Genomic DNA, 144,179 nt, shown 5'->3' with positions numbered 1-144,179 from the left:
AGACACCCCAAAACACACAACCAGATGTGGTCCTGCCCACCAGAAGGACAAGATCCAGCATCATCCACCAGAATGCAGACATCAGTCCCCTCCATCAGGAAGTGTACACAAGCCACTGAATCAACCTTACCCACTGGGTGCAGACACCAAAACCAACGGGAACTGTGAACCTGCAGCCTGCGAAAAGGAGACCCCAAACACAGTAAGTTAAGCAAAATGATACCCTGCAAGGATCTCTTTCAGATTCGACAGAGAAATTAAAAGCCTTAGCGACAAGCAAAATCTAAGAGGATTCAGCACCACCAAACCAGCTTTAACACAAAAGAAGGAAAAGACCTACAGAAACAAACCCAAAACAATTAAGAAAATGGTAATAGGAACATACATATCTATAATTACCTTAAATGAAAATGGATTAAATGCTCCAACCAAAAGACATAGACTGGCTGAATGGATACAAAAACAAGACCCGTATATATGCTGTCAACAAGAGACCCACTTCAGACCTAGGGACATATACAGACTGAAAGTGAGGGGATGGAAAAAGATATTTTATGGAAATGGAAATCAAAAGAAAACTGGAGAAGCAATTCTCATAACAGGCAAAATAGACTTTATATAAAGACTATTACAAGAGACAAAGAAGGACATAACACAATGATCAAGGGATCAATCCAAGTAGAAGATATAACACTTGTAAATATTTATGCACCCAATGTAGTAGCACCTCAATACATAAGACAAATGCTAACAACCATAAAAGGGGAAATCAACAGGAACACAACCATAGTAGGAGACTTTAACACCACACATTCACCAATGGACAGATGATCCAAAATGAAAATAAATAAGGAAACAAAAGCTTTAAATGACACATTAAACAAGATGGTCTTAATTGATATTTATGGGACACAACAGAATACACTTTCTTCTCAAGTGCTCATGGAACATTCTCCAGGATATATCATACTTGGGACACAAATCAAGCCTTGGTAAATTTAAGAATATTGAAATCATATCAGGTATCTTTTCCAACCACAACTTTGTGAAACGAGATATCAAACACAGGAAAAAATCTTTAAAAAATAAAAACACATGGCAGCTAACCAATACACTATTAAATAACCACAAGATCACTGAGGAAATCAAAGCATACCTAGATTTTATTTTTGTGTATGGTGTTAACACCTAAATGTAAGGCCAGACACTATCAAACTCTTAGAGGAAATCATAGGCAGAAAACTCTATTTCGTAAATCACAGCAAGATCCTTTTTGACCCACCTCCTAGAGAAATGGAAATAAAACCAAAAAGAAACAAATGGGACCTAATGAAACCTGCAAGCTTTTGCACAGCAAAGGAAACCATAAACAAGATGAAAAGACAGCCCTCAGAATGGGAGATAATATTTGCAAATGAAGCAACTGACAAAGGATTAATCTCCAAAATTTACAAGCAGCTCAGTATCAGAAAAACAAACAACCCAATCCAAAAATGGGCAGAAGACCTTAATAGACATTTCTCCAAAGAGGATATACAGATTGCAAACAAACACATGAAAGAATGCTCAACATCATTAATCATTAGAGAAATGCAAATCAAAACTACAATGAGATATCATCTCACACCAGTCAGAATGGCCATCATCAAAAAATCTACAAACAAATGCTGGCAAGGGTGTGGAGAAAAGGGGACCCTCTTGCACTGTTGGTGGGAATGTAAATTGATACAGCCACTATGGAGAACAGTATGGAGGTTCCTTAAAAAACTAAAAATAGAACTACCATACGTCCCAGCAATCCCATTCCTGGGCATATACCCTGAGAAAACCATAATTCAGAAAGAGTCATGTACCACAATGTTCACTGCAGCACTATTTACAATAGCCAGGACATGGAAGCAACCTAAGTGTCTTTCGACAGATGAATGGATAAAGAAGATGTGGCACATATATACAATGGAATATTACTCAGCCATAAAAAGAAATGAAATTGAGTTATTTGTAGTGAGGCGGATGGACCCAGAGTCTTTCATACAGAGTGAAGTAAGTCAGAAAGAGAAAAACAAATACCATATGTTAACACATATATAGGCAATGTAAAAAAAAATGGTTCTGAAGAACCTAGGGGCAGGACAGGAATAAAGACACAGACATAGAGAATGGACTTGAGGACACAGGGAGGGGGAAGGTTAAGATAGGACAAAGTGAGAGAGTGGCATTGACATATATACACTACCAAATATAAATAGCTCGTTAGTAGGAAGCAACCGCATAGCACAGGGAGATCAGTTTGGTGCTTTTTGGCCACCTAGAGGAGTGGGATAGGGAGGGTGGCGGGGAGAAGCAATAGGGAGGGGACATGGGGATATATTTATACGTATAGCTGATTCACTTTGTTATACAGCAGACAGTAACACAACAATGTAAATCAATTATACTCCAATAAAGTTGTTAAAAAATTAAGTCATTGGTCAAATCAAAGTTTTGAATTACATGGAGTGGTTATTTTTATTTTTGTGTTTTATGGTGGATTATGTCAATTCTGAAATAAGCTTTTTCTTATATTTCTCTCTTATTGGTCATTTTAGGCAATAATACCTTGTGTTTACATTAGTGGGATTCTAGGATAATTTATTTTTAAGACCACTGAGAAACAGGTCAATATTGCCATATGTTTTGTTAGTTTTCTATATTGGTAGAAAGATACTTTACTGAATTAATCCAATATAATTAGTTTTTGTCTAAAAGAGGGAACAATCTTTTTTACTTAAGCTGCAATTTACCCGAGAATATTTCTGGGTTCATACTTTATTAACTTTGAAGTTTTCTTAAAGTAAATGAGGATTTCCAATAATCATTACAGACCTTAATAATGAAGAACATAAAACTTCCCACAAAATCAATATTTGAATGCTGCTTTAAGCTGTTTTTACACATCATTAATTTTGATATGTCTCAAATTAATATCATTAATAAATGGACTCATTACATTGTAATAATAATACATATTGTTTAAAATATTTTGAAAAGTTTTAATTTTTTCCCACCACTATATTATATGTGACATATGAGATCTTTGAGGAAAATGAAGTTTTGAGCTCAAAATTAGTTAAAAGTTATAAATGCATTTAAGTTTCCTTGTTATTAGTAGTTATTATTAACTGATGATGACTTTATCATCTTAAAGTATGAGGTATTGGGATGACATAGTTTCTAATACTGTGTTCGTTTTCTTTTCCTCATAAGGAACAGGTAACATTGAGTGATAATAGAAGTTAGCAAGGCAAGTAATTAAATGTGTCTTAACTCCTTACTTTCCAAGGTGAATCCTTCCTTCATTTACATGTGGTGTTCTCTCTCTGGCATCTGACCAGCTCTCTCGGAAGAACTAGGGCTATGAATTGTCCTTAATCATCTGGGAGAAGCAGCTCAATCCAGCTTACACATGTTTTTATTGATGGCCCTTTGGTAATGAGCACGTCACTAGACATGGCAAGAATAAATAAGAAAGGAAGTGTTCTATCTCTGCCCTTGCATTTCCATAAAACAAAATGTGGGTATCACTTGGAATAAGGCCCATTCTACATGACAGACGATGAGAGATCATACTCATGCAAGCCTAGTAGTCTAGTAAGTCTCTCTTCAGAATTCTTTCCAGTGATCTTGTCAACTCAATTAAAATGTGATAATCTGGCACCCACATAACTAGATAACTTACCAAATGATAGTCAAGCATTGTCTCACTACTTCAACCTGACCATAGGGGTGTCTGTCCATATCTACATCTACATCTTTGTATGTATCTGTATCATCTATCTATCTATCTGTAGAAAGATAGATAGATACATAGATACGTAGATAGGTAGGTAGATAGATATGCACTGTATATACAGAAACATTAAAATGTTTAATCAGTCTAAAAACACACACACCATCTTTTACTAGCTCTGTTCTAAAGAGGACTTTCTTTTTCACAATTTCTTTGTGAGTCTTGGGTTGCCTACCTCTATAAGTCTAATTAATATGTTTATACACAGGATAGTCATACATCCTAGCTTCTGCCTACTGTCCTGACATCTTTCCTGGTTTAGAATTTGCTCCAATTCATTTAAAAAATTGTTTTAATAACATGCCATTTTAAATTTCATTAAAGTAAGGTAGGATAGGTATAGTAGATTTCTAATTTGTAGTTCCAGTTTCCACTGTGAAGGAAGATCTTACTCTTAATTCTTGATTAAATCTGAAAAATCAATAGCGATGGTCTTTCCTCCCCATTCCCCAGATTCTACAGCAGCTATTTGGTCTGCAGCTCCTCCAGCTGGTCACCCCATGTGCTTGATCCATGTGGAAGCCTGTGAAATGCATCCAGAGGGCATAGGTAGTCAAGGAATTGTGGGTTAACTTACCTTAAAATAGGTAGGCAGGTAGAAGCTTATCTAATGCATTTAAAATAATCTGACATTCTGAATACAACAGCATTGTCATTTATTATCTGGTATAAACCTACAGTGATTTATTTAATACGTTCTTTGGGAAGCAATGAGCTAAAAATGAAAGCATATGCTTAGTGAAAAATTAAGCACTGTGTATCTGCTAGAAAACACACAGATGAATATGCACCCTGCAAAATACGTTTGTTGACAATTATCATCCACTAAGGTATACAATGACGCCATGGAACCCAAAGGACATAAATCTGCTGAAGATGTGTCAGGATTGACTTCAAAGGTCATCGATTCTTTTTTTTTTTTTTTTGTGATACGGGGGCCTCACTGTCGTGGCCTCTCCCATTGCGGAGCACAGGCTCAGCGGCCACAGCTCACGGGCCCAGCCGCTCCGCGGCATGTGGGATCTTCCCGGACCGGGGCACAAACCTGTGTCCCCTGTATCGGCAGGCGGACCCTCGACCACTGCGCCACCAGGGAACATAAATTATGTTCAGGACATTTGAGGTCATGGATTCTTCTAAGAACTCTGTAGTCAAAGAAGACCGTTCAACACATGCAGCTGCAGATGCATAGGTAACATTGAGTAACATCTCTCTGTTAAGCTTAACTCTGCCTATATTTTTGAGAGTTCTTTTAACCAACTAAGGGACCTCCTAATACGGTCCTGCATGACTACTAATACGGCTTGTGAACTTCTCCCGGGTTCTTTCAGGGTGAGTGGTAACCACATCTGTTGAAGATCCTTGAAGTATATTCTGAGCTGTGTTCCTCCTTTTCCATTTCATCTCATTCCCTGCTCGATGACAGCCACCCTTCTGCCTGCAGAAGTTTATTCCCACTCCAGTTCTGTTATTATAAATCTGTCTGCTTACCTTCTACACATTTATTTCCATGAGATTTCATGAAGGTTGGGACAATAATCTGTTTAGTCAATTGTCATGAATTGGAAGCCTATCTATCTATATATCTATACATATTTATTTTAGATTTAAACTTGTTGGGTACAACATACATGCAGTGAAGTGCAAAAAAAACTTAACTGTGGAGCTAAGTGTATTGGTCCTACATATAAACCCAAGCAGCCACCCCCAGATCATGATACAGATCATTTCCAGAGCCGCAGGAGACCCCTTCCTGCCTCTTCATGTAGGTTATACCACAGAGGCAGCCACTCCTCTGACTTAGCACAGGGGTGAGGATGAGGAAGTAGTTTTCCATTAACTCCCATCTGTCATTTGCTAGGGCTGCTTCTTGGGGCTCTCACTCTTTAGAAATCTTGGCAGGCCAAGGATTTCCTTCAGCCAGAGAAATCCCTCAGGCAGGGGTGCAGGTGCTCGTGGGAAGATTGGAGCCCACAGCTTGCATGGGAGCAATGAGGTCTGAAGGCAAACGGGCAGAGCACCCACAGAGGCGGCGGGGTCCACCCACTGCAACACCAAGACCCATGCTTGCCCCACACTGTATCCATTCGGGCTTGTTACTGATTCTTTAAGGAGGTAAAAGCCACAGGTATTTTAAAAAGACAGTAGAAAGCCTAGTGTGGCAAAATACAAATGATAATTCCCACCTCCAATTGAACCAAATCCGTAATTTACATCTGTATTCATTATGACCATCTACAGCATCCCCTCTGCTCTTGGGCAGTAGCTGTGCTGGTTTGGGCCACTTGCCTAGTGGGATCAATCAGAACTTCATTCCATAAGGCGGGTCCCTGGTTATGAGCCAGGTCAGACTGTGGCTGTTGATTGCCTGTTGGCAGTGATCTCAGGGAGTTCACCCCAGGGGATCCCGCAAGCGCCATACACCCCTTCCTGTCCCTGTTTGAGGCAGAAGGCAGCTCCTCGCAATTACCAGGGTCAGGTACCCTTATAGCTATAGTAACTCCTTTCTGCCAACCAGGGTGTTTGGGGGTTTTGAAGACTCTCTGGTCTCTGAAGTGTAATTAGCAAAAAGTAAAAATAAGTGACCAAAGACTTAAAATTCCTTCCTTGTCACCCTGAGGATTAAATGTAGATGTTTTTAATATACTTGGTATGTTTGCAATATTTGAAGAGAATTTTTGAACCTGTGGATTATATTTTTTCAATCTTATTGTACAAATGCCTTTTCTATGAATAATAGGTTGTCTTATACAGAGAATACTTTGCAATTTGGTACTGACATGAAGGGCAGGGGATCAGGAAAATACATGCATCTAAGCCCACAGTAAACCAAATGTGGACTCATGGCTAATGTGTCCAGTGTCAGACACTTTGTACTGCTACCGAAATTGCCAAATGATTTTAGTAAATGGGATTTGAACGCACACACACAGACACACACACACACACACACACACACACACACGCCCCTCAGATGACTCATCGGCAGCCACAACTTCAGGTTTAGTGGATCACCTAGTGTGTCTTCTGTTCCAAGAGTCCTTTCCCACCTCAGGAAGCAGAAGACCTCATCCATCAGCTTATGGTTGGAGGACAAGAAGCACAGATTCCCCAGTGTCACTGGGATCATGATGAGAGAGGCCATTCCTACTTCTACTGTAACCATCTACTCTAGCTCTCAGAGACACAGCACAATATAAAGGCCATTGGTTCATAATGCATCGTGCATCTTGAAGAACTGTACCTGGGCTTTGGTCATGCTTTGCCTGTTTTTATATCATATGAAATGGAATGACATGCTTTGCACTCTTTTGCCTCTAACTTCTGTCACTCAACATTAAATCTGTAAGCTTCACTTGGTTGTTATGTGTTCCAAGAGTTCATTTTTTTCATTGCTATGTTGTGTTTGGTTGCATGACTGTATCACAAATTATTTACCATTACTGTTCCCGCTGACATTTGCAATTTTTGGATATTCAACTCTCATTAATATATCTGCCATGGAAGGTATCATAGGTGCCTTTTGGTGACATGAGCATTCATCTCTCCAGGGCATAAGTGCAAGAAGGAAACATCAAGTGATAGGTGCTGTCAGATGCTTTTCCAGATGGTTTCCCAGGAGCAGTGAAACAGGATCTTCACCAACACTCAGTGTTGCCAGTCCTTTTAATTCTGGTGGACTATGGTGTTATCTCTTTGGAGTTTTAACTTTTATTATAGTGGTGATAAATTATGCTCAGGACATTTGAGGATTTTTTTTCCTTAACTATCAGGTATTATTTTCTCAAAAGAGTCTATATAAGATTTTTTTCTTATTTAGTGAATTTGTGTGAATTTTCTTTTTTTATGTTACTGATTTGTAAAATTTCCTTATATGTTCTGGGTATGAGTCATTTGTTGCACAATGTTTTGCAAATATTTTATCCCCGTTTGTGGATCATTATCTCTCTCTCTTAATGGTGTCTTTTGATGGGCCTGAGGTTTATAATTAAGAAAGTTGAAATTTTTTCTTGTATATGGAGTAACTTTTGTTTGCTGTTTAAAAAATCTATCTAATCCAAGGTCACTAATGTATTATCCCATTCTAGATGCTTAATTGTACAGTGTGAGGAAGAGGTGAAATTACATTTTTAAATATGGATTTTCAATTGGCCTGATTCCATTTATTGAAAATATCATCTTTTTCTCACCACATTGCACTGGAACCTTTGGTATACATTAGTAGGCTATAAACTTATAAGCCCTGTGGATTCTGTATTCAATTCCATTAGTTACTTTAGCTATCTTGGAGAAAATAATATAGTGTCTTTTTTATTGTAGCTATAGAGTACATATTGATAGTCAATAGTTAAGTCCTCCAGTTTTGTTTCTTTCTCTTGAATATTGCTTCAATGAATTTCAGTTTCTATCACCACAAAGCAGCTGGCAACAAATTTGCTCTGTAGACAGCTATAAAAGTGAACAAAACATGAAAAATATCTGTTTTCAGACGTTAGTCAGTATACATCACTTAGTATGTATCGCTTAATTAATATACACATATAAATCCTTGCTTTGTCAGAAAGAAGCAATGCCACCCCAATTTAAACAAGCACACCCAGTACCCAAATCTTGGTTTCTAATACCATTCCCCAATTTAAAAAAAAAAGTAATCTGGGCTTCTTTGAGGAATGGCTGATTCTAGGATCCTGGCAAGAAATGTACGATGTATCTGGAGCATGTTGTGGCAGAAAGTAAGGAAGTGCTGAACACACACAAACACACACACAAACACACGCACACACACATACAATCCATGGAGTATGTCAAAAGATTAAGGAGCCAACCCAAAGTGTTCACAATGGTCAAAGCTGGGACAATTTAGGCAACAAAATAATTAAAGCAATATTGATTTATAACCCAAAGTATGAAATAATGCCCATGTATCTAAACTGATATAAATGGTTGAATAAATAAATGGAGGATAAGAGATTCAATTTCTGATACAAAAAAAAAAATCCAAATAATGTATGTAGATATTCTTTTCTCAGTGAGAGAGCGAGAACCCTCCCTCCTTCACTGTGAGCTTTGCAGAGTGACTTCCTTCCAAAGAATAGATTGAAGTGGGGGGTGGGGCAGAGTCTTCACTTTGGAGACACTTGACACAAGCTGGCTCCACCAGGTGGTCCAGGTCGGCGTCAGCAGCGTCAGATCTTGTTGATGGTGTGCAGCCTTGATCCTCGATGATGGAAATGGCATTTGACCTCTGTGGTCTTTCTTCCCCCAAAACAAAACAAAATAAACAAACAAACAAAAACCAATTTAGTCATGAAAAAATCAAATTCCAACAAAAGGACTTTCTACAAAATGCCTGACCAGCACCTCTCAAAATTGGCAAGGTCCTCAAAATCAAGGAAAGTCAGAGAAATGATCACAGCAAAAGGAGACTCAGGAGACAGGACAACTACTGTAATGTGGCGTCCTGGATGGGATCCTGGGACAGGAAGAGGACATTAGAGAAAAACTAGGGGCATCTGAATAACCAAATGTATCGATACCGGTTCCATACTTGTGGCAAAGGTATTCTACTAACGCACAATGCCAACGTGGGGGAGACTGAGGCTGGGATGTATGGGAGCTCTCTGAGTATTTTCTCAATGTTTGTTTCAATCTAAAACTGTTCTGAAAATAAAGTCTATTTAAAAATAAATAAAAATGAAAAAAGACTACTCCCTGAAATAACTTTAGACTTCTGAACTAGCCTTTTTATCTTTCATCCTCTGACACCAGTGCCCAGGAAGCTTTCTTTTAATTAGTGAGTGATTAGCATGTAACTCATTTATTGAAAGTTACATTTAAAAATTTACCAAAATATATTTCATAAAATTTTAATTTGCATTAAATAATTAAATTCTGTGGTTTTGAAAAGATATGTTTATCATAATCCAACTAGTCATTACCTCTGTTTTCAATAACGTTAAAAAGGAATCATTTCAAAGCTGGGTTAAATATTTATAGTCTAACACTAAACATGTGTTTTTATTATGCCTCTTATTCTAAGAAATGACTAAATGGGTCAAGTTAGAAATCTATAAAATGGAGTTGTTAACATTGCATTTTTCCTATTTTTTTCTGAGGAAATTTTTTTCCTACAAGAAGTGACTTGCTTTTACTTTCATATAATGAAATGCTTCACTTTTCCTCAAGAAGCACGTTGTCAGAACTCCTCAGTAGTAAAACTGGGTTTATGTTTTTGCCTTTGGCAGGTCATGAAGGGTGTCAGCTTGAGTGACTTAGAAAGTCATGCTCCTAAGAATTCAAAGAAAGTGCCTAGAGGTGCCGAGAGAAGAACAATATGGCGAGGGAGAGAAGGACACTCTGGGAAGAATAAATTAGCTCTAGATGCTTTATCTGCAAATAGCTACAGGCCTACATTGTGTAGCTTCACCAGACAGGAGCTTCTGGATAATGGTGAGTGTGGGCTGATGCCACATTTACATTCTCTTCTGTGGAAGGGCAAGGCTTCTCTTTACATTATCAACGGGGGAGAAGAGATAAATCTGAAATCAAATTGGGAGAAGTAATAATAGACTGCAGTATAGTGGAACCATAACTTTTATATACACTAGGAAATCAGAGAATTTGTGTGACTCATTTACTGTGTTGGTCTGGAGTGAGCCCACAGTATCTCAGAGGTGTGCCTGTGTGTGAAGTTGGGATGACAGTAGCATAGATTTATGGGGTTTGTAATCATTAATTTATATAAAGAATTTGTAAGAGTAGAGAATATAAATTTTTATTGAAGTATAATTGACTTACAATATTATATTAGTTTCAGACATACAACATTGTGATTTGATATTTTTATACATTACAAAAGAATCACGTGGTAAGTCTAGTTACCACCTGTCAAATATATACCAGATTATTTGTCATCATTGTTATTTAACTAAAATATCCTGATGCTTTGAGAGCTCTGATTTTAATAAACAATTTTTATCACTGATGCAAGATAAAACTTTAATTCAGATAAACAATTTTTTAGATCAGGTGTTATACCTAAAACAAATGTTTTTATAAACATTTTTTTAAACCACTGCTCTACAGTCTTCTGTGAATTTGGTTTATGGTTTTTCTTCATTGCCAAACACCCAGAATGCCTTGAATGTATTTAGAATTTCTTCTGAATGTTTACAAGGACCAGGCATTTTGTTCTCCATTTTTCTCAGTCTCTCCAGAACACAGATTTAGGCTACCATACTGTGGTGTAACCCAGAACTCTCTGACTTTTATTAGCAGTAAAATAGTTATAGTTCAGCAATTCTAAAATAAATAGCTTGCTACTTTGGTCAAAAATTAATCTCATTTTGTCCCACCTATTTATGGCAGTAATGGATTTCAGGGAATCAAACAGAACAAAGTTCTCTTTTGTTATAAATAGGCTGTGGGGGGAGTCTGGTATGGAAGCCAATTTTTCATAACTATGAGGTGCCAGACAAGGCTCAAAGAATTTTCATATTTTACCCCATTTTATTTAGAAATAAACTCCTTGCAAGTGAGAACTACAAAATATCATGAAACAACATATATATAGTCAATAAATGTAAAATTAAAAGTGTTGTAAGCTGTCAATAAAGTCACGTCTCAGGCAAATAATTTGTAAGAGCTTTGTAATACTTTTTTATACCAAAAATAGACCTGTATTAAATACCTAAATTATTAGAGACCGTATTTCAAATATGTTGGTAAATTATAGAAAGATATGTAGGAAAGATATGTAGGAATATTTGTCTTTCTGATATGTTTCCTATGCATGTCCCTATCTTTTGAATTAGGTATAATTAGATATCTTTAGTACTTAAACTCTTTAAAAAAAAAACAGTCTGGGGACTTCTCTGGCGGTCCAGTGGTTTGGGACTCGGCACTTTCACTGCTGTGGGCCTGGGTTCGATCCCGGGTCAGCGAACTAAGATCCTGCAAGACACGGGTCATGGCCAAAAAAAAAGTCTGAATTCAGATTGCTGTCCGGAAAATAGTCCTTCCTCAGGCTTTGGCTACTTGACATAATGTACTTGTGTACAAAATTCACTATTCATGCAGTATTGGCCTGAGGCATTTACAAAGGGGGAAGGAGTAATAAAGCTGGTGTCGGACTCCACTGGGTCCACAGTGGGTACTATTGTTCAGAATGCTCTGAATACTCAGAGGTGACTTGGAAAGGCAGTATTGTAAGAGGAATGACATCAGACCTTCTTCCTAAAGAAATAAGAAGGTAAAATCAACCACCATCCGTGACATTGTCTTGTCTTCCCAGCCTGGAGGCCCATCTACCAAACACCTGGTCCAAAGGGACCTTCAGCCTCCTCCAGAGAAAGGGCCCTCTTGTCAGTGGCATCAGTGCTTCTTAGAGCATCCCACGGAAATGCCCCAGGGACATAAAACCTACCTTACAATTTGCTTACTTTTGTACATTATCTTCCTGAAGGGGGAATGGGAGGGTTAACACTGTAAAGGATTTGACACCTACAAAAGAGAACCAGAATTGTCAAGTAAGTGCAAATAATTTATGGTTACAAGCCATTAAGTAGTTTGTAGCAATATCTGAATCATCCAGCAGATGTAACGTCAGGGGAAAGGGAAGGTGTGGAGTTTCTGTTTAAAGTGTCCTATAGTCATTGCAAGTTGGACAAAAGCAAAAGCTGTTAAAAAGTAAACATGGTACCTTCAAAGAGGGCCAAAGATTTCCTTCAAATTATAGATGTTGTTGTTGAAAATGCCCTGTTTGAAGCAGTAAAGGACAGTGGTTACGGTCCTGGGAGTTAGGGTCTGACTTTAGTTGAAATGTCCATTCTTACACAACACTCTTTGTGAACCTGGGCAGTGAGGCTGAACTCTGATGCTTCCAATTCTCCATCTGTTAAGTGGGAATATTTATCTCTTAGAGTCCTTAAGAGGAATAACAGAGATAGTAAATATAAAACACTTGGAATACTCCCTGGCCCAAGACAAGCAGTAAATAAGCATTAGCTGTTATTGAGTTATATCAAGAGTTAAGAGTTATATCAAGAACTCTTGTTTGAAATGTGATGAAATTTGAAAAACAATAAAAGATACAGGATTCGGTTGCTAAGGCAATGACATGAGAAGATTTCAAAACCATCTTTTTCTAGTAAATAAAGTTGTTCATGCAGAAGAACTGGAATGTTAAAAAGTTTCAGCATTTGAGGTAAATTAAGGACAAATATATTGATATTAAAATCTCAAGAAAAAGCCTGACAAAACAAATTATTGCGTTTTTTCCATTACATTCACTGAGTTTGAACTTCTGCTGTCATGATTAAAAATAAACTCATTTCCTTGCACAATACTTTTCTTTAACACAAAGACTTGAGAAAAATAAATGATTCAGGTTCCAGTAAGCTCATAAGCAAATTTTACAAAGTAATTTCTAAATGAAAGCAAATTTCTTGTAAAAGAAATGCACAGGGCTTTTGATGGCGCAGTGGTTGAGAATCCGCCTGCCGATGCAGGGGACACGGGCTCGTGCCCCTGTCCGGGAAGATCCCACATGCCACGGAGCGGCTGGGCCGGTGAGCCATGGCCGCTGAGCCTGCGCATCCGGAGCCTGTGCTCCGCAACGAAAAAAAAAAAAAAAGAAATGCATAATTGCTTTTAGAAGAGGAAATGTACTGTTACTATTCAAGAGGGCACTACATGAGGGAGTATCAGTGTTTTCCAGATGCTTTAAAATGTTTTATTGGATTTTGAGTTAATGTTATACAGTAACAGTGATCCTTACAAGAGAGGAAGTCTTTTTACCGGATTAAAGTTGAGTTGATTTTGAAACTCTGGCTGAATGTCCTGTCAGCATGGTGCAGGTGGAACTCAGAGATCCTTTCCATTACTCACTGACCTGCGGGCTTCACGTAGCAGATCCACACGAGGTACCGATTTCAACTTCCCTCTGGTTTGACACAGCCTCTGAGGAGCCCTGAGAGAGGACAGCTCTGCCACATGCGACTAGTCATTTAAACCCCAGGTGTCCCTCTGTCATGATTTCCCCCACAAGCTCTATCATACCACAGCTTAAATGTCTGAGTTGTGCCACTTCTGATCTCTGATCTTAAATTTGTCTTGACATCCTGATTTAGAGTCCCCTGGTTCCTGACCAGCTTCCTTTGCTGTATTTGTTATTTCCAAATCCCCATCTTGTGAATGAGGTTTAAATTCCTAGAGTCACATGCATAACATGTATGATCTTTGTAGTAATAGAACTAGAAGTGAACCTATCAGTCACTTCCTCACTACTTTGGATCTAGACATTGTCTTCTGTATTTTGCTCTAGATGCATTTGTGTTCTTTCTGTGCACACATGTGTTAGGTCTGAAGCTAAAGGTCTGAATTTCATCCTGCTTGTAACCTAACAAAATAGCCAGCCCCAATTTCCTACCAACAAAAGACAAGAGACCCCAGGGTCAGAGAAACAGACTGTGTATTACTCAGGACACGAAGGAAGCTTGACCTAGGCCAGGAACGCATGAGCCATGAGATTTGTCTTCTAACACGATGGATCCTGATCATTGCGTCTGTGACAGCTCCCCCTTGTCATCAACTGAAAATTAGCCACATGCCCAAACCATCCATCAGAGGGATCATTCGGTCTGGTGATCAATGTCTCATAACTAGGATGCCACAGCACGTCAGGGGTGTGACACCCGATTTCCATCAATAAGAAAGCCTCTTTTTGCTGCAACTAATGACACGTGCTAATATTAATAACAAGTTAGAAGGTTAATAGATTTTCCAATGCCTCACATGAAAATTAAGTGTTCACTGGAACACGCAGGAACTTTGCTTTATTTTTACATGAGAATCCAAAGCGTGGCACTGTGAAAAAGGGAAACGGGGTGGTGCAGAGAGTAAGGATTTTCTTTAGACAAACATGTTATAACAGTAATTGTATTGTAGTTATTGTAGACCTATACTGAGTTGATTTCAGTATTCAAAATTAATCTGTCCTGGAGTCTACAGAAATTAAAAATTCAGAAATGTCCTCTGAGGAAAAATGATTGAGAATTCAAGGATGGGGTTATGGCACCACCTCCACCTGTCAGGTTAATATGCCAGAATCAAAGAGGTTCTTTTTAAGAATTACATGTGAGTCAAGATTACTAATTATTTTATTAGACTAGGTTTTACGTTTTAATAGAAGCATGTTTAAAGCTTTTGTCAGTTATTCAGTTATCTTTTGTAAAATATAGAATGATGTTGCTCATGACTGAAGAAAAAGAAAACAGTGAAAAACTATTAAAAAAAAACAGACTTCTCTCGAGAAAAAGATACTTTGAGGAAAAAGTAGACCATTTTAAAATATATTTTTACATCTACACTGATCTTGTCCAAAAGCAAAGAATATCAAGTTATATTAGGCCATTTTTACACAGTCACATGGAAGCAAAACATAGAAAAATACCTGCCAAGTATAAAGAGTGTAAGTGGATAATCTAAGGAAATACTGGCTTCTATCCTTGTTATTATGTCAAATATAAGAATAAGTATATTTTATAAACTGTGAGGCTTTAAGAGATCATAAAACCAATCATTTTTGACCATGCATCTGTACCTTACCCATTACCTTTTTAAAAGAAAGAATACGTGGTGGAGGTTTTTGAATAGAGATGCTAAATTTTAATACAAGATAAAGCAGTGTCCAAGAGCATCTTCCGGTCTAAGGGTGTTCAGTGTCCCCCTGTTTTCCTGTTAGAACATCCAAGGCCATTTGCTTCCCTAGGCAGCTTTTCAATATCAACACATAGACTCTTTGTGCACTCCACCCAATTTTAAGGGAGCAGAAACACTGGCCTTTTCACTACTGTGGTCCCTGATCTCAACACTGCCGGGCTGATGTTTGGAGCCCAGTGTACGTTTGCTGAGTGATTGAGCATGACTGTAAATTAGGGGCTACTTTCAAGTTTCCATAGAACTGTCTCTGCTTCACTTCAGTCAATGAAAACCTGAAAAGCGACAGGGAAGCCAAGGGCATTAGCAGCGACATAAGTAAACTGCATTCACGATGCCCCTTGAGAAGGTAAAACACACCTGTCTCTCCTTCCTCTGCATCCAGGTCAGCTCTAAGTATGGATGAATTGGCCTAAAATCACCTCTGCATTGAGACCAAAAGCATTAAGATCGCTGGTGTTGCATGAATTCATTTTCAGATTATGTGATTTTCTAGTTTGCTATGACAAAACCCACCTATAACCTACCATTGGCCACCTGCCCAAATAGAAATTAATCTTACTTCCTTTCCACACATCTCAGAACTGTAGGAGCCGGGTTGTCAAATGTGGCTGCCTTCCGTGTAGAGTCCTTTGTTCTCCTTATATTTTTACTTGGACTTAAGAGTTCACACAAATCTGCATGATTAAAAACCACCTTTTCAAATGTTCTGATATGGTGATGACTGTGGATGCCCAGTCTGAACTTGGAGCACGCCCATGAGAGCAGCTGCAAATAGACATGGCGGGCTAAGATTCTTTTTGTTTAATTCCAGCAAAACTGTAGCCGTTTAGTGACTTAGACAGCTTAATGTCATCTGTGCTTTTCTACAAATATTCAGCTTGCCGTTTCTTTATTTCTTGTAACTAACAGATGATATCTGTGTTCAGGAATGACTACCATTTGTATAAGGGTAATGAGAAGTGGGATGTTCCTTGGTTCTTATTCTCTTAATTTCCTTCTTTTCTACTTTAATCATTCCTTCTGCCACCTTTGTAAGAAACATCATCAAGCCATTGAATTATTATTTTAAAAAGTAGTAATGTAATCTTAGATGAAAATGTTTTGAAGAAATCAAAGTGTTTACTATCATTCACTTTTTTGAGATAAAATACAGGGGGAAATGATGTTGCTTAAGATCACTCGCTGCTGGTTATCAATGAATTCAGAATTAGAATATTTTTCTTTCTCATAACACTTTGTATGGTCATCTGTTCAGAATTTCAAAGGCATATTTAGCTGTTTCAGACTCTCTTGGCTTCCCACCCTTTCACATTTTTAATTCAATAAAAGGAGCAGAAGATTTGAGGGACAGTTGTCGTTATTCTGGGGGTAGGACTTTTCTCCACGATACTGTCAGTTTCAGGAAGCAGGAGCCATTCATTCTCAGCTTTGGAAACAAGTCCTAACATCCCGGGACAGGGACAGGTGCGGTGGGGAAGCTGCCAGCAATTTTAGGGAGATATATCAACTGAGGAGGGGGCCTTTCAGGAGCTCCCCACGTCTTTTCTAAAGAACGTTCTGATAACACGCAGGGGTAAGGAGTGGCCATAACACATTTTAGCAGAGGTAAATGAAGGTTTTCAGTACTCAGCTGGACTGGCATCCCCAGGAGCTGGGTATCTATGCTGGGTCACCTGCGTCCATCCAAGTGTGAATCTGTAAAGGCCAGTTAGCTTAGGATAGGAGACAGAGCTGCAGAGGGTCCTCTCTCTGATGTAACGGTTGGTGGCTAAAGGTCTCCTGACACCCGGGCATCTTGTCTGACAATCCAACAAAACACTATGTATAATTTTAAAGAAATCCTCTCACCCTCGGGAGGGCATTTATGGTAATGATACAAAGAAAAGATATGTTAAAGTTGTTCTGAATTTTTAAGACACTCTCTTGCAAATAATCAATGTGGATAAAAAACCTGTACAGCTCAAAGCAAAATGGAAAAAAAAAATTGAGATTTTGTTTGGAATTTAGATTTCACAGAAGGGGTGGGGGGGTCCATAGTTTTCAATTCTTTCCATTTAAAGATGAGTCTACAGTAGACATATGGGTATGTGTGAGTGGCTGAGAAACATGACTCTCAACCTTTGACCTCATGCATCTTGCAGAACCCACACTGTGTGTCCTTCAGCTCATGTGTACAGGAGATGTGAGTGTTCCAGTAGTCAAACATGCATCCAATTCTACAGCTGATTGAAATGCCTTTAATTTTGTGACCCGTGAGCTGAGAGCAAGTGGCCTACAGCATCCACTTTTGTTAAGAGAATCTGCAAACATGCATTTTTCACAGGTTCTTATCTTTAGCTCATATGAGTTTGTGGCATGGTGTCTGCTTGCTGATCCTGGTTCTTCTCACACAAACGTACCCCAGAGGAGCTTTTCTGTGTTGTTTCAATGCTGGTAGATGCTCTGTTCTTAACATTTCGTCATTAGTGATATGGCTTTGCCACTAGTTAAAAACAAGGTTGTAACTGTGCTTCAGGGGGTGGTTGTGATTTGGTGTTTACATCGTGTTTCAGGAGTTTGCTGCAAAGGCAGCGTATTGCACTGCACGACCGGCCCCAGTTTTTCATGTTCCCTAAACCTATCCCTTTACTGTGCGGCTTTCCTCTCTCAGGAGAGGGGCAGAGTATATTTCTGCATCACATGACTCCACTGACCATCTGACTCGATCTGGTAGAAAGAGGGGGAGCTCCAACCAGCCAATTCCAGACCTTGGCTACCTAGGTCCCCGCTGGCTCATAACCATGAGAACATCTCAGACTAGCCCAAGATGCTGGAAAGAGGGGAAGAGACGTGGGCCTGAGCTGTCCCAGAGAGCCACCCATCCACCAGCTGAGCCACCCAACGAACCCAACCAAGATTAGCAGAGAAAAGAGGGTGCTTATTTTTGTGTAGCACTGAGACTTTGTGGCTGTTTGTTCCCACTAGTTGCCCTGCGAGGCAGGTAACAGTGGACTTTTAGATCAGGGAGTCCAGCCTTGTGTCTCTCAGCTCCCCCTTCCTCAGCAGAGCAGCTGTCCTGCACGGCCCTCGCCTTCACTCAGTGGCTCTGGCTGGGGGTGACCGTAAGTGGGTGCCAGGACTCACAGAACAAAGACACACACAAAACAGTGCAGGTATATTTCTTCTGGGGCTTAGCGGATGCTTGCAAAGCAGTGAATGATGGGTTCCCATCATCTGTAATAACTGCACCGAGGTAAACAAAACACAGCGAGGGGAGAGGGAATTTGCATATGTTGGGGAAACAATCCTTCACATTTACTACTCCTGGAGAAACTCACCGAGATTGAAAACTGCTCCCTATTCTGCCTGTCGGCATCGCAGTGAAATGCCACTTATTTAATGAAGCGATTCCGACAGAGCCCAGCTCTGTTCTCTAGAGAAGCTCGTAGGTGTGCCTTTGAAGGTGATCATTTCTTCCCCTGGCCCTTCCCCTGATTTCCTTTCTTTTTTTAAAGATTTTTTTTTTTTGATGTGAACCATTTTTTTAAAGTCTGTATTGAATTTGTTACAATTTTGCTTCTGTTTTATGTTTTGGTTTTATTGGCCGAGAGGCATGTGGGATCTTAGCCTCCTGACCAGGGATTGAACCCACACCCCCTGCAGTGGAAGGCAAAGTCTTAACCACTGGACTGCCAGGGAAGTCCCTCCCCTGATTTCCTTTTGTATCTTTGCAGGTTCAGCACTCTGTAAACGATGATACAGATCAATGTCTCTTTTCAAAGCCTGGTGTAAGGGTTTAGAAAATTGTAGAATAAAAGTGGGGTGATTTCTAAGAGGTGTCTACTTAGATAAACGAACGGTGGCAGGCTGTGGCTTCTCCATTTTGCAACTGTGCTTTCATAGTTTCCTCCCTTTATGTGGAAATATAGGATGGCATCGCTGCTGGGATTCTACACGGGTTGTATATTCCTCTACTGTCAGCTTCAAAATTCCCAAGACTCTGGGCAACTAAACAAGAGTAGCTTGAGTTGACAAAACCTTTTGTCCGTGTTTTCACAAAGTGAACAAAGGAAATATTCTCATGTCCTCTGTGCAAATCTTCTGACTTCTCTGGGCCAGATCTATAAAGTTTATGAATTATTAATGAATATCTCAGTATCGTAGAACTTACTGTGTTCTTAGTACTGTCCTCATATGTTCGTCTTTCTTTCTAACTTTGCCTCTGAGAACCTTACTTGGATAACTTTACACATCTGATTTTCTCCACCTTGTCTGACATAGAACTCAATAATATTTTTTAATTATCCGTAGGCATATTTCCCTGTTTTAACTTTGTTTAGGTATTATTGTAAATTAATTTTATTCCTTCAAAGTATTTCATGCTTAAGAATAATTTTTCAATAGTTCCTAGGTAAATTCTTTGGTGGAGCAAAACAAGGAAATGACTTTCTGGAAAAAAAAACTAATAGTCCATTTCTTTTGGACTCTACCACTTTTAAAAGCAAATTGAGACCCTGGAAGCATTTGGCAACATCAGGAAGGTGCGACACCTACTCTACAGTTTAGAAATAAAACTAATTAATTTGGTAAAATTGTAAAGACAGTCTCTTCTTGAACATGGGGAAAAGTAGTGCTGTTACTCTGACAGTTGTTAATTTTCTTTTCATGGTCCAGCCAGTTACACTTTCAAATAATCCTGCAGGCTGCTATTTCCTGCCTGGGAAAGCCTGGATTCTGACTTAATTTTTTTGAAGGGCAGACAAATTATTCCCCAGATCAGCTAATGGTGGCAGAACATATTTGACAAGCAGCCACCTGATGGGATCAGAGGCTCCAAGCGTGTTTTCAAGTTAAACTTTAAAAACCTCTCTCAGCTGGAACTTTCCCTCCTGCTCAGAGCAGTCTGGCCAACACCACTGGCCACAGGCAGCCCTCTTGACTCAAGTGAATTGAGCTTTTTAATTACTGAGGTAACCCAGCCTTCCAGCTTAATGACCAAGAAAAAGCGTTCGTTTTAGAGCCCTCAGTGGTAATCACTGAGCTTCCAGGAAAAGACAAGCACCTCTGAAAAGATAATTCACCAAAGCATTTTCTGCCTTCTGCCACATAAAACATCATGCTTTCCTCTCAGAGATGGATGGCTGAGATGAAAAATTTGAAAAAAAAAAAGTGTCATGTTAAGATAACACTCAGAGCATGAAGTGGGATTCCTCTTTCTGTTTAAATCTGTTCAGCTTACTACTGAAAATGTGATTTTTTTATTTTAATTTTTTCTCCCCGCAAAGAGAAATGAAATGGCCTTCACTGAGAAAGAGTGATAAACTGATTTACCCATCATTATTGGCTATACATTATCGTCCTTTTCTTCTCATTTAAAGATGAAGAACTATTTTTACTAATGAAAATTCCATTTCTTTCCATTTAAATGAGTAAGTAGTTTCTCAGTATTAACTATGATACTCATTTAGCTGAGTTCCAAATAAAGAATTATAAAAGAAATAAGACATGATTGCAAGTGTAAGCAACCAGTGATTAAAGACATCCTAGAGAAGTATGGCATCTTAAACAAATGCAAGTTTTCGAAGAATATACACTCCAGTAAAAAAAAAAAAAAAGCCAAAACCTTGAAAACGATTATAAGAACGTTTACATGGCGTTTTTGGTCCACATTGGGACTGCTCACAATTGCCAAGAGGCCCAGATCATTTGGTTTTGTAAGTCAGTATCCTTGCAGATTACTGCTTCTCTGCTCCTGATATGCCAGGCTTGATAACACAGAGTTGTCTGCCACACACAATGCACACCCTCTTGAGCTTAACAAAACAGGGACTCCTGGCAGCAGTGAGTATAGTAAATGTTTCATCCAATTTACTCCCTCATTTTTATTTGATTTATTGCCTGAGTGCATTATGTCCACATATTCTGGAGATGCTGCGTGTGTGACCCTAAGTCTGCTTGATGCTTATATATCAATTTCTTTTCACATTGTTAGTTTATCTTTAGTTTATAGTTTATAAATCTCTTTTGCACACATTACCTCGTCTTTCACCTATCCATCAATCCTGGAAGTTAAGGAGAACAAATATGATGCTTAAAATAATCAAGTAATTGATGCAGGAAGAGAAACACATTTATCTGGGTTCATGTAGTTGGTGGTTGAACTCTGAGGATGAGACATTTTAGCCCAAATTAACCCACTGACCACTGGGCATGCTCTACACCCTGACATGGAGCGGCCACATGTAATATCCAATACCTTCAATCCCAACATGGGCAGTCTGCTCTAGTGCAGGTGAGGGTTAGTAAGGACTTGATATCTTGCTTATTTCACAAAGCTGTGACAGGATTTGTGATCACACTGATCTCATCATGACCTCCAGGTCACTTAGACAGTCCCTACATTACATTTGCACTCCTTTGATGCTTTAAGCAATTTGTTCTGACAGAACGTGTTCACATGTAAGTCTGAACAGAACCTTCAAGGTTCTGGACTGTCAAGGGAAGGAAGCAGAGTGATCACAGCATCTTAGAGTGTGAGAGCTTTAGAGTCATCTGTCACATCGGTCTTCCAAAAATAATGCATAAATAAACAACAGGGTCCTACTGTACAGCACAGGGAACTGTATTCAGTATCCTGTGGTAAACCATAATGGCAAAGAATATGAAAAAGAATATATATGCATATTACTGAATCACCTTGCTGTATACCAGACACTAACACAGCATTGTAAATTAACTATACTTCATTAAAAATAAGTAAATAAAAAGAACACATAAATAATATATCATTGTGTGTTTCTTATGTCATACACAAGTAGGAAATGAACATTCATTATTGCATTAGTTTTCAAATATATATTTATTTATATATACAAAACATATACAATACATATATCTTTTTTTAAGGAATTCTATTTTTCAAAAGAAATCTTATGCCAAACCCAATGTTCAAAAAGCATAAAAACTGAGCAGCTCTGGTTAAAACAGAACTGAGGGGGGGATGCTGAAGTGCTATCAGATTGTGGGGTTTTGCTCTTTCTAAAGTGGCTTGGATATTGGGCCCTCCCCTGATTATATCAGAAATCAGAATCAGATAATCTCCATCTCTGAGTTGGGCCCACAATTCCTACCTCCAGTGCAGCTCCCAGGTGATTTTTACACACAAGACTCACACCTCTGTTCCAAAGTCTTTTCTTGGATAGTTCTGAGAAAGGAAAAAAAAAAAGGCTGAAAAACACTAATACAAAACCAATCCATTTCATAAGTAAATAAGCTTTGATCCCCCAGAGAGATCGAATTACTTGTCCACAATCACAGTGTTGGTTAGGGGCCCAGCTGTGATAAGAAGGGAGATTTCTTGCTTTGTGTTCAGTGCCATCACCCTGACCCAGGTGAGAAGAACCTGGCTGTGATAGAGTAAGAAGCAGTGAGAGCCTTAGAAGTAAGTACAGGTTGTCCTTGAGCTTTGCTGCATCAGACCTCATCGTCCTTAGAATGCACAACCTCTAAGAGGATGGATGGATTTGTAGACATTTCTGTTGGATAGAAAATTTTACAATCGCAACTTATGTTCCAAAAAAACTGGGAAGAGATTTCTCTGACAGTGAACATTTAATGGCCTCAGAATTCAACAACACATTAGGAAAAGAAGGCGTGTTTTATTTGAATATTTCAAACAATGGTAAAATCCTAGGAGATCTTTTCACCTGCAATATACTTTACTCAAGTCTTAAGTAATTTAAGAAAAATTGCAAACTACGTTTGCAAAAACTAAGTGGCAGAATTGGTGTTCCACCCCTGGATGTCAACTTTCAGGTCCTGACACGACCATGATTCAAGATTTTAACACGTCCACCTTAATAACCGCTAGAATGAGTGGGAAAAAAGCAATGAATACGTAGTAGATATAAGCAACTCAGTTAATGCACTTTATCTATTTGATGTATATAGACACTGCATTCAAACTGTAGAATACACTTTTCCATGGGCACCTGAAACATTTACCAGAATAGACCGCATGCTGGGCCGTAAAATAAGTCTGAGCATATTTCCAAGGGTTGAAATCCTGTGAAGTGTGTTCACTGACCCCATCAGGATTCATCCAGAAATCACTAAGGGCAGGATAAACAAAAGTGCCTAAGTGTTTGGATATCAAACAAGACTGTGAAATAATCTGTGGATTAGATGGTACCTTCAGTGATAACATGAAAATATTTTGAACTGAATGATAGTGAAAAACAATATTTGGGTCCGATTATCCAGAGGGAGAAGCTGGGCTGCAGAGGAGAAGCAGCAATGGCCTCGACCACTGGGCCCTTGTGCTCTTCATCTCCCAGGCCCCCTGAGGAGGGAGGTAACATTGGGTCTCTTGCTCCCCTGGTGGGAAGATTCCTGGTGGGAATCAGGGCTTCTAAACCTTCCGAGCCCAGAGTTGTAAAGTGCAGAAAGCATGGATTACCAAAATGCGTCTCTAGGAGTTCTGGTATGTGGGTCCACTCTAACCCTCACTTTACTGTCTTGGATGTATGTCGTGCATGGAGCAGTAGCTCATGGGTCGCTGATTTAGGGCACGTCCTACTTCCGTTTGCATGCTGTGTGTCATCTTTGAGTGGGCTTCTCTGTGGTGCTTCCATGGACCTTCCATCACTGTCTCGTCAAGGAGACAGTAGACACCCTGTGAGCCAGAGCTGGGCCAGGACCTCAGTTATTCCCCCGGTTCCATATGCGATGACTCTGTTATGCAGGGATCCTCTCATTCCATTGCTGTCATTGAGCCTAAGAGTGTGACAGCACCTGCTAATGGATCCTCGGCCTGGAGAGAAGTACCCCTAACCCTCCTCCTCTTCAGCATCATAAATGCAGTGGCTACCAGGCTGCACTGGGATGGAATACATAGTGTGCTGGTCAACGGCGGCCCCCGAGTGTGCCCACGTGGTTGCAGGGACCTGGCGGATGTGATTAAGCTAAAGGTCTAGAGATGGAAGATTATCCTGGATTACCCAGATGGGCCCTCAGGCAAACAGAAGGGTCCTCATAGCAGGAGGCAGAGAAGGTGATGAGATGATAGTGGAGGTGCTAAGCCGAGGCTCTGGAGATGCCCAAAGGGGCCAGGAGCCCAGGATGCTGCCCTGGAAGCTGGGAAGTGGACCACAGATGCTCCCCTAGACCCTCCAGAGGGAGCACAGACCTGGATGCTGTGGTTTCAGCCCAGTGAAACTGAATTCTGATTTCTGGTCTCAGAACTGTGGGGTAATAAAGTGTGCTGTTTCAAGCACCAGGTTTGCCGGAATCTGTGACTGCAGCGCCGGGAAGCTACGCACACAACACAGCCGCTGTAGCACACAAACCTCCCAGCCTTCTGGTTCCTTCGTAACTGCTGCTTCTCTTATTGTGGGCAGTCATGGTCCCTACTACTGGAAGAGCTGCTTCAGCAACATGGTGGCATTATCCCCGGGTCCCTGCCACGGGTTAAGTCCTGCATCCTGGGAGATGCTCTTACCCTGAGAAATTCCCTCACCCAGCATGACATGTGCCTCACCTGAACTCGTGCACATGGAATCTGGCCCCATGCCTTTCTCGGCATGGCCGCAGGTGCGCACTGGCTGGTCACTGAGCCCGCCCAGGTCCTCCGGCCAGTTTTGCTCCAGTTTAACTGTGGTCACAGGCCTGGGGGCAGATCTTGAAGATGGTTGGAGAAAGGCCTCTGTCTTTTCTCCAATCAAAAACAGAACCGGAGGCCCCAGGGGGTGATCGGATTCCTGGACAGAAGGAGCCTGAGACCCTGAGTGACAGCAAGTAGCAGCGGGACCCAACCTCCCATGGGGACATTGAGTGTGTTAGAATAAAGCAAACCTTTATCATATTAAGCCTGAGATCAAGGTCTTTTTGCTGTCGTTTTGTTTTGTCTGTTTTGTTTTGTTTGTTGTATACACTAATAAAATCTCTAGCGTGAGGTACACCCTCAGTTGAAGTTTGTTTAATGTATATATAAATAAATGAATATGAGAGTACGTGAGCCATGATTTATGTAAAGAAACACTTAATTGCATTTTTGGTCTTCCTTAGAAAATAATCTGCAGGACTTATATTCACCCTCTGCTCACCTACGTTCATCATCATATATTCTAGAAATTGTAATTCTTTTCAGCACATATAAATGAGCATTTCCAAATTAAAGAGAAAGCATGGCCAACTCGGCAGTGTGCTTTCAGGACAATGTTTGCCAAGCACTCAGCTTAAAAACAGTATGTAATTACACAGTGTTTTTATTATCTCACTAAAAATATTGTTCATCGTAGAGAATCCTGCATTTCCCGATTTCTGAAATTAAAGAAACTGGAGGCTGGTTTCAATGTGATAAGAAAAATCCATGTTCTTCAACATTCTTCTTTGTGTATAATTACCTGCAAAGCTGTAGTATGATCACTTTATCATATTTCTTTTCAACGTTCTGCTAAATCTACGGGGGTATGTGTGTGTGTGCATGCATGTGTGTATATATATACACATATATGTAAACATATACTTTTATTATGATGCTCTAGAAAATAAGATCTTATAAAACAATCATTGTTTGAGAGCTTTGTGATAAAAATACGCCCGTACTGCCAGTGGATCCTAATTCTATGCTGTGGCTTCTTGCCCACAAGGATTTCAGTTGATTTCTCACTGATGCATGAAAAGTTAGTGTTTGTCACAGTAAAGCGTTACTCTGACTTTGGTCAATTTATGCTGTAATGTGCTTGGAACTGCAACTGACTTAGATCTTTAACCATTTCCAAAGGACAGTAGTAAAGCTACATTGTTATTTAAAAATTTAAGGAATTTTATGTCCAATTGAAATGTTTAGGGTAGTTATTTCTCATTTCTCAGAAAACTGCATTATTCATTAAGCAGATACGCATTTCGTCCTTTTTCAGGTGATGATGTTTTAAGGCACATTAGAATATAAATCTGAGCAGAAAGATATAGGGAAAAAACCAGAAATTAAAAGGTAGCCTGTTATGAAATCTATAAATATACCCTTCTCAAGAATAGACTGCACGTAACACTTTGTTATCACGTGCTTCCAGCAATGGGTTTTTTTCCCCCTTTGCAGTGATAAAATCTGTAAAGTCACGTGAATTAAAATACAAATTTCCAAAGTATCCTTTACAGGTGTTTTTGAAAATCAGTGTCATTTTTTATCACTTCATGACAACTAATTCGTATTGCCAACTCTCAGACTAATTTTCATATATTTCTTAGCATGTATTTATATCAGTCTATATGAGTGAGAGGAAAAATTCTCCTTTTTGGGTGAGGTTTAGATTTATTCCTGTTCTCCTAGGTCCTGCAGCTTGGACTGCTGTTTCAAGAGGGTCCGTTCTCATTTCTTTACTGCTGCTCAGATCATGCTACCTCTTCTCAACTGCTGCCTTTTTATAGTCCTCCTCAAACAGAGCCATCCTTTTGATTTAATATCTAGAAGAAGCTCAGTGTTAAACAACAGAATGATAAAATGAATACAATGTTTGGTTACATAAAAACAGGATTGGACAATGTCACAAAAAATAACCTCTTTTTGGTTTTAGAATAATGTTAAAAACCATATTTGGTCCCATTTACCATTGCAACAAAAAGAATAAAATACCTAGGAATAAACCTACCAAAAGAGACAAAAGACCTGTACGCAGAAAACTATAAAACCCTGATTAAAGATACTGAAGATGATAAGAACAGATGGAGAGATAGACCATGTTCTTGGATTGGAAGAATCAACATTGTGAAAATGACTCTACTACCCAAAGCAATCTACAGATTCAATGCAATCCCTATCAAATTACCAATAGCATTTTTCACAGAACTAGAACAAAAAATTGCACAATTTATATGGAAATACAAAAGACCGCGAAGAGCCAAAGCAATCTTGAGAAAGAAAAACGGAGCTGGAGGAATCAGGCTCCCAGACTTCAGACTAGAATACAGAGCTACAGTAATCAAGACAATATGGTACTGGCACAAAAACAGAAACATAGATCAATGGGACAAGATAGAAAGCCCAGAGATAAGCCCACACACATATGGTCACATTTTTGATAAAGGAGGCAAGAATTTAAAAAAGAAAAATACAAAATGGAGACTCGTTCAGAAGTCAGCTGGTTGATACTGACTGAAAGTCCGGTCACTTCCCTGCCACACCCCCACAGTCTAATTCCCTCAATAACACTTGAAGCCCATTCGGGAAAAACCACAGACGTCAAGAGATGCCAGAGACCCTGCGGCATTTCTGGAACTTTGCGCCTTGTGCTTCTGAGGGTTGAACATACTTTAGTATTGTGGCAAATATTGGAGTTTTGATCAGTCAAACTATGTTTGTTTTTCTTTTAACATCTTTATTGGAGTATAATTGTTTTACAATGGTGTGTTAGTTTCTGCTTTATAACAAAGTGAATCAGCTATACATATACATATATCCCCATATCTCCTCCCTCTTGCGTCTCCCTCCCAACCTCCCTATCCCACCCCTCTAGGTGGTCTCAAAGCACCGAGCTGATCTCCCTGTGCTATGTGGCTGCTTCCCACTAGCTACCTATTTTACATTTGGTAGTGTATATATGTCCATGCCACTCTTTCACTTCGTCCCAGCTTACCCTTCCCCATCCCCGTGTCCTCAAGTCCATTCTGTACGTCTGTGTCTTTCTTCCTGTCCTGCCCCTAGGTTCTTCAGAATTATTTTTCTTTTCTTTTAGATTCCATTTATATGTGTCAGCATATGGTAATTATTTTTCTCTTTCTGACTTACTTCATTCTGTATGACAGACTCTAAGTCCACTTCACTACAAGTAATTTCATTTCTTTATATGGCTGAGTAATATTCCATTGTATATATGTGCCACATCTTCTTTATCCATTCATCTATACACGGACACTTAGGTTGCTTCCGTGTCCTGGGTATGGTAAATAGAGCTGCAATGAACATTGTGGTACATGCCTCTTTTTGAATTATGGTTTTCTCAGGGTATATGCCCAGTAGTGGGATTGCTGGGTCATATGGTAGTTCTATTTTTAGTTTTTTAAGGAACCTCCGTACTGTTCTCCATAGTGGCTGTATGAATTTATATTCCCACCAACAGTGCAAGAGTGTTCCCTTTTCTCCACACCCCCTCCAGCATTTACTGTTTGTAGATTTTTTGATGATGGCCATTCTGTCTGGTGTGAGGTGATACCTCAATGTAGTTTCGATTTGCATTTCCCTAGTGATTAGTGATGTTGAGCATCCTTTCATGTATTTCTTTGCAATCTGTATATCTGCTTTGGAGAAATGTCTACTTAAGTCTTCTGCCCATTTTTGGATAGGGTTGTTTGTTTTTTTGATGTTGAGCTGCATGACCTGCTTGTAAATTTTGATGATTAATCCTTTGTCAGTTGCTTCATTTGCAAATATTTTCTCCCATTCTGAGTGTTGTCTTTTCTTCTTGTTAATGGTTTCCTTTGCTGTGCAAAAGCTTTTAAGTTTCATTAGGTCCCATTTGTTTATTTTTGCTTTTATTTCCATTTCTCTAGGAGGTGGGTCAAAAAGGATCTTGCTGTGATTTATGTCAAAAAGTGTTCTGCCTATGTTTTCCTTTAAGAGTTTTATAGTGTCTGGCCTTACATTTAGGTCTTTAATCGATTTTGAGTTTATTTTTGTGTATAGTGTTAGGAAGTGTTCTAATTTGATTCTTTTACATGTAGCTGTCCAGTTTTCCCAGCACCACTTATTGAAGAGGCTGTCTTTTCTCCATTTTATATTCTTGCCTCCTTTATCAAACATAAAGTGACCATATGTGTGTGGGTTTATCTCTGGGCTTTCTATCCTGTTCCATTGATCTATATTTCTGTTTTTGTGCCAGTACCATACTGTCTTGATTACTGTAACTTTATAATATAGTTTGAAGTCCAGGAACCTGATTCCTCCAGCTCCGTTTTCCTTTCTCAAGATTGCTTTGGCTCTTCAGGGTCTTCTGTGTTTCACAAATTGTGAAATGTTTTGTTCTAGTTCTGTGAAAATTGCCATTGGTAGTTTGATAGAGATTGCATTGAATCTGTAGTTTGCTTTGGGTAGTATAGTCATTTTCATAGTGTTGATTCTTCCAATCCAAGAACATGGTATATCTCTCCATCTGTTTGTATCATATTTAATTTCTTTCATCAACGTCTTATAGTGTTATGCATACAGGTCTTTTGTCTCTTTAGGTAGGCTTATTCCTAGGTATTTTATTCTTTTTGTTGCAATGGGAAATGGGAGTGTTTCCTTAATTTCTCCTTCAGATTTTTAATCATTAGTGCATAGTAATGCAAGAGGTTTCCGTGCATTAATCTTGTATCCTGCTACTTTACCAAATGCATTGATTGGCTCTAGTAGTTTTCTGGTCACATCTTTAGGATTCTCTATGTATAGTATCATGTCATCTGCAAACAGTGACAGTTTTACTTCTTTTTCTCCGATTTGGATTCCCTCTATTTCTTTTGCTTCTCTGATTGCTGTGGCTTAAACTTCCAAAATTATTTTGAATAAGAGTGGTGAGAGAGGGCAACCTTGTCTTGTTCCTGATCTTAGAGGAAACAGTTTCAGTTTTTCACCATTGAGAACAATGTTGGCTGTGGGTTTATGATATACGGCCTTAGAGGGCAACCTTGTCTTGTTCCTGATCTTAGAGGAAACAGTTTCAGTTTTTCACCATTGAGAACAATGTTGGCTGTGGGTTTATGATATATGGCCTTCATGTTGAGGTAGGTTCCCTCTATGCCTACTTTCTATAGAGCTTTATAATAAATGGGTGTTGAATATTGTCGAAAGCTTTTTCTGCATCTATTGAGATGATTTTATAGTTTTTCTCCTTCAGTTTGTTAATATGGTTTATCACATTGATTGATTTGCATATATTGAAGAATCCTTTCATTCCTGGGATAAACCCCTCTTGATCATGGTGTATTATCCTTTTAATGTGCTGTTGGATTCTGTTGTTAGTATTTTGTTGAGAATTTTTGCATGTTTGTTCATCAGTGATATTGGCCTGTGGTTTTCTTTGTGACATCTTTTTCTGGTTTTGGTATCAGGGTGATGGTGGCCTCATAGAATGACTTTGAGAGTGTTCCTCCCTCTGCTATATTTTGGAAGAGTTTGAGAAGTATAGGTGTTAGCTCTTCTCTAAATGTTTGATAGAATTCACCTGTGAAACCATCTGGTCCTAGGCTTTTGTTTGTTGGAAGATTTTTAATCACAGTCTCAATTTCAGTGCTTGTGATTGGTCTGTTTATATTTTCTATTTCTTCCTGGTTCAGTCTTGGAAAGTTCCGCTTTTCTAAGAATTTGTCCATTTCTTCCAGCTTGTATGTGTCCCTAGGTCTGAGCTGGGTCTCTTGTAGACAGCATATATATGGGTCTTGTTTTTGTATCCATTTATCCAGTCTGTGTCTTTTGGTTGGAGCATTTAATCCATTTACATTTAAGGTAGTTATTGATGTGTATGTTCATATTACCATTTTCTTTATTGTTGTGGGTTTGTTATTGTAGGTCTTTCCTTCTCTTGTGTTTCCTGCCTAGAGAAGTTCCTTTAGTATTTGTTGTAAAGCTGGTTTGGTGGTGCTGAATTCTCTTAGCTTTTGTGTGTCTGTAAAGGTTTTAATTTCTCTGTCAATCTGAATGAGATCCTTGCTCGGTAGAGTCATCTTGGTTGTAGCGCTCTCCCTTTCATCGCTTTAAATATGTCTTATTTAAAGACTTATTTAAAGCCAGAAGCCACTCCCTTCTGGCTTGCAGAGTTTCTGGTGAAAGATCAGCTGTTAACCTGATGGGGATTCCCTTGTATGTTATTTGTTGCGTATCGTGTGCTGCTTTTAATATTTTTTCTTTGTATTTAAGTTTTGATAGTTTGATTAATATGTTTCTTGGCATGTTTCTCCTTGGATTTATCCTGTATGGGAATCTCTGTCCTTCCTGTACTTGACCGAATATTTCCTTTCCCATATTAGGGAAGTTTTCAACTATAATCTCTTCAAATATTTTCTCAGTCCCTTTCTTTTTCTCTTCTTCTTCTGGGACCCCTATAATTCGAATTTTGGTGTGTTTAATGTTGTCCCAGCAGTCTCTGAGACTGTCCTCAAATCTTTTCATTCTTTTTTCTTTATTGTGCTCTGTGGTAGTTGTTTCCACTATTTTATCTTCCAGGTCACTTATCCGTTCTTCTGCCTCAGTTATTCTGCTATTGATTCCTTCTAGAGAATTTTTAATTTCATTTATTGTATTTTTCATCATTGTTTGTTTGCTCTTTAGTTCTTCTCCCTTCTGTTCTTAAAACCCATTTGTCCTCTGTAAAGAAACCTATTTTTCCCATAGAAGCCATTTCTCCTCCCTTCCTTTTCCCTAATGAGTTAGGTATATAAGCTTTTAACTTTGACCATTAGGAAGCTAGCTCCTTATTTGTTTGGCTCCTGTGTGTATATGAAATATTTTTTTTCTCCTGTTTGTTAACTGTATATGGTCAGTTTAATTTACAGAACCCAGTTACTGAACTTAAGACAGGAGAAGAAACATTTTTCCTCCCCTGCAACATCATTACAGATACAGATGTGGTTAATGGTAAGCAATTTAGTTCAAATAAGTGGCAAGAAGTTCAAAATTTTCCATAAATGTAGTTTAAATAACTGACCAACAATCTGGGGAAAAAAATAAATGGTTTCTTGACTTAGTATACTTAAAAAGTTATAGATGAAATACAGAGTTCAATTTTGAAGAATAGTGCTTACAGTTACTAAAGTAAGATATAGATGAAAACGTCCATAATTTTTGAGAAAGGGCAGCCTTTCTAAATCGTTTGTACAATCATAGATACAGAAGAAAACTTGTGAGATTTGACAAGAAACTGTTACCAGGACAGCTTTAAATAAAATTAGACCATTCCTGACACGATGCATGGTGATCATCTTTCTTCTTCATCTAATTATGTATCAGAAAATATTCCCATGTTAATACTCAAACCCTAAAGCAGCACTTTCCAAGGAGTGTGACTGTGCCTCGATTCCTTTATCCTCTTCCCTTTTCTCAAACATGCATCTTTGTTCATAAGTAGTTCCAAATACATACATACAAAAATAAAAATAAAATACCTCTGGGTTAACAACAAATATGTTCACCCTTTCTCTTCCCCTTCCCTCTAATTCAGAATCTTAGTTTCTTCCCTCAGTATTCTTGTGGGCATTTTGTTCTTTTGGATAAAGTTATCAGTAGATTTTACTTAAGAATACAGATGAGAAATAAGACAGCATGCCCACATAGGGCTTAATTCAAGAATTTAAACACATTTTAATTTAAGAAAACTCAGTAATCATAGTTATTATGTTAAGAAACTAATGGGAAGAAAAGAACTAGATTATTTTTTTGAGAATAGATATGGCATTTATTTTACAAAATAATCCATTCATTAAAAATTGATAACATTACATTTGCAGAGAATCTTGCTGATGTTCTGGACTTCTCTCCCTTAAATTAGTTGCAGAATTAAACAAAACTCTTCAGAGAAATGATGAATTTTTGATATGATGGAGTGTTGGATATTACACCTTTTGATAAGATCCCAATCATGCAGTTGCAAAATGAGGCCAACTAGGTAGTTAAAATTTGGGGTGGGGCCAAAGAAGCCTGCCTCTGCTCTGTATTCAGGCTGTAAAGTCATCACTGCTTTGGGTATTTGTCTCAAAAGTTATAGTTCTGTAACAAAATACAAATTTGAGGTCCAAGCCCTGATGTAAATGGAGCCTCCATGTGGGCAGATGATGCCTCTGTCCCACAGGTTGTTTTCAACAGTTAGAACAGCGCCTGGAGCCTGGGATCCTGTTGGGATACACGTGGAACACATGGATGAGGGCATGGTGAGCTGCCAAGATCTGTGATGCCCACGCTCCAGTGTTAGTGTCTATGACTGTGGTCTCGGGAATTGCCAGGAATTCATAGGTAAAGTTCACAATGACTTAAAAGAGACTTTCCTGTAGGAAAGAGAAGGACGATTATTCTAGACGGAAGCTTAACATACTTTATCTAGACAGGCTTTACCTCTAAAGCTCATGTTGGCCCAAGTCTTTTGTATGAGACTTGCTTCTCAAAGTAAGAGGCACACGGCTGCTCAGATGTGGTTCTCCCCTGCCTTTTAAGAATAATCTTGTATATGTTAGACTTTCAGAGAATAGGGACCTTAAAGAAACAATGACAGGGCTTCCCTGGTGGCACAGTGGTTGAGAATCTGCCTGCCAATGCAGGGGACACGGGTTTGAGCCCTGGTCTGGGAAGATCCCACATGCCGCAGAGCAACTAGGCCCGTGAGCCACAACTACTGAGCCTGTGCATCTGGACCTTGTGCTCCACAACAAGAGAGGCCGCAACAGTGAGAGACCTGTGCACCACGATGAAGAGTGGCCCCCGCTCGCCACAACTAGAGAAAGCCCTCACACAGAAATGAAGACCCAACACAGCCAAAAATAAATAAATAAATAAATTAATTAAAAAAGGAACGATGACAGTGGTTGCTGTCAAAGAGAGGTGGCGAATCTCTCCACATTTCTTTATATAATTGTTATTAAATATGCACCTGTCCTCTGAAATCCTGAAGACATTTCACCGACAGTGACCATAGCTTCTTATTTCAAATATTTAGTAAGAACTACAGAGTTAATAGGACAGCCCTATGGAGTCCATTGCTTTCCTCGCTTTGTGTGCTTGTTTTTCAAGCAGAAAAGAGTCTTTGCTTTCTTAATAGAAGGTAATATGTGAGTATAGGTATAAACTGTTGGTTTCTTTTCATTGGACAAATAAAATCACTGAGTACCATACTAACCTATATTAGGAGCTAGGACTTTAAATAATGAACTACAACTCATTTGAAAATATTCTTAAAAATTCACTAACTGCTTGCTTTCTAACAGACAGTTATGACCAGTAACGTTTGGATTTTTTTTAAGTGAGATATAATTTGCATACGGTAACATTCACCCTTCTTAGGTCATGGTTCCATGAGCTTTGGTAAATGTATTTTGTTGCTGAAGAGTATTCGTACCATTGTATGGATGTGCTAGGGAGCCGAGCTCGCCTGGCAGATGTGAGAGTCTTCAGATTCCAAAGCACTATCTTAAAACTATATTGAATTAAAGAAGACTTTTAGAAAACATCTGTTCTTCGTAAGAAGTCTGAATTAATTATTACTGCCTGGGTCGCTAAGCATCCCCCTTCAGACTTGTAAATGGTGTCAGCGTCCTGTCCTAATGTCCTAAAAATGCCAGGAGAGCACACTGTCCTGTGAGCCATTGAACATGTTGGCATCATTTGCACCTGGTAGGCTAACCTTGAGAACCACATGTGGATACGGTTCAGGTTTGCACATGGAATCTGTAGGTGCAGGAACAAAATATTGTAACTGAAGCTGATGGAACTCAGACTGACTGATAATGTGTATATTTAGAGCATTTAAGGCAAAGGGAATATCACCATAGATCAGGAGGAGAAGGATACTATAATGTCCCACATCCTCGATAATGCAGCTTTCAAGTTTGGTGGAGGCAGGATACGGTATTGACCTTCACTTACTATGCATTCTTGTAGAAAAAAATGACATTTCCTCCTCCCCTTCCCCCGGCCCCAGTTCTAAGGAATCTTCCTATACCGGGTTGGAATGTGCCAGTTTGGGGCAGACTCCAGGAAGACATATCTTTATTTTGGAGGAGGCTGAAATAAGCAGGGAACTAAGACTCGGTTCCCAGGGGAATGCAAGTCCCAGGCTGGCTCAGAGAACATGCATCGTGGGAGAGTAATTGTGTAACAAATGCTTTTCCTCTCTGCGAATCTCAGGATCCTGTCCCTTTCTTTCACCTGCAGAAAATACAAGGCATTTTTTTATCATCTGTTCAAACTGTATGATAAATGTTCTGTGTCCCAGTGGCACTTTCTAACTTCATGATTAATCAAATATTTAAGACAAATTTTTCAACTTGATTGGAGAGGTTAGCACATGAATGTGTCCAATGCACTTTGTCTTTCATTGTGTAATATTCACAATTTAAAAACCTGTGACATATATGGCATCCTGCTCATAGGAGTGATTAATAATCATGTATTGTCTGAGGCTCAGAATGCCAAATCACAAATTATAGTGACTTTGTCATGAAGCTACATTTTTCTCCCGTGGTAAGCTTTTTTCTCTTGCAATAAGCCACTTGTCTGCACTTAGAAGAACATATTTGTACGTATAGTTCTATATTTAAAATCAACTGTCCTTCCCAAGTATATGTGTGTTTGTGATTATGATGTTTTTACATTAAGACAAGTTTTTGTGTAAGAAATAAGTCTAGAATAGAAATGTGAAAAAGGAGACAAGTTATGTATTATATATTCCAAGTCTATTTGCTTAAGTATGTTATAAGGATAATAACAGTAGGATAATAGCATTGTACCGTCGCATTCTTGTCAGCAATTCTGTGCCCCATGTGAAGACTTTAATGTTCTTTTTCATAAGCTAGAGACTCACTGAAAGTTATTTTTCAATATCCTCTCAATAAATAATAATAAAGTTATTTCTCAATATCTTCACTTATCCTCATAAAAAGTGGCCATTATCTAAACCAAGAAGGAGGAGAAAAACATTTTGCCCTGAAACCAAAATTCTGTTTCTGAGGTGACTAGAATCGGTCACACCCTCTAGAGAAGCTAAGAAGGTAGATTCCACTATAGAGTGAATGATTTTGGAAGGAAGGTTCTCCTCCGCTTTTTTTGTGAAGCAACTTCATTCTCTGACAGTGAATGCTGTCAGAACAATGGTATTGTTCTCCCTATAAACGTGTCCACTTTGTGACATGGAGACCGAGTGGAAATAATGTAATATTTATTTAGATTAGTCGTTTCCACACTTGAGCACGCATCATGTATGGTAGTCATTGGGAGTGGGGGCTTGTTACAGCTGCAGGTGTGGGACATGGTCTGGTACTGCGTTTCTAACAACCCCGGGTCCAGGTCCATCCTTTGAGAACTACTGGTGGGGTCTCCGTCAGTCCTCCGAGCTGAACTTGCCTTTTGACCAGTTATCGCGCTGTAGAGAAAGAATCTGCTCCTCCTCCCCCTCCTCCACTAGACGGCACCCAAGGGAGGGCAAGTGAGTGTCTCACCGGTTTTAAACTGCATTGGTGGGATGCTTTCAAAAGACACCAAAAGAATTTTGGAAGGGGAGTATCTAGTGGACAGTGATTCTTGGGAATATCGCCTTAATGATGTTAAAGAATGTACTGATAACTAAAGCAGAACCACTCTTGTTTGTGAGATTGAAACTGTTCCAATGGAAAGCGGAGTTGCTTAGAAATGTTTAAAAATAGAAGCAAGACAATCAAAGGTTACGTTAGGCACAGCGCCTGCTGCAAACAGCACAGAAAGAAGGCAGCGACATCTGTTACATGCGATCCATGTAGATCGTAGTTTCATTGACTGAGGGATCTCAATGCTCTTTTCTTTTCCTTTTTTTTCCTGCATCAAAATTGTCTGTTTCTTGTGCATTAAGGGCTCAATTAAATAATACATTAATATTAAAATCTAGTTTACATTAACATGCTATGAAAAACCAGCACACACATTGCTTAAGTAAACTATAAAGCATTTCATACCTCGGAAACATTTATTTTAATGGAAACAATTTATTGATGGAAAACTGCTGGAGTAGAACAATGTCATTCTGGACTTGGTAGATGACTGAGTTGATAGCCGTGAGATTTGGAAAGGAGGAAAATTGATAAAAGGTTCATGCACTGATATGATTAAATAATGCAGAGCACGAAATTTAGAAAAATAATGAGTCATCTCCCTGGGATTTTTGGGTCCACATGTATAAAAGGGATAGAATAAAACTCATCCTTTCCATGTGCTTTTGCCCTCCTCCCAGTCTCAGCGACCTTTTATCTCTGAAAGGAACATGGACCATTTTGCAGTGGTGAGAAGTAGATGGTGCTCATACGGGCAATTCCTCTATTTTGACCACAGAGCTTCAAAGTTGTGGGGAGGACATGGAAATAAAAGTAAAGCAGCTCTGTTCATTTTGCTCAATAAAATCATTTAACCTCCCTTTTTTTTTCATTTTTATTGAGGTATAATTGGAAAATAAAGATTATATGTGGAAACCTCCTTATGCATTGACCTGACTGCCAGCAGCCTCCATGAGTCACCAAAGGAAGTCTTGCTCCCAACAGAAGGTGTTGGCTTTGTCTTCTTAGACTCCTCACGTGGATCACAGTCACACTTGTACCCTAGGGATGCTGAATCCTTTTGTTTTTAACACCAGCAAGTTTCACACATCCCTCCTTCCCTGCTCATCACCCCACCTTTCCATTTATTTCTGCTCATCATTCTTTTCTTGACATTGACCATTGCAGAATATTATAACATATATTCCTAGTTCCATTCTCTCACATCCTTGCCTTACACTGCATCTGAATTAAGTTTCCAAAACCAAGTTCTCCTCTCTCCCTTAAAACTCTGCACCTACTCTTGTATGTTTAGGGTATCTCACAAGGTGGCACATGATCTAATCCCAGTAACCCTCTAGAGCATGTGCCCTGGGCTCCCATCTTTCATACTCATGTGCTTTTTCACATGTCCTTCCTTCCATCTGGGATGACTTTCTTATCCCTTCATTTTCCTCCCACCCTTCAGTGTTCGTTGGGAATTAAAAGCCGTCTTATTATTCAGCTACGTCTGAACAATGACTTATAGAGAAAGCATGAGTAAATATGAAAAAACATTACACATACCAAGAGTTTTAGAAAACTAAAGGTAACCATTCACTCTGTACTGTTCAAATGTAATCTCTTCCTTTGTTATAAATAGTATTTAAATGTGATGATACTTGTCATACATTAAATACATCATTAGTATTCGTTTATTTATTGCCATGGCTCACGGGCTCAGCCTTTCCGCGGCATGTGGGATCCTCCCGGACCGGGGCACGAACCCGTGTCCCCTGCATCTGCAGGCGGACTCTCAACCAGTGTGCCACCAGGGAAGCCCATGGGCATTATCTTTGAGTCTGCTTTTCTGTCTTGAGGGTCAGAAGCCAATTATTATTAAACAATTAAGAACAATTCACGGATTTAATGAAGAGGTGATCCCGCATTGAAACGCTGCGGAATTCTACTCGCTGTTTTGGAAACTGTAGGGTGATCTAGGCCAGTAGTGAGAGCTGCTGGGGCCGGCTGGAAAGAAGATGATTCTGTTAGAGGACTCACCGAATCTGGTAGCATAAAGAGACTTCTTGTCACCCTTCATCTTGGGAAAGTAAATTCCATAGCACACTGCAGACTTGAGCTTATTATCTCCAAATACCATTTGAAAATAAGTGATCAGCACTGTGGAGTCATTAAATATACACAATTGGAAGATAGAGCTTATAATCTATGAGAAAGACTTGAAATATATCGCCTCATTATTTTATTTTATAGCCAAAGACATAACTTGCATTATGTTTCAGTGAACAATGGGCATCAAACCCTGACAAAATTACCTCATTTCTTTTTTATGCTTTCTCAATGTAGGCAAATGCATTACAAACTCTAATTTATTCTGACCCAGAAATTGCTCTGTGGCATATTTCTGCAGGCCCTTGTGTGCACGAAACAGGAAGTCATTCATCATAGGATTATTTTTTCTTATTTTTCCAAATCATTGTTTATATTCCCCAAAGTTAACATAAAGTCAAATTAGTTTTCTCCTAGTCAACTTTCATTGTCGTATTTCCTGGAAGATGACTCTGTTACCCAGGGTAAGGGCCATTCTACCATATCTAAGAGTAAGAAAAACTGATAGACATATTAATAGACAAATAAACGACCGTGAAAACAGTTGCACCTGAGTCACATGATCAGCTCCTGAGTATCTGAGTGTGTTCTGAGGAGCACGGTGTGTTACATCAGAGGTATTAGTGGGAAAGGAAATTTGTTGCCAGGAGCCAGCAAAGGCAGGGCTTCCAGTGCTGTTGGCTGCTTTCTTCACCGTTGGCCTCTATTCACTAGACCCTTAGCTCCCATGGAAGGACCTGACACCGTTAAGCACTCCTTAATACGGAAAAGCGCAGACGTTTTCCTTCCTACATTCGTTGTTGTTCCTTCAGAATTCGTTGTTGAGTGAGGAACCAGCCACAGAGAGGACATGCTGTAGGATTCTGCTTGCACTAAGTTCAGAGTGGAGGAGGCTAACCCACTGAGATGGAACCAGGATGGTGTCACCAGTGGGAGGGGGAGGGGTTCTGTGGACTGAAGGGACCTGAGGGACACTGTCGGGTGTGGGGGTTGTCTTGGGCCTTGATCACAAGTGGTTGTAAGGGTGTGTACATCGGCAAAAATTCACTGAGATGTGTGCCCTTTACTGTATGTTTGTTAGACTTGAGAAATTTTGTAAAGTTTTTAAATGGAAGCAAAAAAAAGACTGGTTTGAGAATAAACAGCTTATAAACACCCCCACTTCCCCAACACACCCCTGCGGAAGGGTGACAGAGGCCAACTGCTACGAGCCTGAGGCACACAAAAGGCCATCTGTCAATCTTGTTCTTTTCTCTTGAATTACTCTAATCCTTCCTAAATCTTCTCTGTGGCCCAAAGGAAAAGGACACACTTTCCCACTGTGGTTCCCAAATTATATTCCTATGGAACATGGATTTCTGAGAGCCAGACTGAGGGTGTTTTGCTACTGAAATTGAATAATAGTAGCCTTTTTTCCCATTTTGCAGAAAATTTAATGGGTGATATTTTCTCCATTTGATATTTGTTCTTTTTGTAAAATTTCATTTGATCTCTGTTATTTACTATCAGCTTTCTTTCACTGAGCTTTTACCAGAAACAAAATTGGTGAGCAAATAACAAATTTATATTAGAGAAAAACATATAAACTCTGGTCATGTAGAGTTTGACAGCTCACTCCTTGTGGGTAAATGTGTTGGTCATACATTAATGGTTACCATGATGTGATAAAATACATCAAAGCTTCACAGTGCTTTTTAAATGTATAAAGTTCTAACAGAACTTTAGGTTCCAGTTCTGGGCATCTGAACAGCTGGAGTACTTCTGCCCTGAAAAGAATAGAAATGGCTTCACCCCATAAATTTGGAGGAACAACCAAGTCAATTGCATACTCTAGACCGGAAGCAAAATAGTTGTATTTCATTCCTTCAACCAGAGAATTATTGTGGTGACTGAGCCCCCAGTGGTCTCCAGGCTGCACCACTGGGGTCTCACCCTAAAACCTTCCACTGTAGCTCAGAGGAGGTGCGGGGACCAAGCTATGAGGGCAAAATGAGGTGGCTGAGCTGTTTGGGGTTTTTATGCTTTACTTTTTCAAACTACCCTCTTGTATCATTCTAGAACAATTTCATACCAGTCTTGTATTATAGATCAGGGAAGGGATATCAAGATTAATTAAACAAACTGTGAACGTTTTACATATATGTAGTTTGCGGCCAAAGCCAGGCCTCAAAACTAAAACCCCTCACCATGGCCCTAAGACATTTTATTATACCTAATTTGTATTTGGTTTGGCCTTTCTTTTTTTTTCTTTTGTTTCTTTTGTTTTGTTTTTATATTAAATTTTATTTTTTTAGGGCAGTTTCAGGTTCACAGGAAAATGGAGAGGAATGTGCAGAGATTTCCCATACACCCCGTGTCCCCTCACGTGCACAGCCTGCCCACCATCAACATCCCCACCAGATGGTCCATTTGTTACAACTGATGACCCTACATGGACACGTCATCATCACCCAGAGTCCATAGTTTACATCAGGGTTCATTCACTCTTAGTGTTGTACATTCTATGGGTTTGCACAAATGTATAATGACATGTGTCCATCATTACAGTGTCATACAGAGTAGTTTCACTGCCCTAAAAATTCTCTGTGCTCCACCCACTCATCCCTCCCTCCCCCCAGCCACTGATCTTTTTACTTCTCCACAGTTTTGCCTTTTCCAGAGTGTCTTATAGTTGGAATCATGAAGTATGTAGCCTTTTCATCCTGAAGATATTTAACCCATTCTTTAAATTAAAGAGAAAAATATTTATTGAAAATGTTCTCTGTTTAATGCCCTCTACATGACACTGAGCATATCATTTTGAATCAGGCTAAGAGATGCCTCCTGCCCTGAATTCTGGGACATTAAGTGGTTTACTTAGACGTATAAGTATTCAGTGATTTCACTAAAATAATTTCACCCTGAGAGATGCAATAGACGTGGTACTTTTGTCCTTCTTGTCTGACTCTAATAGACACGAGTGCCTTCATGTACTGCCATCCTAGAAATGAGTACACACAGGCATCAGAGCTCTTCAAGGACTGAAATGGTTAAAGTAGAGAGAAGCAGAGAGAGGAAAACAAAAAGGAAAATATCCACAGGGTAGAGGCCACTGCAACTGGTGAGGGGTTAGCTGGCAGCTCCCAACGTGTCAGCCAGGCCTGGGGGTACTGGAGGGACAGAAATTTCATTATCTATTCCTAGATAAATGACATTTATCTATTCCTAGATAACAAGCCAAAAAACAAAACAAAACAAAAAAGACAGGTAATTAAAAATCCAAAGTATGCTGTTCACAAAAGAAGCCTTGAGATTTTGAAAACAATTTTTAATTTTGGGTTCAGGTGAGTGAAAACTCAGATGAAAGGTCCATGTTAAGGTGACTTCAAAGTAGCTGTCTTCTCTTTTAAGGAGGAAAGTGGTTATCAAATCCCCTTATTGATAACATCAGTTGCCTGGCTCTTTGGTGCTATCAGATAATGTATCTGCTTTCTCTCCCTTCTGAGCCTGTGAGGCTGCTTTCCCCCCTTTCATCTCCCACACAGCCGCCTCCCCTGTCTCCTTTCGCTATCTGAGCATAGGAAAAGGGAATTTACATAGTGATACCAAACAGCGTTGAAAGACAGGGATGGAGACTTCTTGTAACCCAGGTGCATGTTTAGCCATTGGAGATAGGGGTGCCATCCGTGGGCCACGATGACACAGCTGACATGCTGAACAGTCCAGGTTTTCATTTGCTGGAGTTGAAAGTTTGCATCAAATGTGGTAACTGCCACTCAGACATTTTAGTCAGATACCTAAGCTCTTGGTATTTTTTTACTGTAAAGACTCATTAAGTAAACATTTTAAAGTTAGTTTCCATTCTTTAGTGATTTCAGAATTCCGAGGAGCTACCTCTGCATCCTGATGACCACAATGAACCGAGGGGGTAGCTTCTGAGAGGAGCTGGGATGTGGGGATGGAAGCATCACCCCAACGTTTGCCCTGAACAAATGGGGATTCGGGAGAAGCTGCAGACACCCCTTCCCTGTCTGGTGACCTCGACCTTACTGCCGCGAAGGCCATCTGGGGTCTGGTGTGCAGAGCAGGGGCCAAGCATGTGTGCAGAATCAGGCCACCTGGCTCAAACGTGGGCTCCGCCACCTGCCATCCAGCCACCTTGGTGGCCGGTTTAACTGTCCTAAGGGTTTTCTCAGTAGTAGGAATGAGCCTAGAATAGGCTCTCCCTTATAGCATTGTTTTCAGGCTTAAAAGAGTATCTAATTCAATCTAATCTGTCTAGCACCGCAGCCCAGTTTAACATTCAAGAATGACAGGTATCGTTACTTCATCCTGCAAATTCCCTGTGACTTAATGAGTTTCTCTCTTTTATGAGGGAACTAACTTCATCCACTCCGTTCATGCAACACTGTAAGGTCTTCAGGCGAGAAGGATGAGCAAAATACAGTAGCGTTCCTGCTCTAGAGGCTATAGCGTGCAGCCATCAATCTCCACTGTGATAGGAACTCAGCAAGAGCTGGACCACCAACACCGTGTGTTCTGACTGGTCTTCTAAACCTAAGCTCTGCCTCCCTCACTGCTCCAGGCATGCATTTCCCCAGATCTTCATGGATGTTTCTCCAAGAAACCATAAAATTCACGAGACACAAAACTGAAGGGTGAGCTCTGGAGACCCATCCTGAAGAGCGAACAGGGTGTGTGCCCCACCGGTGTTCTGTGCGCTGGCCTGGCACAGTGACTGTGCCACAGACCTGCTCAGCGTACCTCTGCCAATTCTCTTCTTTCAGCAAACTGACTCTTAAATGCCGTCATAAGGAATAGCTTATACCATAAAATATACCATTCAAAGTGCACAATTCAGTGATTTTTAGTAAATTTTCAGAGTTGATCAATCATTACCAGAATCCAGTTTTAGAACATTTCTATCACCCCAAATAATTTCCTCAAGCCTCACCCCCTCCCTTAGGCCCAGGCAACCACTGATGTGCTTTTTGTATAAATTTATCTATTACCTAAGCTGCGTATGTTCTCTAAGAGGAATCATATAATATGTAGTCTTTTGTGCCTGGCTTCTTTTATTGGCATAACTTTTTTCACATTTATCCATGTTATGGCTACATCAGTATTTCATTTCTTTTTAATACTTAATAGTATTATAAGAAAATACTATTTTTTAAAATTCATTCATCAGTTTATGGACATTTGGGTTATTTCCACTTTGGGCTATCACAAATATTGCCGCTTTGAACACTGGCATACCTCTTTGTGTGAACACATATTTTTATTTATCTTGGGTACCTAGTGATGGAATTTCAGGGTTGTATACTGAGTTTCTGTTTAATTTTTAAGAAGCTAACAAACTGTTTTCCAAAGTGGCTGCGCTATTTTATGATCCCATCATCAAAGAACAAGGGCTCCTTTGTCTCCACATTCTCACCAATAGTTGGTGCTCTCTGTCTGTTTAATGATGCCATTCTTGTGGGTGTATAACACTGCTTGTTATGGTTTTAGTTGTGACACTGAATTTCCACATGCAGCCTTTTTATCTTGTTAAAATCTGAAGGAGAAGCAACCTTCAACCTCTCCCTTCACAAGCCAGCTGCTCAGGATGACCCTGGGCCGTGGAAACAGCCCCCATCTTAACCCTCCCCACCCTCCTCACTTATAGACGGAAATATCCTAAGGAAAATATTGTATCTTTGTCATCTTCTTCTTAAAACTTTTTATTTTAAAACTGTTTTAGACTTACAAAAGAGGAAAATGTATACAGAAAATTGTACAGAATTCACATATGTACTTCTCCTAATTTCCACTAGTGTTACCATCATACATAAACCTAGTACAGTTCTAAAGACTGAGAATTGAACATTGGTGTAATACTATCAACTTAACTCCAGTATTTATTTGGAATTCATCAGTTTTCTCCTTTGACTATTCTGTTTTCCAAACTAGGATCCCACTTTGCTTTGAGTTATCAAGTCTCCTCAGTCTATAACTGTATTACTGTTTTCCAAAGTTGTTTTGCCTTGTCTGGTTCATCTGTGTTTCTATTTAGATTTTAGAATAAGCTTGCCAATATATTCCTAAAGGCCCGCTGGCATTTCCATTGGGATTGTGTTGAATCTACGTGTTAAACTGGGGAGAATTGACATACCAGCAATATCCAATGATGATCATGGCATATGTCTTCATTTATGAGTTCTATTTTGGTTTTTTTCAGCTGTATTTTGTAGGTTTTAGCATACAGATTCTGCACATATTTCGTTAGATTTATACCTAAGCATTTTATTTTGGGGTGCTATGATAAATAGGATCTTTTTACAGATTATTCATTTCTAGCATGGAGAAATACAATTGATTTTCTTCTATAGACACTGCATGACAGTATTCTGCAATATTGTGAAATTTATCTATACTTTCTAGAAGATTTTTTTAGATTCTTTGGTAATTTCTAGGTAGATAAGCATACCTTCTATTAATAGAGACCAGATTTCCAACATGTAGGGTAGGAGAGTTAGTAGTGGTGAGAGAAGTCATCCTTGCCTCGTATTTAATTTGATGGACAATCATTCAGTATTTAATCGTTAACTAATAATGCTAGTAGTATATTTTTCATGCATGCCACTTACTGCATTAAGGAGGTTTCCTTCTAATTTATTGAGAATTTTTTTATGAATGAAGATTATCTTTTTTGTCAAATATTTTTCCTGAATCTATTGTGATTTATCTCATTAATATGGTGAATTACTTTGACTCATATCCTGATATTGAACCAGCCTTAAACTCCTGGGATAAACATCACTTCCTACTAATGTATCCTCCTCTTCATACTTTGCTGGATTTAATTTGCCAATATTTGGTTGGGGATAGTTGTGTTTATATTCATGAGAGAAATTATTGGCTTATATTACCTTTGTCTAGTTCTCATAATAGGGTAATGTTGATCTTGTTTTCTATATTTGATTTCCTTTCTATATCTTAGAAGAGATTATGTAGAATTGCTAGCAATTCTTTCATAAATATTTGTTGTACTTCACCATCTGACCTGAAGTTTTCCTTATTGGAAGATTTTTAACTACAAATTCAAGTCCTTTAATAGACATAGGACTGTCTTCGTGACCTATGTCTTCTTGAGTGAGTTTTGGTAGTTTTGTCTTTCAAGGAGTTGGTCAATTTCATCTAAACTGTTGACTCTCTAAGCATGGTTTTGTTTTTTTCCCTTTATATCCATTAATGTCTGTGGGGTCTGTAGTTCTCATTAATTCTCAAGCTTTGACAGGTGCCACGTTCCTGGATTGTGGATCCGTGGCCCTCTCAGTGCTCTTGCTGCCCTGCCGGCTTTGGTCTGAGCTCAGCGTACATTTTTCCTCTTCTGGGGGTTGACGGGATTTTTTCTTTTCCACTCTCACAACTGAAATAGGTTTTTATCAGTATCCTAAGGGTGGTAATAATTTTTTTCATTCTTTAGGAGTTTCTAGATAAATAACTGTGCCCAAGGATTATAAATTCTTTTCCAAAGAGGAGGTAGAGAAAAGTTCCTGGGCGGGTTTTCATGACCTTCCTGCAGTGGGTGGTGGTTTTCCTCCCCAAATCTATAGCGCAAGTCACCTTTCGCAGCTCTGTTACAGTTTTTATGGAGATTCCCTGGTTTTGTTGTGTATGAAGAAGTGTGTAAGCTGATGCACATGAGGACAGAAGCTGCACTGGCAACACCAAGAAGCTCCACTGCCTCTAGTCCCTGCCCTGCCAGCCACCCCATGTGAACTCTTAGCTTGTCCAGAGAAGGCAGTTATCTCATCTCCTCTCACTGTGCCCTCCAGGAACCCGTTTCTTGTTTGATTTTGGGCAAGTCGGTGGCTTCCCAACTTCAGTACTTGAATGCGATCAAGAAAAGCCACCAACTTGTTGTTTGGCACTTTTCCTTGTATGTTTCAGAGTGCCCAACTTTCCAGCTCTGCATGCCTGAGCAAAAACTGGAAGCCATTTGTCATCTTTTTGTCTCTCAAAATCTTCATTGCTTCACTGTGAAAAGATATGGAAAGGGTTTGTTATAGATAATTAAAAAGTAAAAATAGTATTAATTTCAGTATTAACAATGACAATTTTGTGACTACCCAATATACATTTAGCATTTCCTCTGGCTAGACACTGTGCAATGTGCTTTATATAATTGACATCTAAGTTTTAAAACAGCACAATGACATGGGTAGCATTACTGTTGTTTTCTGTTTTTCCAATTTACAAAATTAAAGCCTAAAGTCTTAGTTTCACCAAGTCACAAAACCAAAATAAAACATATGGGACTGTAAATGTGTTAAGTATTACTTTTGTTCATTCAGGATGCATTCAGTGTGTTTACAGAGCTAGAGTGATAGAATGTGTATCAGCATACAAAATTACTTTGTTTAATATACACTACATTTTTCATATATGTGGAACGCAGTGCAGAATAAGTTCGTACTATCATGGATGAATCAATGGGCTTGTATCATAGGAGTACCAAATGCCTAATTAGAACAGTTTCTTAGATAAAGATTTCCAAGGAATGATAACCAAGAATACCTTATTTTGGGATACCAATATAATTCATTATTATACAAATAAAGAATAGGTAGTTTCCCCAAGATAATAAGTATAATAACAGTGAGATACTAATTAAAAGATTATGGTAACATCCTGAATACTAGTTTCTAAAAATTGCATTATTTAACTAATGGAATCTAAGTTTTCATTAGAAGAAACCCACTGAATAAATGTTACAACCTAACTCTTGGAACTAATAATTTAACAGAAAAGAAAAGAAAGTCTATATTTCATTATTTACAGCATTGAGAAAGTATAACTCTTGAAGTGTTGCAGTGACAATTATATTTTCCATAACTCAAATGTGCAAATAATTTATGAGAAAAGCCTAGAGACCAAACCCAGCTTATTCAAAACAAACAACTTAATTAGGAGCTAGTAATATTTTACTGTAATTGGCATATAAACACACCCCGACAAATGTTAACTTTTATCAGTTTGATCACAAAATAAAATGAACTTGTAATTAATTAGGTTAGTTGCTGCTTAGCAAAACTGAAGAGATCTGATTTGCTTAGTTTTAAGGAGAAAACTGAGTTTCTTCAATAACTCAAAATAGACGTTTACATTTAGGACAAATTGTTTTCGTCTTTGTATTTTAGCTGTTCTGTTCCAGTCCAAGAGAAGAAAATTTACAGGGGATGAAATATTATGAGGACAATTCGAGAACATTGTTGCTATGTGACCTATGGCAGACATGTTAGAACAAATTTCTAGAACTCCAGAGTTGGAGAACTCAAACTATTTGATTTTGAGATTTCCTATGAAGCTAACGTCATCAAGGCAGCATGGTGATGTTGAAAGAATACACACATAGATCAGTGTTACAGAACATAGTCTTATATGAGCTATTACTCGTGGTCTTAAGGATTTGCCCAACTGATCTGAAAAGTTATGTCAAGACAAAAACCTGCACATTAATGTTTATTGAAGCTTTATTTATTACATCCCAAAATAGGAAGCAAACAAGTCAATAGATGAGTTGATTTTAAATTCTGTTATATCTACATAATAGATTGTTATCAGTGATAAAAAGAAATGAGTCAGCAGGCCATGAAAAGAAAATAATGAATCCTAAGTGAGTATGTCTAAATGAAAAAAGCCAGTCTTTGAAAAGGCACATATCAATGTGTCCAATTATGTGACATTCTGAAAGGTAAAAGTATAGTGATAGAAAAAAAAATCAGTGTTTGCCAGGGTTTCAGGATGTGGGGGAAGGACTGACTAGGTGGAACACAAGGAAGAATTTTGGGTGGTGAAACGATTTTGCAGATGCTCTAATGATGAATTCAAGACACTGAGCAAAATTCACAGAACTTTAAAGCAGAATAAGTAAATTTTAATATATGCAAATTAAAATCATTTGGTAGGTGGGAATACCAAGATTGAATGTAGAATGTGACAAATAACTTTAATTGTATTACAAATGCTTGAAATGAGCTCTGACCTAGGTAAATTTGGAAAACAGTGGCACTTGTAAGAATTAAGGCAAAAAGAACTATGCATAAGCACTCCACTGTATTTGATAAAATTAAGGATTAATTTAAGGGTAAGGATTGACAATTTTAAAATACTGCACATTTATATTGGAACTGAACAGTGACGTAAATGGATGGCGGGCAGTGGGGGCCAGGTTTCTTGCTGTTGGAGTGGGAGGTTACAGATAAGAAAGGGGAAGAGGCTAGAACACACCAAGAGGTGATGGATGAAAGTTATGGATGTCAGCATGAACTCTCCTTTAGCTTAGTGTAGATGCATGTATTTACATATCAAAAAGTTTAGGTAAATGTGTGTATGAGGGATCATATAACACGTGTGCCTCCTGCTCTGTCTGTTGAGCAGGCCTAGAGACAGGGACAACACAATACCAATGAGCACACTCGGCTCCCAGATCTTCGTTTCTAACACCATTCTCCAAGGAAAGGAGCCAGGACTCGGAGAAGGAATGGCTGAAACTGGAAGGAAATACACGAGGTGATGACATTGGCACTTGACCACTGCAGTCATCTCCCCAAACATGTTATTCTAGTCTAACCATGAGGAAAACATCAGACAGACTCCAACAGAAGGACATTCTACAAAACACCTGACCAGTATTCCTCAAAACTGTCAAGGGCATCAAAACACGGAAAATCCAAGAAATCGTCATGTGACTTATAAATGTTATATGATATCCTGGGTGGGATACTGGAACAGAAAAAGGCTATTAAGAATAAACTGAGGAGGGCTTCCCTGGTGGCGCAGTGGTTGAGAGTCCACCTGCCGATGCAGGGGACATGGGTTCATGCCCCGGTCCATGAAGATCCCACATGCCGCGGAGCGGCTGGGCCCGTGAGCCATGGCCACTGAGCCTGCGCATCCGGAGTCTGTGTGCTGCAACGGGAGAGGCCACAACAGTTAGAGGCCCGCATACTGCAAAAAAGAAAACAAAACCAAACAACAAAAAGAATAAACTGAGGAAATATGAATCAATCACTGACTTTACTTATTAATAATACATCAATTTCAGCTCATTAATTTTGACAAATGTACCATACTGGTATAAGATGTTAGTAATAGAGGAAGCTGGGTGCAGGCCATGTGAGGACCCTCTGAACTACAGTCACTATAATTCTGTAAACCTAAAGCTATTCCAAAATAAAAAAGTTTATTTAAAAAGTCTTTGAATGTAAAAGTAAAAACAGTAGACTGGTGCTAGGAGTGACCACAACTATGGATATTTATTGGTTGGGGATTGAGAGGCATTAACAGAATTTTGAAGTTGTCTATATGGTTGTTATATAAAAGCTTATCCCTAGTCTCTCAGGTCATCCAAACCTTCAATGGTTTAGCCAAGATGCCTCATGCCTTAATCACACTGGAAAGTTTCCTTATGGTGTCTCCCCATCTTTCTCAACCTGAATTAACAGAACTTGTAAATGTGTGACAGTATTAAAAGTGTGACAGTGAGATTGACTTAAAAATATAACCCTAATTTTGTATTGCATTTTCCTTAAATTTTTCAAATCATTTATGTAATTATTATTTTATTTGTTATACATAAATATATTTCGACTTAATTATAATATTTATTGTTTATTTGGAATAGGTAAGTTATCTAATTCACACAGATAATACTTGGCTGCTGCACTTGAGTGATGGGAGGAGCGAGTAGGAGAGAAAGAGGGGAGAAGGGCATCCTTTTGTAAGACTTAACCTGCTCCTGATACTATAGAAGAGTGTTGGGAAAAGTCACACACACACACGCCCTGTCTCAGCAAAACTGCACCAATTGTCACAGATTTTCAGGGTAATCCCAGTGGTGAGTAATAATACCCATGGTACTATATCTGCTTCAGTCGAAGGCCACGTAAGTCATTATCTTCCTCTTGAGGCAAGATACTTTCTAGTGTGAACCTCTGTTTACACCTCACGTGCTCTAGGGCGTAGACTTGACTTTCAAGGTGTTGATGTATTTCCTAATCACTTAGGTTAAGTCGTGCAGCCAAGGCCTCCGATTTGAGGTCCGAGCTCTCAGTAGCACACTGGGCAAAACGTCTCCGTGAACTGATTTGTAAAGCTCGTGTCTGATTAGAATTTCAGGCAGATGTTGAGTGTATTTCTGGACGATATCATAATATGGCCCAGAAGATTTTTAAAGTTGTGTGCCCGTGGACGTCTTGAGTTGTGTACACACTGTGACAGGAATACGAGCTCCTCCGTAGCATCTAAGAAGAGGGTGTAGTGCACAGACACAGATGCCGTCTGTGAGCCAGTTTCTAAGTCACAGTGTGGGGCAAATTCCCTAAAGCCCAGACAGCACATTGGATTCTGCTGCAAGCAAGATATAAAGCTTGTTGATGCTAAGTCATAGAGATGTGAGGATTATTTATTTCAAGAACCAGAATTATTTACCACAGTGTAGTGCGCAGACATGTGTGGGGATTCGAAGGCGCTTGACTCAGCTGTGCCCCCGCTGACCTTCCCCGCGGCCTCCTTTTCGCTCAGGGTTTGTGGAGGAAGCCGTGTGGCTGGCTGTGCCTCTAAGCTGTTTGGACAACAGCTTCCATGATGCTCTAGCCCCCGTCTCTGCTTGAGCTCACAGCAGACACTTCCTTCTGGTGAGACAGCAGGTTAAGCCTCTTCACTTGGGCGGGAGCACCGTCAGCCTGGGGGCCTCTGGGAGACACGCAGCCCTGCCCGGCTCTGCGGTTCACTCACTTTACTTCCTTTTGCATCCCTCAGGCCGGGTGTGTACCAGTGGCCAGGCGTGCGCCAGTGGCCTTTCCACAGTGGGAACCTCACATGCCTCTCCGGAGGCTCCGGGGGAGCCCACTGATCCACAGTTCTCAGCGAAGGGCCCCTGTGTGTCTGACTGTCCACTCTGGCTGTAGGCTCTGCACATCTGTGTCTATCTTGTGGGCACCACCAGATTCCCGGGGCATCTGGCCCTGGTGTTACAGAAATGAGCGAGACAGTGATTAACACGCCAAGTTTAGATAGAACCAACCATTGGGAGTTAGAAAAAAAAAATCAGAAACCATCTATCTTCCAAAAGCACAAATGTTTCTTCCAAAAGCACAAATGTTTATTTATTCAACTGTCTCAAGTTAGCAGATTAGTAGAAATACATGCATAATGTGTGTGTGTATCCTCATATAGATTCACACGCACTTTGTTAGGTTGTATACTGGGAAGAGTTATCTCAGTTTTAAAAATGGAGAGCTGTAACAAGCTATCAAATTCAGCAAAATGTGACTTAAGTGTCACTACAGACTATTTGTATTCCCCAAACTCATGCCTTGAATTCTAACCCCCAGTGTGATGGTGGCAGGAGGTGGGGCCTTTGGGAGGTGATGAGGTCATGAGGGTGGAGCCTCCATGATGGGATCAGTGTCCTTATAAAAGAGACCCCAGAGAGCTCCTCCACCCCTTCCTCCAGGTGAAGACACAGCGGGAGGATGCCGTCTGTGAGCCAGTTTCTGAGTCACAGTGTGGGGCAAATTCCCTAAAGCCCAGACAGCACATTGGATTCTGCTGCAAGCAAGATATAAAGCTTGTTGATGTTAAGTCACAGAGATGTGGGGATTATTTATTTCAAGAACCGGAATTATTTACTACAATGAACATAGAAATTAGAACTTTAAAAGGGCGAGTTCTATAATAATAAAAATTCTTAAAAGAATATTAGTCTGTAATTATCTCAGCATTTGGGTGTTATGGGATGAAGAAACTGATCTCATGAGCCAGAGAGACAGAACCTCTCTTCATGCAGTGACAGACGTTTACTGAAATGCTCCTGCCAATGATTATCTGGGAGACTAGGTTCCTGCTGCTGTGACTGGTAGAGAGGAAATGATCAAAAGAATTGAAGTATTAGTGCCTGTGCTGCCTGCTGGACCTCCAGAGGAGACAGGCTTATCTGAACGTAGAGAATAGAGTCCCTAACTCTGGGACCCCGGGTGATGGACACAATGGCCGAGGAAGGCCTTGCAATACTAGGGCTCATCAGGACCCAGCCCTGCACCCAGAGACACAGCAAGGGTTCGGCAGTGCTCCTCCAGCCTGAATGTTAAAGCACAGGGCAGCAGCTGCAGGGAAGCAAAGCGAGTCCATACTTGCTTCTAGGCACAGATATCAGGTGCAGTCACTGGAACAGGAAGCTGACCGAGGCAGATACCTGCACAAATGTGAGGGGTCCTATTGCCGGAGGCCCCACAAGCCTAGAGTAATAGAACACTTTCGCCTACTTGAGACTTAAAATAACCCGGCCTTGAATCCCAGCCTTTCACGAGGAGGAAGTGATTCTCAGAAGTCTGTTTTTCCCAAGCTGGGCATAATTCCCAGTGCTGGCTTAGGATGTGGTCGTGGAGGATAAAGGAGAAGGAAGGGTCACCCGAAGGGGCCCAGAGGAAGGTGGACAAGGACATTCCTCCTAGAGAGCAGAGTCCAAGACTTCTCACCGTGGACGGGGACACCACCACTCTCTCTCCATGGGTTTCATCATTGGCTGGCATGTGGGAAACAGCTCTCCTCTGCCATCTCTCCCTTCCCTGGACGGGAACTTCCATAGTGTTCCATCCCTTGTGCATCGCTGCTTGTTGGGCAGACACAGCTGTTCAGAGGGGTGGATCCTCCTTCCTCACCCCTCCCACTCAGGTCCCTTTGATAAAGGGTGGAAAAGGTGAATGAGGACTCCCCAGCCTCATTTGCAGCTGAATAACCACTCAGGTGACCCAGCCCAGAGCCATGAGGTGAGTGGGGTCTGATGGCAGCTTCCTGGAAGCGTCGGATTTGATGCTAAGTGACAGATGTTATGGGCACCGTGCCTTCTAGCCCTTTCCTCCTGCTTTAAACATGGACACAATGCTTGGAGCTTCAAAAGCTACTTGGAAAACACCCAGAAGAAGCAATGAGAGATTCAGATGTATTGAACCCATAAAAGAAGTCATTTATCCCAAAGTTGTAATGTGAAAACATTAAATATTATTTTTTAGCCAATTTTTGTCAGATTTTCTCTTATATCCAGCCAAAAGCATGGCTATATGACACATGACACATGCTCAGATAGATATATGAAATACCTATCTATCTATAGTCGATCGATCAATAGATACAGAGATGTATATTTTCCCATGATTCATCTCTCTTCGTGCATTCCTAAAACATAATCAGATAGTTTAAATTTGACAACAGATTTAAAGGCAAATTACACCAACCAAAAATTAACATAAAAATAAACACATAAAATAGAGTGAATATTTCCATTTACTAGCCAAAGTATCATTATTGTATGGCAATAGAGAAAGTATAGAAACAGAGAAAACATTTTAATTAGTAGGTTAGAAACTGTGAAATTCTTCATAAAGAAAAAAATATTTCAACTTTTTATAGAAAATGAGATTTTATTAATATTTTGTGTCCCAATATTTAAAATCCACACAATTGGCAAAAGAATTGTGTTTCCATTTTTTTGATTTAATATCTGTGTTATTCTGGGTCAAACAGCTATATTCTTTACATACATTAAATTCACAAAGAAAGAAACTTTACACAAATAGTTTAATGTCTACACTTTCACATAACTGGTTCCATCTTTTTCAATGCTTAATAAATATTTGAATCATATATATACTGTCACAGGTCTCTTTTCCCTTGAATGTTGACATTCCCTCACAATGTTAATTTTGGAAATAATTACATCTTCATGATGGATTAATTAATTTAATGAGAGGAGTAAGTATTCAAACACCTTGCAAAATTAGACAAAAGAAGCTGTGGTTAGCAGAATTTGAAACACACACATGCATGGTGAACCAATCAGAAAAGACTTACAGACTTTCAGACTGCTGAAAAGCATTTTATTTTCCCAAACCATAGTTTTTATCATATAATGAAACTAAAAATTAGTGTACCTGTTGGAAACTTGTAAATTCACATAAACTGAGTGTTCCCAAGGCTTTGTTCTAGGCAGCTCTCCTCTCTCCTCAGTAAGAGGAGACATACCTGTAATGTGGGTCCCACTGGGACTACTCTCCATGGAAGCCAGTTTCACTCAACACAAGAGGAGTAGCTGGGTATGGACTACAGTGCTGACCTGATCTGGGTGTATTTGCCTAAAATACCTGTGGGTGTTCTTTTAAAACAGTATTAGGAAAGAAATACTGAACCTATCTTATGATTAAGAACTGTTTGTGGGTGAAAACATAATACACAAATCACTTACAATACAGTTTCACATCAATATGGTGGTTTCAACCTTAGATCTAAATGTTGCAAATTAATGTTGTTTTGATACTTTACAGAGTTTTCAGTTCTGTTTATATAGGATAACACATGTTTACCATTTTCAGTGCTCTTAAATCTGTAAGTTGGAATTCCCAGTTCTTAAATTTCATGTTGATTCTTCTTGGTGTCTCCACAACTATTGTAGCTACTCTAAGTTAATTAATTAGGAAAGAAAGTTCCCGGGCTTCCCTGGTGGCGCAGTGGTTGAGAGTCCGCCTGCCGATGCAGGGGATGCGGGTTCGTGCCCTGGTCCAGGAGGATCCCACGTGCCGCGGAGTGGCTGGGCCCGTGAGCCATGGCCACTGAGCCTGCGCATCTGGAGCCTGTGCTCCACAACAGTGAGAGGCCCGCGTACTGCAAAAAAAAAAAAAAAAGAAAGAAAATTCCCTTTTAAAAAAGCTAGTGTATTTCTCTGCTATATAATTTTCCTCACTTTTATTTCTGTTGTCTAGGTATTTGTTTCCATTAGCATGGAAGCAGCATGAATAAATTTACATGTTGGAAAATTGCTGTAATTCTCAAATCTAAGTCTCCTCTAATACAGAATATTTAAAAAGCTAGTAGATTCCTTTCACAAAATTGCTGTGAACACGTTACTATTGCTGGACTCACTGCTTTTAGCTATAAAGAATGTAACTTCTGAGCTGTTAGCAGGAAGGCTGTCCTGATGATTTACGACCCACATCTTCTATGACCGTTTCCTGCCTTCCACTGTCAGATTCCACCAGCAGCAGATCCCGACATCTCCATGAGAGTAGATGTCTTGCAGAGAGTTTGCACGTCTAACACGGTGGGCTGTGCCTGCACGGCGAGGAACATTTTGTTCTTGACTGTTGGCTCCAGCATTACTGGGTCCTCCGAATCTTAGAGGGAATGGGCAGGGGTAAGCGGTTTAAGTGCTACCCCTGTCCTTCCAAAATAGAACCAGACCTAATGGGGAGACATGGCATCGCGGGGGTGGGGGGGCGGGGGCGGGAATGGAGCTGATGATGATGAGGTAGTGGATGTGTTTTATGCTTTCACGTCCTAAGAACCCTGCCTGCCTCCCCTCCTCAGGAACAGCTGCATCCTTGTGAGGTCACAGTTACGCATCTTCCCTCCAGTTCTCAGACATCTGCCTTAATTCCCCCTTTTGGCTATAGCTGGAGTTCATTTCAAGAGAGCAGCTAGTTGGAGTTGTGATTTTTCTTCTTTAAAGCCTCCAGGATGGTCTGCATTAGAATCATCTGGAAGACTTAACACAGAGTTCTGGGTCTCATCCCCAGGATTTCTGACTCTGCAGGCTGGGGCGGAGACGTGGATTTGCATTTCTAGCAGGTTCTAATGCTGCTGGTCCAGGCACCACTGGCCCTCGTGCATTTACAAGTACCTTGATGAGGGAACCACCTAAAACATGCTCTAAAACAACTTTGGAATTTAATTTTTTTTCTTACTGTATTTATAGTAGATGCATTCCTAATCACATTTTGCAATTTACGTTTAATATAAAACATGGGATACAAACCCATTAAATCCATGAGAATGGTAATGATACAGGGAAACAGTCACTTTCATTGGCGGAGGGAGTACACTGGTGCTTTTCAGGAAGAATGCTTCTCAAAATACAGTAAGAAGCTACAAAACTCTTTCTCTCTTGGACTTCCACCGCTGAGACTCTGTTTTGTTTAAGGAATAACCAGATTCATAAATAAAGATTTATGTCCAAGAATGTTGATTCCATTGATGTTTACAGAGCGGAAAATCAGAAACAATCTAAATGTCCAGCAGTGAGGAAATGGGCATATAAAGCATGGTAAACTTTAAGAAAGAATCCACTGGGCTTCCATGGTGGTGCAGTGGCTAAGAATCAGCCTGCCAATGCAGGGGACACGGGTTTGAGCCCTGGTCCAGGGAGATCCCACATGCTGCAGAGCAACTAAGCACGTGCGCCACAACTACTGAGCCTGTGTGCCACAACTACTGAAGCCCGCACGCCTAGAGCCTGTGCTCTGCAACAAGAGAAGCCACTGCAATGAGAAGCCCGCACACCGCAACGAAGAGTAGCCCCTGCCTGCCACAACTAGAGAAAGCCCGTGCACAGCAACGAAGACCCAACACAGCCAAAAATAAATAAATTAATTAATTAATTTAAAAAAAATGAATCCACTGAAGCCTATGAATTTAAATGCAATTATAAAATGCTTTTCCATTAAAATGTTTATGAATGAAATACTGATTTTAAAAGGATGCCCATTTTCAACAACATAAATCACAAATTAAAAAATATGGTGAGTCTCAAGCTTCCCTGGTGGCGCAGTTGTTGAGAGTCTGCCTGCCGATGCAGGGGACACGGGTTTGTGTCCCGGTCTGGGAAGATCTAAAAAAAAAAAAAAAAAATATGGTGAGTCTCAAATTTTAGGATTGGGTTCCATTTTCTCACTTACCTTCTTTGAAGAGCAATGCCTTCAAGGGTTCTGAACAAAGAAAACCTCTTTTGTCTTCATGTATCCATGGGAGATATGCCCACATGTCCTCTGATGCCAGGGGGCTTCCTCTGGGCCTCTGTGTTCTTTCTCTTCTCCGCCGTGATGGCTTCGAAATGAAGGAGGTACAGAAGGCATTCATCACAGGAAATAGAACTAGTGCTTTATTCAAGCACTAGTTTCAAATTTTTCAAAACATTTAAAAGATAAATACAATAAACCAGGTGTTCTTTTTCCTTTGCAAGTATTAAATACAGATGTACTGTATGCATATGAGATTTTTTTATTAAAATGTCTTTCACCAGCCTGTCTCTTTAATTAAATAAAGCTTGTTTGGTATTAATCAAGGCACAAAGAATTTATACCCCAAATCCAGATTAATTAAAAACCTGGAGCTTGAAGAACAGACTGTGTATAAAGACAAAAATAAATCAATCCAAACATGATATTTATGAATATGGACTGTGGGCAAAGTATAAATAATTTAGATGGAGTAATATATGTCAGGTATATGATAGGATTATTTTATATTATAGAATGTATTTACATGTAAATTTGAACTCACATTTTGAATTAAGGTTTCTATTTTTAAGTTATTGTTCATTAGAGTGATGGTAACTCTTCCTGGCTAATCCCCTCACAAATCCCAAAGCTTTTAGCTACCTGCTCAGATGCGCCAGGAAAAGTGAGTCTCACTTGAAATCATCTCTCTTTGTGTGAGTTTGTTTTCATCTTATTCAACGTTACCCTTCTCTCCCCAAATGGAGCACAGTCTAGCACCCAGTCAGGAGCTGCTGGGGCACAGCTCGCTCACAGAATGTGAATCTGTTAAACCCATTGGTATGTTCACCAAATTAAAACATGTATTAGTCTTTAGCTACTTTTTAAGTGGGAATGCAGTCAAAATATTTAAAACTTTAAAAAATGTGTGGCTACTGATTCATATATGGAAATTTCCTGTTCATACACACACACACACACACACGTATTTATATCTGATCTGAATCTTATCTGATTCTCACTGAAGCTTTGCAAATGGGGAAGACCAAATTTGAACTCAAATAGGTATTCTAACTATAAATCTAAGATTTACTCTATTACAGCCATGTGTCACATGTTAATCTTCTATGGGAGAAGAAAAATAATTTTAATTCAGTTGATGGTCTCAGTTAGAATGGAGCAAGGCCCTTAACTATTTGGAATTGTTTCCCTTTGCAGAAATTCTGGCTGAGCATAAATCCTCAAGAAATGTAGGTCCTACTCATCCTCTTTTCTTCCTTCTTTTTGTCTCACCTGCCCCCATTTTTCTTCTTATTTTTATATTTCTGTCCTATTTCAGGAGGAGAATAATGAGACAATGAGAATGAATTGTACATTTCATCATTATACAAAATAATATAAAATAAAAATGAGTCCTGGATAAAGTGGTATTTCTGATCAGTTGGGAAAAAGGATGGCTCATTCAGGAAAGATTATGAGTATTCGTTTAGGCAAGATTGGGAGATCCTTGCCAAATACAGTTTTCAAAACTAAATTCCATAGAGGGAAATTTAAAAGAACATTCTATAATGCTGTGTCTTAGAAATCCTTATTAAGCCAGATACCTTAGAACCAATGACTCAAAGATGTAACCTTCCAAATAATCACAAATCACTTGCACACATTGACAGCACAAACACAGACAGACATACAAACACGCAGATACACAGACACCACACATGGGCACACACACAGACACACCCACATACACACAGGTTACAGCAAACTTATAAAAACGTAGTGTTGGGAAGAGGTCCTGACACACATGAAGTGTTAGCTTCTATTATCATCATCATTTTTATTACTATTAAAAAATAGATGAAAAAATTCTTTAAGTCATTTATTTATCACATACAAGTCAACTTAATACTTGTATTACTTCTCACCATTGGATATTGATGTCCTTAATGATCTCAATTTTTTTTTAATTAGATTGTTTTTTAAGTCAAAAGTCATAATAGTAAAATATAGGAAGAGACCCAATTCTTTCTAACCGTATTAAATTTAACAAAATTTGAGTTTTTGGAAAATTACGTAGAATTTGTTACAGCATCTTAATTATCAGTCACTCATACTTGTTAAAAATTATGGATTTGACAGTGTGCATAACTCTATGTTTTACATGGTATAAATAATAACTGCATGTCCGGACTTAAGTATAAAGCAATTAGTGAAAATGCTAAAGGTTCTCAAAAGCTCAGAAACAACAGAAGGAGAGCCAGTGAATCACCCAAGCCGTGATTAGTGAACGTTTGTTATGCTCACACCAGAAAGACAGTTGGCAAACTGGGAGCTCTCCAGCCAAACAGTGGGTGAGGCTCAGGGGTGTGTTGCTATAATGCAGCTTATCTAGTGAGAAAGTGATGACTTTATTCTTCACAGTGACTGGTTATTATGTTAGAATTTTCCTAAATGATAGGTTACTGGTTAGAAGTGACCTCATAGCAACTTCAGGAAGGAGTTTAAGTTTCGCTCACGATTCCAGAGGCAGAAAAAAGGAGTGAAGTTAGTCTTGCAAAATAAGCAGAATTAAGCTTTGCCTGTGTGACTGCACTGGTTTTGTCTGCTCGGGGAGTTGTCAGGGCTGGTCTCCACGTGTTTCAGATTTTTTAACAGGGGCATGCACATTCACACTGCAGAGCCATCCCCGAAATGATGAAATTGCTTTTCTCCTAAAAGTAATGGGAAACCCTGAAGAATCCACACTTTGAATGTATTCCTTGATCAATGACAAGTACTAAAGTTCATGAGGTTTGCAGCATTTATAAATGGAAGATGCATTTTAGCAGGAGAAGGAGGTGTCTATGCTTTCTTTTGTTTGTTAATGTATGGCAAACGAGGTGCATTCATTTGTAGAGATGAATCTGTAGAAGAATTTTGGGGCTTGTGCCAGTTATTCATTCCTAGTTTCTTTGAATTACTATGTTTCAGGCTCTTCTATGGACTACAGAGATCCAGTGATACATTTCCTACCATCCTGTAGTTTATCTTCTTGTGGGAAAGGCTCACCCCTGACGACCTCAAAACAAAACATAAACAATTGTCTACTGTCAGACAGTGATGACGGGGAGGAGGGAAATTAAGCAGAAGGATGGAAATAGTGATAGTGGTGAGTGAGAAGTCTGCTCTTTCAAATGAAGTATCTATGGAAGCCTTCCTGGAAGAGGTGGTCCTTCAAAATTAAGCCATGAAGTAAATACAGTAATAGTCTCAGATTCTCTTAGAGCTACCATCTTTAACTTTTCTGATTTTTCCCATAAATGCTTTCTTCACATTTTTTATACTTTCTAACTACTATTTCCTTTCCATGTTTCCTGCAAAATATGGATTTAAGAGAACTAATTTTAGTAAGTTGTCTATGTAGTCACCATAATCTAGCATGTGGTTTTACAGACTCTTGGGGCAGCAGTTTGTTTTTTTGTTTTTCACCGAAGAAAAACTATGCCATTAGCAGTGCAGGCACACAGGTACACAGCACACACACTCTCTCATGTCCCAGAGCCTTCGTTTCTGAAAAAGAATAAAATATTAGCTAAAGTAGTCCTTCCATCCAAAGGAACGGCAGAATCTAAAAAAATTATTTTTGAAAGAGTTCCATTTTGTAGAATTAAATTTGTAAAGCGTTTGTAATGACTCAGTCTGCTCTAATTTACGCTCTGCTGCTTCTTCGTCCAGGTCACGCCTGCCATTTCTTTAACGAACAGAACCTGTGATGCCATTTGGCACGTGTTCTGTTGAGCCAAGTGCCCGATTTCACCTTGACTTCAAGTGGACGACTACTTTGCCCTTAACTACGAAAGAAGACCGATAGGTGCCATGCCTGCCTGTCTCTCCTTTTCTGTCTCAGTTGAGGAAATAGTGAAATGTGAAGGAGAGTATGTTTGTATTTTCCAAGCACCAGAGCACCCCATGCACCACTGGTGGTCAGATAGCGATGCTAGTCCTCACAGCTGGGAAGACAGTGGACGCCAGTGTCTCTGCCCTTCTGTCCCAGATCGGTCTGCTCCAAACTCCAGTCAAAGGTGAGACACTAAAAACTGTTTCTCTTTCGAGACTGGATGGGGAATACTAAAAGGTTCCAGAAATTTTTGAAAAAGCTCTTATTTTGACTGCTCGACTTGCTTTATAAATCTCACTTCTCTCACGTCAGGAACCAGGTTGTTGACAGTAAAATCCTCTTGGTCCTAGCATAATTGATCAAGGAAAGTTCTGGACTTTCAGCGCACATTTGCAGATCATATAGAATCGGGGTCTCCCACCTCAGTGACATTCGTTTCAACATCTGCGTGGACCAGCTGGTAGCAGTTAGTTTGTTTCCTATCACTTTTGATTTTGAATTGAGCTTGTTAATAAGGATGGATGGACAGCAGGTGTGGCAGCTTCTGAACAGTTATGGGGATGTAATTGCTTCGGGCTATTGTTTGAAGCAGTTTCCGCTTTGTACTTTGTTCTGGTTGCAGCTGTCAATAGCAGGCGAGCTAGGAATGCACAACTCTTCCGTTCAGGCTGCACTTGCGAATCTAAATTGATCCTGAAAGGCATCCGTATCTGGCAAGTTAAGCAAAACTGTTCATAGTGAAAGCACAGCTTATGAGAGCTGAACTGGTGAAAAAACAAAAATCTCAATCTTTTCAGGAGTTTCGAGGATGTACCTTCACATTCATAGGCCAACTGCTTACTGGTAAATTTTTAAATCTCAAATTTTCACTACTTTTTACAGTAAATCAGACTAAAATATCATCTAGATTAATAATTCATTTTAGAACATCCCTCTTAAAACTTAAAACAATTGCTTTGTGTAATTCAACTAAGCAACCAAATCCGTGCAGGGTCCTGAGAGCCTTCAAGGTACAGAGTGGAGGAAGACCGCTTTGGAGGCGCTTGCACCTGGCTTTGAACTCCAGCCACCGCGTCACCTTTGTTTGTGACCTTGAACAACTCACTCAGCTCCTCTGACTTGCCGGTTCCATATCTGTAAAAGTAAAGCAGGGATCAGCGTTTGTGCTGCTGTTTTATGAGACAGTGCTTGTGATGTTAAGGCGTATTGAACACTTACCTGACGGCAGGTAAGCACATGCATCTCTAGCATCTCACATGTCTTTCATTTAATCCTCACAAAATCCATGATTCAGAGGCTGTGCTTCTATTCCATCTTGTAGGTAAGGGTGTAGAAGCAGGCTTATGGGGCCTTAGGGTCTTTCCTGCCGTAGAGGCGGGATGTGGGGGGACCTGCCTGCTCCAAGCTCAGCTGCTACGTTCAGTGTGGGCCATGGAACGCGGTGCTCCATCAAGGGTCTGTTTTATGAAATGCGTAAAGCAGCATTTACTACTTCCGTTGGAAATGGCAATTGCTAATCTCTACTTTTGCAGAATGTTGGTGTCAGTGAACTAGACGAACGTGTTTACCACCAGATTGTATAGCGTTACCTTCAACCAGCTTGTAAAAAACGTAGATTAGTGCATTAAAACGTTTGTATACTTTTTACATTTTCATTCACATCCTTCCCCTTTGGCACCTTCTAGAAAATGCTGGAGAAAGGTAACAGATGATGGGGTTAACAAATCACTAATAAACCAGGATTACCTGAAAGTATTAGGAACAGATTGATATATTTAAGCCATAGCATGAACCTGTGGTTGTAATTTGACTTTATTTGAGCATAATTTACTCACGTTCCCCCCACAACCCAGTAATCAAGATTTCTTGGGCTTCCCTGGTGGCGCAGTGGTTGAGAGTCCGCCTGCCGTTGCAGGGGACACGGGTTCGTGCCCCGGTCTGGGGAAGATCCCACAGGCCGCGGAGCAGCTGGGCCCATGAGCCATGGCTGCTGAGCCTGCGTGTCCAGAGCCTGTGCTCCGCAACGGGAGAGGCCACAACAGTGAGAGGCCCGTGTACCGCAAAACAAAACAAAAACAAAAACAAAAATAAAAACAATTTAGGGCTTCCCTGGTGGCACAGTGGTTAAGAATCCGCCTGCCAATTCAGGAGACACGGGTTCGAGCCCTGGTCCAGGAAGATCCCACATCCCGGTAGAGCAACTAAGCCCACACGCCACAACTACTGAGCCTGCGCTCTAGAGCCCACGAGCCACAACTACTGAAGCCCATGCGCCTAGAGCCCGTGCTCCAAAACAAGAGAAGCCACCGCAATGAGAAGCCCACGCACTGCAATGAAGAGTAGCCCCTGCTCTCTGCAACTAGAGAAAGCCCGTGGGCAACAATGAAAACCCAACACAGCCAAAACTAAATAAAAATAAATAAATAAATAAAAATAAAAACAATTTAGGAGGTTGGGGAATCCCAGAGTAGAATGCAGACTGGGACAGAAGCTTCTGCACATGTATGTAAACACTGTATGAAGCCATTTCACTGAAAGCGTGGGGGGAAAGGTACCAACTTGAGTGAATTTGTAAATGAGCAGAGTCTGAAAGGTGAGGGAGCTGTGCATGGCTCTGTACTCCAGTTGACGAAGGTCCCACAGGATGCAGGTTAACAATCCTGAAACCACCATACATGGACCCTGGCCGTGAACAATTAAGTACGAGTGGCAGATGGTGGGTGAGGCCAAGTTCCTGACTGTTAGAGTGGGAGGTTGCAGACAAAGGGAAGATACTGAATGATCCATGTGGTACTGGATTAGAGTTGGAGACGTCAATGAATTCATATATTACTTCATATAGAAAGAAATGGATACACAGAAAAATATCTACATATTTGTATACACAGAAATTAGAATACATGTTTTCTTGCTGTGTCAGCTGACAAGACCAGGAAACAACAACAGCCCAGTAGCATTGAACACACCCAGAGCCCAGAGTTTGGTTTCTAAAACCACTCTGATCAAAGGATCCAGGGATCTTGGAGAAATGGCTGACCATAGGAGTGGGGAAGGGAGTGCACACAAGGATCCCAGAGCATCTGGTAATACTAGAAAAAAGGAAATGCTCAAAAACAAAGTATAGAAACAATGAGAGCATGGAAAGGGCACAGGAACCAACAGAAATCTCTCAATGGTCAAATCTGGAACAATTTGAACAACACAATAAAGTAGTAGTTGATTATATACCAAAGTGTATAACAAGTTTCCATGAGTCCATACTGATGTAAATTGAATATATAAATGGCAAAAATAGACAAGTCTTCTGTGCAAAGGAATTTTAAATCATGTAGCTATTCTATCTTCAAGGAGGTGGATTATTAACTCTTCCTAAGTGTGGGTTGCTTTTATTGACTTTTAAAGAGAAGAGAATGGAAAGGAGGAAAACACTTTAAGTGGAAAACCTGACAAACACGACCTCAGCCAGGTGATACAAGTCATCACCAACAGTGATAAGTCATGTTGACAGCATTTACCCTTGATATTTTGTGATGAAAATGGTGCTTTACCTCTGGTCCTTCTCCCAAAATCTTTATTCAGTCTAATCATGAGAAAGATATTAGAAAAACTCCATTTGAATGACAGTCTACCAAGTACCTGACCAGAGCTGTTCAAAACTGTCAAGGTCATCAAAAACCCCAAAAAGCTGGAAGTGTCTCAGCCAAGAGGAGCCTAAGGAGATTTGACCACTGAATGTAACAGGGTACCCTTTATGAGATCCTGGAACAGAAAAAGGACATTAGGGAAAAACTGAAATAGGAATAAAATATGGATGTTAGCAAAGAATAATAATGTATCAGCTCGGTTCCCTAGTTGTGATAAATGTACCAAAATGTAACATGTTTTCAATAACAGGACCTGAACCTGGAATACCTGGGAATTCTCCATGGTATCTTCAGATTCTGTCAGTAAACCTAAAACTATACAGATATAAAATTTTATTTAAAAGTATGGACCATATAAGTTCTTAATAGACAGGGAACACCTCTGTGTAAATACACCTGAGACTGTGTCCTGTGAATTAATCTATATCAACACTAAAAGCTTTGCTGGACACTTAGGGGTTGTTAAATTATGCATCACCAGAGGTGAACGATGTCTTATTTTTGGTTCCCCTGACAGAGCAAGGGTGTGAACAGAAGACCGCAGGCAGCGGGAACCGACCATTCATGATGTGTCTTCTGTTGTGCTTTGAATCTTGGGAAGATGCTCATTGTCTTTAAGGGATGCAGCCCTAACACATGGGCACACAACAGAGGATGAATGGTATCAGCGCTAACCTCGGAGCAGGATGGGTCTTCAGAACGACCCCCTCCCGATGCCAGTAAAGTACAGTCAATTACTTTTATAATTGCTCCCCCACTAATGTCGAGGTCCTAATGGAATCAAAACCATTACACTTCTCTTTCATCTGTTCTTACATCTGATGAAGGCAGAGGGTAGAGGTATTTATTGGCTCTAAGAAACTCTCTGCAAATTAAAGGGTCTTGATAATGAGATAAAAGATTCTCCTAAATCTAAACTGCTGTGGTTTGTTTTTGTCAATTTACAATTGATCAGAAGGGAGGAAGGTCTGGTTGTTCAGATCTTGTCTTCAAGGCACTGAGAAATCTTCCTACCATTTCATATCACTGCTTTTTTGGCGGAATGGTGAAAATAAAGGGTCAGCTCCTTCAAAATCAAAGCTGTTGGACATTCTCTGCTACCGAAGAGCAAAATAACAGCTGCCACTTCTGTAGACACAGGACTCAGTGATAAATATGTGCATTTAGTGGGCTGTACGTCTTGACTCCACGTGCAATGGAGTTAACTGAAAAGGGACCATTTCAGGAGGGATTTAAAACTTGGCAAATTATGAACATATCTAGCTATATCTCAAGGTTTTAAAATATATGTTTCTTTTAACTTGCATTCAGGGAAGTTTAATTGTATGCTTTGTCAGAATCTCAGTCAAAATGAAGTGCTATCATTTATAAATATCTTCAATCATACAAGAGTATTTAAGGTGATATTTCAGTTAATTTTGACTGGATCCACAGCTGATTCTGAATGCCTCTTGCAAACTCAAATGCAGATAGGAGAGGGGAAGATTGGCTGTCATTCCAGATTCCTTCCTGTTTAAAAAAAAAAAAGAAAAGCTAATTAAATCAGTGGGTCAGATCTTGCAGTGTCAGATGTGCTGTTTCTTTCCTTGGGACAATAATGTGCTGCGGGCTGCTACATCAGTACAGTTCTGACAGCTGCCAGGAAAGGGCAGGAAAACCACACGCTGACAAGATTTCCACTTGCTGAGTCTTAGAAGGTCTGAGGCGTACTAGCATACTGCTGATGAGACTGGGTCTGCAGCAGTAGAATCCAGTGCTCTTTGTTGTTACGTAGCTCAGTGCATGACCAATACTTTAAACATCCTGTGGGTCTTAACTTTCTAACTGGGGGTGATAGGAGGGATGAGTGCATCCTGAAAGGAGGAACATGATTTGCATTCACCTTTTGAGTAAAACATTTCCCACTGATCTTATATTGGATTTTTTTCCATTTTCAGTCTTGTTTTTGCACAATGTGTAGATGCTAATGTCATTGTATACTGATACTATTTTTTGAGTAATGATACTATTCTACAAGACTTCCCCCCCCCCTTTGAGCTTCCTAATATATCTCAAGGGGTTTTTCATTGACCTTTAAGTTATTTGCTTTCATACTTTCAGAATTATAAGCAATAGAACCATCACGAAAGCTTAAAACACTTAGGAGCAATCTTACTTTCTCAGATGCCTGTGAATTCTTATGGTATGGTATTCCACGTTCAAAATGAATTTACTTAGACAATTACCAAGACCTTGTTTTAATTAACAAATTATTTTGCAGGTACTCATTTATTATATATTAAGGGTGATTTTTACACTTTGAATAAGACATGATTTGTCTGAATTGGTGCTAACGGTGGTGGCAACCACAATCCATTTTATGACAGTCCTCGTATTGTTGGTGCATTTTGTGGGCACAGAGAGATTAGGCTTTGTGCTAGAATAAGTTAAGTCTGAGAAAACAACACAGCAAAATAGAAGACTGACTCCGCCCCCAGCACAGCTATGGGTTCCACCATCCTGACTGGGGAGCACTCTGGGCTATGTTCCCCCGGATCATTAATGACCAGTTTTCAACTCACTTTGATTTTCTCAGGCTGTTTCTCCAGTTACTTATGTGCCTCATACCTCAATTTTTTTTTTTTTTTTTTTTTGCGTTATGCGGGCCTCTCACTGTTGTGGCCTCTCCCGTTGCGGAGCACAGGATCCGGACGCGCAGGCTCAGCGGCCATGGCTCACGGACCTAGCCGCTCCACGGCATGTGGGATCTTCCCGGACCGGGGCACGAACCCGTGTCCCCTGCATCGGCAGGCGGACTCTCAACCACTGCACCACCAGGGAAGCCCCTCAATTTTTATATATGGTATAAAATAGTGGTCCCGTTTCATTTTTGCATGTGGCTGTCCAGTTTTCCCACCGCCATTTCTCTATGAAAAATGCCATTTGTCCAATTGTCTTCAATTTCTTTCATTAATGTATTGTGATTTTTCAGTGTACGGTGATAAGTACACCTCCGTCATTAAATTTATTTCTAGATACTCTTCCTGATGCAATTGTAACTGGAATTGTTTCTTAATTTCTTTCCAATAGTTCATTACTAGTATGTAGGAATGTAACAGGCTTTTGCATATTGATTTTTGTATTCTGCAGCTTTACTGAATTTTATTTCAACGGTTTTTGGGGTATTCAGGGATTTCTATATATAATATGTCATCTGCAAATAGTAGCAATCTTACTTCTTTCTTTCCAGCTCGGATGCCTTTTTTTCTTAATTGCACTAGGACTTCCAATACAATGTTTAATAAAAGTGGAGAGAGTGGGCATCCTTGCCTTGTTCCTGATCAGCTTTAAGCATTTCACTGAGTGTGAGGTTAGCTGTGGGCTTGTTATACACGGCCTTTTATTATATGAGGTATACATATAATTGTTATATATATACACACATTGTTGAGAGTTTTTGTCATGTGTGTTGAGTTTTGTCAAATGCTTTTTCTGCATCTATTAAGATCATATTTTTACCATTCATTTTGTTAATGTGGTATATCACATTGATTTGGGGATATTGACCCATATTTGCATCCCTGGAATAAATCACACTTGATCATGGTGTGTAATTCTCTCAGTGTGCTATTGAATTCAGTTTGCTAATATTTTGTTGAGGATTTTTGCATCTGTGTTTATCACAGAGACTCGCCTGTAATTTTCTTCTTGGTATCCTTGTCTGATTTGGCATTAGAGTAAAGCTGGCCTCATAAAATGAGTGTTTCCTCCTGTTTTATATAATTTTTGGAAGAGTTTGATAAAAACTGGTATGTATTCTTCCATGTTTGGTAGAATTCACCAGTGAAGCCTTCTGTTCTCAGACTTTGGGGAGGTTTTTGATTACTGATTCCATCTTCTTCCTAGTAATAAATCTATTCAGATTTTCCATTTCATGATTCAGTTTTGGAAGGTTGTAGCTTTCTAGAAATTTACCCATTTCTTCTAGGCTGTCCAATTTGTTGATGTATAATTGTTCATAGTAGTCTCTTAAGATCCTTTATATTTCTGTGGTATCATTTGTAATGTCTCCTCTTTTTTTCTGACTCTATTTGAGCCCTCATTTTTATGGTGTGTCTAGCTACCTAAGAGTCTGTCAATTTTATCTTTTTGGAGAATCAGCTCTTACTCTAAGAGTCAAAAGAGCAATAAGTTTTTATTTCATTTTCTGTTCTGATCTTTATTTCCTTCCTTCTCTACTTTGGGCTTCATTTATTCTTTTGCTAGTTCCTTGAGGTGTAAGGTTAGGTTCAGACTTTTGTTTCTTGAGGTAGGCCTCTGTTGCTATAAATTTCCCTCTTAGAACTGCTATTGCTACATCTCATCTGAGGTGTATTATATTTTTGCCTCAAGGTATTCTGATTTTTTTTGACTTGAGTCACTGGTTGCTCAGTAGCATCTCAACATGTTTGTGAATTTCCCAGTTTTCTTGTAATTGATTTCTAGTTTCATATCATTGTGGTTGGAAAAGATGCTTGATTTTAATCTTCTTAAACTTATTAAGACTTGTGGCCTAACACATGCTCTGTCCTGCAAAATGTTCCATGTGCACTTGAGAAGAATATGTATTCTGTTGCTTTGGATATTCTATAGATCTGTCCAGTCAGTCTAGCCTAGCATATTCTTTTTTTTTTTTTTTTTTGCAGTACGCGGGCCTCTCACTGTTGTGGCCTCTCCTGTTGCGGAGCACAGGCTCTGGACACACAGGCCCAGTGGCCATGGCTCACGGGCCTAGCCGCTCCGCGGCATATGGGATCTTCCCAGACCAGGGCACGAACCTGTGTCCCCTGCATCGGCAGGTGGACTCTCAACCACTGCGCCACCAGGGAAGCCCTAGCCTAGCATATTCTTTAAGTCCAATGTTTCCTTATTGATTTTCTGTCTGGATGACCTGTTTATTGATATAAGTGGGGTGTTAAAGTTCCCTACCATTATTGCCGTATTTTCCTCTTTAGGTCTGTTTACTACTTGCTTTATATTTAGGTGATCCTATGTTGAGTGCATAAATATTGACAAATGTTATATCCTCTTGTTGGATCGACCCCTTTGTCATTATGTAATGACCTTCTTTGTCTCACTAGTCTTTTAGTCTATTTTGTCTGGTAAGCATAGCTACTCTAGTTTTCTTTTGGAATATTTTTTGCCATCCCTTTCTGTCTGTAGGTGCCCTTCCTAAAAGTAGGAGCTACTTTTTATTTATTCTTATGACCAGAATCTTGCAAAATAGCTGATTAATAAATGCATTAAATGGCAATCAGAGATTATCTTAACAATCTGGAAGGGACTGCATACATTGCTTACTTTACCTCATAGGCAAATTCATTTACTCTGCTTAATACAGTTTTGTTTGAAGATATGATTTTTTATGGATTTAGTATTTCAACACTGTAGATATTAACTCAATGCCTAATATTTTCAAATGACTTAATAACTAAAAGTATTTATGTAATTTGAACTGTTTTCAGAGTCCATGAGCCAGAACTAGTTATCTTTTAAAGTGCTGTCAAGAGGGGGTGGAGGATGTCAGGGGACACACCTGGTGTGCATTGTCATGGCCACACTGATGTCAAAGGTTTGGACAAACTCAGGTGTCCTTTTATGACATGCACACACAAAAACGTGCACACATGACAGTCCATGCAGTTGGTCAACAAACTCTAAGCAAGATACCATAAAAAATAAACATATAATAGGAGTAAATTAATATATAGGATGTCATTAATATTCTAACAAATCCTTCCATAAAATAAGCCACATTTGGAAAGTTTAAAATTATGAATGATTGTAAATAATGCAATTTCTGAAATTATCATTTGGGCCCCTCTTAGTCTCAAACTTTCATTTACATTCCAACCATTCATATGGAAATGCCAAGCACTCAGTACCAGTTTTGCAATGTGAATGTTCAGCTTTATTCTAATTTCTTCTGTATCCCCTATTCTCTAGTCAACCTGGAATATCCACTGTTAATGTGCTCCATAGAGACTCATCTCCATGTACTTAAGGGTTTTTCTCTGCCTGAATGTTTAGAATCCTGACCAGTTTCTCCCTTTCGTTCAAATAGAGAAAGAGACTCTTCCAGAACATACCTCCTTCAAGTCCATCTTAAATAACACCACCTCTTTGAAAACGTAAATTCTGTATACAGTTTATTCTTCCTTAGATCACTCATCTTCATTTGATTTTTCCAATCATTTCTTATTCTACTTGATCCTATAAAGTAAACTTTGGGGTGATACAGCACATGTTCAAAATGTAAAAATACAGGAAGAAATGCAGCAAAACTCCTTACCATCCATGTTCTCTAGCAGAATTTCTCTTTTCTAGATGGAACTGATGTTTTCAGTAGCAGTTATCTCCTATCCTTTCACATGCATTTTATGCATATCTAAGCAATAAATATATAAAACTTAATCTTTTCTTTTTACACAAATGGTAGCATGTTATGCATTCTTAACTTTGCTTTTCTTTAACTTAACAAGGAATATTAGAAAATATTCTATCAGTACCTAACTAGGTTATTCACACTTTTGTGTTTGTAAAGAGTTTTATCTACCACCTATCACTTCTTTTCTAGTCTCTTGATAACCAGCATTTGGATCATTTCTGATAACTTTCTAGCTCAATACTGCAATGAAAATCTTTCTAAATAGATCACTGAATCCTAAAAGTAAAATTGCTTGCTCAAATTGTATTGGCATTTGCTGCTAATGTCTTTAGAAAATGTATTTTATTCAATTTGAATAAATCACGTTTATGATGAAAATTCAAAAGAAGTAAGAAAGACATAAAAACGTAATTCTGCTTCATAACCTATTCCAGCAACCACTCAGTTTTCCTCTCTAGAGATAATCGATATCAGGTTATTATATCCTTCCAGAGAGATTGTATATATAGAGAGCAGAGTTTAATCTTATTTGGGCATATTTGCATTTTCTTCTATATTCCATGGAAATCAGAATGCTCTTACCAAGAAGTTGACTAACAAAAGAACACCAAGTTTCAGGGGTAACCACTGAAATTCAGTGTCAGGCACAGTCCAAAGATCTCTGATTAAAGTAATGATCCTATAATTTCCAGTTGTCATTGGAAGGAAACATAGTTTTGGAAGCAAGTCACTGCCATATTCCTGGCCAAAGATTTTTGATCTTATTCTGATTTGGAGTAAGTTGCCCTCTGCATTTCACCCATGGTAGTCATCAGAATCTCCTTCACCATCATCTTGGTTTTCTCTTTGCCTCTTTCCTGTATTTTCTGTGAACCTTGTATCTTTCTTTCTTGATTTATGCCCTTGTTTTGGTGAAGCACGTCCTCAGGTAGCTTTTGACAAAAGAATGTGTGAGGAATAATATAATATAATAAGGTTTTGTTTTTAAAATAAAAAATAATGGTGCCTTTATTCCTCATTTGAGTAATAATTTGGGAATGGAATTCTAAGTCTAAAATTATCCTTCAGTGTATGAAATAATTTCAGTGTTTTCTAGCTTCTAATGTTGCTATTGAGAAATGTTAAGATGTTTTAATTACTATCTTTTGAATAAGACTAGAGGTGTCGTAGTGTGGGGTGTGTAGTCTTATCCATTGAATTGTTACTTGAGTGGGCCCTTTTGACTTAGAAAATGATTCTTCATTCTTGGGATTCTTTCTGGATTATTGATTCCCTCCCCCTTCTCTTAAATTTTTCTCAGAAACTTCCAATATCACTCATATGTTGGACTCCTAGGTTTGGGCCTCCAAGTTTCCTATCTTTGGTGCTATCCATGTTTTTCTACTTTCTAGAAGAGTTCATCTGTATTTTTCAGTTTTTCTATTGAGGTTTAATTATAACTGAGATATTTATCAAAAGCTTTTTTCAGCATGTTTTTTTATGAGAAGCACTGTCCTTGTCTCATTAGTAACTTCTATTACTCTGGAAATCTTAATGATAATATATTTGAATGTTTTCCTCCTTGTGTAATCTCCGAGTTGTTTACTAGTTTTCTGATTTCTAAAACCTCTTATTTCATGTCATAGACTTTCCTCAGATATCCGTCTGTTGATTATCTGTTTATAAATGAAAACAATGTAATAAACTCTTTGGAAGTTCTGAGAAGATGGGATTTGTCAATATTGAGCTTGATCTCAAGATGATCTAGTGGCTAAAACGTTTGTTGTGGAGCATACAACCTTCTGTCTATATCTTTCTTTTTGCTTAGCTCAGGTGCTTCATAAAAGGGTCATCAAATCTCTTCCCAAAAGGTAGGGGTCCATCTAACAGTGCTCTGTGAACCAAGTTTTGAAAGACTGCTTGGGGGCAGCCTCCAGTGGAGCGGAGTGGACCTACTTCTTTTGTTTGGAGAATGAGAGCCATGCCCTCAAGTGTATCTGATGTTTCCCAGTCCTGAGAACCCATTACCCTCCACCCAGGATAAACCTGCAGGCTTCTGCGTGAACTGGAGGAAGGACAGTCACCTGAGAGCCTGGAGATGAGGAAAACAATCTGGGGATTGAATTGCTTCTCAAGAAGATTCCATGCACTTATATTAGGGCTCTCCAGAGAAACAGAACAACAGGATGTGTGTAAATAGAAGTAGAGATTACTTACAAAGAATTGGCTCACCATATGGAAGCTGAGAAGTCCCAAGACATGCAGTAAGGAAATAGAGTCAGGGAGCCCATGGTTTAGTTCGTTCCTAAGGCCAGCAGCCTCAAGACCCAGAAAGGGCGGATGTTTTGGTTTGAGTCCCCAGGCAGGAGAAGCCCATGTCTCAGTTCAAAAAGGCACCCGGGCAGGAGGAATCCCTTTACTCAGGGGACCGTCTTCTTGTTCTACTCAGACCTTCACCTTAGTGGAGTGGTACCACCCCCGTTATGGACGGTGATCAACTTTACTCAGTCTACTGATTTGAATGTTCACTGCCTCCAGAGACACCCTCATAGACACATTTGGAGTCATGTTTGACCAAATGTTCTGGGACCTGGTGGCCAGCCAAGGTGACACATAAAATTAACCACCCTAGTTTACCTCTTTCATTTAGTCCTTCATCCCCGATTCCAGCAGTATGGGTGCTGCTCCTGAGCTGCTCAGGGGAGTCTGCATTTAAATCGGGGTGATTTTGTTTTCCTCACCATAGGCTTATAGGTGCCTCGTTGGGTCTGCTAAGTGAGTTTCTCTTTGTCCATCTAGTTTCCAGATTTAATATTGGCTTAAGGCTTTCTGCTCTTCTGTTCCCATCTTTGAAGATTTAGATTTTTATTTTAAATGGCTTGACTATGCAGGATTTAGGAAGAGAATTTCTTAGATCCAGCGAATCTGTTTCCACTGTCTTAACCCATTATTGTCCTTTACTTAATAAAATACAGTAAGTTGCTTATTCAAAGTACTAAGTATGTAAGTTGTAATAATATCTATGCTGTTTTCTCAGTAGATAATTTGACTAATAGAATCTCATTTGTGTGCATACATTCATTAACCCAAATACATTTGAATTTTGTGTACCCACATCCATATATAAATATTAATGTGTTTGAACGTATGTATGTATGTATAATATGGGATAATATCCCTTTATGTTTGTTGGTAGGCATTTTTGCCATCATTCCCTCGGAAGGCTGAAATGCTGTAAAAGTATGTTTGAGGAGTTATCAATTTTTAAAAAACCTATAAAGAAAGCATGTTAGGTCTTTTCAACTAGAATTGGTTAAGTCTTAGGCTGTACTATAATCCTTCAATTGTTAGGCGAATTATTGCACAGTTCTCTCAAATGTCTATGGCTCACGAGCCCAGCCGCTCCGCGGCATGTGGGATCTTCCCGGTCCGGGGTATGAACCCGTGTCCCCTGCATCGGCAGGCGGGCTCTCAACCACTGCGCCACCAGGGAAACCCTGAAATGTCTAATTTTATCTAAACAGACTATAAGGTATCTTGTTAGGCAAGAAAAGGTTTGTAGCCTAAGTATAGTAGCAGCAGCATGTCCTCTGAAATTGTGGGTTTGTGGTTGTTTGAAACATAACTGTGTTGCAGTGTTGGTCTTTGGTAAGCATTTTGTGCTTTTGGGCACTGTGGCCTAATAAAGGCCTTCTCTGTCTTCCTGTGGTTAAGCTTCTGTGGGCTGTAGGATCGTAAGATTAAAAATTCTGTGTAAGCACACATGGAATTCCCTGTACTTCTAGGTGTTAACTTACTAACTTCAGATTTCCTTTCCCCAAATCAGATTTAGATGTCTTGCAGGGCTCGTTCTCATCTGCCTTAGTTTTGAGGGCCCTTGCTTATGTTTCTTGTACAAAGTATTTCTGATGGTGACTCCTTTTTTGGAGTTAGTTGATTATAGACTCTTATTCTGAATCCCTTGACTACTGTCAAAACACATTTGTGTCAAGGTTTTAATCCCTGTCATAATTTGAGAAGCCTTGATTAGTTCACTTTGAAGACTTTCTTTTCATAATGAGAGCCTATCTTAGCATCTTGACCTTTCAGATCACTCATCTCGAGACTAATATATCAGAACTTTGTTTTAATGAATATACAGTTGGGATTACTTCCATTTATAGTCAGAAACACTTCTGGTAACTTATTTTTCTTGTTAGTTTTTACATTCAGATGGTAAAAGATAATTACTTACGATTTTATTATTGATACATCAAGATTTATTTTGTAAATGTATAAAATGTAAGGCTTTATGTATTTGAGAATACAGATTAAGTTATGAAGCATAATAGAGTTAATGCTCATGAACTCAACATACAATCTGAGAAGTAACATATTAGCAATCTCATGTAAGCTACGGTGTCCTCCTCCGAAAACCTATCCTCCTGCCTGACTTAGAGGGGAAACCACTCTCCTGGATTCTGTTTCTTTCCTTTGTTCTTTAGTTTTATCAAAGTATGTATTCCTACACATCATATTGTTTAGTTTTGTACTTTTGACCTTATATAAATAGCATTATGCTATGTGTCTTAAATTTTTATTTTCCACTCCATGCCATCCTTGTGAGATTTAGCTCCTTTCTCTATATAGCTGTAGTTCATTTACTTCCACTGCTGTATAATATTCTGTCATGTGAATATGCCGTATCTTATTTATCCATTTCCTGTTAATAGATGTTTCCACTGTGTACAGTCTCTGGCTGTTATCAACAGCATTGCTGTGAGCATTCCTGAGATTATTTTGCTGTGCTTGTGTGTGACCTTTCTCTGGGAGTGTGCCGCATTGCTAGGGAATATGTGTGCATGTTCAAGTTTGGAATGACTCCAAATTATTTTCCAGAGTGTTGTCAGCTTCTACACCAATAGCTTTTAAGAATTTCAATTGGTTCTTTTTTCTCACCTATAGTGAGTATGGTCATACTTTACTATTCTTGCCAAATTAGTCATTGTAAAAAGTGTATTACTGTTATCTTATTTTGAACTTTCCATTATAAGAAAAGTTAAACATACTTTCATACATTGCTTCGTGTATTATTTTGTAAACATTTGGGTATTTTGCCTTCTATTTTTGGTCTTTCATACTGTTATATGTACATTCCGTATATCTTCTAGTTAGTATGTCTTTGAAAATGTGAAAATATATTTTCCCAGTTATTAGCTCATGTTTTCACTTTTTTGTCTCTGTGGGTAAAGAGGGGATCTTTAATGTATTTTAATATTTCAATCTTCTGTATTATGGTTAGTACATTTGGGGTACTATTATAGAACTTTTTCTATTCTCAGTGGTCATGGCCAATACTCTTTATACTCCTATGAAAGGGAAGTTTTGAATACTTTATATATCCTTTTAATCTCTGTGATGGTAGTTTTTGAAATAGTTTAAAACTGATACCCACTTGAATGCTCTAGCATGGATAACTACCTGTCCTGACACCACTTATAATATAGTCCACCTTTACTGAGCCCCATAGCGCCCTGTCATGGTCTTCGCGGACAAGTTCTGGTGTAGTCTGTTCTGTTTTCAGTTTTTCTCTTCTGCTATACCATCTCCATGGCTATAGATTCAAAGTGTTTTGATATGTTAGAAAATGTTTTCTCCAGCATCCACACTCTTCAGAAGTGTCTTTGCTGTTTATGAATATTTACCCTTCCACCTAAACTTTCATATGAGCCAGCTGAGTTCTTTGAAAGTTCATTTGAGATTTTCATGGAAATATATTGAATCTATAAATTAGAAAAACGACTGTCCTGTATTCTTATTAAAATATTATGTCTTTCCTTTAAGTCTACTTTAATATAATTCAATAAAATGTTGGCATAGTCTATGTGACAGCTTACTATATACTTTTGAGAATATTTCAGAGGTACATTGTTTTCTTTTGTAAATGGTATTGCTTTCTAAAAAATTCTTTCTGACACTTTATAAGAAAGTACTTTTATTCATATTGTATTCCATTAATTTTACTGAATCGGAGTTTAATTATAATTTTTAGATTATTTTTGTGATTTTTAAATTCTTCCCTAATTTTTATATTATTTAACAATTTAGTGGAATTGTTCATGTTATTTGTAAAATTTCCCTTAAACCCAATTAGAAATGAGTTTAAAGATTTGGATTTTAAATGCATATTTTGCTTAACTTATCCTTTTATTAAATTGTGGTCAGAATTATAATTTCTGTTAGAGAAAAGCCAAATTGATTATATACATTCTTCTTCTGATGGACTTACTTGCTGTTAACACTCTACCCAAGACCTGTAGTTCATGTCTCTTCGGAGAATGGGTTATGATTTATGGAAAAACAACAGAAAACCTAATCTTCTATATGCTTCAAAACAAAAACATAGGAAATTCTGTATTAAAAGACATTAAGTCACGTTCAGGAGAAAAGATCAATGACCATGAGCAGGCATTATATGAGCTTGCTATAGCAAGCATATCTCAGTATTTTAAATGTTATCAAATGTTAAATATCTATTTAAAAATTAAAATTTAATTGAATTTAAATTTAACATAAGGGAGATGAGAGGCAGGACAAAAGCAAATGGCAGTTATGAGGCTATGACATCTTGGGATATCTATTTTTCCTTCTTGCCTATGAATTTAAACCCTTTACATGTTTGCAAAATGATTTTGGATTCTTTTTATTTCATATAGCATTACTTCATACATTTTCCCTTTTTCCATCAAATAACTTTTATTAAAATAATTTAAGTCACTTTCTAGATTTCAATCTTAAAAGCATACCATAAATTAAGTTCCAATTTTATTCATCTAGAATTTCCACTATTTAATTGATTTTGATTGAATTGATTGATATTGAATATATTTATATTGAGAGTTTTTACTTCATTTCAGGTAATTCCAGAAATGTGATTTTATTTTGTGTACTGGCCAATTGTTTCTCAATCTTGTAATGAATGAGATGCACACCATTTATGAATAAGTGACTTGTCTTATACACTTTCTAGCATGTTTGCAGCCTTTTAAAAAGTCTAGAGTTGCATTTACTCACACTGAGGTGCATTCACTTACTCTAGGATTTTCAACTTTGAGAATACAGTTATTCTGAATTTCACCCTCACTACACCTTCATACACATTTTATTTCTCTCCCTAAAATAAATGTTCTTACCCTGACTAACCTATAAGGTTGGGATGGTAGTTTCTAAGTTCCCTCTCTCCTTTGTATAGTTGTTGACGTCCCATAAGATCTAGACACCCTGGACCTTCCTTCCAGATGGATTCCTTCAAATTACAACAGTATATTTAAACTGTACTTAAAACTGCTTATCACATGCCGGACACTATTCTCAGGGCTTCTCAAATATTAACACAATTCTCATAGTGTCTCTATGATGTAGGTTTCATTATCATCTGTTTTATAAATTAATGTATAAATTAAGGAACTTGAAGTACGGAGACAGAGGATGGAAGTCACATGCTCGTCGCCTCACAGGTTGTCTAGGGCACACCCAAAATATGGACCTGAGTCTCGTCTAAGTCTGGGTTCCTAACCAATAGACTCCCCCTTATAATAGCTAAGGCTTATCAGTGTTCTTTTAACAGGCATTGTGCTAAGAGTTTTTCCTATTGATTGTGACTAGGAGTTAAGAGACTATTACACTCTGTTTTCCAAAACTTTTAGATGGAAGAAGTTGGATCCAGAGGGGCTGTGAATCACTCTGAGGATGCTGGAGCCTGGATTAGAAGCCAGGGCTCTAACTCTGTGAAATGCATCTGTAAACTCTGCAGGACACTCCTTTTAATGCCTGGAATCATGGAGGAAACTGGCAGGGTGCTATTTTTCTTCTGATGCTGAGATGGGTTTTGGTGGAACTCGCAAAATAGATCACATTTTTGAGCACCTTCTTCTTCTGAAATGACCAAGATGCCCACAACACTGCTCTCACACCCCTGTTTATGGATTCCTCTCAGGTGCAGACATGATCCACAGTGAGAGATCCAAAATGAGTCACTTTGTGTTGTCACATATTCCAAATGACCAAGTCTTGTCTTTCTGAACTAAAGCCTTCTAAGAGTGCTTGAGACATAGTAGATAATGGTTAATTTTTGCTGACAAGTAAGGTAACTGTTTTGTTACTGTCATTATTTTTAGTGTCAGCCCTAAGCAGGATTGTGGTATTAAACAGACTATCTAAAAATATAAATGCTGTAGATTGAATGTGCCCCCCCAACAAATTCAGATCTTGACTCCCAGTGCTCGTGGATTGCATTAGGAGGTGGCAGACGCCAACACTGCTGCCGGTTTTCTGTGTACGGGATGCTGTGGACAGACTGTTTTGTGTCCCCCAAGGGGGAGCAGAATATACCACCCCAAAATGTGCTATCTTGGCATTCGGATTCTTTTGAGCCAAAAGCAGCTGAGACCCAGCAGACTCAGGAAAACCTTTTTACCTCTCCTTTAACTGCCAAAAAGAACTTAGACGTAGGGCCTGTACCATGAAGTAGAGCTGTTACCAGAGATAACTTTTTACATCAGAGAGACTTGTCTGCATGGCAGGGCAAATATTTGTTTAGCAAAATCTCTTGTCAGCTCTCATAAACTGTCTTCCTCCCCTTTGAAGCCCCAGGTGCCTGCCCCATTCTCATTAGCTCAGGATGGTATATAAGCCTCACTTTTTCTGGGAGTCCCATATTTTGCTGGGGCTTCTGTACATGTGGTACTTTTTTTCCTGCTAATCTGTCTTATGTCCATCTAATTACTATTCCAGCCAAACAGCCCAGAAGGGGAGAAGGGACATGTCTAGTGACCTGTGGAGGTCTCTCCACTGGACGGATGCTGCCGACGTGCGGGGCAGGGGCTGCAGCTGAGAGAGCCTGGAACCTCTGAGAAGAGTCCGGAGAAGGTAAGAATTCTTACCACACCCTCTTCCAGGTCTCTGCCTGCAGGGGCTGCTGGAAGTAAGAATGGTGGTTTTTTTTTTTTTTTTTTTTCCCCTAAATTTAGATTATTTGTGTGGACTAGTGCCTTGGGTATAGCGACTCTGGTAAAGATTTGTTATGAATACTCTTGTTTTCTATTGATCCCTTTCTTCCCAGACATGGTCATTGTTTTCCTTTATTGCTGTCCTTTGTGTCCTTTGTCATAGGAGGGTGAGCCATAGGGTAGAATGCAGGTCCCATATGCCTTTGTTCAAGTCAGCCTCAAACACTGGTGAGTTCACTGCTCTCCCCGGGCCCACATCTCTTTACACAGACTTTGCTGTGGGTCCCTGTGTAAAAACCAGGGACCTTTCATCTTCTTCTATGTCCTGACAGCTTGGCTTTGTGACCAGTGAAAGATTCTCTGGTTTCCACCAGGCGGAAGGTGCAAAGTACCTGCCTGCATTTGGTGCCGAGTTAAATAGGCTGGAGTTCCTGACACAAAGTCACAAGCAGCAGTCTTTGTCCGACTGTGCCCGCTCTCAAGGGAGTTTGTCACAAGGGGTCCCAGGCCCAAACAGGCCTTTGTCCTTCTCAACCTTGTATTGTCAGAGTTGTAAAAGTCTCATTGCAGTAGCACCTGCCTGGTGTTGCAGGTTAGTGGGTCCATGACTGGAGGTGTCTCGCTTTCTTGTGGGAAACCAGACACCATTTTCACTCTACTGTCATTACCGTCTGTGATAGCGAAGGTCTGTCTCTGAGGCTCACCCTGGGAGTGAACTTCTGGGTCTTGTCAGGCTGCCTCTCTTGGGGCCCTTTGTGTGTCCATGTTTAAGCCATGAATAGGCTTATTGGTTTGAGCCACTATTGAGACAGACTAACATAAGATCCTATTCATCAGTGACCAGACAGTGGAGCCTTCAAATTGGAAAAACTTATATATTTGGAAAAAAATTGGAGTGCTCTTATCCTAAACAACTGTCTTATTGGTAGCTGTGGAAAGACAAATTTAAAAAGGACTCAGGGACTTCCCTGGTGGTGCAGTTGTTAAGAATCTGCCTGCTGATACAAGGGACACAAGTTCGAGCCCTGGTCTGGGAAGATCCCACATACTGTGGAGCGATTAAGCCCGTGCACCACAACTACTGAGCCTGCGCTCTAGAGCCCATGAGCCACAACTGCTGAGCCCACGTGCCACAACTACTGAAGCCTGCGTGCCTAGAGCCTGTGGTCTGCAACAAGAGAAGCTACTGCAATGGGAAGCCCACACACCACAACGAAGAGTAGCTCCCACTCGCCGCAACTAGAGAAAGCCCGTACTCAGCAATGAAGGCCCAAAACAGCCAAAAACTGAAAAATTAATAAATAAATTTATTTAAAAAAATAAAATGGACACAGACGTATAACAGCCTTAGGCCTCCCTTAACAAAATGAAAAAACAGAGGTTAGACTTGTGGACTTCAATTTTTGTTCCATCTGACATAAATTCTTAAAATTTGGCCCCAGCTCTTCAGAAAATTCCCTTAGCTCCCCAAGGTTCCTCTACCTTCCCCAGAAAACACCCAGCTGCCTATTTTAACTTCCCTTTTCTCACAAGATTCATGGCGAGCACTCTGGCCTGTTCTCCAGTCTCGGGGTGTACAGGTTACTCACGTAAAGGCTGAAAGCCAGGAGTGAATTGAGCAGAAGTAATAGGACAGTTGTAGAGCTCACATTGCTGTTCCTTATGATTCTTCCTACTTTCCAGGGCTCTGTAATCAGGCTTTTCCAGCTTCAGGTCTTCCTGTACAATGTCCTTTGCAGGTGTATCCTGGACGCCCACCACAAAGAATTCACATCCCATGGACAGCAGGTCTTTTAAATTATAAAGCCCTTTTACCTCCACTGTCAGAAGTTCCTGCCATATAGAGAGAGGAGTTAAAAAGATCACTGGACATTCACAGCCCCACTCACAGGGAATCTTGATTAGCTGCTGAGGGATGTTCTTCCATCCGTAATTATACTGTGTTAACAGACAAGCCAGACAGTTCCCTGAAAAAAAAACTTACAAAGGAAACAAATGATGAGAATTTCTCCCAGGCCCTCCTAAAGATGATGAGGAAATGGATCAGCTGTTTGTTGATGTTCAGGGGCTTACAGAGACAATTGATCAAAGATTGAACTGTATACCCAGAGGGGAGAAAAAGGAAAATATTTGAAGGCCTTTACAGACTTTTAAAAGCCATACTACAAACCCTGAAGCTCCAGAACATAGAAATTTTTTATTTCCACTTTGTTTAGAAATCTTCTCCCTGATAAAGAGAAACAAATTGAAGATGATGTAGGTGGGTGGATGGGTGGATCAACATCTTGATATTCAGGCTGCAACCTAATTCTTTAAGGAATTAAAAGCAACTGTTCTTAGCTCACAAATCTTGGCAAATCCAGAAATGCAGCTCTAGAAAGAATTCAAAGTCCACCTGTCTTTACCATCCCCCAGATTTCACCTGTTAATCTCAAAGTGCTTGTATGTATTATAAAAGATCAGGATTTGAAACAGGACTGTCCTTCTCTTAAGTGTAAAGAAAGAAAAAAGGAAAAATTTAAATAGTTAACTACCCTGGACTTCTGATAATAGAGGAATATATGCCAAAACTCCTAGTAGAAAACTTTCATTTTTTTCTTTTCCTTGAAGATGTAAATCTTACCACGTCTGAAATATAAACACCTCAGAAGGTAACTAAAAAGCTGCCCACACTCCTTTAAGACCAAAGAACAAAAAGAGAAAAAGACTTTACAATACAGATTGCTGTAGAAGCTCCCTTTCCAAATCTAGTACAGCTAAAGATTTTCACTAATACTTGGGAAGAATATTAAGATTTGTGTTTGTCCTTGATAAGTCATCTTCATAAATATTAGTAAGAAACAATTTGCATTCATTTTTATAAACTAGTGAGTTTTACACTTTTGTACCTGATTCATGGCTAAAATTTTGTGACAGAAGCTACAGAGTCTCTGCTTGTGTCTACATGTTTATGTATGGCTACGGATGTATCTTATTGATATGTGATATTTTTCTATGTTCAGATGGTATTGCAAAAAAAATTTGTAAAATAGCTCTATTTAATTGGCATAATGAAAAAAGTGCTATGCAATTATTTCTAAATTCTCAGAAATATAATAGAAAATAGTGTAAGTTCTTTCTAAGTTCACATGATTTGGATAATATTTGGTAAATGAAGTCTAGTTTATTATTGGTTTAATTTAAACAGACATGTCTTCAGAGTTATCAATGTTAAATATAATACAGACATACAACTTTATTCTACCTGGGTTTATTAGTCAAATAAGCTCATGTGTTTTTGTTTTTGTTTTTTTTACAAAATTTGTCAGTGAGAAAAATAACGTAGACGATAGGTGAATGCCTCATGAAGTTTCATGACTAATCTAAATGTGGTTAAGTGAATTAAATAGATATAAGTGGGATACAAGTTTACAAAAGAACATTTCAATACATACCATGTTCTATGGTATGTCTGCTTACATAGTTTACCAAATTTTTTGGTAACTTACATTCTTAAACTTTTCCTAAGTTATATGATGGAAATTCATCGACTATCTAGATGGTTCCTCAATTACTTAAGCCTATGTTCAGTAGTTAATGGTTATTCATTTTGGCAAGATATTTGGATCTGTCAGTAAACCTGTCTTGGGCTACATTAAAATTGTACTATGTAAGCATATGCTTCTAGAAATTATGAACTATATTCATACATTTGCCAGTCTACATAATGTGGCCTGTAACAGTTCACTATTGCTGACTTAGTTTTAACTAGAAATTAAGGTTTTAAGAGTTAAGAATTCTAATATATATGATTAAACCCCCTAGAAATAAGGGAAACAACTCTCTATGTGAGGACTGTAGGTTGCGTTCTTGACTAAGAAGAAAAGGTATGAGTTATAGAGATGTGTTGTTAAAGGAACAAGAAGTATAATGGCTGAAATTTTGTTTGTTTGTTTTTGTTATTTTTCCAGAGTGAGAAACACAAAGGATAAACTAAATGGATATAGAAAGTTAGGAGGGAGGGATTTCTCTTGTGTGGTCAAGCTAGCTAAAATCTAATCAGATTATTAGCGATCCTAAAAATAAGCTTTATCAATAGTGTACTTGTGTAAACAAACCTCATCTGCTAAAAGAACAAAATTTCCTTGGACTATTGCTTCATAAAACTGCTAACAAAAGATCAAGATGAACAAGAATTTCATGGGACTGAACGAGTTGATGAGGACGATTATAATTTTTATGACTTTTTTGTTTGAACCATTGTTGATTCTTTTGTTTTCTCAGGTTAAGTAAATCTGTTGTTACCAAGGTTTGACTGGAATGTCATATCTAAGAAAGACACGCATAGACTCTAGTAGGCTCAACAGCTTTAAGGAACTAAGGTTGACTTTATGGAGCCAATAAAGCCCCTTGGAAAAATGGGAACCCCTTGCTTATAGGGCTGCTAGCAGCTTTACTAGATGATATGGCAGGTCACTTATTTGCAGGCCCAGGAACTTCAGGATATTTAAGGGACCACAAGAAGAGAGACATTTACCCAAATCTATGGTGTTGGCAGGTCCTTGGCTTGGCTTCCTAGCCTCAGAGGTTTTTACAAAGTCCAATCTGTGATTCCTTGTGAAAACGTCCAGCAAAGCAGACCCAAGAGCTTATATGGTTAATTACTATTCTTGCTGAACCTATGTAAATAACCAGACCAAGATTATTGAACCTAGACTTAATTTGCAAACAAAGTAGTCTTATCTTTTATAGAACGATAGAGAAATATAAAAAGTTGATTATAGAGAAATTATTTCAGTATTATCTTTATGGACGTCAGATTCTAGTGCTATTAATTCTTCGTGGTTTTGTTTTCTATCTGTAAACTAACTGGATCCTGAATTCTCTCAGTTTCTCCAATATTTGGCTACAGCTCTCCAAACTAACATTTCTAATTTTCCCCAACCTTTTTGACTTGGAATCATGGAGAACTAAAACTGCCCTTTTCCTGAAACCCTGCAAACTGAATTTGATATCAACTTCAGATAAATCACCACTTCAGCTCCTGTATGGACAGTTTTCTGTCTGTTGTTGTGTAGCCTCTCAGAGGCTATCACGGATATTCCAGCTGCAAACCAGGGAATCTGTCAGATTGCCACTGCCTGTCCTCACTCCATCTGAAGACGCTTCTAGCCCAACATCTAGAACTTTTCTAGACAGACTGAATTCAGAACTAGAAAACTGGAATTATAGTCTACTGTAATTATTACTCGTTTTTTGATGGTTGTTTCCATAGAAACGCCTCTTTAAATACCCAGTTGCTTGCATAAAATAGGCCTATGTTTGGGAGCCCACCTGCATCACCACATTCCGTAATGAGTTTAACTAAACTGACTTCTTGTCAGGAAAAGGAGAATGAATGGTTCAATGAGATGGGGGAATCTACTAAATCAGCCTCTCGCCTTTAAATTTTGGGAATTTGCACAGGTGGGACCAAGAGGTAGCAGAACATGCCACCCCAAAATGTGCCGTTTGGCATGTGGATTCTTTTGAGCTGAAGGCAATTGAGACCCAGCAGACTCAGGACGTTTTAGCTCTCCCTTAACTGTCCAGAAGAATTTGGATAGGGGGCCTGTATCAGAAGAGCTGTTACCAGAGAGAACTTGTATATCCGAAAGACATCTCCATGACAGGGCAAACGTTTGTTTATCAAACATCTGCTCTTCTTCTGAAAATTGTCATCTCGTCCTCTTTGAACCCCAGACCCCTACTCCCTCTCCATAGTTCAGGATGGTATAGAAGCCTCAACTGCCTAACTAGCCTGTGAGTCTCATCCATTTATGGGGCTCCCATATGTATGACACTTGCCTTTCTCCTGTTGATCTGTCTTATGCTAATTTAATTATTAGATCAGCTACAGAACCTAGAAGGGAAAATTTTACTGACCATACACTCTCTAAAATTTATATGTTCAAATTCTTACCTGCAAAGATGATAGTATTGAGAGGTTGGGCCTTTGGGATGTGATTGGGTCAGGAGGGTGGAGCCCCCATGATGGGATAGTGTCCTTATAAGAGAAACCAAAGAAGCTCCCTTATCCCTTCTGCGATGTGAGACCCCAGTGAGAATAGACCCCATCTATGAACCAGGCAGTGTGGTCTCACCAGACACCGAATCTGCTGACGCCTTGATCCTGGATTTCCAGCCTCCAGAACTGTGAGAATTAAATGTCTATTGTTTGTAAACCCCCACCCCCAATGCGTGGAATTCTGTTATAGCAACCAGATTAGAGTAAGACCCTGGGAAATTGAAGTCCAATAGGTAGAAATTAGGTCATTATAATGCAACTGACATTAAGGGGTCCAGATCATACCTTTTCAGCCTGTATTGGTTAAAATAATTAAGAGACTTAGGGAATTCCCTGGCAGTCCAGCTGTTAGGACTTGGCACTCTCACTGCCAAGGGCCTGAGTTCAATCCTTGGTCAAGGAACTAAGATCCCACAAGCTGTGTGGCATGGCCAAAAAAAAAGGAAAAAAAAGAAAAAGAAACTTAACTTTTCAGTCTTTGAGTCTGAATTAGTCAAGTTGGTGTTGATAGAATTGCTACTATAACAGGTTATTAGATCTCAGTCCTGTATGAAGTTTGGGTATGAAATTTTGTTTTGTGGAGGATTAAGATTGAATTACCATTTAAATCTTTAAAAAATTATCTGGTAGTTATTTCCTACTTTCATATATTCAGATATGTGACTTTGTTAGTTATCCTGTTTCACTTTCCTTATTTGTGATGTTGTGGCTATCTTTAAATGGGCTGGTAAAGGAAAAAACACAACTGCTCCTGATACACAGCAAGCACGCCATCAGCCCTTGTCAATGCCGTTTGCCTGATTGTCCATCATCCCTGTAACATAGGAAACGTATCTGTCCTCTTAGCTTATTAATGCAGAATTGGCACTTAAGAACTAATGACTGGTAAAGTAATGAACATGACTGCAATTGAAGGAAAAAATATCAGATTTTGTTTCTGGCCAACCTATCTTATTATTTGTTTTAAAAAAGCAAATATTCTTTGGATCCTGTGCAATGACATAAGATGTGGTGCTCACTGGAGTACAATGGGGCTTTGTGTAGAAATACGATTACATTGTTAAACAAGGAAGATGTCAACCACCTCATCTATTACCACGGCAGCTAGGTACAGAAGCCAGAATCTAAGCCGGGAAACCTCTCATCAGTCAAGGTCTCATTGTGTTTTCACTCCCCAAGATTTCTCCAGTTTCCTAGGATTAGAGCTGGAATCGCCTGAGACCATGTAGATAGTTCAATAAACTGCTTAAAGAAAACAATCCTGCCCTTCTCTTATGATGTGCTTCCTGGCCTTCCTTTCTGCACGGTTGTCGTCCCAATCAATACTGGTATCTCAGTAATTAAAGGCTCCCAAGTTTAGAGTTCAGTCCTTCCTGCAGGATCCCCTTACCTGCCAAACACTGCCTCACACATTTGCTTCAACTGTCCTTGACTTCTACAGCCATGATCAACAATTACACTGCTATTTTTTTAAATCCCCAATCTACTGCTCTGTCGGTGGACTGTTTAAATGATCTTTGCTCATAGAGTCATTACTGCAGCCCACCCTAATAATATTTGACAGTGCCAGTTGGTTTGTATTTCTTAGTACTGAACTGACTTCCCTTCAACTCATCACAAATCTTTTCTGGATAAATAAACACATTCCCATTGAATTATGTTTACCTACCTGTTAGCTTTTTGACAAAGTGACTCTGGAAAATACCCTTCACAGTTTCAGAAGCTTCTGCTCGAACTCTGCCTTTCTGGTGATCAATATCTGCACTAAAAATGAAAAATTCAGTCAAGCGTAGGCATGACTGCAAATATATGAATACGTGATATTACATATATCCCAAAGCAGTGTAAAAATAAACTGCCTTACTTTCCATCTGGTGGAGAAAGCCAACTCTGTAGTTATATATAGGTAGTAAGGAGAACTTCAATTTGTGAAGCCCTGTAAGAAGCTGAAAAATACTTGAGACGTATTTCCTCAGACCCCTCTACTCACTGAGGCTGGAAGCTTTGCTATAAATTATGCAAAACAGCAGCAAGATGTGACTGAATCTTACAGAAGCCTAGATTCCATTTCTGTATAAATGTCCAAGAGTCCGTAAGCATGATAAATGCAGGAGAGGAAGTTAAGAAGCAAATGGAGAGCAATGAAACCAGAAAAGCAATGTGGTAATAAAAGGAAACGTGTAGTTTTAGTCAAGAGTGTCATGTGAGGATACAAAGGCCTCCAATGTGGCTCAGTATCAGCATTGCCGGCAATTTCTCCACCTCCACATCCACGAACCACCATCACCCACAGACAACCACCACCATTCACCACCAACCATTACCACCATCACCCACTGCCACCTCCAACAATAGCTAACACCAGCCATCAACACCAACCACTCAATGCCACCCACCACTGTTACCATTAACCACAGACAACTTCTACCCACCACCATCCACTACTAACCACTCACCACTACCACCATCACCCACAGACAACCACCACCATTCACCACCAACAATTACCACCATCACCCACCACCATCTCCAACAATAACCACCACCAACTAACCACCACTATCACCATCAACCACTGAAAACTACCAACCACCACCAACAACAATCACTGCTAATAACCCCTGCCACCAACCACCACAATCCACTACCAACAAGCAACAATCACACACCGTTACCACCATCATCACTAACAACCACAACCAACAGCCACTATAACCACCACCACCAGCTACCCCCGACCACCATCACATGGATGAGTTCATGGAAAACGGTCCTGATCAGAGAAGAGTCATGGGCAGTAGAAAGAAGAGGTCGGGCAGCTGAGGGACAGCCTAATTTCACCAACCTGAGATCAACCTCAATACTAACAAGGAGAACATAGACCAAATGTGTAAGTTCATGCACAGAAATTCCTGAAGGAGGTATGGAGGTTATAGCTATACCTTGACAACAAAATATTAGAAACAGCATAATGGAAAATTTGTGATCATGGTGGAAAACTGCAAATTAAAAACAGAAGTTGTCTGTTTTTGCTGTGATACGCCCAAAAACAATAGGGTCAAAAGTAGCTCTAAAGGTACCATAAGTTAAACTGCTTATATTCACAGACAAAGACTCTTAGGCTGGTGGATCCTCTGACCTTCACAAAGTCACACACGCTGAAGTCCATACACAGACCCTGGTGGCTCCAGGCTGAAATCAAAAGTTTTTCCACTACACAAACTGCCATGGCTTTATTTTTCAGCAGAAACTACCTGTATTCAACCAAGAGTTAAAACATCCTGCTCTGGGTGACTCTTTATAAATTTTCCACTTCCAGCTTCAACAATCTAAAAACTGCTCAGGTAATTGTACATAATAGTAAGGAGGAAAAAGGGGAAAAAATCAATAAAAGATTATATAATTGTATTTCTTATCTTCCAGTGCTGAAGCTATCCATAGAAAATCTGGTTATCAGAAGGCATCCACCTTGACAAGGTTAGTCTGCATTTGCGGTAGCGTAGTTTGTGATTTTTAGGCATTATTATAATGATGGTCTTCATTATGGAGTTGTAGCATGTACCTTTTAATTTGGTTGTCAAGGGAGACAGGGAGTGGTAATTAAGGCTAAAAGATGGAGAATGGAAGCCTTATTAAAGGATATATTGAAGATGGGAATTTGATCTGAGAATTAGATTATGATGGGTGTTTTTCATGCAGCTGTGGCACTCCTGAGTGACAGAGGAACTGAGCCGGCAATTATAACGACAGGCATCTCCCCTAATCTTTACAATCTCAAACTTGCAGACACATCCATTTAACTTAATTTTTATGAAGCCTGCACATTTATAGCCTAACCAAATTGGAAATTTGTTTGTTTATTGTCCACAGGAAATAATTTTAGGGGAGCAAATAGCAGTGAAAGCCATTATGCCTGTCTTGCTTGTTTTTTTAACTTGTAAAACTAATAATATGAAATTAACCTGAAGGCGACTGCCTTTATGAAAGCTGATTGATCCTCAGCAGCCAGGCATTATTATGATTATCAGTGGGAAGGTCAAAGGGAGGCATGTAGAAGTCACAGCTGATTCATGAGTTCCTACACTGAGCAAAGGATTTGAAAAAAAAAAAAATGAGGCTTGTGTTGTTCCATGTTATAAGTAAGAAATCAGTCTTCCTTGTACTGCTGAAACTGAAATTTTGGGGAATGGATTTTAAACAACTTTGGACATAGTTATTTCAAGATGTCTGTTCAGTAAAGATAGCAATAGTTCATTACCATGCATGCTGAAAACCTATTTTAAGAAGTACTTTGCTGCACAAAGATTAATTTACCACATCATTTTTTTTCTCCCAGTAACACTAATATAAATAATTGTTGTACCTTAAATTGGCATTATATTTTGATAGCCTAGTTTTTAATATACAAAGAACTGTTCAGCAGAACTGTTCAGAACATGGAAACATAGACAGAAAATAGGAGACTTCAGGAACAGCTCTCAATTTAAATCCCATTTATTGTTCTGAGGGAGTGTGGGAGCTGAAGATACCTCACCATAATAATAATGATGGGGCCATGATTGTTTTGTGAATATGTTTCAACAAGTAACAGAAATTTTTGTTTGTGATTTAGATATGGCAAAATCTGAAAACTCACCCTATTTAAAAATGTTCTTTTCATTCCCGTCTGTTGATATACTGTTATTTCCTCTTAGGGAAATATCATAAGCCTTATCAAAAAGGGCTTTCATGTATATATATCTAAAGTTGGGCAGGTCTCTGTGAGAGTACCTAGTGGGTGTGCGATTTTCAAGAGCTCTCCTAGTAATGAAAGGGTGTTAATGTCATCATCCTACAAAACAGAAATCAATAGACTTCTATTTTATAGTACCTATAGCTAACAGAATAAGAAATAACTTACGTGATTAATATCAAAAGTTGAAAATACTAAAAAAGTGTAATATACCTATATTTGGGGGAAGAATTTGGGGAAATGAGAAGTAAGTGAATCCTCAGTACATAGGGATGTTGTTTATAATGTCTAATGTCGAACAGCATAAAATTATTATTTAGGGACAAGGTGATTTAAAATCAGAAACGATTACAGGATTTGAGCATTCACCACTGAAGGCACAAAAACAGATGAAAGGATACTTTAGAGAGAGAGAAAATTTTAATTTTATATGGTTTTTAATCATGTGCATATATTTATGTGATAGAGTATTTTAAATTATTTTGAATATATATTTTCAACATCTATATTTTAATTTATATGCAAGTGTATATATAGCTGGTATCATGCCATGATAAGCTTCCAAACACTATGTCCGTTGATTCAATTTATCTTTTGTGAGAGACTGGGTATTCTGAGAAAACTTTGCTACTGTCTTTAACTCTTTGTCATTTTTAGTATGATGATGAATAACTCATTAGTCCATTTTGCTTCATTTCCTGTGTACAAAACTCAGGTGTCAGTACCTAAGGTATATGTGTGTTGGGTTTCAAATGAATTGTATACATTTAGGGATGACCGTGATTAAGTCCTGTGGGCAGAGCAGTGCTGGAGAAAGGCTCCATCACCACTCGGGGTAGCCAGTCCTGCTGCATCACCTACTGTCTGCGTCATCTATTGTCTGCATCAGCAGGTGGGAGCTGTGTAAATTACCCACAGAGGCAGGGAAGGCTACAGAAGAGGGTCCCTCTCCTCTCAGGCCTGCCTCCACATCTTGCTTTCTTTGTAGGCATCCAGTAACCTCCGTCTGTGTCTGGGTTGAACTGGTATAACCCCAGAGGTTCTATGTCTGTTCAAGACCAGTGTTGTATGCACGTGGTACAAGGCTTAATTGATCGCTCTATGTGAACCATTGGTGGGGCAGTTCACCAAATCAAATGAAGGAAAATTGCTGAGACTGTAAAATGTGATGGGGAAAATTTGATGTTGGAAAGATCATAATTTATGATGTCTTCTAATTGAATGTTTTTCACAAGCCCCTCCCTACTCAGGGTGCATCTGCAGAGGTAGCAAGCACTAAACAGAGGTTTAGGAGACAAACCTAAACTCTGCGAGTTCCAGCCTGTGACGCATCCCTGTCTGTCATGGTGCTTTCACTCCTTCCCTACCTTACACTCCTTCTGCAGTTCATCCCACACACAGGTGTCAATATTAGCGTCCATCCTATGCCCAAGAAATAAGGAAACAGTGACCAGCAAGACAGAAACATTTCCTAACCTCATGAAATTTGAAATCTGGGGGAAAAAAGATACAGAGCAAGATCTGGGTGAATGGAGATCGTTTTCCTAGTTGAGAATATTTAACTTTATACATATTTAGTTCATCTCTTTTCAAAATCTAAAGTGTAAACATCCAACAAAGATTCTAGTGATGGAACTTAATAAGTGAACTCTGAATATTGGATGAAGGAAAATATGAACAAAATTGGTCCAGAAAATATTGAAAAAGAGTAATAAGAATGGTTTGATATATAAAATATGAAAACATACAATTAAAATACAGTAATCAAAGTAGTGCATTGTTGGTGTAGGAATTAAAAAATGAGGAAAATACCAAAATGTAGATGAAAAGAGGAAGCTCCAGAAACAGAATCAAGGAAGAGAGGGAGGTGTTGGAATAACTAGATTGTATTTGTTAAAATTTATAATAATAACTTTATAGATAAAAGCAGACTTACATACATACACACATCTATAAAGAAATAGATGAATGAAAAGTGATGGAAAACAAATCCATAACATTAATATTTCAAAAATGAATTTCTGACATTTAATAGAAACTATACAACTGTGAACTAATAAACAATTTTGTGAAAACTGAAAATGCAGGTGAGTTAATAGTAATTTAAATTTCAAATTAGATTCAAAAACATTTAAGTGGTGGGAGACCTTCAAGATGGTGGAGGAGTAAGATATGGAGATCACCTTCCTCCCCACAAATACATCAAAAATACATCTACATGTGGAACAACTCCTACAGAACACCTACTGAACGCTGGCAGAAGACTTCAGACTTCCCAAAAGGCAAGAAACTCCCCACGTACCTGGGTAGAGCAAAAGAAAAAAGGAAAAACATAGACAAAAGAATAGGGATGGGACCTGCACCTCTGGGAGGGAGCTGTGAAGGAGGAAAGGTTTCCACACACTAGGAAGCCCCTTCACTGGTGAAGATGGGGGGTGGGCAGGAGCGAAGCTTCAGAGCCATGGAGGAGAGTGCAGCAACAGGGGTGCAGAGGGCAAAGCAGAGAGATTCCTGTACAGAGGATCCATGCTGACCAGCACTCACCAGCCTGAGAGGCTTGTCTGCTCACCCACCAGGGCTGGCGGGAGCTGGGAGCTGAGGCTCGGGCTTCAGAGGTCGGATCCCAGGGAGAGGACTGGGGTTGGCTGCGTGAACACAGCCTGAAGGGGACTAGTGTGCCACAGCTAGCCGGGAGGGAGTCTGGGAAAAAGTCTGGAACTGCCTAAGAGGCAAGAGACCATTGTTTCGGGATGCACGAGGAGAGGGGATTCAGAGCACTGCCTACATAAGCTCCAGAGATGGGCGTGAGCTGCGGCTATCAGCACGGACCCCAGAGATGGGCATGAGATGCTAAGGCTGCTGCTGTAGCCACCAAGAAGCCTGTGTGCAAGCACAGGTCACTATTCACACCTCCCCTCCCGGGAGCCTGTGCAGACCGCCACTGCCAGGGTCCTATGATCCAGGGAAAATTTCCCCGGAAGAACACATGGCACACCTCAGGCTGTTGCAACACCATGCTGGCCTCTGCCGCCCCAGGCTTGCCCCGCATTCCTTACCCCTCCTTCCCCTCGGCCTAGGTGAGCCAGAGCCCCCTAATCAGCTTCTACTTTAACCCCTTCCTGTCTGGGTGGGAAACAGATGCCCTCAGGCGACCTTCATGCAGAGGCAGGGCCAAATCCAAAGCTGAACCCCAGGATCTGTGCGAATAAAGAAGAGAAAGGGAAATCTCTAACAGCAGTCTCAGGAGCAATGGATTAAATGTCCACCATCAACCTGATGTACCCTATATCTCTGGAATACCTGTATAGGCAACGTTCATCCCAAAATTGAGGCAGTGGGCTTTGGGAGAAACTGTAACCCCAAGAAAGACTTGGGGTTTGCTTTCTGCGTCTAATTTGTTTCTGGCTTTATGTTTATCTTACTTTAGCATTTAGAGCTTATTATCATTGGTAGATTTGTTTATTAATTTGGTTGCTCTCTTCCCTTTTTTAAATACATATATATTTTTATCCTTTTTCTCTTTTTGTGAGTGTGTATGTGTATGCTTCATTGTGTGATTTTGTCTGTATAGCTTTGTTTTTGCCATTTGTCCTAGGGTTCTCTCTGTTTTTTTTGTTTGTTTGTTTTAGTATAGTTTTTAGCACTTGTTATCATTGGTTAATTTGTTTTTTGGTTTGGTTGCTCTCTTCACTTTCTTTCTTTTTAAATTTATTTAATTTTATTATTTATTTTTTCTTTCTTCTTCTTTTTTTTCTCCCTTTTCTTTGTAGCTGTGTGGCTAACAGGGTCTTGGTGCTCCAGCTGGGTATCAGGCCTGAGTCTCTGAGATGGGACAGCCAAGTTCAGGACATTGGTCCACCAGAGAACTCCCAGCCCCACGTAGTATTAAAAGGTGAAAATTCTCCCACGGATCTCCATCTCAACACTATCACCCAGCTCCACTCATGACCAGCAAAGTACAGTGCTGGACACCCTATGCCAAACAGATAGCAAGACAGGAACACAACCCTATCCATTAGCACAGAGGCTGCCTAAAATCATAATAAGGTCATAGACACCCCAAAACACCGGACGGGGTCCTGCCCACCAGAAAGACAAGATCCAGCCTCATCCACTAGAGCACAGGCACCAGTCCCCTCCACCAGGAAGCCTACACAACACACTGAACCAACCTTACCCACTGAGAGCAGACACAAAAAACAACGGGAACTATGAACTGGCAGCCTGTGAAAAGGAGACCCCAATCACAGTAACTTAAGCAAATCAGAAGACAGAGAAATACACAGCAGATGAAGGAGCAAGGTAAAAACCCAACAAACCAAAAAAAATGAAGGGGAAATAGGCAGCCTACCTGAAAAAGAATTCAGAGTAATGATAATAAAGATGATCCAAAATCTTGGAAATAGAATGGAGAAAATACAAGAAACATTTAACAAGGACCTAGAAGAACTAAAGAGCAAACAAACAATGATGACCAACACAATAAGTGAAAATAGAAATTCTCTAGAAGGAATCAATAGCAGAATAACTGAGGCAGAAGAAAGGATAAGTGACCTGGAATATAAAATAGTGGAAATAACTACCACAGACCAGAATAAAGTAAACAGAATGGAAAGAATTGAGGACAGTCTCAGAGACCTTGGGGACGACATTAAACACAACAGCATTCGAATTATAGGGATCCCAGAGGAAGAAAAGAAAAAGAAAGGGACTGAGAAAATATTTGAAGAGATTATAGTTGAAAACTTCCCTAATATGGGAAAGGAAATAGTCATTCAAGTCCAGGAAGGACAGAGAGTCCCATACAGGATAAATCCAAGGAGAAATACACCAAGACACATATAAATCAAACTATCAAAAATTAAATACAAAGAAAAAATATTAAAAGCAGCAAGGGAAAAGCAACAAATAATATACAAGGGAGTCCCCATATGGGTAATAGCTGATCTTTCAGCAGAAACACTGCAAGCCAGAAGAGAGTGGCAGGATATATTTAAGGTGTTGAAAGGGAAAAACCTACAACCAAGATTACTCTACCCAGCAAGGATCTCATTCAGATTTCAAGGAGAAATTAAAAGCTTTAGAGACAAGCAAAACCTAAGGGAATTCAGCACCCCTAAAGCAGCTTTACAACAAATGCTAAAGGAATTTCTCTACGTAGGGAACAAAAGAGAAGGAAAAGACTTACAATAACAAACCCAAAACAATTAAGAAAATGGTACCAGGAACATACATATCGATAACTACCTTAAATGTAAATGGATTGAATGCTCCAACCAAAAGACACAGACTGGCTGAATGGATACAAAAACAAGACCTGTATATATGCTGTCAACAAGAGACCCACTTCAGACCTAGGGACACATACAGACTGAAAGTGATGGGATGGAGAAAGGTATTCATTGCAAATGGAAATCAAAAGAAAGCTGGAGTAGCAATTCTCATATCAGACAGAATAGACTTTAAAATAAAAATATTACAAGAGAAAAGAAGGACACTGTGGAATGATCAAGGGATCAATCCAAGAAGAAGACATAACAATTATAAATATTTAACCACCCAACATAGGAACACCTCGATACATAAGGCAAACGCTAACAGCCATAAAAGGGGAAATCAACAGTAACACAACCATAGTAGGGGTCTTTAACACCCCACTTTCACCAATGGACAGATCATCCAAAATGAAAATAAATAAGGAAACACAAGCTTTAAATGATACATTAAAACCAGATGGATTTAAATGATGTTTATAGGACATTCCATCCAAAAAAAAACAGAATACACTTTCTTCTCAACTGCTCATGGCACATTCCCAGGATAGATCATATCTTGGGTCACAAATCAAGCCTTGGTAAATTTAAGAAAATTGAAATCGTATCAAGTATCTTTTCTGACCACAACATTATGAGACTAGATATCAATTATAGGAAAAAATCTATAAAAAATACAAACACATGGAGGCTAAACTATACAATACTAAATAACCAAGAGATCACTGAAGAAATCAAAGAGGAAATCAAAAATTACCTAGAAACAAATGACAATGAAAACACGACAAACCAAAACATATGGGATGCAGCAAAAGCAGTTCTAAGAGGGAAGTTTATAGCAATACAATCCTACCTCAAGACACAAAGAACATTTCAAATAAACAATGTAACCTTACACCTAAAGCAATTAGAGAAAGAACAAAAAATCTGCAAAGTTAGCAGAAGGAAAGAAATCATAAAGTTCAGATCAGAAATAAATGAAAACGAGATGAAGGAAACAATAGCAAAGATCAATTAAACTAAAAGATGGTTCTTTGAGAAGATAAACAAAATTGACTCATCAAGTCATAATATGAACAGACCAATCACAAGCACTGAAATTGAAACTGTGATTAAAAACCTTCCAACAAACAAAAGCCCAGGACCAGATGGCTTCACAGGCTAATTCTATCAAATAGTTAGAGAAGAGCTAACACCTATCCTTCTCAAACTCTTCCAAAATATAACAGAGGGAGGAACACTCCCAAACTGATTCTACGAGGTCACCATCACCCTGATGCCCAAACCAGACAAAGATGTCACAAAGAAAGAAAACTACAGGCCAATATCACTGAGGAACATAGATGCAAAAATCCTCAATGAATACTAGCAACAGAATCTAACAGCACATTAAAAGGATCATACACCATGATCAAGTGGGGTTTATTCCAGGAATGCAAGGATTCTTCAATATACGCAAATCTATCAATGTGATAAACCATATTAACAAATTGAAGGAGAAAAACCATATGATCATCTCAATAGATGCAGAGAAAGCTTTCGACAAAATTCAACACCCATTTATGATAAAAACCCTCCAGAAAGTAGGCATAGAGGGAACTTACCTCAACATAATAAAGCCCATATATGACAAACCCACAGCCAACATCGTTCTCAATGGTGAAAAACTGAAACCATTTCTACTAAGATCAGGAAAAAGACAAGGTTGTCCACTCTCACCACTATTATTCAACATAGTTTTGGAAGTTTTAGCCACAGCAGTCAGAGAAGAAAAAGAAATAAAAGGAATCCAAATCAGAAAAGAAGTAAAGCTGTCACTGTTTGCAGATGACATGATACTATACATAGAGAATCCTAAAGATGCTACCAGAAAACTACTAGAGCTAATCAATGAATTTGGTAAAGTAGCAGGATACAAAATTAATGCACAGAAATCTCTTTCATTCCTATACACTAATGATGCAAAATCTGAAAGAGAAATTAAGGAAACACTCCCATTTACCATTGCAACAAAAAGAATAAAATACCTAGGAATAAACCTACCTAAGGAGACAAAAGACCTATATGCAGAAAACTCTAAGACACTGATGAAAGAAATTGAAGATGAGACAAACAGATGTAGAGATATACCATGTTCTTTGATTGGAAGAATTAACATTGTGAAAATGACTCTACTACCCAAAGCAATCTACAGGTTCAATGCAATCCCTGTCAAACTACAAACGGCATTTTTCACAGAACTAGAACAAAAAGTACATAATAATCTCAATAGATTTATAAAAAAGCACTTGAAATAATTATACAATTTCAAATGTGTATATAAGAATCACTACACTAAAGGCATAAAAATACTTCATTTTAAGCCTTTTATTTCTATTTTAAGCCATTTAATTCCATCCATTCTGTGTTGTTCCTGAAATTTTGAATATTCTTTGCCTTCCTATATAGATGCTCAAAATCTTGTTACAGAAAATAATGTATAATAAAAGTCATTATATACTGGATTTTTTCAGGGATTTTCTTTATAAAAAAATTCTTTAAGGATTTTCCTTTTGAGGATATGTTGACACCATGCATTAGATACTCCAAACATTTTCTAATCTTCATGGTTGTTAAATTAAAATTATACACATATGCAATTATAAAAGGTAAAATGTTATATATGTGTGTATATTTGCATGTGAAAACACACACATATTATGTATAACTCACCATCTCCCAGCAGCTACTTGCTTATATAAAATATTAAATATGTTCTGTCATAACTGAGAAGAGAGCTCACAGGTAATAAGACAGTAAAATGTTTACTTAGAACAAGGCCAACAGTAGTAGAGAATGCACTTTGCCTGCTGTTATATTTTGCCCACAATATAAATCAGAGCTGCATTTCTAAAATTGACTTCGAGAACAATTCTCAAGTCAAAACTAAACGTAATAAAAAACCCTTAAAGTGAGGAGAAATAGCGTGATCCAAGAGTTTAAAAGAATATTTACAAAGAAAAAAGAAAAGAAAAGAGACAGTCTCCTCTTTTTCACTGGAAAATAACAATAAAACACAGGGATGGTGTTCTAAGTAAGAGTCAGCAGTACCCAACGTGTTTGGAGTCTGTGGCGTTTTAGAAGTGATTCCTAAAGAACCTTCTCGCTACACGTGGACGCATGGCCAGGGCCCTTTCTCGTGCACTGGAGTTTTACAGAGGTCAGCTTTACAGTTCTGCTGGTTGGCTCACGATTATAGGCACACTTTTGCGAAGCAGGCTGTGAGAAAAAATGTTTTCCTGTGTGTATTATTCACTGCCCAGTGTTTCCAAAACAGAGGACAAATTGGGAATCTGACGGAGCAGACAGGGTCAAGATTTTAGTGAATGAAGGAGTTCATCCAAGTTATCATGCCTTCCAGATGCCTTCAACAACGTGCTTCTTCAGAGCAGTGATGGCAGAAAATATCTGCAAACGATCTATCTGATAAAGGGTTAATATCCAAAATATGCAGGGGACTCCTACAGCGCAAGAGATTTAAAAAAATATTTTTTTTAAATAGGCAAAGACTTAAGGGTTGAATAGATATTACTCCAAAGAAGACACACAGGTGGCCAACAGATATATGAAAATGTGCTTGACATCACTCATCATCAGGGAAATGCAAATCAAAACCACATTGAGGCATCACCTCACAGTCATCAGAATGGCTGTTTTCAAAAAGACAAGAGATAACTAGTGTTGGTGAGGATATGGTGAAAAGGGAACCCTTAATCACCGTTGGTGGGAATGTAAATTGGTGCAGCCACTGTGGAAAACAGTATGGATGTTCCTCAAAAAATTAAAAATAGAACTGCAATGTGATCCTGCAATCCTACTTCTGGGTATTTATCTGAAGAAAATTAAATCAGGATCTTGAGGAGACATCCACACCCCTATGTTCATTGCAACAAGTATTCACAATAGCCAAGACGTGGAAACAATCTAAGTGTGCTGATGGATGAATGGATAGGAAAAAATGTGGTCTATACATACAATGAAATATTATTTGGCCTTAAAAAAAGAAAGAAATACTGCCATTTGTGACAACATGGATGGACCTTGAGGACATTATGCTAAGTGGAATAAGTCAGACACAGAAGGACAGTTACTACCTGATAAGATGTGTATGAGGGACCTAAATGTTAAACCCACAGATGCAGAGAGTGGGATGATGGTCATTAGGGTCTGGGGGTAGGGGGAAACAGGAGGGGTTGGTGCAGAGTGTCAGTTATGCAGGATGACAGAGCCCTAGAGATCTGCTCTACAGCATGGCGGCTGTATTTAACAGCCCTGTATTGTGAACTTGAAAACTGCTGAAACGGTTGATCTTATGTTAAGTGTTTTTATCACTAATAATAATAATACAGACAAGGATGGGGGAAGCTTTTGGAGGTGATGGATAGTTCATGGCATAGATTGTGATGGTATTTATTTCACGAGTGTACACTTATCCCCAAACTCGCCAAGTTGCATACCGTTTATTGCATGTCAATCATGACTCAATAATGTGGGGTTTTTTGGAAAAACAAAAGCAGTGTGGGCTGAGGAGAAGCCTCCAGGTCAGGGCTACAAATGCCGAGTGTTTGTTAGACATGCTGACACCCCTCAATTGTTTGGGGAAGGTAGTGTTTCTGCTTCCCCATCTGAGGGAACTCCATTTTTTTCTCCATGTGCCTGGCTGCATAGCCTTTGCTATTCCCTGGATATTAAAGAGAACTTGGGGAAACCAACAATTATCATACTTCTTTGTTATTTTTCCTGCCTTACTATCAGAGCAAGACATTTTGGTTTTAACATTTTTGCCTTTAAAATACCACTGAATCACCCTTACTTAAGCAAGCATGAATTTTCCAAATGATTCTTAAAGGTTTGCCTAGACCAATAAAGAAGCAAAGGTAAGAGCAAACCAAGTTTGCTTGTATGAATATTGACTACACGTAAAATGTAATTCATCATTTCATCCAGTCTCCTAGAGTGAACAGCAGACGATTAATGGTTTATAATTTACATCTTCTACATTATATATAAAACTTTTAACTTGCATATTTCACTTTTACTCCAAGTTATTCTTATTTACATAACTCAAATATATATGCTACATTTATGTTAATGGGCAAACATTTGTCACAATTAGATTCCTGAGCTTTTGACTTGTCTGTCTCATTGTTAATGCCTATATATGTTACTATTTCAAAACAAATTATATTTGAAATTCACATAAATGGGTAGATACTGTAATGGGGTTCTGTGTGATACTAACAGCATCCAGCAGACTTCAGGCTCACCTAATTAATCTGTACAGTTTGCAGCAATTGAAAAAGAGAACATTGAGATAAGTGATTAGTCTTTTTGATAATGGATGCAGGATTTTGGAAGAATCCACACATATGGCTGTTATCGATACAGAAATGGAGAAAAGATATTCTAAACTTAAAGCCAGGGCAATTCAATACTTGGCCTTGGAATTGATCCAAATGACAAGAATTCACAGGTTCATTCAATATGGTTAAAAACAAAATAAACTAAAGCTTGTTCAGTCGTGAAGGGTTAATAATGAAGGTAAGGAAACATCAATCATGAGACCCAGTTAATGAAAATGATCTTAAAGAACATCATGCCAGAATGACAATGGTTTAGTTAATATTAAAAGATTGATATCATACTAACAGCAGGGCACGATAAAACAAACTGCATATATGTAATTCTAGGATCAAGGCAGGTTGTGTGGACCTTAATGAAATAGGAGAAAATCACAAGAGGATTTTTTTTTCCGGCCACGTGACATGTGGGATCTTAGTTCCCCAACCAGAGATAGAACCCGAGCGCCCTGCATTGGAAGCACGGAGTCCTAACCACTGGCCCGCCAGGGAAGTCCCACAAGAGGATATTTATGTTTATATCTAGTTTGTATTTAAGCAAAAACTATTAAGTATCCAAATCCTGATGACCTCTCCATGGGAATCAACATTCCTATCCATGGAAAGCAGAGATCTTTTCCAATTATGACCTAACGCATCCTAAGAGGTTGAGAACTGGGGAAACCTATGTAATAGATTGAGTTTATCTGTATATTTTCACGTTCAGAATAATGATTTGTATTAGGCTGTTTTGCTTAATTACCTCCCATTAGGGGAAATGTTTCTCACCTCTAGAAATTATAAAGCTGCTGGGAAATTCTTCGTGAGTCACCTTATAGAAATGGAAAATTTATTCACTGGAGTATGTCTAAATTTGTCTCCATGTAAGTCTAGATAGTAGGGACGTTGTAAAAATGGGCTTTGCAGGCAAGGTAAATTCAAATCCTGGCCTTTTTCATTTAGTATCTGGATAACTCTGGACCATTAACTCAATCCCCCAAACCTTAGTGCAGTGGAGAGCAACCAGAAGTCGCATTTCCAAGCCAAAGACACAAAGCCCATATCTCAATTTTCTTTATTACAGTAAAATGAAAAAAGTGATTTGTGCATCTATATGAAAACTATAACTTTTGTACATAGAGTATAATAATCTTCTAGGTTACTCATTTTCAAAATCAAATGACAGCATCTAAATATATAGAAGATAACTAATAGAATTTTTCTATGTAATTCAGTCATTTAATAATTAAAATTTGTGTGAATTTGCTCAAATTTTTGATCATCTTAAGCAGAGTCTGTTAATTAAGCTATTAAGACATTTTTCACCTACTGAAATGATTAAACTTTGTATTTTTTCATGATATCATTAGACATCCTTAACAAGTTTTATTCTCTTTGACAGAATAGGTATATAAACTAGCTTAGCTACTGTCATTGACTACGTCTTAAGGGGAAAACTTCTTTCTTCATTATACTACTTATTTCCTATCCATAGCACTTCTTTTTTATTTTAGATTATAAAATTACAAAAATTCTGTCACAATCTCTAAAGAAAATATGGATTTTCAGACTGTATCAAATTGCCTTAGACTTGGTATGTTTATCTATATCTGGTACCAATCATCTACCTGTCTATCTGTCTATCTGTCTATCTAGTTTTTTAATACAAAACTGGAGATACCGACAGTTTTGTTTTGGTTGAAAGAGTGGATCGTCAACTGAGTTTGTAAAGAGAAAAAAAAGCCAGTCCTCTGTGGAATATAAGGAAAATAAGGAATATTAATAAATACATGGTTTTTGAAAAAAGACAGTAAGGTTAAATTTTATTTTTTATCATGTTTAGAAATGTACACGCCATGGAATTTAACGTGCTTGTTTGACACGAGGCGTGGATGCCGCTCGGGTCTCTGGATGTTTAGATGATCTTACCCTCACGTCCTGGGGGCTTCTCCGTTGCTGTAGGTGAGTGAACAGTTAGTTTACATCCCTGGAATCCTGGGCCAACGGTGAACTTTTATCTCTGCCTGTGAATCACTATCTCTTCTAGTCTCAGGGCAGCAGGGACAACATTTACCTTTCCAAACAGAATACAATAGGGAAAAGGGAGCAGAGAATTTGGAGGCGTACTTTCAGGATTCACATCTTTGAATTTGCTGCTAATGGACTATGATCTCCAGCCATTGAACTTGACTTCCTGACCTAACCAGCTCTTGGGGTAAAGAGGGATAAAACAATACCTCATAGAATTGCTTTAGAAATTTAATGAGCTAAGGAATAATAAGGCACCTGGTATATTTTAAACTATTTATTGTTTTCCTTTTGTAAACAACTGGTATAAATCATGCCCTTAATTATCGACAGCATCTCTGTTATTTTTATTCAGCTGCATCTTCCATAAAACACTGGAGGAGCAGTTTGCAGCAGTGCTTTCTTCATCCTCCTTCCTTATCGAGAAGGAAGATACACTTATCGCTTCCCAGAGGAACACATTTAGTATTATTATTAATAGTATTTATTATTTACATATTCATTTATTACACACATGTAATTTTTATTGTTTTCTGAATTTAAGGAAATGGTACCAAGCTCTATGCATTATAGTTAAAATGATGTTAAGGTCTCTCCATGTTTATACTTTTATATCTGGCTACACAGGAAGATCTTACTAAGCTTTTCTTTGTAATTTGTGGCCCAATAGCTGGTCCTAAGCGTAAGGCACTGTTTGGGGGATATTTTCTCTGTGAGATTCTTTTATTCAATAACAGTTTCTGAAGTTTACAACTTCAGTCAACAAACAGGGGTAAGCTCAACTCTGAGCCTCAGGTGTGTGCCAGAGCTATGTGTGTGTCGGAATTGTAAGGTGGATACACATCTACCTGTCTTCCAGGTGCTGGGGAACGTGCATATGTGTGTAGATTTGCAAATCCTTTTGTCATTATCCATGGGATGTTGCCACGTTTTCCCCTATTTCTACCCTCCTCTCAGCTCACAGGTGGGTGGAGACTGCTCATACAATCGTTCGCCTCCCCAGCGTCTCGGCCATCACCTCCTAAACTAAGGCCTGTGGATACAGACACCGTCCCAGTGAAAAATATTGTAAGCATCACTGACATCTGAGAATGTAGTGACCAGCGTTCTATAAGGTTTGCCTGGGGGCATTCCCAGGACACACCATCCTGGCTTCCAGATCAAGGTGGTTTATGCTTCTATTGATAGAAGTACACACAATTCAGTGAGGGGACTGGACTGGGCAGGAAGCTGTCTGAATCGGTAGTGTTGTGGTTTTTGTTTTTTAAATTACTACCGTTCAAAATATGGCAGAGGCCTGAAATAAGATGATAGTCATTTAGTGTTATCTTGCTCTTCTTTCCCCCTCAATGCTGATTTTGCTGGTTTGTTTGTTATCTGCTCAAATCAGGACCTCTATCCTGCTGCTCTCCTTCTTACCCAGGTTACCCCAGTGACTTTCTCCTCATCAATATCAAGTTTACTTATGTCATGGCTCCAGTTTTATTTTAAGTAACAGTTTTTATCAGTGGTCTTCATAATTAGAATTATTTCCTTCTAAGACCTGAATGTTTGCAGCTAATTGAACGCAGGGGGGTGACTTATTTTGGTGGCCTGAAATAGTTTAGTTCTGCCTTCAACCAAAAAATATTGAATCTCTTGGACAGCTGCTTCTTTCTTTATCCCATGAGCTGATGTTGAAAGGGCCTTTCTTGTTTTACACTAAGTGGAGTATGTGCTGAATATAATTTCCCCACCAGCAAAGAATAAATATTTTCAAACATGATCTCTGCATGATATTAGAAATCATCAACCCGTGTCACCACATCTTAGGGCCAAGACTTTCTAATAACTCTCAATATCACATGGCTTCCTCTTCCATACCATGTTCCTAATATCCTGAAAGTCTTAATTAGTGGACCTATCACCAAATTTTTAAAAAGTCAACGAATGCGTTATTGATCTACGTCTGTATTTAATGATATAATGTGATGATGAATTACATCTCTTGAAATGGAAATTGAATTTCTCCAGAAGCAGAATTGAGAGACCTTGATGTGGGAATTCTGTAGAATTGCAGATACTTATCTCTCTTAAATGTGATCCCTAAACTTCTTCTTTAATAGCAAGAAATCCTGCCTTAATTCAGGTGCTCTAGAGGCCAAGAGAAGTGCCTCCCTTAACTAACCTTATCTAATTATCTTTACTGTCCTTATCTTCCTACTGTCTGTTATGAAATACAACTATCCAGTCCCATGGTTGCTTAATTAAATTCAGCTCATTTCAAAATTGTAATTATTTTGACAATGATACTTCAACTTACAATAATTGAATGTTGAGGTCAAGTGAATAATATCTTAAAGCCCTTCTAATTGAGGATTATTGCATAAAATAATTCACATGGGAACTCCATGAATCTGGGAACACTAAAACTAGTCAATTTTATAGGAAATGGGATCCTGGAAAAATAATTATAGTAAACAAGTATCTTTATGATTTATTGGGTTCTGAATCTGCCCAGAGCGTCTATGAGAATGTTTTCAATTTTGTTTGTTTTATAAATGAACTTCAGTGTTTGTCTTGAACTGACTTTTGAATGCCAACTGGGAAGCACCAAATTTATACTTAAAAGAATATGAAGCAGGGCAGAGAGTATAAATTATATTTAAACCAGTTAAATGTAAAATCTACATCCACTTTCTGAACATGTGTGTTAGGAACTTGTTACCAAAAATTTTTTTAAAAAGCTTTTCACTTGGAGTTGTCTAAATCCAGCCACTCCTCACACTGTTTGTTCATTTATTCCCTCTGCTACACACTGTTTTAAAGAAATGATTGAAATGGGAAAGTAATACACACACTTAAAATATTGGGAATATACAATGACTGTGATCAGCCAGACATTCCATAGTTTGAATTAAGTGTTTCTATGAAGAGCAGCAAAGTGAAGAGATTATCTCTTTTTCCTCCATATCTCCTTCTTTCTTTTATTTTTATTTGTTTCCTTCTGTTTCTGTTTTTTCTCTCTCCCATTCTTTAACTCTCTTATCAGTCCTTGGCCCTGAACCAGCACCTTTGCTTTAGCTCATGCCTTTTTCTGCTATTCACTTTGATATGATGTGTTTGTTCTGAGGGAAATTATAAGCATCAGAACTGACCTACTTTGGAACTCATATCAACATGAGGTAACCAATAAAGCGATTTGGCATGAAAAGAGTAGTGATTTGCAGAGAACAACATTTATGGTGATTTTAGCTGATTATAATGTGGGGAGTTATTTAATAATTACTCTTTGATTATAGCAATTTCCTTTTAGCAAAAATCAGAAATGTGGAGGACTTACACTTCTGGCCAAGGTAGAGTAACAGGGACTGGATTTATGGTCTTGCCTAAAACAATAAATACATAAAACCAGGAAAAGTATATATGCGTGTGTGTGTGTGTTCAAGATACTGTATTAGGCAATAAAGGAGAATAATGCCTAAGAGACAGGAAATAAACAAAGGAGCCCTATGATTTTCCAAGATTACAACCTTCAGAGAATTTTCTGGCTGGTGCCCAGGCCGTGGGGTCTCAGGCAAAGACCAGCAGATTCCCTGTGGTGAGGAGATGAGCTAAGATTCAGGGGAAACCAGAGCAGCTGAAGTTCATAGGACAGAGCATTGGAGAGAGAGGTGCACGGGGAGAACTCTGGACGTCAGCAGAAGACCCACCAAGTATTTGGTAAAGTACTGGTTACCACACACATTTGAGGAAAGTACCTGAGACTGTGAAAAGGACCATCTGGGATGATTAGAGAGAACCGTGCTGACAGTGGACTTTGAAAATGACAGTGGTTCCTGCCAGGGAGACAGGGTAACCTATAATTTATGGGGAGTTATGTAGGGTAGTGAGGCAGAGTCTTGCTTCCATTGTGGGCAATGATCAGACTAGACTAGTTATATGCTCTGGTCTTGCCTGAAAATTTTTAAGGCAAGAGTCAAAGGAATCAACCTCTTTCCAAGTAAGTTAACCATGTCCTGGAACAAAGTACAAAAATATAAAACAATCAAAATTATTCATCACCCAACAAGAGAAACACACTACGTCTGGCAGTCAATCAAAGATAACTAGGCATACCAAAAAACAAAAGCGGAATAAGGCCCATGATTAGCATAAACATCAATCAGCCAAAACTGAACTAGAACAGACATAGGAGTTAAAATTAACAAAGACATTGAAGCACATATTATAACTGCATTTCATGTATACAAAAGTTAGAGATATGGAAGACAAGAATAAAATGATTCAAACTGAAAAATAATTAGTCAAAATGGAAAAAAAATCTCATTTTAAAATCTCAAACTAGAAAATTTCTAGAAGATAATGTTTAAAGATTTTTTTAACCTGCTATCAAAAGCATGCTCCATAAAAAATTTTTTTTAATCTGTAACTTAGACATAATCAAAATTAAGAAGTATTCTTTGGGAAAAAAAGCTGTTAGGAGAAAAAAGATACAAGACCTGGAAATAACTTTGCAAAGAATACAACTAATAGGGAATTTGTTTCCAGGATGTATAAAGATATATAAAGAGCTCTCAAACCTCAATAATAAGAAAACAGACACTACAATTAATAACATGCAAAAGATTTTAACAGAAACTTAGTCAAAGATAGAGATGTCAAATATATATGAAAAAACTGCTCAATTGACTAGTCATTCAGAAAATGCAAACTAAAACCACAATGTACATGCTGTTAGAATGGCTAAAATTTAAAAAGTCTGACCAGAACAGACGTTGGTGTGGATATGGAGAAACTGGTGCTCTTATGGAGACGCTGGTGCGTTACTGGTGGGGATGCAATATTGTCCAAACACTTTGAAAAATGATTTTGCAATTTCTTTAAAGTTTAAACGTATACTTACCATATGCTCTAAGCTGTATGTCCTTACAATGAACATGATGTCCACAGAAGCTTTGTTTGTAAGAGTGGGAAACTGAAAATAACCCAAAGGCTTATTATCAGGTGAAAAGAATAAACAAAATCTGGCATATCCCTCCAATGATCCTGAGTGATAGAATTCAGAAAAGTAAGCATGCATACTCTATGTTCCCATTTATGGAAATCTCCTGAAAAAGTAAATTCATCTATAGTGAGGAGAGCAGACAGTGCTTACCCGAGGATGGGCCATAAGCGGCATGGGAGCGATGGGTCTCAAAGGAACACAAGGAAACTCTGGGTGTTTCTGTACATTCACTCTCTGGATTGAGGTGATTATTTCACATGTGTACTTGTATCACAGATTAACAAACTGTGCACCTTACGTACATGCAGTTTATTGTATGCAAATTATACCTCAATAAAAATAAATTATTTAAATGTGTAGATGGCAGGTATGAACATTTATAACTTGAATTTGCTCTGAATCAGGACAATGAGGCTATGACTTCCTTATGTGGAAGGAACTACACTATCAGAGATAGGTGTTTTGAAAGGTCTCCAAAAATGTTGATTTTTGAGGCGTTTTGTCCTTTCTTTACCCAGAACCATTCGGATGGCCATTTATTCACACTAAGGATTGGTTATCTTTAAATTGTGAACTAAAAAGTCTTAGTTTATACTTGCATCATCCCCCACCCACTACAACCCCCAAATCCACTGAACCTGTTTCACCCCTCAGAAGTTTCACTGCATTTAGTACATAAACATTTAATGGGACTAAGGAAGTGGGGAATCCATCTCTTATTTTACCCTATTGAAAAACCATCTCTAAATAGCAATGCTCGGTCCACCACTTGACAAATCAGTGTAAGGGAGGGATAATGATATTTCTAGATGACAGATCAGTTTAAAAAAAAATAAAAGCTCTAAATTGCCCTTTAATCAGAGTAATAGTCAAGGAGAAGTCGTATCTAGGCAACCATGCTGAGATGGCTGAAAATGATAAGAAGGCTTCCTCAAACCCTGGTGAGAAAAATCAGTCCACTCTCTCCTGTGTAGAAAAAGTGTGTTACATTTAATTATGTGGGATTTGGGGGGGTGAATATAAATGATGGGAATTGCCTTTTTAAAAGTCCTGTGGCTGCTCTTTATGCTGGAATGGTGGCAGAAGTCATAATAAGGACTTTTTCTAGCCTACTAAGGGCCCCAGGAAACTGCCTACTAAGAGTTCTGGGGAGGATTTTACTGATGGTATTTTCTTTGTAAATAAGAATATTCTGACGGCTTTGTGCATTAGAAGGTGCCCATGTGATTGCAGGCAGACTAAAAGGTTATATGCTTAGAGTGAGGTAGTGAAGTGAAAGGTGCAATACATAGATGTAAGCGGATGTAACGAATTTTGTGATTTTTTAGATTTGGAAATTGAAAATTTCAAGTGGAAAATGACAACTTGAGTCATAAATACATACTTAGGTTGAAGTGGTCATGGAATATCCAAGAGAAGATTTTGTAAAGACAAATACTTTTATGGATCTGGAGCTCAAGAAGTCGAGGGCTGGAGCCTGATGTTGGTGAATTTCGCAGGAATTCCTGCTGTGATTAAAGCACTAGTTTAATAGTAAAGTCAGTAGTAACTGTGGATAGTTTTCTATAATCAGCTGCAAAAACTGCAACTATGACCCACAGAGGGTCTCCATGTCACAAAAAGTGTCACACACACCCCCCAATTCATAGGTTGAAACAACCCCCACTGTGAAAGTATTTGGAGATGGGTCTTTGGGGGATGATTACGGTTCAATTAGGTCATGAGAGTGTGGCCCCATGATGAAGTTAATGCCCTTATAAAAAGAGGAGGAGACAGGGGGTGTGTGTGTGTGTGTGTGTGCGCGCACATGCACGTGCACACAAACCAAGGAAGATCATGGGAGGACACACCCCAGAAGAGCTCTCACCAAGAACCTGACCCTGCTGGCACCTTGATCTTGGACATCCAGGCTTCAGAACTGTGAGGAATAATTCTGCTGTTGACGGTGCCCAGTCTTTGGTGTTCTGTGAGAGTAACCTGAATTGACTAAAGCAAGAGTCTATTTTTCTCTGAGCCTTACTCAAATTTGCATTGTGACTCATTTTACCAGTGGTTAGAAACAAATGGTGTAACAATTTGTCTCATACAAGTAGACATCAGAAATGTGCTAGGGGATGCAAAAGCTTTTATTTTAATGGAATTTTTATCTCATTCTCTGGAACACCTGTTTATTATCAAGGCATCTAAGAAAGCTGCCACTTTTAGCCTTCTAGGTAATGTCAGCATGATGTTATCAACATGGAAGATCACCAGTATGCCCCTCGGACTTGTAGACTCATTGAAGTCCCTTTGGAATTAATTATGACACAGAGCCAGAGGTCTGATGTAGCACCTTAGGGTTCCAGGCTTGTTGGAATAGGAAAAACAAAACAAAAGTATTGGCAGGATAAACAGCTGCTTACAACATGTCAGGGCTTCAATAAATAAAGTAAAATTGGAACATCAGATGCAATTGAAGCAGCAAATTGATTCATCTGTTTTACAAAACGCACCAAGTTGGTTAGTTAAATGTGGGTGCAATAAAAATCACAGATCTGCTTCTTTCAAAACTTTTTTGATGACATTGGTCAGTTTCTCTGGGACTATATTATTGTTTATTTAAAATTAATTAATTAATTACTTTTTATTTTAGAAGGACTGGGGTTTTTACTTTTAGTTTGCTGTCAAACTATTTTTGTTTAACAGGTCAGTAAGATTAATACAGCAGCTCTTTCATTTACTGATATTATTATTCAAAATCTCTCCAAAATGGGAAATATTCAGGCATGGGTCAAGGAATCTACTGGGTCTAAATGAGAAAGATCTAAGACCAAATTCTACTTATGGTTTGCAATCCATAATCTGACACCCTGACTGTGTACGTTCTGACAGTTATTCTTTCCCGGGCGTTACTTTTGTTTCAAGTCTGTGTGCAACAATACCTGAAATGCTGAATATTTCTCTTTAATGATTGCATATTTTGTTTTTTTGATATATTGTGTTATAAGTGGCTATAAATTATTGTGTGTTTAATATGCAATAACCCAGGTAAATGGACATAGACATGAAGGCCTGAATTTTAATGGTGTTAACTGCCCAAATAAGTGTCCCTCCCCAAATAAGCACTGTCTCTCTTTAATTTAGTAGGGTTTGACATGTGATGTGACTTAAGTCGGGAAACTGGATGAATGACCATTTCTCCAGCCAGGCCTCTATCAGACTGATGTTTTGAGCTGTAAAAATCAAGTAGGGCTTTAATGAGATACCCACCTCTTCTGGAGTATGGCTGTGTCTAACCGTTCATGCCCACCCTCTTTCCTCAATCATAAACATGCTCACCTACACTCTGATAATTAAATACAACCCATGATTTTGCTATTTCCTGTTAAGTCAACAAATCCATTTTAACTGGAGTGTTTCTCACTTGTATCTTCTACTTTTGTCAAATAGCAATTATTTTTCAAGGATAATGCAACCCCCTTCAACAAATATTTACTTATCAAGGTTTTCCTAAGAGATGTATTACATTTGGGACCCTTTTGGGAAGAAGGGACGGATTTGCATATCACAAATGATCAATTATTTCTAAGTCTTTGGGTAACTTTCTGCATTTTAGAGCAAATAATTTGGAATATCATTGCAAATAATTTGACAGTGGGTACCACTGATTACAGATTCCATGGAGTCAACTGAGCCAGCATTTTAGAACTTGGAGAAATTTGAGTTATCAGATTTAATCTGGAATCTGAAACTCCATCTCTGTAAACAATTTCAGCCTAATCTAAACTCTCCTCTCCCTCCTAAGGTCACAGGATCATAGGATCCATTACTATACACAGTCTTCAGGAACTCACCAGTATGAATTCAAAATATTTTGCACTTTTCAGTGTATATCAGTTTCAACGAGCAGGGTGGGTAGAAGCCGTGGAGAGGGTTTTAGGACATGTCGGTATCTCTTCCACAAAATGTGGACGTGAGAGGGAACAGAACAGTGGGGGAGCAGCCAGAATGCAACGTGGGCTCTAAGGGTTGGTGCTTTTATTTGGTTTTGATTTTTTTTGTGTGTGTGGTATGCGGGCCTCTCACTGCTGTGGCCTCTTCCCGTTGCGGAGCACAGGCTCCGGACGCGCAGGCTCAGCGGCCATGGCTCACGGGCCCAGCCGCTCCGCGGCATGTGGGATCTTCCCAGACCGGGGCACAAACCCGTGTCCCCTGCATCAGCAGGTGGACTCCCAACCACTGCGCCACCAGGGAAGCCCTGGTTTTGATTTTTAAGGTAAGAAGCTTCAGTTTATCTTAATGCTGAAAGGAAGGGTTGTTTACAGAGGGAGAGAATGAAATTAAAGGGATAAGAGGGAATAATGGCATGGTAATGGAAAGGATCCAGAGAAAATACTCAGGAGTTTGACTAAGATAAAAGAAGAGGAAGAAGAGGAGGTATAGAAGTACATTTGGGCATGGACATGGGGAGCGTTAGGCTGGTGGTATTGAGTGGATTATTTATACCAATTTATATCCATTTGCTAATTGAGGAATATTTATCGAGTCCTATTTTCTGACCGATACTACAGTGAACATTGGGGATACAGTGTGAAAAAGATGAGATATTTGTTTCTCTAGAGTTTACATTGTATCTTTTAAAAAAACCCTTAGAGTAACTGGGATAGAGAGGAAGACATTTGGGTCTTCCTGGTGAAATCTTTTATGAATTAGGATCAGCATCCAAAAGAGTGAGAGAAGGGCTTCCCTGGTGGCACAGTGGTTGAGAGTCCGCCTGCCAATGCAGGGGACACGGGTTCGTGCCCCGGTCCGGGAAGATCCCACATGCCACGGAGCGGCTGGGCCCGTGAGCCATGGCCGCTGAGCCTGCGTGTCCGGAGCCTGTGCTCCGCAATGGGAGAGGCCACAACAGTGAGAGGCCCGCGTACCGCAAAAACAAAAACAAAAACAAAAACTGAGCCTGGCATTCTTGTGGAATTTCCTCTCTAAGCATTTACCAAGTTCTAAGCAGCTGAGGGATGAATGACTAAGGAATGAAAAGCAAAATGGAAGCTAAGAAGCTGGACCCTAACCAGAGAAGAGTAGGGGTTCTGGTGAGAACCAGGAGTTTCCCATGGACTCCTGCAAAGGGCTAGACCTGGAGAGTAGAGAGTGTTGCTGAAAACAGGCAAGCCCTCGCTAAGCCACTTCTATCTCTGAGTGCATCAAGGTGAGCTTCTGCCCTGGTAACCCTGGACTGGAATAAAATCAAATATGGTCTGGAGAAAGACAACATCGTGTAGAGCATCTACTTCTTTTCACGTCCAACCTTCAACAAAAATCACTCGACATCCTTCTCCTGTGGAGGAGACCCAGAGGTAAAACAGGTAGTAGCTATCTATCTCAAATTCTTAACTATGATGAATATGTTTAAAAAATTTCATAACAAGATAGAAAATTTCTTCAGAGAACTAGAATTTATGAAATAGAACCAAAAGGAAATTCTAGATCTGTAATAACTATTATTATTTCTATTATAAAATAATGATAATAATCTAGTTGATGTGTTTAGTAGTACATTTGAAACAGTAGAAGAGAGTATTAGTAAACTGAATTATAGGTCAGGAGAAAATACACAGAATAAAGCCCAAAGAGAAAACAGAATGGGAAATACAGAAAAAAGGTTACAAGATTTATATGGGCCTTGGTGAAAAGGTATAGCATACATTTAATCTGATTCCCAGGATGATAAAGACAGAAGAGAGAGAGAGAGAGAGAAAGGCAGAAGCAATATATGAAGAAAGGCTGTTCAAAAAATTTCCAAATCTGACAAAAGATATTAATTCACAGTTTCAAGAAATCACAGATTCATCCTCAAGCCTAATAAATGCAATAATAATCACACCTTGAGACACAATGGTTAAATTTCACAAAACAAAGATAGAGAGGAGAAAACAGTCTTAAAATCATGCAGAGATATTACCTTTAAAATCATCCAGAGCTGTTACCAAAGATTATTTTAAAGGGACTAAAGCAGAAACAATGGGATGGCTTCTTTACACTGCAAAAAACAAAAACTATGAAAATATAATTCTATACTCAGAGAAAATAGACTTTAAAGAATAAAGACCAAATATAGATGTTTTCAGGCAAAGAAAATCTGAACTAATTGACATAGTTCTTTGGCAGAAACAAAGTGATTCCAGAATCTTGGTACTGCAGGAAGAAGTGAAAAGCCAGGAAGGTTAGCATGCACTTAATAATAAATAGATGTTAATTATCTAAAACGATAGTCATGTTAGTATATGGTGTTCAGAATAAGATTTGTGTCCCTTTTGCTGAGGGAGGGAGAGTGGGACGTGGACCCCACAGCCCAGGCCAGGCTCCTGTTCTGACACTGAAGCGTTGTTCATGCTTCAGTGTGTTTAAGATGAGTCTTCCTCAGAACCATCACTGACTTTTATCTTTTAATACACAAACTTGGCTAAATAGTTGAAGGAAATGCAAAGGACTTGGAAGCCGTGGTGAGATACCTAAACTCACAAGCTTACCTTCTGTCTTGCATTTTGGACTCTCTGCCTTTCCTACCATTAAAGATGAAATTTAACTTTTGAGCCAAAGGCTTCTACTCTGATCCCAAGTCTTGGTGATGTTCTTTATTTCTAGTCCCTGAGCTGCCTTAGCACCAGTCAAGACATTGACAACAGACACAAATTACTCTTTTTTGGACAAAGTGTCTTTCCTGATACCCTCTTTCAGCAGTTTGAAAGGGATAAGACTGGTATAAAGGCCCTAAGCTAGAACATTGTATGTAAGTGATGACCTCTCATTTCATTCTTTTCTTTTGGGAGTCACAGTACATTTTGTCTTAAGATCTGTTTCTATGTGCGAAAAAAAAAAAAAAGAATTTCAAAATGATGGCCACTTCTAGTTACAGACAAAATGTAGTAAGAGTTTTCCACTCTGTTCTTCCAAGTGATTACAGTTAAAAACCTTGGACAATACATAAAAAGCAAATATCAAAAACCTCTTAAAGATGGATAAAAGAAAAGTCAGGCTGGCTAAGGATGTTGAGATGTGAGAAAGGACACAGTGGTGCGCTCCTTTTTTCTTTATCCCCTGTATATGGGAAGCACTACCTCCTACATATCCCATCCTGGAGAAGCTCTTGACCCCGAAATGGAACGGGTGAAGATGAGAAAAGGTCCAAGGAAGAACCCACTTTGTCCAGCCAAAGAGGCTGCCAGGGGTGTCCCAGCAGGACAGAGTCTTCCACAAGAACCAGTGAACCCCCACTGGGCACCAGCAAATGACCATCCTCACTCCCTGCCTCAGGGGGCTCTGTGTCTGGTGGGTAACTGAGTGGAGCCCCAAAGGTGTGAGCACTGACTACAGTGACAAGAACCAGTCAGACCGCAGATCAGCTGTGGTGTAGCATTCCAGCAGCATGACCAGAGAGAATTGCAAAGGCTTTGCAAATTGAATTTTAATTCACGATCCACAAAGTAGCCAGGACCTATGTGCTAGACCTAGGTAGGATGGCTACCTGCTAAAGTAGAAGATTTAAATAGGAACCAAAGTGTCACAGGGCAATACCCAATATGTCCAGGACACAAGTGAAAATTAGTTGCACACCAAGAAACAGAATATTTCAGCTCTGATGAGCTCTGACAAAGAACAGACACTAACAATGAGATAAACATGCTCTAATTATCTGACAGGATCTTTTGTCTTCAAGTAGTTACTTGGTGACTTAAAAAACAAAACAAAACAAAACCCCCCAAAAAAACCCTGAATAACATGCCTGCTCTTTTGCTATGGAAATAGTAACCTGCACATTTAAACAACCCTTGTAGACTCTTAATTGGACATTATATAAATAAACTGACAGGCTCTTGGAAAGTGGATCCATGTTTAAAAGATGAAACCTAGAAAGGTGAGTTATTCCACAAATACGCCAGCTAGATCCCTTCTAGGGAGATTCAATCAGAATCCCTGCCTTCTAGGAACTAACAATCGGTCCGTAGAGATGAGATACATCTGTGGGTGACACAGTGTAGTCAAACCCTAGATTATTTATGCCCAAATACACATCATTGGGCATGAATGAGTGGCCAGGAGAAATCTATTCTCATCTTCTTTTGAAAGTTCATTTGAGAGAATGGTAGGAAGCCTGGTGGATTGAGGTGGACACGTGAAGAATTTTTTATGTTTGTAACTTCAAATACACACAGATATATCTCTCATATCTCTGCAGGTGTCAGAGGGAAGACAGTTAGTGAGGAAACGCTCCATCCAGTTACATGATGCACACCACCCCCAAAACAGAGTATGCTTGCCTGTCATTGTTTGGAAAAATTTTGTGCATGGTCACTTACTAAAAGCTATTTATATAGTGCAGAACAGTTTTTAAAAAATAGAAAATAAATATTTTAAATCACAGACACAGTTAATCTGTTGATGTCTTTTCTTCCCATTTTTTTCCTAGTAATTTTTCTATCCTATGTTATATTATCTTGATGTAACTTAACCAGATACCTGGGAGTTATTTTTTATTCTTTGAGAGGAAATATCAGAGTGGAGTAGAAATGAGGTATACATTGTATGTTTGAATTTAATAATGAAGAGTCCTACAACCAGAGGTGATGCAGTTTCTCCACCACTGCACCATTGCCCAAATCCACAGAGGCCAACGTGAGGGTTCAGATTATGAAGCCGAATCCAAGACAAGCACTCAGGCTTGGAAGTGGATGTGTCCGTGCAGAACAAGAGAGTCAGAGACTGTGCAGCTGGACAGACTTCCTTTTCAGTCGCATCAGGGCAAAGAGGAGGTGTTAAGAATCTTCACCAAATCCTCAATTAGAAGGAATGAGCGTCCATCACTTGGGAAAACTTTCAGTTTCTTAAAAGGTTTAATATAGACCTGCTCTATGAGCTGACAATTTAATCCCTGGATATTTATCTCAGAGAAATAAAAACATAAGTACACACACACATACACACAACACACACAACTTCAAAAGTTTATAATAACTTTACTCAAAATAATCAGAACGTCTGGAAACAGCCCAAATGTCCATTGAGAGGGAGCATGAATGAACCAATTGTAACTTATTCACTTCTCAGCAGGCCATCTGAAGGAGCTACCAACAAACACAACCACATGGATGGATTTCAAAATAACACTTTGCTGAGTTAAAGAAGTCAGATACAGAAGAGCATGTATGTCTAATTCCTCTTCCATGAGGCTCAAGAACAGAAAAAATGAGTCTGACATGATAGAAATCAGAAGGATTGCCTGTGGGAAGCTGGGGACCAGTGAAAGGGGCACAAAGGAAATTGTATAAAGGGAATCTCTGTATCTTCATTAGGATGGTCTGACAAGGGTGAATGCATTTTTCAAAACCCATTTAATTGTATACTTAAGATCTGTGTTTCATTGTGTGCATATTTTACCTAAAAATGTCTGTGTGGAGAAAAACACAGAAAGGCTGAGGAAATATGCCAGATTAAAGTCTATCCATCCATCCATCCATCCATCCACCCATCTACTTATCTATGCATCTATCATCTGTATATTGATCAATTGACCAGTCTGTACATCTATCAATCATCTGTAGATCAGTCAATTGACCCATTCATCCATCCAGTGATCCTTATCTATCTATCTATCTATCTATCTATCTATCATCTATCTTAGTCACTGAGACCCCATCAAAAAGTGCTGAATATTGATTGCTATTATTACTATTATACGTTTCAAGGATTTCAGTGGTTAGCACGGTTGGTGATCTTTCCACCACTGCAAGCTTATGAGGTGGGTGTCCTTTCAAAGTTTGGGACAATCATTCTCACCACTTCTTGGGATTTTCATAAAGTTCCTAATTAAAGAATGTTTTGAGTATTGGTAAACAGCTGGACCAACATATCCTTTCCCAGAGGCAGATACCCTAAACCCTCATCGCACAGTCCTGGGCACTTTTTCTCCCAATGGAGCTGAGGACTTTGCCGCTGTGAGCTGGAATTGATGCTCTGGTTACCTGTGCCACACACTGAAGCCTCCTCAGGAAGATGCCTATCAAAACCTTTTCTGGTGATTTTCTCTTTCTGATGTATGAGAACAGCATTAGCCTTCACTAACCTTTTTAACATCAAATTAGTCATTTTCTCCAACACTCTCTAATAGCATCCAGGACATCTCTATGTTATAGCATTAATGCACTGCCTTTTAATTACTTCAGATACCTGATATGTCTTTAGTGAGGCAGGAAAATACACATTGTTGGCAGAGTAACAGGAGCCCTATCATGCTAGCTATTCTATCTGAGTCACTGAATAATCTCGAGATAAGTCTGTGCTTCCCAGACATTTTGAAGACTAGTCATCTTTAAGGGATACAATATAAATTTTTCACCTGTTACTGTAATTCACCAGAGCCACTTATCATTCTGCTGGCCAGATAAATGAATTAAATACTTTATATAAAAAATTCACGGTTGTATCTAAATCATTAGAAGTTCTTTATAGTCACTTTATGATTTTTGACTAATGATTTTGTCAACTCTTACCATTTGCCAGACATATTTTAGGTGCTGAGAACACTGTAGTTAAAAAAATAAAAGAAAGAAATATATACCCTCACAGAAATGTAATTTTAGTTGAGTTTGGTGGACAATCAATAGGTAGACCATCAGTATATAACATGTCAGGGAAATAATCAGTTAGAGGGAAATAAAGCACAATACGGACCATATTGGAAGGCAGAAGTGGCCCCTTAATGTGTATGTCAGCAGGTTATCTAAGGTGATGCCTAAAGCTCAGCCTTACAAGGTGTATGGGACTCACGGTGTGGGTATCTGAGAGACAGGAGGAGTAGCTAACCATCGTGAGGGCCGTTAATTCAGGTACAGAGACGAGGCTGGTGTTGGGCTAAAATGAAAGGGTGAGAAATGGCAAATGAGAGCAAGGAGGTGGTGGGGTGTCTACGTCGTGTAGGTGCTTGTCGACTGTGATGAAGAATATTTTATTCTGAGCTATAAAGCCATTGCCCAGTGCGGAGCAGAAGAGTAACACTGAAGGACTTCTGTGTGTAAGGATCTCTCCCATTGCTGCACAGAGAGTGGACACCGTGGTCATCAGGTGATGTTGCCACATTCCAGGTGGGATGTGATGATGGCTTGGATTGGAATCAGGTGTTAACCGTGCAGGGCGTCGTCTGTTTTAAAGGAGACATACACTCCTATTTGCTGATGTTTTCTGGTTTGCATATGGAAACAAAAAAGAAAATCGCTAGAATTCTCAAAGCATCTGGACTGCAGAACTGAATGGATGATGTTGCCGTTTGCTGAGACAGGGAGCAGAGCAGAAGTGCCAGACTGGGGCAGAGTGTTGACAAGGATGCCTACTTTCAACAAGGGGCCAAAGATGCAAATCGGCCTTGTGGTCTATGAGCAAGTGGGCATTGGATGCAAAGTACACAGAGAAGCTCTGGACCAGAAACTGTATCTGGGACACACCTTTGGCCACGGTCTGTGTCTGCAACACTCCTGCCTCCCTTTCCTGACTGTGTGTGGGTCTTGTCTTCAGAAAATAGATTCTATTATTTTTTGTTTGTTTGTTTCCCACTTGCAGACATTTCTCACGTTCAGTGCCCTGCTCTTGGGAGTGCTTCTGGAATGCTCGAATGAGCAGTGACGGAAACCGTGATGATCCAGCACCATCTGGGGGAAGGAAAGGGGGTGTCAGACCCTGTTGGAATGTGACAGTTGCACCAAAGTGGCTGTGCTCTCAGAGTCAGAGGGAGCTGCCTGAACCTGATGAAACACAGACACCTTATCCCGTGGGGCTGACTCTACAGACCCCCACCCCCCGTTCCCGAAGCCAGGGAGAATCTGAAGCCCCAAGTCTACCCTTCTTTTAAAAAAATGTATATTAACCACCAGACAGTGCCACTGCCCTCAAGAATGAAATGCACTGATTTTGATTTACTGACTGTCCTCAGCAGGAACATGTGTCTTCACCAACAACTGCAATTGGTGAATTCTCAACAGCCCTGATACTTCTCTTCAGGGACGTCTACACAGCATGACTGTCTCCTCCATCCTCCCCTTGTTCTCCTTACATGTAGTACATGCCCACAAATGACTATGGAAATACTATGCTGTTGATAATCCATACCAGGATCTGAAGAAATCACAGTGCTAAACAAATGCATGAAAAGTGAGAGAAAGAGACTGTGGTGTTAGAATATCTCTACTGAACTGATTTTCATGTTCTTTAGTGATAAAAGTCGGTTTCTTCTATGGAAACATTAAATACAACAAAGAATCTCTTGGTGACAGCTTAGAGGAGGCTGAGGTTTGGTTAAAAAGTGTAAGTTGGCCCCTCCAGTCCCTTGCCCTGTGGACTTTGTGTTGCACAGCTGTTATCCAACTTAAGGCCATTCATGACAGATTATAGGAAATTACTTTAGTTGAAGCAATATTTAATCCAAAGACAAAAGGAAGAAATATATATGTATGGGATTTTATTTTCTTTCAGGAATATTTTTTTAAATAACATATTGTATTTTCTTTACTGAATACAAGCTGTCATTGTGCAAATTATTCTGCCACTTGTTTATTAATAAAAATTTAGAACATTTGGAAGAGCACAAAGAAGAACATGAAAACCATTAGTCCCAACAATTACAAATAAATTATGTTATCATGCTGGCATGTAGCTTTCAGCAATCTTCTGGACATATTGCATATTTAAATAACATATGGGTTAACTATATGTTATGTGTCATAACCCATTTTTATCATTTAAAGTATTTGTTAAAAGAATCAACGTCATTAAACAGTATTTTACAAATGTATGCATGCTATTAATATTACTATCAGTTAAGCATTTAGTGGCTTAAGATAATCAGAGTGAACTTCATGTAAGTGGAAGTTCAACTGATGGGTGTGGGGGCATCTCTGCTCCACACAAACATCAGGGATCCAGGTTTGATCCAGATGTTCCACCTTCAACAACTACCCTCTCCAATTGCACTGGGTGTGGACGTTCTGCCAGAAAATGGTGTGATGAAAGCATTATGGCCCAGGTATGGAAGCGCTGGAATCATCTGTCCACCTTCCATGAGAAGGGCCACCCTAACTGCAAAGGATCCTGGGAGGTGAAGTCCTGCAGGTGAGGTGGCAACATCTTCCATCTGATCTCAGCTGCTGGGCCCAGCCCATAAGGGCTCCCTTAGAACCTTTCTCAGCTTCATCTCTGCTGTGTGTGGTCTCAAGGCAACCACCTCTCCTGACCCCACAAGGTCCCCGATTTTCAGTCTGCCTCTTCCCTACCCTTTTGATCCAAAGCTGCTGATTCATGTCTAAATTAATTTCGTTTTTTCTGATACTGACTAGCACTCACGAATAAAGTCCTGTTTTCCAAGTTCTTCCCTGAGAGTTTGGGGACTGGCCAGCTCTGGTTGTACAGGTTCGCTGAATGCTTTTGCCACCAGGCAGCATGGATCCTAAATCGTGCCTTAAACCTCAGCTTAAACCAATGCACCTTCAAGATGGCGGAGGAGTAAGATGTGGAGATCACCTTCCTCCCCACAAATACATCAGAAATACATCTACATGTGGAACAACTCCTACAGAACACCTACTGAATGCTGGCAGAAGACCTCAGACTTCCCAAAAGATATATATATATTTCTTCTTTTTCTCTTTTTGTGAGTGTGTGCAAGAAGGAGGAGATATGGGGATATATGTACATATATAGCTGATTCACTTTGCTATAAAGCAGAAACTAACACACCATTGAAAAGCAATTATACTCCAATAAAGATGTTAAATAAATAAATTTGGTGTTGTGTACATTTTAAGATGATTATATTTATAGAGAAATGATGTACACTAGTAGCATTTGATGTTCGACTTACAGCAACAATTTCTATATTTATTTATAGAAGAATAAAAGTATATATATACTTTTTATTTTTATACTTTTCTATCTGCATATTTGTCTATGTTTATACATATATGTTATGTATAAAATGTTTATTTGGACATTTTACCAAAATAAAAGAATATTTTATCTTTAAAGGGTTTATATATGTAAGATTATTAATATATGAAAATTTTTTTATAAAAAGATTTTATATGTATAACATTGTATATGCAAAGATCATTAATATATATAAATAAAATTTTATTATTATTTTTCCAGATTTTAAAAAAGCATAGTTATTTTAGGAAATACACAAAACATAAAAAATATAATAAAATATACTACAAATAAAAGAGTAATAATAAATACTAAAATCACCTATAATCTCTACATACTCTATGTCTCAATCCTTGATTTTTCTTGAAAAATACATTTACAAACTCTGACCTTTATTATTATTATTATAATAAAAATTCTCATTATTGTAATTTGTGAAGAGGCAGGCAGTCACACACCTGCTAAATCTTCACCCACTGTGCTATCCTCAGTGTCATTGTTGAAAATGGCTATAAAGTTAGACAACTACATCCTCCTGCTATTTTTGGTAGTAAACCAACAGGTACCATATCTGAGGTGATAAATCATGCCTCTTTTCATTTAGTGTTTTAGCTGATAGAAGCGGGGTTTGAGAACGCAAATCCTGACCAACTACACACCTACATGTGTTCATCTGTCCAGCATCTAACCTCAGGCAAAAATGCTTCTGAGACATAAGGAAAGGAAAGAAAGGTTTCGGGGACCTTCGACCAGTAGCAGTGATCAGAACCTGAAAGGCATGACTCTTCAAGGACAGGTTCTGCCAGCTCAATGGATTTCTTCATTTTTTTTCTTCCCTTATTAGCTATGTGCATGGCAGTTCCAAAATCTGACTCACCACATTAGAATCACCTGAAAGTTAAAACCACCGTCTCCAGAGTGTTAACACCACCTACATGGCACAGAGATGCACCATCCAGTGAAAGCCTAGACGAAAACGTAAGTAATTAGAAAATAATAAACCTGATGCTTATTACTTTAAAAGTAAGCTATTTTTAGAGCTGTTCAAGGTTCACAGTAAAATTGAGGGGAAGGTGCAGAGATTTCCCATGTATCCCCTAGCCCCCCACTGCCTCCCCACCATCAACATCCCCAGCAGATGAGATGTTTGTTACAATTGATGGAGCTACACTGATACATCATCCTTACCCAGAGTCCACAGTTGACATTAGGGCTCACTCTTGGTGTTGTATATTCTATGGGTTTGGAGAGAGGTATCATGAAACATATCCACCATTATATTTCACAGTTCTAAGAGGTTTTTTTGAATATTTTGGATAATAGTTCTTTATCAGATGTGTCTTTTGCAAATATTTTCTCCGAGTCTATGGCTTGTCTTCTCATCCTCTTGAAAGTGTATTTCACAGAGCAGAAGATTTTAATTTTAATGAAGCTCAGCTTATCAATTATGTGGATCATGGATCCACATGGATCATGTCTTTGGTGTTGTATCTAAAATGTCATTGCCAAACCCAAGGTCATTGAGGTTTTCTCTTGTGTTACCTTCTAGGAATTTTACAGTTTTGTGTTTTACATTTATGTCTACGATACATTTTGAGTTAATTTTTGTGATGGGTGTAAGGTCTGCATGTAGTTTCATTTTTTTGTTTGTTTGGGTTTTTTTTGCATCGTCCAGTTGTCCCAGCACCATTTGTTGGAGAGATTGTGTGTTCTCCATTATATTATCAGTTGACTATGTTTATGTGGGTCTATTTTGGGGGCCTCTATTCCATTCTAATATTAGATTTGTCTATTCTTTTGCCAGTTCCTTACTTTCTTGATTACTAAAGCTTTATAGTAAGTCATGAGTGCTTATTACTTTTTAATAGTAGTATAATTCTGCAATGAGGAGTTTTAAAGCCCTGAAATATTTTTTAATAATTTAAACTGTTCACTTATTGTTCTAATATTTGTGTTCTCCCTGAGAAAGCTAAAATACTGCCCTGTCTCTCCTCCGTGCCACGGATGCCGGGAGTAGGATTAAATACATGTTATAACCTAATCAGTGGAAAACTGGTCACTAACAGGACTTGTAGGAAACATGATGTGACCTAGGTTCATAAAAGTCCGTGCGTTAAGTTCTTACAAAGGCCATGATGTTTGCTTTCCTTGATGCAATGATGGACACTGAAACGTGAAATGGAATTTTACTTCTCAGCAGTGTGAGGAGCTGTGAGTGGACAGAGCTTGAATAAAATACAAAAGTACAAGTTAGGCTGTGTGCTTAGCACAAGGCCAGACATTTTGAGGAAATTCAAAGGAGATACTTCTCAAACCCAGATTTCCTCATATTTACATATGCACCGCATTTTGACAGGCACTGTAGTATCATGTAACCCTCTATGGTATTTCAGGTAAATGACAGGAGAAGTCAATTTTCAACTCTTCTTTTTTTTTTAAAGAACAGAAGTAGTTTCTCTTATCAGTAGGTGAGACCAAAAATTAATAGTCCTTTCCTTTTAGAAAAGATTATTCACCTGCTACCATTTCTGAACTTCTAAAACATAAAGTGACAAATACAAGTCTCATAAAATATCCTGGTTCTGACGCACAAGACAGCAGAGCTCGATAACAAATACTGAACGGGAACTGCGGCCCCAGAACCACTCAGCCAGAAATGAAACCTGCCAAAACACTCTTTAAAAAGGAAGGTAAAGAAACGCTTTTCAGAAAGGATCTTTTAACAGTCAAAGGCCATTCTGTCATTCTGCAGAAATGCAAGGAACACAGGGTGTATTCTCACACTTGGCTGTGCCATATCCTGCCCAGATCATGCCTGAACTGTTGTTTTTTTTCCAGGATGACTTTTTCCCACTTATTTTTAAAGGTGATCATATTTTAAATACAAATATGATTAGTGTAAGACGGTAATTGAGGTGAGACCATCTTACAAATTCATTCTCATGGTCTCCAAAAGCCAGCCCAAAAAAAAAAAATCTATGTCTTTTAGGGGAAGGTCATTTCTCTTTCCAATGCATTCCTCCAGTTATTTTTTTCTGTCAGAAATGTCTCCCTTCTTCTTTGGAAGAAAAATAAATGCTAATTTGTATACCAACACATAGTACTCGGTCAAAGGTCTTTCCTCCCAAGCACGTTAGCCTATTGTGCATCTGAACGATGCTGTGGACCCACCAGTGACTTGTGGTGACAATTAATAGAAAGCTGGTGCTTCACACCAAGCCCTTCAGGGCACCTCCTTCATCAGGAATCTGTTTTGTGTGCAGATTTCTGGGCAGAGAATAAAAACTTGCTTTCTATCATCAAGAACACCTTTTGAGGTTTTCCACTTGCTTCCTAAAAGCAAACGTTTCTTCCCCTGCCTTTACGTATCTTCCCTTTCCTAAGACACTATTTATTTACAACCTTTATTCTGGAGGCTCCCGCACACTTCAATGGCCCCAGAATATTAACTAGTTAAGGTCTGTTTCATCATTAACTTTTTCAAGGTTGCAGAAATTTCAGGTACAGGGACCACCTGATCAACATATGCTGTGTGTGGAATGTCCCTTTATTTCAATTCCTTGTCAGGAACATTTCTGGAAGCCAAGTTGCAAAATTTTAAAACAGCGCTGGACTTCAATACCTTCAGATAAGGATTCCACTGGTTCCGTTCCAGCCACAGGGAAAGGTTTTCCTGGACCCCATCCGAGGCAAGGACATCTCTGTGCAGCTTTGTCAGGTGGTCTGTTTCCCATCAACCACAAGGGCCAGGCCCTGCTGTGCCCTCACTCCCCACCCAGCCCCCTGGGGAGGACACACCGTGCATCACGCCACTTCCAGATGCCTTTCAGCTTTACCTTTTATCTGTGATGTGAAATGGAAGTATTTGAGATTAATCCAAGTGAAACGGATCTCAGGGAGGTGAAGTTGTGGGGTTCTGTCACCTCCCTTCACAATCGTGTCTAATCGTTCTGCTCTAGCATGAAGGATGAGCACCTAGGCCCTCATCTGGGGTTGTACCTGGTCTCTCTGTGGGCTGTGGGTGCAGGTTTAGCTCTTGACTTTATCCTCCATGTGACGTATAGACTCTCTTCTCTCAGCCCTGAGAGGCTGGCAGGGGACCCTCTCCAGGACCTTCCCTGGCGCTGCGGAGGCATCATTGTTGTTTGCTTTTTAAAGTGCATTGGATACTGTTTAGTTATTAGTGACACTTCAGGGCATTGGCATTGTCACGGACAGAAGCCCTTTGACTCCCTCTCTGTTCCCTCAGGTCATTTCCTTTCTACTGGCCCCCGCTGAAAATCACTGCTGGTGCGACATTTGCAGAGCTTCTCTTCCCAGTTTCTCCCTGTACACTCTCATTTCATAGTGGAACACACATCAGTCCACCCACAGGCACGTAGAACAGTCACGTAGTAACTTGTCTCTTAGGGTCTAGTCCTGAGATTTCAGACTCTTGGCCCTTCAGAGAAGAGAAGTTATTTGATGGAGTTGCTCCGTAATATGTTTCACGACATTGTACTCTATGAAAAAGTTGCAGTTACTCTTGAAAGTAAGAAGTAAGTGCCCTAACCTACGTAAGGCATACAATCTTCCCTTAAAGGATGAGCTTTGCGTGGAAAACAGCAACAGCTATGTGCCGGACATACAAGGATCTGTGAGTCAATCCATGCGAAGAGGACCCAGGCTCAGGGGAGGCAAGTTTACGCAACGACAAGCCAAGCTATACAATGACCACAAATCTTAATATGTTGACCAGCTGTTTAACTGTGATTAAGGACAGATTGATAAAACCATGGCCAGATCTTACCCGATACAAGGTTCTTGGCTTTATTTTCTCTCCTTTCACATATTCAGTGGGGGTCTGCAGCTTGGAGGTGCTGCCAGCCTCTGGGGAGCGTTTCTCCCCACTCTCTGCCTCCAGATAAAACTTACAGCTTTTGAGAACAGTCACGTAGTAAGGAGTGGCAGAAAACTAATCAGAGAAGCCTGTCCCAGATGATATCTTCATACAGTACTTAGGTTCATCAACTCACTCTTTTCATCAATCAATTAGTCTAGGAACAATGGCACACCCAGTAGTGTAGTGTAATTGCAAAGGGAGGGAAAATAATTAGGGAAACATTCCATGATTAAGGATTTTACATCTCTCCAGGATAAATAGACTAATACAATGGAAATGATAGCAGAAAAATGGAAGTGTCTCATTTAAGTTTGCACTTCTCTGATTACTGGTGTTAATGTGAGGTTCAGTGAATACGAGTTGGAGGAAGGGAGATTCATAAGGGTTGGAAAAGCTCACATGTAGAAAACAAACTGAAGAAAAAATTTAATCTTGCACAATTTGGAGATGAAGACCTTGAAGGCTAGGGAAGTGGTTACGGGCAGAACTGGACCCTAATCCAGGCCCCTTATCTTAATCAAGTTCTTCTAACCTGTAAACAGCAGAAAACTTGGCTTAGAAAAGTGAGACCTGAGCTAAGAGTTGATCATGGGAAGGATTCGAAGTAGATGATTATAAAAAATCATTAAAAAGCAAAAGCAGGCACTGAGAGTGAGTAGTGATGGAGTCTGGTTTGCAGGTCATGCAGCCACCAAGGGGATGAGGAACCTGCAGACTTTGGATCCAAAAGTTGGCTCTACCAAGTCCAAAACCACCCCCAGACTTCAGTGGCTTCCCCCAGACAACCTGCTTCTTCTGGAATCACACATGGACCGCATATCGGGTTGGTTCTGCGGCTCTGCCCCAGGCTGCCACTCTGTCCTGGACCTTCTCATTCTAGAAGCCAGGTGGAGGCATCCTTCATCTAGAACACGTTATACTCACGGCTAAGGGCAAAAGCAAAACAGTCAAGATAAACCAACCAATATTTTGAGCACCTGTGTAGGAGTGGCGAATGCCACACAGACTCACAACAGTCACACCACCAGCCTGACAGTGGGGCGAGGCGGGACATTCCGTGTCCAGCGAAGTGACAAGACAGTCCTGGGGTGTGGGATCCTCTCACAGGGGCGGGAGCAAACAGTTACGTCAACAAAAGCCCCTGTAGCTTGAAATACATCAAACACTCATCGTCCGATTTTACTTTTAACTGATGCCTTCCCTGATTAGAGCAATAAAATAAAGTACCAGAAGCAGCTACTTTATTGTGCACTTCTTGTCCATCTGCAATTCCAGGCCCCAGCAGTCGGTAAGAAAACATGCAATTGAACATTGTTCTATAACTTTGTTTCTAAACCTGCATTATCTGCTGAAAAGTTTTCCTAGTGAATTTCTGTCACATTATTGGCAATTTTGAAATAAAATTCTCAAAAGATAACTTCACTTTTACACTGTCGACTTGATTTTTCTGCCCCCCCACCCCAAAATAAAACATACATGTGATGTCCATTTTTTCTACCGCTCTGCCCTACATGGAGGTCGTTGGACACTGAGCTGTGTCTTTCCGACCGTCCAATTTAAGATCTAACAGAGTTAAACACAGTTTAAACAGGGATTGCCTCAAGCATGACTGGATTCACAATTAGAGTGGAAAAATCTAAAGACCAAGTTTATAAAAAATTTTTGGAGCAATTGATAACAAGAAAAATAAAAGGTCTTTGACAAGAGCCTGGCATTTTTCTCAGGGTTTCATTTTCACAAATGCTTTCACATATGTCAAGAGATTCGGAGGCTTGACAACCACTACTCTTTTGGTAACCTAGGAAACATAGTCAACAATAGTCTTTTTGGGCAATTGTGGAAAATAAATTTGTATTAAAAAATAAATACTTCTGTTTCTCTTGTCTAAGCAATTATACCAATTAGATTGAAAAATCCAGGCATTTTCAATTAGCATTTACTACCAAATGTGTATCTGCAGATATAACAGAAGGTAAATACTGATTTGTGAAACCAGAATAAATTACATGATAACACTCCACAAGCATGGAGTTAGCACAATATGTTAGCATTAGTATCTAACTCTTACTATTTTGAATTGAAACAATCATTGTAAATTATGTGTTAGTAAAAATGTAAGGGAAACATTTGGAAATGAAATATGTCAAGTTGGGCTCAAAGCAATTAGAAAGCAAAAAAAAAAAAAAAAGAAGATTTTCTTTCAACTAAGAAGTCTGCAGGAGATCATAAAACACACTAACTTCCTATCAGCGGTTACTCGTGAAGTGTGCTTTTCAGGTCTGCACACCTAGTCTACACCCACGCATTATGATGATTTGAAGAACAGATTGTTCATGGATTTGCTACTGGCTTGTATACACAGCGTTCACAACTAAGGGCTAGGGGGTTGCTGCCCAGTCCTAGACTTAGGGGAAGCCTAAATTCAGACAGTCTCAAAGCACAAGGTTTATTTCTCACTTACTCTGCATGTCTGTCACAGTTGCTCCCTGGAACAGAGAAGAAAGAGGGAACAAGAAAAATTGTGCACTGGCTCTTAAATTTTCCTGGATGAGACAAGTCACATGACTACACCTGGCTATCAGACCACAGAACCAGCAGTATCTGGACTTTCCTTAAAGGACATAAAAATATGATAATCAGTAGAATAATCAGGATGACAGTGTGTTTGTGTAAATATATATGAGGGCAGGGCCGCTCTATCACAATCATCGCTATTTCCAGTTACGTGAACGGTGCCTGACACAAGCGATAGCACTTCAATTTTTTGTAGAATAAAGGACAAGAAAAGATTAGATGGAACGAGTATTCTTATATTAATAGCCTCTAGATGCTTCTTTTCTTTTGTTTGTTTTTTTTTTTTTTTGCGGTACGCGGGCCTCTCACTGCTGCGGCCTCTCCCGCTGCGGAGCACAGGCTCCGGACGCACAGGCTCAGTGGCCATGGCTCACGGGCCCAGCCGCTCCGCGGCATGTGCGGTCCCCCCGGGCCGGGGCACGAACCCATGTCCCCTGCATCGGCAGGCGGACTCCCAACCACTGCGCCACCAGGGAAGCCCCTGCTTGTTTTTCTTTTAAACTAATTTAATTTATTTTATTTTTGGCTCCGTTGGGTCTTCGTTGCGGTACACAGGCTTCTCACTGCGGTGGCATCTCTTGTTGTGGAACACGGGCTCTAGGCCCACGGGCTTCAGTAGTTGTGGCTCATGGGCTCTAGAGTGCAGGCTCAGTAGTTGTGGCACATGGGCTTAGTTGCCCTGCGGCATGTGGGATCTTCCTGGACCAGGGCTAGAACCAGTGTCCCCTGCATTGGCAGGCAGATTCTTAACCACTGAGCCTCCAGGGAAGCCCCTAGATGCTTGTTTTTACACTCTCTTGAAAAACAGAAAAAGAAACCATAACTTCTGGCATGGACACCCTTCCAGGGCCCATGAGGCTGCCCTACCAATTTTCCAAAGTTCACTTGAAAACTTGGCTTTTCTGATTGACATACACCTCCAAGACCTCTTTTCCACTTCATACACCCACCCCAGACTTTCTGGTTTATTTTTTTTCTTTCTCCAGTGTCATTTTTAGGAGATGTGAAATAAACTGAGTACAAATTACAAATTTCTATCTGGGGAAGAAAGGAGAGGGTTATATGTTGAATATTTGAGGAGATAAAGACCATTCGGAGGAATCAAATCAGCATTTGAATCTTCTGATTCCTTAGCAGTCAGAAGAATTGTGCAAATTATCTTCAGATAAGATTAAAATATGATATGAAAATATGCATATTAGTGGGTATATATGGATGAATTACTTGTACAAAATTATAAAATGTTTTAAATTTAAATTTGGAGGTTTCCCTAGTGGCGCGGTGGTTGGGAGTCCGCCTGCCGATGCACGGGACACGGGTTCGTGCCCCGGTCTGGGAAGATCCCACATGCCGTGGAGCAGCTGGACCCGTGAGCCATGGCTGCTGAGCCTGCGCGTCCGGAGCCTGTGCTCTGCAATGGGAGAGGCCACAACAGTGAGAGGCCTGCGTACCACAAAAAAAATAAATAAATAAATTTGGTCTTTAGTTTTAATTTGCAAATTGTTTTAATAAAAGATCGTCAGGACATAAACAAGCAATGCTTATTAGGTTGTTTTTTTTTAAACATCTTTACTGGAGTATAATTTCTGTACATTGCTGTGTTGGTTTCTGCTGTATAACAAAGTGAATCAGTTATACTTATACATATATACCCATATCCCCTCCCTCTTGCATTTCCCTCCCACCCTCCCTACCCCACCCCTCTAGGTGGTCACAAAGCACCGAGCTGATCTCCCTATGCTATGCAGCTGCTTTCCACTAGCTATCTATTTTACATTTGGTAGTGTATATATGTCCATGCCACTTTCTCACTTCGTCCCAGCTTACCCTTCCCCCTCCCCGTGTCCTCAAGTCCATTCTCTACGTCTGTGTCTTTATTCCTGTCCTGCCCCTAGGTTCTTCAGAACCATATACTTCTTTTTAGATTCCATATATATGTATTGGCATACGGTATTTATTTTTCTCTTTCTGACTTACTTCACTCTCTATGACAAACTCTAGGTCCATCCACTTCACTACCAATAACTCAATTTCGTTTCTCTGTATGGCTGAGTAACATTCCATTGTATATATGTATCACATTTTCTTTATCCATTCATCTATCGATGGACACTTAGGTTGCTTCCATGTCCTGGCTATTGTAGATAGAGCTGCAATGAACATTGTGGTACATGACTTTTTCTGAATTATGGTTTTCTCAGGGTATATGCCCAGTAGTGAGATTGCTGGGTCATATGGTAGTTCTATTTTTAGTTTTTTAAGGAACCTCCATACCGGTCTCCATAGTGGCTGTATCAACTTACATTCCCATCAACAGTGCAAGAGGGCTCCCTTTCCACCACACCCTCTCCAGCATTTATTGTTTGTAGATCTTTTGATGATGGCCATTCTGACAGGTGTGAGGTGATACCTCATTGTAGTTTTGATTTGCATTTCTCTGATGATTAGTGATGTTGAGCATCCTTTCATGTGTTTGTTGGCAATCTGTATATCTTCTTTGGAGAAATGTCTATTTAGGTCTTCTGCCCATTTTTGGATTGGGTTGCTTGCCCTATTGATATTGAGCTGCATGAGCTGCTTGTATATTTTGGAGATTAGCCCTTTATCAGTTGCTTTGTTGGCAAATATTTTCTCCCATTCTGAGGCTTTTCTTTTTGTCTTGTTTATGGTTTCCTTTGCTGTGTAAAAGCTTTTAAGTTTCATTAGGTACCCTTTGTTTATTTTTATTTCCATTTCTCTAGGAGGTGGGTCAAAAAGGATCTTGCTGTGATTTATGTCATAGGGTGTTCTGCCTTTGTTTTCCTCTAAGAGTTTTATAGTGTCTGGCCTTACATTGAGGTCTTAAATCCATTATGAGTTTATTTTTGTGTATGGTGTTAGGGAGCGTTCTAATTTCATTCTTTTACATGTAGCTGTCCAGATTTCCCAGCACCATTTATTGAAGAGTTTTTCTTTTTTCCATTCTTGCCTCCTTTATCAAAAATAAGGTGAGCATAAGTGCATGGGTTTACTTCTGGGCTTTCTGTCCTGTTCCATTGATCTATATTTCTGTTTTTGTGCCAGTACTATACTGTCTTGATTACTGTAGCGTTGTAGTATAGTCTGAAGTCAGGGAGCCTGATTCCTCCAGCTCTGTTTTTCTTTCTCAAGATTGCTTTGGCTATTTGGGGTCTTTTGTGTCTCCATACAAATTGCAAAATTTTTTGCTCTAGTTCTGTGATAAATGCCATTGGTAGTTTGAGAGGGATTGCACTGAATCTGTAGATTGCTTTGGGGATAGTATAGTTATTTTCACAATGTTGATTCTTCCATTCCAAGAACATGGTATATCTCTCCATCTGTTCATATCATCTTTAATTTCTTTCATCAGTGTCTTATAGTTTGCTGCATACAGGTCTTTTGTCTCCTTAGATAGGTTTATTCCTAGGTATTTTATTCGTTTTGTTGCAATGGTAAATGGGAGTGTTTCCTTAATTTCTCTTTCAGATTTTTCATCATTAGTATATAAGAATGCCAGAGATTTCTGTGCATTAATTTTGTATCCTGCTTGTTTACCAAATTCATTGATTAGCTCTAGTAGTTTTCTGGTAGCATCTTTAGGATTCTCTATGTATAGTATCATGCCATCTGCAAACAGTGACGGCTTTACTTCTTCTTTTTTGATTTGGATTCCTTTCAGTTCTTTTTCTTCTCTGATTGTTGTGGCTAAAACTTCCAAAACTATGTTGAATAATAGTGGTGAGAGTGGGCAGCCTTGTCTTGTTCCTTATATTAGTGGACATGGTTTCAGTTTTTCCCCATTGAGAACGATATTGATTGTGGGTTTGTCATATATGGGCTTTGTTATGTTCAGGTAAGTTCCCTTTATGCCAACTTTCTAGAGAGTTTTAATCATAAATGGGTGTTGAATTTTGTGGAAAGCTTTTTCTGCATCTACTGAAATAATCATATCGTTTTTATCCTTCAAGTTGTTAATATGGTGTATCACATTGATTTGCGTATATTGAAGAATCCTTGCATTCTTGGGATAAACCCTACTTGATCATGGTGTATGATCCTTTTAATGTGCTCTTGGATTCTGTTTGCTAGTATTTTGTTGAGGAGTTTTGCATCTATGTTCATCAGTGATATTGACCTGTATTTTTCTTTCTTTGTGACATCCTTGTCTGGTTTTGGCATCAGCGTGATGGTGGCCTCGTAGGATGAGTATGGGAGTGTCCCTCCCTCTGTTATATTTTGGAAGAGCTTGAGAAGGATAGGTGTTAGCTCTTCTCTAACTATTTGATAGAATTAGCCTGTGAAGCCATCTGGTCCTGGGCTTTTGTTTGTTGGAAGATTTTTAATCAAAGTTTCAATTTCAGTGCTTGTGATTGGTCTCTTCATATTTTCTATTTCTTCCTGGTTCAGTCTCAGAAGTTGTGCTTTTCTAAGAATGTGTCCATTTCTTCCAGGTTGTCCATTTTATTGGCATATAGTTGCTTATTGTAATCCCTTATGATCCTTTATATTTCTCAGTGTCAGTTGTTTCTTCTCATTTTTCATTTCTAATTCTATTGATTTGAGTCTTGTCCCTTTTTTTCTTGATGGGTCTGGCTAATGGTTTATCAATTTTGTTTACCTTCTCAAAGAACCAGCTTTTTTATTGATCTTTGCTATCATTTCCTTCATTTCTTTTTCATTTGTTTAAGATCTCATCTTTATGACGTCTTTCCTTCTGCTAACTTTGGGAGTTTTTTTTGTTCTTCTTTCTCTAATTGCTTTAGGTGTAAGGTTAGGTTGTTTACTTGAGATTTTTCTTGTTTCTTGAAGTAGGATTGTATTGCTATAAACTTCCCTCTTAGAACTGCTTTTGCTGCATCCCATAGGTTTTGGGTCGTCATGTTTACATTGTCATTTGTTTCTTCATATTTTTTGATTTCCTCTTTGATTTCTTCAGTGATATCATGGTTATTTAGTAGTGTATTGTTTAGCCTCCATGTGTTTGTATTTTTTACAGTTTTTTTCCCTGTAATTGATATCTAGTCTCATAGCTTTGTAGTCAGAAAAGATATGTGATATGATTTCAATTTTCTTAAATCTAGCAGGGCTTAATTTGTGACCCAAGATATGATCCATCCTGGAGAATGTTCCATGAGCACTTGAGAAGAAAGTGTATTCTGGGTTTTTTTGGATGGAATGTCCTATAAATATCAATTAAGTCCAAATTGTTTATGCTGTCATTTAAAGCTTGTGTTTCCGTTTTTATTCTCATTTTGGATGATCTATCCATTGGTGAGAGTGGGTGTTAAAGTCCCCAACTATGATTGTGTTACTATCGATTTTCCCTTTTATGGCTGTTAGCATTTACCTTATGTATTGATGTGTTCCTATGTTGGGTACATAAATATTTACAATTGTTATATCTTCTTCTTGGATTGATCCCTTGATCATTATGTAGTGTCCTTCTTTTTCTCTTGTAAGAGTCTTTATTTTAAAGTCTATTTTGTCTGATGTGAGACTTGCTATTCCAGCTTTCTTTTGATTTCCATTTGCATGGAATATCTTTTTTCCATCCCCTCATTTTCAGTCTGTATGTGTCCCTATGTCTGAAGTGGGTGTCTTGTAGACAGCATATATACGGTTCTTGTTTTTGTATCCATTCATCCAGTCTATGTCTTTTGGTTGGAGTATTTAATCCATTTACATTTAAGGTAGTTATCAATATGTATGTTCCTGGTACCATTTTCTTAATTGTTTTGGGTTTGTTATTGTAGGTCTTTTCATTCTCTTGTGTTCCCTACGTAGAGAAGTTCCTTTAGCATTTGTTGTAAAGCTGGTTTAGGGGTGCTGTATTCTCTCAGCTTTTGCTTGTCTGTAAAGTTTTTAATTTCTCTCAATCTGAATGAGATCCTTGCTGGGTAGAGTAATCTTGGTTGTAGGTTTTTCCCTGTCATCACTTTAAATATGTCCTGCCACTCCCTTCTGGCTTGCAGAGTTTCTGCTGAAAGATCAGCTGTTAACCTTATGGGGATTCCCTTGTATATTATTTGTTGCTTTTCCCTTGCTGCTTTTAATATTTTTTCTTTGTATTTAAGTTTTGATAGTTTGATTAATATGTGTCTTGACGTGTTTCTCCTTGGATTTATCCTGTATGGGACTCTCTGTGCTTCCTGGACTTGATTGACTATTTCCTTTCCCATATTAAGGAAGTTTTCAAGTATAATCTCTTCAAATATTTTCTCAGTCCCTTTCTTTTTCTCTTCTTCTTCTGGGACCCCTATAATTTGAATGTTGGTGCATTTAATGTTATCCCAGAGGTCTCTGAGACTGTCCTTAATTATTTTCAATCTTTTTTCTTTATTCTGGTCTGTGGTAGTTATTCCACTATTTTATATTCCAGGTGACTTATCCTTTCTTCTGCCTCAGTTATTCTGCTATTGATTCCTTCTAGAGAATTTTAATTGTCATTTATTTTGTTGCTCAGCATTGTTTGTTTGCTCTTTAGTTCTTCTAGGTCCTTGTTAAACGTTTCTTGTATTTTCTCCATTCTATTTCCAAGATTTTGGATCATCTTTACTATCATTACTCTGAATTCTTTTTCAGGTAGACTGCCTATTTCTCTTCATTTGTTTGGTCTAATGGATTTTTACTTTGCTCCTTAATCTGCTGAGAGTTTCTCTGTCTTCTTATTTTGCTTAACTTACTGTGTTTGGGATCTCCTTTTCATAGGCTGCAGGTTCGTAGTTCCCATTGTTTTCTGTGTCTGCCCCCAGTGGGTAGGGTTGGTTCAGTGTGTTGTGTAGGCTTCCTCGTGGAGGGGACTGGTGCCTGTGTTCTGGTGGGTGAGGCTGGATCTTGTCTTTCTGGTGGGCATCACTGCCTCCGGTGGTGTGTTTGGGTTGTCTGTGACCTTATTATGATTTTAGGCAGTCTCTCTGCCAACGGGTGGGGCTGTGTTCCTGTCTTGCTAGTTGGTTGGCATGGGGCATCCAGCACTGTAACTTGCTGATCTTTGGGTGGAGCTGGGTCTTAGCATCGAGATGGTGGTCTCTGGGAGAGCTCTCGCCGATTGATATTATGTGGGGCCAGGAGGTCTCTCATGTGGTCCAACGTCCTGAACTAGGCTCTCCCTCCTCTGAGGCTCAGGCCTGAAACCTGGCCAGAGCACCAAGACCCTGTCAGCTACACGGCTGGCATGCGTCCTGCTCAGGGGTGCTGTCACATCTGCTGTGCTCTCCGTCTGAACCCAGTGTGTCCCAGCAGTGACCGGTCATGGCCCAGACATGACCTGGGCAAGAGCTGATCAGCCACCCTCCTGGAGCCCAGAGCCCATCTCCATATTAGGTTTTAAATGTCTTTCTCTTGTGTTGTTATACAAGAAGGAAATTGGTACACACAAGAAAAAGGAGAATAACTTATGACTGCCAAATTCTCATTTCCTCTATTCCTAAAAAGTAACTTTTTGTCACATTGGGAGATACGCAAATACACTCTCATTGGGAAGTCTAACCTGGAGGGGTTTTTAATGATGTGGGGATTTACAAAAGAAATGGTGACATATTGAGAGCACACAATAGTTATTATGAAAAACTATGTAGTTTTAAATTTAAAAAATAGAGAAAAAACTGACTATCCCCTTCGAAATAATATATTTCTGTCTGCAAGAACCTCATTGCATAATTTTGTTGATCAGTAAATTAAGTAACACGCTCGTTCACTTAAGGAAAAAACTGGCTACAACACACATTATATTAGTAGATTTCATTGAGTAGATTGTAACTCCTTATTACTGAGCTGCAAACATCTTAAATGTTTTTTAGGAACCAGAAGTGTTAGGAGGGGTTACTATTTTTTCATTTAAACAATACACAACAAATGCTTTCCTCTGGGGTTCTAGGAGAATTCAAAGTGCATAGGTCAGATTTGCAGGCCTCCTCAGCTGCACTGAATGACTTGATAGTTCATCACAGACTGAGTATGGGCAGTTTTCCTAAATCCCGGTGATGCGTATGAAGCAATGGTAATGCTGCAGGGAGGGGAGCAGGCTGGGGAGAGAAAGCACTGAAACAAAGCCTTGTCTGAGCCCTTCACCCCGTAGTTTAGATGTCACCTATTTTTTACGGGTCTGTATATTGAACGCCCTCATCCCATGAGAAAATCTGTCAGTTGAGGAGCTGTGACTTGAGAAATGGATCTTTTCCCAACTCTTGGTTATGTAACCTCATGCACTGGTCACTTAGTACCAGTTCACTAAGTTGCTCAGGTCTTCCAATGTTCCCATGCTTCGTCAATATCAGAAATTCATAGCTGCTAATACCATTTCTGTTCTCATTGGAAAAGTCTTCAAATATAGAAAAACTGTCAAGCACTTAGCATTTAAAATTTCATCACTGGACAATAATAATTTGGTTTTGAAGTGACAGATTCACGTTGCTCATGTCTGAGAAAATATCTGCCGAATACCCAAGGTGCATCTTATTGTATGTAAGGTATGCCTCTAAAGGTTTAGTTATGAGGGATTAATTATTTTAGGTGCTGTTGCAAGTGATTATCCATCAGGAAAAAATAAACCAATCTCTTATTTTGTGATGTATTTTAAGATAGGTGCTCCTGTTGGCCTAAAAGCATAAACAGTATCCCAAGAATGCTCTTTGGAGAACACGTAAGGGATGAAATGGAGCATCTTGTATTGCAGGAGAACTTTTATACCAAGGCTGGACACACAGAAGGAATGCCAGAAAAGATGGCCATATTTGGAGAAAAACTCACCTCTTGGTATAGCAAAATGTATCATCAACAAACTTTATAGAAACCTGATAGATTTGGAAGAAATCCTTATGAATTGAATAGGTGCCTAACAACAGTGTATTGTTCACTTAAAAATTCTGTTAAGAGGGTAGAATTCATATTGAGTCCTTACTGCACACACACAGCCTGAGGGACAGGAGGAGACTTTCGGAGGTGGTGGATATGTGGATTACCTTGATTGTGCTGATGGTTTCACAGATGTATGCATATGTCCTAGCTCACCAAATTGTGTACATTAAAAATGTGTAGTTTTCTATATTAATCACACCTCAATAAAGCTGTTAATTACTAACTAAATAAAATTTTAAAAAGTAAATTTAATGACATCTAAAAAAAGAAACCATGAAGCAAGTTCAATTGGCTGTGAAATATATGAAAGCATATTTAAATTCAGTGGTAGGTAGTTACAAGCTTTTAAGATTGCAGTATAACTTTTTGCCCATCAGGCCCAAATTTTAAAGTTCAACAATTTCTGTCATTGGAAATGTGCACTTCCAGGCATTGAAGGTAGAAATGTGAACTAGTACATGAGGAAATTCTAGCAATATCTATTCAAAAATGCACATACTTGGCCCAGCAGTCCAAATCCTGGGCATCTCCTCTGCTGCCACCATATCACTCAGATGTAAGGATGGGTGATTAGGATACTTATCCAGCTCTGATTCTAGTGGCAAATGAGGAACAGCAGCCCCTCAGTGGTGGAAGCGGTCACCCCCAGCAAGAGGGGTTCTTTATCACTGGCGTTGTTGAGAATTGCTGATGCTTCGTGGTAATAAAAGCCGTCCAACTTTCAGTCAGGTTTACCTTGTCCTTAAACTGTCTGCAGTGAATTCCCCGCCACCCCACGCTTGTTAACCCACTAATGAGGAAACAGTAAATACCCGTGGATAGTGGTGTGGTTGAATACATTATGCAACTATCACAGGATGCAACAGTTCACAGACGCTAAAAGGAATGAATTAGAACTATTAGGATTTCCTGCAATTCCCTCTGCAAGATAGTGCTAAAAGAAGAAAAGCCAGATGCAGAAAAGTAAAATATGAAACTGTTTTCACAAAACAGAGAGCAAAAACCCTGTATATGCCCGTGTTTATCTCTACTGTTATACGATTTTACATAATTCCATGAATATACAGATAATATTGGAAAACGTAAATACTCAATTATGAATGTGAGTTACCTATGGGGAGGGGGTTAGGAGTTGTGGGTGAGAACATGCAGAAAAGGAGACAGGGGAAGCCCAGTGGGAAAAGAAAAAAATTAAAAATGCATAATCGAAATGATTATGCTTATGCAATTGTGAAAATTATGTATGTGCATATTTGCTGATTTTTTTATAAAATAAAATAGGATAAAGAAATATTACAAAACTGAGGAATTCAGGGATGCTTGTTCGAAGCTCACTAGTGAGGAGTAACAGTATCATGGAACGTGGCGTGTGGATGGTGTTTTATCACCATCTTTATTATGATGTCTTCACACTGTGCTTGGGAGATGTTAGGGAATAAAATACAGAGACAAGAAAAAAACACAAACAAATTTTACAATAAGCATACCCATTTATAATTCAGACATATTCATAGGCAGAGCCTAAGAAATAACTACAAATAATTCCTGTAAACGCTCAACCAAATGATTGAGTCCAGGTTGGGAGAGAAGTTGAGCTTCTGTACAGAGGCTCAATAATATTGTGATGAGAGAGAGAGGCAGAGACAGACAGAGACAGACAGAGAGACAGAGACAGAGGGAGAGAGAGAGAGAGAGAGAGAGGGTTTCCCTTTCATGCTCCCACTGTACGTGAGTGCTTCAGGCTGATGGGAGGCTCTGCCCTGCTCAAAGATTCCGGGAAACAGTGGGAGAGTCACATCCCCGAGTTCATCTTTGCCTTCCAAGTTTGCTTTAACCATTGCCATTCTTGGGGTAGAAAGGGATAGAGAAGAAGTCCTCTGAAGTGGTAAGTGCACATTGGGACCCATTATTAGCTCATAAAGCAATAGTGGCAAAGCTCAATCCCATGGCACTGGCTCGTCCACACTAAGCTTCATAACTGAGTCCAGCCTTGTGCATGTGGACAGAGGGAAAGGGATTGGGTGGAAGGCCAGCAGGCTTCTACCACACTCCACTCTCCTGACTGTCTGAATCTCCAGCATCTCAGTAAGTCACCTACAGGAGCCAATTCTTAGGAGGAAATAGGTACCTGCCCCAAAGCAGCAGGATGCAACCCCGTACACAAATCCACAAATGTCTTTGCAAGAAATGCAACTGAAAACGTGCTAATCTGACTAAACCAGGTGAGGAAAACAAGAGGAGATCATCACGGTCATAAATCAGGTTCAAGTGGATCAACCAGTGTGGGAAGGGCACACTTATATTGCTCATCCCCTCTGGTGAAAACCAGCCCCTGGAAATCACAGGACATTTTGTGTGGTGCAACTAGGTAATAAAATGAAGGCAGTGGAGTAATGAAGGAAAGTAAAATAATTGGTGATTTGGTGGAGTAGTTCCAGGTGTAATTTTTTGGACATTTGCCTAAAAGTTGTTGTACAATCTTTTCAGTATTTTAAAAAGTGTGTTTAGGAGAGATGCTGAAGGTGGATCCTTTCCCTCTAGGAGAATGCACTGTTAGCATTCTGCTAACCTCCAAAGCGTCTTACTAATCTCAGAAGCTGTAACGATTTAATTTTCCACAGTGCATATTTGAATTTGTAAAGAGATTCCATTCACAATTGCATGTTGTCACCAACAAAGTAAATATATAGTTGTTTTCTCTGGACTGTAAGCTAAGGAAATTAGCTGCTAAAATTCTCTCAATTTAATTAAGCAGCAGTGTCAGTACTTTCTGAAACCCTCCATGGGGAAAATGACAGCAATTCAGAGCAAGTGCAATGGACTTAGATTCTAAACTAATAATGGTGTCTGGCGACCTCATCATTTGCTCTTTTATTTTTTCAGCATTATGGGGGAAAAGGAAAGGTTTGAGTTAAAATTAAAGAGAAGTAAAAGAAAATGTGAAAGGCTTTAATCATTTATCAATCGTTTCTTCCATCTGCTCTCCTCTTCATGGAAATAAGTGATTATAATTGATATTTTTCTATGTTGAGTCTTCTTAGCTAGAAAGTCCAGTGCCCACATGGGTTTATAACAGTATTATTACCATCAGTCCAAAGTGTGAGCTTCACTGATAAGGACATGTGTCTGGATTTCTAACAAGTAATGATGCCTTTTGATTAACAGTTTAAAAATCTTCAGGTATTTCCTTTTACTTAGTAACATAGGGTGACTGAAATAGCTACATTATTTGGATTACAATTTTAAAATATGTTTAGAAAATGTGCACACAGTGGGTGTATCTGAAATTCCATAAGTCACAAAATGTGTGTGTATGTGCTTTTTGAAAAAATAGCTTACAACCAATTTTTAAACATCAACACAACCCATTAAAGATGATGCTATTTTAAGTTGATTTTCTCTTTTTGCTTTTCCAGTACTTTTACATCTCTAATTATGCATCAGTTTTGGTTTCTCTAAAGAAGCATTTTGCTCTGAGCTAGATTTATTAGTCAAATTTTATCTGTAGGAGTCTACTTTTTACATTTACTTACCACATAGCTCCCTAGGGACTTCTATCATTGTCAGCATCATGGAACAAACATCAGTTGGGGACCAGACTTATCTCTCTCTCCCTCCCTTCCATCCTTCCTTCCTTTCTTCCTTTCCTTAATTCCTCCTCCTTCCCTCCTGCATTCTCCTCTCCCTCCCTCCCCCCTCCCACTTTTATTTTTTCTCTCTCTTTTCTTCTGTGCTACCCACAGCATCACTATAGGAACAAAAAGGAGACAGCTGTGCTCTGGATCACTCTACTCTGAAGGATCAACTACCTGCCTCATTATCATCTAAGACAGAGTAGAGAAGCCTTGTTATAGAACCATGACAGAGTCCATTTGTGATTCCAGGAAGTCCTGAGATAGCTTATAGAACTTCTCAAACGAAAGCATCTTTCAAGAGAAAACAACAAACCTGAAAGTGGAAAGGGAAAGTATTAATATTCTAATTCATGAATGAAAAGGGGGGTCAAGAAGAAATAGAAAATCTGAACAGAGCAGTAAGGAGTAAGGAGATTGAGTCAGTAATCAAAAATATCCCAAGAAAGAGAAGGTCAAGACCAGATGGCTTCATTGGCGAATTCCAATAATCATTTAGTCATTTAAAGAAGGATTAATACTAATTATAAAAATACAAAAAAAAAAAGAGTACGTGCACAACTTAGTCTACAACATTAATAGTTAATCATACCAAAGATTTGAATGTAACCTAAAAGACTAGTAATGGGAATTTGGTTAAAGTATAGCCCTTCCATAATAAAAAATGAAAGAACGTATTTATCAAGTGGGAAAGATGCTGAGGAAAAAGTATTTACTTAAAAAAAAGATGCAAAGTAGCTTCACATTATTATCTCATTAAAAACATATAGATTATGCAAACAAATACATTTAAACATATATAACTATAATGCATAAAAAGGCCAACCTAGCATACACTGTTGTCATTGATTATTTCTGGGTGTAATGTTAAGACTATGAATGGTTTTTAGTCCTTATTTTCTATGTCTGTATTTTCTACAGTGAACATGTGTTAACTGTCTGATAAGAAAGAGTAAAATAACTCCAAGAATTAAAAAAGAACAGTTCTTCTCAAACTCTTCCAAAAACTAGAAGAGGAAGGATCACTCCCAAACTCACTTTACAAGGCCGGTGTTACCCTCATCTCAGACAAGGACACTATAAGAAATGTAAATTGTAGGTCAATAGCTCTGATGAACATAGATGCAAACATTCTCAGCAAAATACTGGAATACCGAATTCAACAGCACGTTAAAGGGACAATACCACATGATCAAGTGGGATTCATCCCTGGGATGCAAGCATGGTTCAACATATGAAAATCAATAAGTATGATTCACTACATTAAGAGAAGGATGAAAATCATATGAGC

The sequence above is a fragment of the Neophocaena asiaeorientalis genome, unplaced genomic scaffold, assembly GCF_003031525.2.
Source record: "Neophocaena asiaeorientalis asiaeorientalis breed wild unplaced genomic scaffold, Neophocaena_asiaeorientalis_V1.1 scaffold155, whole genome shotgun sequence".
Lineage (NCBI taxonomy): Eukaryota > Metazoa > Chordata > Mammalia > Artiodactyla > Phocoenidae > Neophocaena > Neophocaena asiaeorientalis.
Note: the sequence above shows the minus strand (reverse complement) of the source record.